The sequence below is a fragment of the Amblyomma maculatum genome, chromosome 6, assembly GCF_055883805.1.
Source record: "Amblyomma maculatum isolate TAMU_Amacu chromosome 6, ASM5588380v1, whole genome shotgun sequence".
Lineage (NCBI taxonomy): Eukaryota > Metazoa > Arthropoda > Arachnida > Ixodida > Ixodidae > Amblyomma > Amblyomma maculatum.
Genome location: NC_139349.1, coordinates 36,538,734 through 36,682,912, shown reverse-complemented (window position 1 = coordinate 36,682,912; position 144,179 = coordinate 36,538,734). Strand labels below are relative to the sequence as shown.

Sequence of the window (144,179 nt, the reverse complement as noted above, 5' to 3'; positions counted from 1 at the left end):
TCTGCTTAATCTTTCTAGTTGCGCCATGCGCACAGCCTCCGCTAGTTCCGTCCAGTTGTTGTGCACCCCCATTTCGAGGAGGCGTTCAGTCGAGGTCGAGATGGGTAGTCCCAGAGCCCTCTTCGCGCATCGTCTGATGAGTGCGTCTATTCTCTGCCTTTCGTCTGATCTAATGTTTAGGAATGGTGTGGCGTAACATATGCGGCTAGTGATGTAAGCCTGCATTAGTTTCAGGAGGCTTCGTTCCTTAAGGCCCCGACCCTTTAGTGCGATTCTCCTGAACAGACCCGTGACTTGCGTGGCGTACGCGTTCAGTTTCTTTACCGTTGTATCGTTGTACCCATCTGCTTGTAGAAACAGCCCCAAGATCCTAATTTGTTCGACTTTTGGCACTATTTGGCCGTCTACTGTTACGCTGATGTTTATCTGGCGTTTACACCTGAGCGCCTTCGGGTTGTATATAAACAGTTCCGATTTTTGTGGAGAGCACGAGAGGCCCCTTTCGGCCGCGTAGGACACGACGGTGTCCGCCGCCGCTTGCAAGCGCTCCTCGATGCTCGCGTCACTCCCCTGGGTAGCCCACAGGTTGACGTCGTCCGCGTACATACTGAATTTCAAGTTTTCCACTTTCCTCAGTTCTGCCGGGAGGTTTCGCATGGCAACATTAAAGAGGAACGGGGACAGCACCGAACCCTGTGGCGTACCCCTGCTTCCTAGTTTGACGGTGGAGGATTCAATGTCCTGAAACTTTATCTTTATCGTTCTACCCGACAGGAAGTCTTTTACGTAGTCGTACGTTTTCTTTCCGACCCCCAATTCTTGGAGACCAGAAAGAATTGCCGCGTGTTTTACGTTATCGAACGCCTTTGTCAGGTCTAGACCTAGTAGTACCCTCGCGTCCCTGGTTTCGCTTTCTATGATATCGTGTCTCAAGCGGAGCATTACGTCCTGTGTGCACAGGCCGGGCCGGAACCCAACCATTTCGTGTGGCCACAGGTCGTTAAGCTCCATGAAACGCGTTTGTCGCGTTTGGACTACCCGCTCCATCAATTTCCCTATACAGGATGTTAGAGAGATTGGTCGTAAGTTCTCTAGTTTAGGGGGTTTGCCTGGCTTCGGTATCAAAATTACGTTTGCCGTCTTCCACTGTTGTGGGAGGCGGCCTCTGTCCCATACGGTTCTCATGTACTTGGTGAGCGCGCGGATGGAATTATCGTCCAAATTTCGGAGAACCTTGTTTGTGATTCCGTCTGGGCCGGGAGCCGATTTTGTTTTTAGGCCTAATATTTCGGCGCGAACCTCCGCCTCCGTGATCGGCGCGTCTAGGGCCTCGTTTAAGGGTCCTTCGTAATCCGGCAGGGGTAAGGTTTGCGTGTCGCCTACGTACATGTTAATTAGTTTCGCCATGAGTTCCCCGTCCGTGCCCTCGAACGCGTGTCTGGCTTTCGTCAGTCTTATGCCCGATTGAGTTTTCGAATTGTCAGGATCAAGTAGGTGTCTGAGTAGGCTCCACGTATTAGCAAGGCTCATGTTCCCTTCCATCTCGTCACACCTACTACACCAGTTTTGTTCGCAAAGTTTTACTGCGTAATCTTCAATCTCTTTGTTATATCTTGCTATCCTTCGCCTAAGGTTCCTGTTCCATCTTTGCGACCGGAGACGCCTCTCCATGCCGCATTTTGCTTCCCACATATGAAGGAGTTTGCTGTCAACCGTCACCGGCGCATCGTCCTCCCGTAGGGTCGTGGTTGCTTTCTCTACTTGTTTCTTAAGCGTCTCTGCCCATTGCTCTATGTTTTGGATTTCATCTCCCGATTCGCAGTTTTCTCTGATTTGCCTAAACCTGTCCCAATCGGTGATTTTGGGTTTTTTGAGGCGACGCGTTTTGACGCCCTTGCTGAGGGTGAGAGCCAGAACAAAGTGGTCGCTGCCAAAATTTTGAGCTGTGTTTTTCCAGACTGCGTCTCCCGTGTTTTTTCCTAAGGTAAGGTCCGGGGTGGTGTCTGCACAGACGCTGTTTCCCATCCTGGACGGACAGCTAGGGTCCGTCAGCAGGGTGAGGCCGAGCTCATGTATGTCCTCCCACAGTTGCCTACCCTTGGGGTCGTGTCTATTGTAGCCCCATTCTTGGTGGGCGGCATTGAAGTCTCCTAGAATTATAAGAGTATTGCTTCCTGCTGTTTTGATCGCTTTGCGGAAGAGGGCGCGGAAACGTACCTTTCTCTGCTGGGGGGTGCTGTACAGATTTAAGATGAAGAGACTAGCCTCTTCCTTGCGACCAGTGATAATTTCTATTAATACAGCTTCGATGTCTCGTGAGTTGACCTCATGCTCGACTACCGCTATGTGTCTTTTAACTAGCGTGGAGACGCGGGATTTTTCTCCCCGATTACCGTGGAACGCCTGATATCCCGATAATTTTGGTAGACCTTTTCCTGTTTCCTGAAGGGCTATAGCTAAAGGTTTTTCTGCGCTCTGCTCTAAGTGCTGTTGCAAGAGCGCTCGCTTTCGTTGGAAGCCGCGGCAGTTCCACTGCCACACCAGAGAGTCTTCATTTTTACTGCGCCTGTCCATTTTGTTGAATTGGGGTCACAGTCTTTTCTAATGTAGTTAGCCTCTCGGTGAAGGCGTTCTGCATCGCGGTGAATTGCGTCTGCATTTGATTTACCGCACCCATTAATTGGGTGAGGAGGGTCTCGATTCTTTCAAATCTTGCTTCGTATTTAGCGTCCAGTCTCCTTTCTAATGCCACCAGCGGATCCGTCTCGTTCCCTTTACGTTTTTGCGGGGGTGGCCTGATTGTTTCAGTAATCATTTTCTCCTCTTCATTATCCTTCTGCTCAGGGCGCGCGACTACGACCTTTGTAGGCGGGGAAGAGGGCATCTGTTTCTGTACCTGTTTTTGGGGTACCAGTTGGTTCCTCGGTGGAGGAGGGGGGGTACTCTTTTCCATTCTTAAATTTTGAATCTCTGTAGTGAGCATGCTCTTGAGCTCTCGATTCTCTTTTTCTAGTTTTTTAGTTCTCTCGTCTGCCTCCCTATTTACCTGGGAACTGCTAACCGTGAAGCTTACCGTTTTTCGATCTTCGCTCGGACTGCGTCTGCGTGCAGGTGGTCCCCACGACGTCTTGGGGTCCCGTGTAAAGCACCCGGAGCTGCTGGCAGTGGATGGATTCATCCATCCAGTACGACGTCTCTCATAGCCTGTCACTTTGGGACGTTAAACCCCATAAACCAAATCAAAGTAAACAATGAGTGTGTAGGTACAATGGCCAAAACTGTTAGTGAGCTTTCGAGAAAAAAAAAGAAACACTTTCTTCTTTATCATAATTTAATGAAAGGGCTCAGCGCGTGCACGTGCGGCTCGTGCATCTCGTGCATCTCGAGACCCGCTGCACCGTCGTCTCGCTCTCGGCGGCATCATCGCAAGCTCTTCTCCGTATTTTTCGCCCTTTGGAAAGCAGCTGCCATCAGGTAAGAGCTGTTTTCGCGTCCTTAGCTCTCCTGACCTTGTAAGCGAAGTACCTGGTGGACTAGCTGATCAGGTCGTAGTAAGGCAGAGGCGTCTGTTACGAAAGGCGTCTCCGTATCCATTTCACGTAAGCCTACTGTAAGACATATGCGTACCCGTTGTGTGCCGCATTTTTTAACAGTCTTCGGTCGCCCCCGGCCAACACTCTGATGAAATTTATCACGATTTTTTTTAGTTTATTTTATTCCTAAACTACCTCAGAGATCCAATAAGAACTTCTAGTAAATGCTCTCACGTAGCCTTCGCTCAAGCACAACTTGGATTGCCAGTGTCCCTGTTATGGCGAAGGAATAGACGCAGCTGCGCCTGCGTAATAACACCAGAGGAACTCCATCGGTTACGCGCGCATCTCTAGCTTCTGCGTGACCTGTGATTCACAGCTAAGCGTTTTGGTTGCTCAGTGGAACAACCAGCGTCGTGTGAGCTGCACAGCTAAGTTTTCTCAGCACGAGACAGGAGCGGAAACACAGCTAGTGCATTACCCGGTTCTTGACCCTTCTACCCCAAACCTCAACATTTCATCCGCCAACCTCCCTTTAGATATATTCTATCTCCTATGCTTGCCTCCTCCTCGACTACCCTTAGAGCTGGTCGGTTGTTTTTCCGCCGCAATACATGCCCTGACACGCTCAATAATACGTGACCACGACAGGGACAGTTCTCTGCGCGCCATCTGAACTTCCTGCCGTGTAACCTGTGCAGGCGTGATGCTAAAGCTTAAACATATCCACAGTTCTCGCTTGCGAGTGATATGCACACTCTCAGACGAAAGCGTTATGTGCACTGTTCGCAGTTGTTGTGGCTGTAGGAAGAATGAAATAATGCACGGGCCTGCTATTGGCTCTGTAGCTGAGCCACCTTCGCTGCCTCGTGCGGACAGAATAGAAAATAGAGAAGAAAGAAAAAGGAGAGAAAGACGCGCGCCGCAACAACAGCCCTCGTCCACCACCTAAGCGGGGACGGGTGCAATGACGGGCTACAACAGATAAAAATACGGCAGCTGGCTAGCCCCCGCCGCAAGCGGAGTTGACCTACCGTCCCAGCCCCGTAGGGCCAGGAACTGCCACCCTTCACCACCACTAAACACAGCAGTGCTGTCTCTGAAAATGTGGCCCCAAGAGCCACAGATAGGTTAAGCGGAACTGTGACGCAATCACCGTGGTGCCAATTAGCAACCGGCGTCAAATACGAAAGGGCTTGCAGGCCCCGTAACGAGACAGGTAAAAACTACAAACGGATTTGCGCGGAACATCTCAAGGACCCTTCTCTTACAAAAAGGGAAGTAATTAGGCTAAACAATAGGCTGCGGTTTGACAAATGGCCATGCCAAGTAGAATTGTGGAGGCAATGAATTACGAAGATTTGCTCGCCTAGGGCGATCAGGCTCTGCTCGGATCAACTTCGAGGCTAACTGCACCGGCACCCCCGCGGTGCCACAGATATGTACACCCCACTCATGCGCAGTGGCTCCGGCATATCGGAAGAGCAATGACGTCACTATGCATGCGCGGCGCGGCGAACGTAGAGGTGGCGGCACCTTTGAGTCACCGCACCACGGAGGAGTCTGCGGTGGCCCGGCGCTCCAGCAGTGAACCTTGTGACGTCACTCTCTCCTGGCGCATGCGCAGCTGGCGCGGCACCTTTGAGTCACCCACGCAGCGGAGGAGTCAGCGGCGGCTTCGACGTGGCTCTCCAGCTGTGCTCCGTGTGACGTCACTCGCTCCTCGCGCATGCGCCGCTTGCCTCATCGGGCGCTCCACGAAATTGCTCACTGACTATCGTAGTGTTGCTTCCGCAACAAAATCAGTTGCATTAGAGAGGGTGTTCATCGAAACCTGGACCTTCGTATTACTTGACGAACGCCGCTACTGACAAGTTTTTTTTTCTTTATTAGCCGCTACTCACAGGCCACGTAAGATCATTGATTCAATCTGAATACAAGAGAACTTAGTGAACGCGCGAGACAGCCCGTATTCTTGCTAGTTAGGGTGAAAGAGAAAATAACAAAGAAAACTTAAAGGCAAAAATATCGGAAGTAAAGATATAAAAATAAAACGCGCAATTACTCGTTCATGTTTTCACTTTCAGGTAAGCTGTGTTCTGTGCTCTCCTTAACCTTTTGTAAGCAATTGTCGTGCCCTCGTAGCAGCCCTTTTTATTTCATCAACAGCGCAGACGTGTTTCGATTTTCCATGGTGACAGCTGGAGCTCGGAAAAGCTGGTATACTATAAAAACCCTTTGGAAGGTGATTATGCAACTGCGCCTGCTGACATCACGTAAGGGGTTTCCAAGCGCTGCTGCCTACGCAATGGAATCAAATATAGTGTAGCTTCCTTACAGCGCCGAATACGAATCATGTAGAGACGGCATCGGATCAAATACAAATCCAATATTTGTACTGAATGTGGCAGAGCGAAACTACGGTTCCTGCCGCTTGAACAACGCTTGCTGTCTAGGTACAAAGTCCACACATTTTATTCCGCAGATCCCCAAAGCCGCTGCGGAACTTGCGTCACGTCAGCTAGAGACTGTGCAGGCGAGCGCATCCAACGTTAGTGCGGTAGCAGCAGTACAGAAGTCATTGCAAGAGAACCGCCATGAGCAAGCAGTTGGACAGTAGTAGCAGCGATGACAGCAGCGAGTCCGACGAGCAGCTGCCGAGCTCCCCTGAATCTCCTGGATCGCCTGGTTCGTCCGACGGCGACGTCTCCAGTGAAAGTGACTCCGACTGTTCGCTGCCGCATTGTAGAGCGTGCTGCGGTGAATGCAGCCTTTCGGCGCTCTCGTCGATCTCGAGTCGGTCACCCTTCGGCGAGAGCCCCTTCCTATTCGAGGACAGGGACATGGACTTCGGGCTGCGCATTCGCAGTCCACCATACTACACCGTCGATGTCTCCACTCAGGTATGTGGGACATGTCAGTCGTGCTAAATACGTTTTCTGCGCAGATACATGGGTGCGCAGACCACTTGGCGAAATTTGCGTACCTGCGAAGGCAGCCGCTATTAATAAACGAAACGCGTGATATGCATTACGATCCTGCTGAGATCACGAGCACACTGCTACATCCCTGTTCTACTTCTATACTACGTCTTTACAAGTTGCATTAGCCCCAGCAATGGCGTATAGAGCTTATTCACGTGACGCCATTGTAGCTTCTCTGGCAACCATGGCACGCACAACGCAACGTTAGAGAGGGGGAAAGAGAGAGAGAGGGGAGGGGGGGCTACGGCGAATCATGACACGGCGTCAGTAAAATCCGAGCTCTAGTTGGACGGCGTTGCAAACGGCGTCTCAAGTGCCCGACAAATGAGCGGCGCGCAACAGGAAGAACGCCGATAGACCAATAGACCAGCGCCGATGCGTCGGAACCGTTTTTTTGTGTGCTTTTAGTTTCGAACCGCCCAACGTTATGGCGTCTCCGCAATACAAGGTTGCCCTAACTGCCGCCTGCTAAACTTGATAGTGATAGGGTCTGTACAATGTCTTATCAATTATGTATACGCTGCAGTCTTGTACGTGTTACAGAAAATAAGTAATCGATTACAATTACAACGTTTCAAATGCAACCGTTTCTGGTGGTGAGTTAGAGCCACGGAAAAGTAACTAATAATTACGGAGCAGCAACCTATCACAACCGCGTTATTATTCTTCAAACTTTCTTGCTATAAGACAAACTCGTTCAAACTGCAATAAACCAGTGCGGCTTGATAGAGTTCTTTTTACACGCAGCCAATTTTCAATAGAAGCTGTTTTTCAAAGTTAGCGCCGCTGATTTAGCAACGTTTCCTTTAAAGGGACAGAACATTAAATAAGATTATGGCGGAATTGAAAAGATCTTGCCTCATATAGTACAGATCAAGCACTACATTATCAAAGAAAAAGGGCTATGTAATTTTAATTTGCTATTCAAAATAGTATAAAAACTGAAGCGCTATCTAGCGGAGAAACCCCATCACTTTCAGTGTAGTAACCCACGTGACTACATCTCAGCACAATATCGTGAGCGGATCTAATCTTACAGAGGGTGGAATGGTCATAAAAAGTGCGGACATTCCATTTCCGGAACCACAGCCTCATCGGAGCAGATTTTGGCGAGTATAGGACCGGGACAGAGCGATAGTGAAGGAAGTGTCAACAAGAATCGGCCACCTCCGTCCAGCTGCTGACGCACGCCACTCGTTTAACTATAGGCCATATCTTACCTAGACAATTTTGTTACTGCTTCCGGCCACATCGAGCTAACGATACGCTGGGAAGCGATATTTCAGAGGCATCCTTCTCTTATCTGCACAAAGAACGCTGACGAATTTTGGAGTATTGCAGTTTATTTTCTTGGGGCAGCAAGAAAGTACAATGACTATGTGAGAGTTTGAACGAACACAGTTTCAACAGGAGTATAGTGTACGGTTGCTTCCACTGATCCGAAAGAGAGAACGAAGCTTGTTCAGACGTCGTGGTTCTAAGGCATCTCGCCGAGCTTTGCACCGGCGACGTTTTGGCCTTTATAGTGTGGTGTTTAGCTCGTACGCGATTCATACGTTTCGCAGGTTGCCACGCCATTGCGCAGCGCCGGTAGAAGCAGCAACCACATTTATTTGCTTGTAATTCTCTGCGAAAGATTTATATTGAGACATCTAAAATATGATCTCCACAGGCACTTTAAAGCTCGCAGATTCGGGCGCATTTTCGGTTTCTTTTGAATGACATCAAAAGTTGTATACAGATATCTCTTCCTGCTCGGTTAGTCCTATGCATGGAATGGATGCATGCCATCATTATGAAAAGACGAAAGAAAAAAAACAGGGAAACAGACATTTGAAGAGATAGTTCAAGCAAACAATGAATTTGCAGGCAAGAGTACCATTCTGTTAGGCTCAGTTTTCGAAAAATTGCTTTGTAATCTTCTCGAGGGTACAAAAACATCCAAGCCTAAGAACCTTCCTTCAAGTGTCAGGAATTGAGTTGGCATATGGTGAGATATTCGATAGGAAAAAGCCTAAGAGAAAACATATCAGATAGTGGCAGAGGTGGAATTTATCAAGTACATAGAATAAAGTGTTACAGATGTAAAAAACAAATACGTGCTTATTTCCTTTAAGGCTTTGCCTTCGTTACTGCTTTCTTTTGGACTTAAAATGGTAAATATTCAGCGCCAATATTCTATAGCTTTAGGTGCTTAAAGGACTAAAGGAGCACGAATTCCTTGAGTCACTTAGCTTGCCACAAATCATTTACACGCTAGAATCTAATTTTGCAAGAATTAAACTTATATGTCCGTAAGTTGACGCTCGCGCAATATTTTTTTCTACCATCGGGATTTTCGCAGACTGAAGAAGGAGAAATCAAGCCAAGACCCGTGTTTTGCCCTTGCGTTGGCTGTGGAAGAATCGTCCGGCCGCTTCCCCCCGCGAGGGAAACGTCCCCTCCTGAACCGTTCTCCATCCTGCGGCTGTCTAAGTTTATTCGCGACAAGTCGCCTTGTTCCTGCCAGCCTCTCAGATTTCCAGGCGGTGACAGGATTCTGGGTGAGTCACAAAACGAGCTGCACAATACGGAACCCACTTCGTTATCATGTCTTCTTCGAGGGCTATAGGTAGTAACGTAGGAAGTGGGAGACATCGTAAGCTGATCTCGACGGCTCACTAGGGGTATTATGAAGGTGGATCGGTGAGGTTAGCGTCCCGAAACTGCGTATGCGGAACACGCTAAATAATGGCTCCAGATTAATATGTACAAAATGGGGGTTCACCGCGAACTGGCATGGCACAGCACGCAGACTTCTTTTGCACTTTACATTCATCGAAACGAAATCCACATCAGTTGGCACTCGTTTCCCCTCCATTGAAGGTATACTTACAACGAATTTTTAACCGTAATAAAACACTGACACTGAAACATGCAAAAGCGTTCAGAACAGATACCAGACAAAATGGCAGCAACGGTTTTGTCTTGCTCTTCGACATTTATTTTGCATAGCGGTTTAATGCCATGGTGACAAATGATACTTAACGTTAGTCTATGTATTCTTTACGGGGTTAGGTACTATGGGCGACCGCATACCAGCCTGAAGAGAAATGCTATTCAAGCGGTGCGAGCTAGGAGAAAGATGGTATCTCGTAAGATCTTTTCGTATTTCGTTGTTTACCCTGTACAGACAAAGCTCCTGGGGCTGAAAGGAAGTACTTGAAGGAGAAACGGCTCCGGTAAGTCCAAATACTTTTCAGTTTAGGCGCGGTTGCAGACATGCCTTCACGCTTAAGTTACACAGATGCGGGTTATCCTTGTTATGTTTTTTTTTTTTTTTTTCACTTTCTTTGTGTTTGTCCAGTGCGAATGCCAGCCGTCCGGGATATTTCATAATACGCAAGCACCATACGTTGAGAGCACTTAGTTTTGGTCAGCTCTCTAAACACAGATTTACTTCCACCTTAGAGCTGCCTGGAAAAGCTGCAGCGAGGAATTCTTTGCAAAACGCGTCAAGAAGCTCTTCGGCACTCAACTGCCTCGAGAAGGGAAATGCATAAACTAACCGTTCAGACGGCTTAAGCGTCAGCTGCACTCTTAATCTCGTTCCACATACGGTTTAAGGAATTCCTGTAACTTGTAGTTATAACGAACTTTTAAACATATGTGAAACCATATTACGATAGTAATTTTGAACGCGGAAGAAAGTCGCAGCCTTAGATTTGTAACCTGGATTCAATTTCATTTTCATGAATGCATTCACGTGCCTCAGTGTACTTTGCGCAGTAGAGAACGAAATTCTAAATATATTTGAAAACTTCCAGATGCAGGCAGGCATTCTCATATCAATATGTTTATAAAAAAATACGTTTGTAAGCGTAGGTCATCACACAAGAGGTACCCGGAGTTGCACCGTGCAGAAAGCCAGCAAATATATCTAGGATAAGGCAAGAATACAAGCGGAGGGTTTATCGCTGAACCATGTGCACTTTACGCAGGAAACGAGACAAGTGACGCTAGTTAGAATCATCACCATAACCAACATATGGACTTGCGTTTGACTTGCGTTCACGTAATAGGAACCCCTCCGCTTCCCCTCTCGCCCCTTTTTGCAGTAAGCCGCACATATGCCTGCCTCGGATCTACACAAGCCCACCGCCGTTCCCGAACGATGACGATGACGAGCATCCACTGCTGTCGCCCTCGGACCGCAGGAAGAAGAACGTCCAGGAAGTGTTGGCCCAGGCGGGTGCTCTGCTGCGGCAAGCGGTGCTTGAGACGCCCCGCATTTTCGCAGGCAAACCAGTGACCACCATCTTCGCCAGCTCGTACCCGGAACGGGACGAGAACTCGCCACCGCCGCCGCCTCCGCCCGTGCGCCCCAGAACTACCTGCCCGAACTCTTCGTGCTTTCATGTACGTGGCCTACATGGCGTCGCAATGCGGCTGTGTCTAAGCACGCTACGCCCATTATCGTCAGGCCGCGGCCTAAAGGTTCCCTGCGACACCGATCAAGTATATGCTATTTTGTGCAGGTAGCCCCATCTAGCTGATAAGTTGAGAACTACCGCCATGCTGGAATGTGCGATCCCACCCGCGTAACAGGAGACAAGTAGCGAAAATCGAAATTTCGGTACTTTCGCATGCAAATTTTTTTTTTTTATTTCTGATGGCTGAAGGAAAAAAGCTTTTCAGTAGCAGTCAAGCGATTCAGTCAGAAATGACCAAAATTTATGCGCCTGATCGGGTCGGCCGAGGGCTACAAGCCTGATTATAATTAGTATGTAACTTTTATGCGGCAAAGGTAGATGGCGCACCACTGACCACGATCAAGGCGGTGAAGCTAGCAAGGCAGTGCAGCTTTCGATCTGCATTTTATCCTTTAATGATTTCTAGAGACGGGCTGCCGTGACAATATGAGCAATGAAAAGAAGCGATTGTAGATGTTTCATGTTACTTTTAGTAGCAATATTAATCGCGCTACATTTACTGGGTCAACCGATAATTCATGTTTACCGCTGGAGCAACTAGTGCGTAGAGTTCTCACACTCCAACGGGGCTCTATTTATAAGGAACCGTTATTCATTTCGGATCCGTTTACTCACCAGGTTACTTTTGTCTGGTGACAAAGCCTGACACTAAGTGTCCACTAGTTGGAAATCTGATTTCAGCATTGCCTGCACGACTCAGTCACCGGTTTGCCGGTGTGTGCGAGGAGTGGCGATGACCGTAGTAGACATCGACAACTGCTATCCTGAACTTTTGGTGACTAACCGCTAGCTGAGTTCGCCTGATGCTGCTGTCATGCTTTGCCCGGTCAGATAAAAGAAAAAAATGCACAATTGCTACTGATTGGAATAGTGACCACAAATTACGTCCCTTAATGAGCTCAGCGAAATTTGCGTTTATGACCAAGTATTATATAGCATAATTTTTGTGGCAAGATTTGCTCACTTTAATGAATGGCCGCTGTTCCCATAACCACATGCACATTTATTATCGGCAGCAAAAACTTGCGAGAAGCGTGTTTTCAGAAAATAAAAATTATTGTAGCACTGTTTCACTAAATAAGTTGACAACCAATTTACTATATAGGCATCCGTTGCCATTGTTGCACGGGTATTCAGTTTTTCTTTTCTCTTCTCAACAAACACAATGTGCGGAACTCGTACGAAACGTTGCCGGGGAAACATTTTTAGTTGGCTGTTGAAATTCAGAGGCCGTTCTTCGCCCGATTGTAGAACTGCAACTGGAGCAGCGTACACCGATACGCCCGCATACCACCACTGCTTTTATCTTCTGTTAATGATTTGTTTTCGGATGTTATCTTGTTAATTCGAACAACATAGTAAAGAACAAGTTTTTGCTAGCCGTTGCACGTTTTAGCAGCTGTGCGGCGGCCGGCGCAAATTAAACGATCAGGGAGGGAAGAAAATGAAGGGGCAAAAAGAAGACAGGTTCGGGTTGGGGCACGTAAAAAAAAAGCGTAGAAAATATAAAAAGGCTCTGAAGATAGCGCATCACTCACATCAGCTGTGCAGTTTATACCCTTTTCGGCTATTCAAGGTGCTTTTGATGGCAAGCGATTGCGCAGCGCATGCGTTTTCTCCGTAATAACCTGCCGCCCCGGCTGCTATCACCGCGTTCCCACATACCATAGTGGAGGAGCGGTGGTGCGCGCTCCGGTTCGAGGCTATTTGTCGCCTCGCCGTAAAAAAACAAACGCTCTATATAAAGTATGCAGGCGCCCTGTTATGTCTGAACGCCCAATCAGACAGCGCAAATCGTGATATTAAACACTTCGGTGATAGTGAGAGACGAGGTTCCTGAGGCCGTAAAAACAAAGATAGACACAATGAATTTTCTGTTCTTTATTTCTACATCATTTTTGTGCTCATTATAGTTGAATAATAAATGCCTATCGCTGTACAATCTTTGCCATAACGCATACTTTGAATATTAATAGTCACATGAGAAATGTTATATAATCTTTTCTATTTATCTTCCAACATTACAACTTGAATAATAGCGAAAATCATAACTCGCAAAAGTAAATGAAAGGGGTAAGTAAGCAATATAGGCACTTTTTATTTTCTCAATGTAGCTCATTCTTTGATCAATTTAAGATGTACAATTGTACGCCTTTCCGCAGAATCCCAATATACAAAATAAAATCAGTCTTCTGGTTCTATAAAAGTGTGAGAAAGGTTCCAAGAAGAATATAACGCAGGTTTGCTGGACCAAACGACACTCTTCTTCCTGAAGCAACTGTGAACGCTGTCAACGAAGCTTTTTTTTCTTTTTCCTGTAATATCTCTCCTTCATGAATTGTGTTTGAACCGTGTCATAGTATTGTGACTAGCTTCTGAGATCGCGTAGGGAGGGCAGTTGACGAAAGGGTACAATGACTCCCCCTCCTCAATAGCAGATGCCTCTCGCTTGCCCCAATAAATAAAAATAAATATAAGTAAGTACACTAGGCGAAGGCGCATGATTTACTTTTCTCAAAGGTAGGGTCCTCTAACAGTGTAACTCAGAAATATAAGAAATGTTGTAAAAACGAATGGAAGCGGATCCGATGTTCCGTTGCTTCCGTGGTGCAATGGATTAATGCTGTATGCTTCAAGGTTGAAATACGTAGGTTCGACTTCACTTTTTAGTATTCTTTTTTTCTGTGCTCTTGTTTTTACAATTACAACTATCTAATAAATGTGATACCCTTAATCTAAATAGCCGTTTAGCCGGTCGCGAACACAGCCTGTAGTTGGGATATGACATTGCTAATACACTGCAATAAGGTTCGCCGGAACCTTGTTCAGTCTTCCGTGGGTGTGTGTTAACTTTGGACTGCATTCAGAGACACTTCGTAGCCAAAACTGCCGCTTCACCTGTTGACAGAAAACCGATAAGGAGAAAGAAGTTGCGGGACCCTACCCTGAGAGATCGGAATAACGCCCCGACAACTCATTCCGCGCAGTCGCCTCTTGTACTCATAGTAAAGGGGCGGGGGGTGAAAACACTGTGCGAACGAGTTTTCATAGGAAAAACAAAAACCGGCCATAAGTCAGCTTTGTCGCAGTGTTGCAAGCTTCTTTTCCTCCGCCCCATCAATTTCGCCTGGTTTTAGCCCTCCGGGGTGGCGCAGTGGTTAGAGAGGACGCGGGATCGACTCCCGGCCTTGGCGGCCGCTTTTCGCTGGTGGCGAAAAGCAATGCGCCCGTGTGCAGTGCGATGTCAGTGCACGTTAAAGAACCCCAGGTGGTCGAAATTTCCGGAGTCCTCCACTACGGCGTCTCTCATAGCCTGAGTCGCTTTGGGACGTTAAACATCAAATCCAATCCAAACCAAACCAAACCTCGCATGTATTTTAATATTACGCTGAGACGATCATTGTTGGGCTTTATAATTTCAAGCGTACAAACTTACTTGTGTTGCTGAGCACGCTGGTTATATTACCGGAGGCGAAACGCTGGCAAGACGAGGAAGATTCTTTGAAGTACTCAACGATCAACACTATCCGTCCTCACCGTGCTGTACAAAAGATCGCTGCATAAAGGTTCGAGCCGATTGGCTTCAAAAATAAAGTTGATCGTTCAGCGTGGGCGCGTCTTTATCGTCTCGTCAGTCGTTTGCCGGCGCTGCACATTCTATAATGCCTTCTTTCAAGGGTCAGCGAAGGGAAATCGGGCGAGCTGCTCCAGTACTTCTACCTTAACGCTGGTTTCATGTATGTTCCTACCAGTCCATGTACCAACATATCCAAAAGCTAGATTACATAAACACTAGCTCAAGGATATTTTCAGCTGCGACCAATTAGCTCTGATCTGTGGCAGCCCTTGCTGCCTTTCCGCAAAAGTAACCCGCTTTTCAGGTTTTCACGTTACTGTCTGGCCGCTCCGGCTGTACCTTAAACACCATGCAATATATATATATATTTTAAGTATGCGTGCTGCTCCTGACGCTCTATCTACTGTGCTACTGTCCATTCAAGAGGCGCAAGAACTCGGAGTTAATCCGAGACCATAAGATCATATTACAGTAAGATCCACTGTAATACCTATCGTAATCTGCGTACAGCTTCTGAATTTTGAAACAAACATAACACTACCAAGCACACTTTTCCCGCTCCTTTTCCGTCTGGGCATCAATAACTCGAGCATTTCCTGCTGCAATTCGCGCAGATCGTTTTGTCTCTAAAGAGTGACCCCCCTCCCCCCTACCAGTTGTAACAAGTATTTCTGTGGTAACTACAGAGTTACGTGTTGTTACAAACAGAGATGTAGTACAGAACTACAGAAATGTGCTCAAAAAAAGGTACAGAACAGAAACCCTCTACAGATGAGTCTGACGATCCGACAGAATTAAAGAATATATTATCGTATTTTTGACACGGTTCTATAGTTTTATTCGACTGGTGCTTCGTTTTTCCTTAGTACATCATGGCCACCGATGGTAACATCAGAAAAAGTTCAATATTTTCGAACGAAATTAGTTGCGAATATTCCTTGCTTCTAAGTGGATCTGAGTTGTAGAGGTAAGATGCTGAAGAATTCGTTTTCTCGTTTTAGTAACAATGAACTTAAAAGAGAGCGCTGAAAATCGTACTTGATTACTGGCGCAACTTAAGCTTGTAGTATTAGGGTGTCAGGAAACAATAACGATTAAATTTACGGATCACACCTCTCCCTTCCTCGTTATCTTACCCCGCCGGGGTGGCGCAGTGGTTACGACGCTCGACTACTGTTCCCAAGGACGCGGGATCGAATCCCGGCCTCGGCGGCAGCTTTTCGGTGGAGGCGAAAAGCAAGGCGTCCGTGTGCTGTGTGATGTCAGTGCACGTTAAAGAACCCCAGGTGGTCGAAATTTCCGGAGTCCTCCACTACGGCGTCTCTCATAGCCTGAGTTGCTTTGGGACGTTAAATCCCACAAACCAACCAACCAACCTATTAAAGGGTCACTGTCCATTGCCGCTCCTATGCGTTAGCCTTTGGTGTTTCAGCAGCCAGCTATTGCGCCGCTTATTCGTTCATGTTACAGATGACTGACTTAATACTAGATCCGCGACAGGTCAGTACTCGGTCATTTGATGTTTATCAATACGCGAGCACAATCATGCAGAAACGTAAAGGAAAACCGGCATACAAAGCCGTCTGTACTTCGCGTGCTTGCCGAAAAGTGGTAAAAACAACTATTGCTTTGCCCACAGGGTATTATAATTGGAGCCCTACTAATGGATGTTTGTTCAACTTGCCATCAATGTGATTTACCCGCCACTGCAGGCTCTGTCGATCGGGAGCATCCGTGCAGCTGTGGACCCGATTCTGGACTCTCTGGATGACGACGAAGACATCTTCAACCCGCGCGATGAACGTTCGTACGTTGTCAACGACGAACTGGGCAGCCTTTATGAGCACATTGAGGCGCGATGGTCGGATTTGTGCGACGAGGTCAAGGCTGACACGAACGCCGAGTGAGTGAAACGGAACGCAGCTAAAGCAGTAGGGGCGGAGGGCTACATGTTCAGGGTGGTCCACATCTAGCTATAACATTGCCGCTGCTTTCAAAACACTATTACGCCCGAAGCGGTCACGCAGTAAAGGTAACTGGGTCATGTGAAGCAAGACCTCCGGTTCCCTCTGTGCTTGTATCGCCTTGCTTCTATACGCGCTTGCGTCGAGTGCAGTGTTGTTTTGAAAGCACTGACCGTGTTATATTTAAATGCGGACGATCCTGTACATACAGCTCTCTCTATATACCTTCGCTCATTTCTTGGAAGCAGCTGTGATCGTCGGTATGCGGTTCTTAATATGGCTGGAAAGGTTCGTATTTCTACTTCCTTTTCGTCAATGATAAGCTAGCTATCCTTAGTTAAAACAATTCATCCCGCAGTTAACTACCTGTGAATTTTTGCAGAAATCTTTCTGACAAACAAAAGATATTGTCTTCTAACGTTTAAAAAACAAAACACATTTCTTTCTTGGAAAAGGCAGTATTTCATTATTGCTGCTCGGAGCAACACATGACCTGTCCCAAGGATACGGCCTGGGGAAACTGATTAGAACGGTTGATATATAGTTACCATTGCTGCAAGTTTTCTGGCAGGCTAGCTGTCCTGCATCCTTGTTTTTTGTATCATAACGTTCAGACAATGTGGAGGCTTCTACGGGATCTAACGGACATCAATTCAATTTCGTGTGCATAATGTCATCACAGAGCAGTACTTAAACGAGAAAAAAACAGGACTTCACAAGGAGGGCAAGGAATAAAGCGCTTCAGGACTGCAACTTTGTAAGCCAAATAGCAAATGCGAAGTTTTCAAGGACCGCTTTTGGTGTCTGGTTTCTCCGACCTGAACCCACAATTCGCGGGCTTATCTGCCGACCCTAACGGAACAGCATGACGAAACTTGGCGACGCCCACCAAAGCTGCACCATTCCACATATGTGATCACATGTTCTCGCTATAAATTAAACTCGTTGAAAATTCTGCTTAAATTCTATAACTGGAACTGGTGGAACAATATTAAGTATGCAGTGGTGTCTGCCATCTATATCGCCTTCAGCTTTATTTTTTTTCTATATTCAGCTGAATCGTTCTGCTAATTTTGTTACTATCACCACAAAAGTTTACGTATCGCAATTAATCTTGGCCATCAGTGAACGAGTGGTGTCTTCTCTATTAATAAGCTAGTTATCAGACCCAGGTCCTATAATTATTTCTGATCAGAGACTAATTTCGCAATCCTCGTAACCCAATGGCAGATTTCGGGATGTTGACTCATGTATTGTAACCTTACCGCACGTTTCGACGTCTACGGACAGCAAGGTACACGGCGAACTCGCTGAAGTGACGGCGGATAGTGAGCAAGGTTGGCAAAATGTAGTTACCCGAGGCGTGACCGATGGTAAGCACTGTCACGCGTCTGTCTTGCAGGTACGACAAGTACCTGGCTGACTGCCAGTGCCTGCTGGACGCGCAGCCGGACGAGTCAGCGTACGAGGAGCTTCGCCAAGGGATGAAGGCCGGTTGGCGCAGGATCACCGCCGAGATGCGGGGGAAGTTCAGCGAGGCCTGTCAGGACTTCAACGAGTGGCGCTCTCGCTACGTGGAGCGGGATCTGCGGGCCGCCTGCATGGAGCTGCGCGGCGGTGACCGGTTGCTGCTGCTGGCCGCCGTGCTCCGCTACGAGCTCATGGACAGCCTGCCCAAGCTGGAGAAGCGCACGCAGGCGCGCGCAGTCGCCTTCTGGAAGGAGCTGACCGAGGAGCGCCAAGGAGATGTGGACGACCTCTTCGACAGTGATTCCGAGTAGAGTTCGTGGCACCGGAAAATGAAGTTGGCTGCTAACCACTTTGGTCGTCTTTTGTCATTCTTTCTCGCTGCGCCGGTGTCAGGTACCCGGGGGCAAATTGGGACCAGTGGAAGCGAGATATAAATGCTTTCGATTTTCAAATTCTTATACTGGCGAAAAGGTGTCACAGATCTTCGTCTTATACCCAGTACTCGGGCTGAATCAATGCGCCCTAGCACAGTTAATCTTGGATGGCAACCATGAGTTTGACTGGAAGGGACGAGCTGCAGTGCGAACAGCAACGGGGACGAAAGAGCTCCGTTCAATAATGACGTGCTTTGACTGTCAACTGAATTTAGACGATACTGTTCCCGAACTTAGAAAGCAGTCTTGAAATTCAAGCAGTGCTTATTACACATACTTGCGACGTATCCGGGACATACCGCTATCATCCTCAGCCTCACGACACCCACTGCATCACGAAGGCCTCTCCCAAATATATTCAATTAACCGTGTTCTGTGCAAACTACAGCCACATTATATTCGCAAACCCCCAAATCTTCTCTGGGTATCTAAATTTCTGCCTTCCTGCGATGCTCTTCTCAATTTATTGTTCCCTTCTGGTATCAGAACGAGTTCAGTTGACACCAGTGACATCGAGGCACTGTACTAATATTTGTAAATACGTACAGTACAATTATTTACAACAAAGGAGCAGTCAATTCTATTCTATTCTATTGTATTGTATTCTAAATATTTTATGCGGCTGAACTGGCGGTTTCTGCCAGCATTCCTTTTCGCTGCTGCTGCATCGGTGTTCAAGTATCCCTCCACCCCTCACAGCACTAATTATTGGCACGGGTGACCGCCTGCGGCTGCGTTTCAACGGAAGCGAAACAAAGAGGCGTTCGTGTCCTGTGCGATGTCAGTTCAAGTTAAATATACCCATGGGGTCAAAATCACTTCATAGCCATCCACTACGGCTCCCTTTCATACCTTTTCACTTTCATTCTCACCTTCCTCCCTTCCCTTACGGCGCGGTCAGGTGTCCATAAAACAAGTGTGACGAATACTGCTCCTGTCCTGTGAACATTATTATTATTATTATTATTATTATTATTATTATTATTATTATTATTATTATTATTATTATTATTATTATTATTATTATTATTATTATTATTATTATTATTATTATTATTATTATTATTATTATTATTATTATTATTATTATTATTATTATTGATCGAATGCCACTTCTCAGCACCGCAATGCAACTGCGCGGAATCTTTCACTGTTAGTTTCCGGGTAGCTACGGTTGCTTGAAGAGTGAGGACATCGAAACAAGTGTGCAGTCAAGCTTCCATCATACTTCTCAAGCGTCATCAAGGAATGGCCAAGAAAGGTCTCCCCTTCGCGACCAGCACCACCTGCAGGCCACAGTCACTGGAGGTGCCTGGCTGGATGTGAATCCAGCCAGGCACCACTTTCAATGGTATCTTAGCAAAATTCCAAGCTGGGCTTGTTGGTTGATATATAGTTATTAAAATGATTTGCAGCGCTAAAGGACGACACAGAGAACAAGAAGCACAGGACGGCGCTACACTTTCAACAATACTTTAATTCATGCAAACACAGAATATATGTAGCTGGTGACGAGAAGTTATCTTTACACGAGCTATAATCTTCCATATCTATCTAAAAAGGCGTATTCATTACTGTGGAGCATCAATGTGACATAACTCACGCAGCCAGACCCAGTTCTTCCAATGTGATATGATTCAATTAGCTGTCGGGCGATTGCGTCCTTGCATCTTTTTTAATACATTCTTGTCATACAAAAGAGCTCGACACGTGCCATCACTGAATTTTCTGAAATGTAAGGGAAGGTTGGAGCCGGTGCCAGTCCTTAGCGAGTTCTTGTGCTCCCGTAGCCTATCATTAATACATCGGCCTGTTTGGCCGATGTATACCTTGCCGCAAGTGAGAGGGATGCTGTAAGCTACTCCCTCTGTGCATGCAACACAAGGCTTTCAGTGCTTCTTGTTGCACCCGTAGAATGCTTCCTTCTCCTTGGACGTTTTCTGATTTTGTGGTTACCTTCTTCAGGTTATGGGCTACACGGTGTGCGTATGGGACCACTACAGGTTCAATTGGTTTTGCAGACTGATCACTTTGTACACCTCTTCCTGCTTTCACTCTTTGCACAGGTGTCTGAGAGACAGCAGATAGAAAACGAGTTGGGAAACCAGCAGATTTCAATTTTGTGATCTGTCTATTAAAGCTAGTTCCTTGCATATGGCAGCATGACTTATTGAGGCTGGATTGCAGGCAGAGCGATGCTATCGCTCGTTTCACTGTTTTAGAATGCACGGAACCGAACGGTAAAAGTTTCTTCCTGGCACGCGGGCTGTACATCCAGCATACCTGTGTTCCATGACGGTCAAATGTATATCTAAATACTGTAAACTGTTATCTATGGGAGCTTCATGAGTAAATTCTAATGACTTGCTGTGCTGTTTAGAGAGAGTTAAAACTTCCGCCAAAGAATCTGGGTAGGTCGAAGCGGGCAGTATCTTCAAAACCAGGAAATCGTCTACATATCTAAAACCTTGGAGGACCTTTTCACGGTTTAAGACATCAGATAAAACCCGGTCTATCTCAGCAAGAACAATATTGCACGAAATTGGAGCAACACATGATCCACTGCATATTCCCTTCTTTTGTACATACAGTCGATCACAGAAGGAAACAGTTATAGAGGAAAGGTAAAATTCTAAAAGAGTCATGAAATTATCAATAGATATTCCAGCGGCATTCTGAAATTTCACAACACCATTTTGATCAATGCAGGAAATGACTGATACGAAAAATTCCTTATGCGGGATAGAATAAAACAAGTCAATGACATCAACAGAAAAAATGAGTGCGGCCTCTGAAAAATTCAATCACATCTAGCGAATTCTTTACCACAAACGGGTCACATACTTCCAGCAGAGTCTGCTGGAAGTATGTCTGCTGGAAGTATGCAGAGGCGGGCACATTTCGATTACAGTGAACAAGAAATAAATTCTACTTCACTATAATCAAAATCCGCCTCCTGGGGCTAGTGTCGGACCCTGTTGTTCTGTTCGATTACAGGGAATAAGAAATATGACATTTCTAGTTCACTATAATTTTGATGGAGGCGAGACGGAAGAGCCCGTCTACTGTGCGACGTCAGTCCACGTTACAGAACCAATTATCCGCATTCCACCAGATCGTCCTCAACAACCTCAGCAGTTCTACAACCTTAAATCCTCTAAACCGAAACAAGTCATCCTTCAATACCAGAAAATGTGGACTATAGTGAACTAGAAATATCCTATTTCCAGCCCACGTGTCACTATAACGTAGACGGTCTTACTTTCAGCGGGTTCCACCATGTGCAACACGGCGCTGAGCACCACCAATTACTGCAGCATTTTTAAAATATATCGGTAACACATTGATCTTTTTTTTTTTTTTTTGTGCGTGTTCTGTCATTACCAGTGCTGTCTCCAGGGTCAGCTTTTTGTACTTTGTTTTGTACCGTGCCTCTCCTGATTGGACCATGTTTGGTCCGCAGTATGTGATAAATAAATAAAATAAAAATAATAAATTTTCTGCGGCCATAATAATCAGTCCTTGCAAGCGCGGGAAGTCAGATTCTACAGAAAACGGGAGATTAGGTCATAAGTATTAATACCTTCGTGCGCGATCTCACTGCCTTGATTAGCTTTGTACCGATTAGAAACGAAATTTGTGCTGCACATTTTCGCGCTGTTTCATGGAAGCTGGTTACAGTGAAACCATGCAAAACGACGTGGACGATTGGTGGGTTGGTCGGTGCCCATAATGCAGGCAGCGCTACTGGCGAAAGACGGCCAACTGTATTGTGTCTTCGTTGCGTGCAGCTCTTTTTTTTCTCTCTCGCTCCCATGCAGAAAGACCAGGAAGTGATAATGGAATCAGCTTTGAAAAGGGGACTCAAGAAAAATATAAGGTGGTCTGTAACGATACAGGCAGCGTTAGTGAAAAAACACTAATCGGAAACGAACATTTCCTAAGCGAGAACAAAGAATCAAGAAACAAAATGCATCTGCTGCCATCTGCCGACCGATTTAGCAAATAAATTGAACGCGTCCACATCGATTCGCTGGTTGCGGATCTCAGAGGCTACGCTGCACCACTGTTCTCTTGAAGACGGTGGCAACTAGTCGTTTTCGGTACGGACATTGGGAGTTTAATCATCGCTTACGAAGATGTTATATACCAAATGTTGTCACCAACAAATGCGAATTCTTTTTTTCTGTTGAAAAACCGTCACCACAGCCATTAAAGACTGGGAGGCTAGTCGAAGATAGTTGGAAACAGGTGATCCTAGTTTCAAATTTGGCATTTTTTCTCGAGCACAGGCCTAAAAGGGTCATGCATAAAGTTCGTATTAGTGGCAAAAAATATGTAGTGAACTCCGGCGTATTATGAACCATGTCAGGTCTGTAAAGCCTCAAAACAGTGCCTAAGCTCTAGAAAAGTAAGCTTGAGTAAGCTTCGTAAGTAGACGTTCTCGTTGAAATGCCTTTTTCATTTCAGTCAATAAATTTAAGATCGTTTCCGTTGGTAGGATGGCAGGGGTGACACGCTCGCCAGTAATACGCTGGTGGACTATCCAGCCGCTTCTTACGCCGCTAAGAAAACATGCCTGATAGCCCAAAAAGAAGTAATGCCGTTAGGTTCATGACGTTAACGTCAGGCCAGTGATCAATTGTTGTACCTATAAATATGATCTAAACGAGAAACCAGGAGATAAAAAACCTATTCTCTTAACAGTTTCAAGAGGACGTCAAGACCATGCAGCTGGGAAACGTCAAACGGAATGAGCTAATTACCAGCAGTACTGCTCACGTCATGACTAAAACTTCGTAATACCGTACTGCGACGGGAAAGTGCTTTGATGGGTCTCTCACAAACGTATCAAAAACGAAATGGTGAACTCAGAACCCCGAAGAAAGCTAAGAAAAGCACCTGCTTGCTAATAGGAAGAGTGCATGGAGAATATAACCCTGCGACGACTACCTCCACGGAATGGTAAGGTCCATGAAGTCCATAAACCTGCAACTGGCCTCAGTGGCTGATCTTTTACATTGTTTAACGCTGAATAATACTTTCCGCGCTTGCAAGGACTGATGATTATGGCCGCAGAAAATTTATTATTTTTATTTTATTTATTTATCACATACTGCGGACCAAACATGGTCCAATCAGGAGAGGCACAGTACAAAACAAAGTACAAAAAGCTGACCCTGGACAGCATTGGTAATGACAGAACACGCACAAAAAAAAAAAATCGATGTGTTACCGATATATTTTAAAAATGCTTAACATTCTGCATACATTATGTCAGAAGATTTGGACAACCCTGCAGTGGCCACAGGATTGGAGGAGGTCAGTTTACATCCCCATTCCAAAGAAAGGCAGTGCCAAAGATTGTTCCAACTACCGCACGATCGCGCTTATTTCGAACGCTAGCAAGGTGATGTTGAAAATGCTCCAAGGTAGGCTGCAGCAGTATGTGGATCGGGAGCATCCGGACTTGCAAGCTGGGTTTCGCAAGGGCAGAGGAACTAGAGACCAAATTGCCAACCTTCGCTGGATCGTGGAAAAAGCAAGAGAGTTCCAGAAACCCATCTACTTCTGCTTTATCGATTATGCGAAAGCGTTTGACACCGTAGATAACAGCAGACTGTGGCAAGCTCTCTAAGAGATGGGAGTTCCAATTCACCTCATCTGTCTCCTCAGGAACCTGTATGAAGGGCAAGAGGCCACAGTCAGAACTGGGCATGGTCTTACTGATTGGTTTCCGATTGAGAAAGGAGTGAGGCAAGGCTGCATACTGTCGCCCTGCCTATTTAACCTATATGCAGAGTGCATCATGAGGAAGGCCGGTCTGGGTGAGTCTTCAGCTGGAGTGAAGATTGCTGGAAAACGTATCAACAACCTTAGATATGCGGATGATACCACTTTAAGGGCAGAAAGTGAAGTGGAACTCAAGAGACTTCTGATGCGCGTACAAGAAGAGAGTGAGAAGTTTGGGCTTAAACTGAACATTAAAAAGACAAAGATCGTGGCGTCTTGCCCTATCAAGTCCTGGAGCATCAAGGGACAAGAAGTGGAAGCTGTGACAGAGTTTCTCTTCTTGGGCTCCAAGATTACCTCGGAAGGAGACTGCAGCCATGAAATTAGGAGACGCCTGCTTCTGGGAAAGAGAGTAATGGTTAGCCTTGACCGCCTAGTAAAGAGTAGAGACATTAGTCTGCCAACCAAGATCCGTATAACTCGTGCTATGGCCTTTACAGTTGTGATGTATGGGTGCGAGAGTTGGACTGTGAAAAAGGCTGACCGCCGAAGAATTGACGCGTTTGAATTGTGGTGCTGGCGAAGACTCTTGAGAGTTCCTTGGACTGTCAGAAGATCAAATCAGTCGATATTGTCGACCATAAACCCTGACTGCTCATTGGAGGGTCAAATTCTAAAGTTAAAGCTCAGCTACTTTGGTCATCTGATGAGAAGAGAGGAGTCGCTGGAGAAAGATTTGATGCTGGGAAAGGTTGAGGGCCGCCGGAGAAGGGGTAGGCAGCGAACGCGATGGTTAGATGGCATCCTCGAGGCACTGCAGATGAAGTTATGTGATGTTAGGAAGATAGTGAGAGACCGGAAAGCGTGGCGTGACATGGTCCATAGTGTCACCAAGAGTCGGACACGACTGAACGACTGAACTGAACTGAATATGAAATTGCTACTATTTTGATGAAAGTGTTATTATTCGGCACTGTGATTTAAGACCAGTAACCTAATCTTGCTGTATATAGTCACGAATAGGATATTTTCTTTATTCTACACTATTATATTATATTTATCCCGCATATATCCTATATGCAGGCCATTTTCTGTTCTGTGTACTTCCACTAAATGTTACAGGGCATTTTATTCGCAAGCACTAAGTTCGTACCTGGATGGCAGTAGCTCCTTTCTGGAAATAAGAGACGGATTTTGCTCTGTTCTGTCTACTGCTGCGTAGCTAATTCTGCCACAAGCGAATATATGATGACACTAGATAACAACGGACAGGTAGACCTGATTTTCATTTGTTTGTAAAGACCGTTTGACGGGTATCGAACTGCGAACTATTGTGAAAAATTAAGGTGCTGTTGAATGACTATAGCAAGTAGCACAATGGTTATAATCCTGCCTTATGAAACGACAGCAGTTTTGCAAGGCGGGAACGGCAAACCGGCAGCAGTGGGAATTGTTGATTTGAATGAGGTGTCGTGACGAATATGTTATATACGTAAGTATCACAACTGTTGGAAATCAATCGCACCTCAGCGGCTATCAGACAGCGGTTGCCAGCTGGTGCCACATTTGGTAAATAGGTATAAACAGCGCCAAATTCAACAATGAGACCGCAACGTCGAAGAAACCGCCGCAACAAAGTTTACAACCTTCCAATGGCCCAGTTCATCATCATCAGAGTAACGATTACGTAAAAAATTAAATAGATCTAGCTTTTTTGCGTTTTTCAATATTCCACCTTCATGAATGGAGCTATATTTTTATGCACACATTTAAAGAGTTCTAGTTCTTAACGAATTTGTACTGCGAACTGTTTTACTTCGTCATAGAGAGATCCCTAGACCCAGCGCCTTGGAATGTCGGTTACTCCCAAAGATCTCAAAGCACTTGGTAAAGCCACCTAAGAGATGGGATTCGATTCTCGACAGATCCATTGATGCCCTGCAGGAAACAGTGCAGAACATCATGCTCAGCTTAAGCGGGGGGTCTCAGCCTTGTAGGGCACCATTATGCGGCGTCTGTTATCTTGATTCAGACTTTTTCGCCTTTGCGGTCACTTTAGCTACCGGCTGTATCATCAGGGATGAAAGTAAATGATCACAACTTATAGCTATCGACTTATGGCTGGCACATAGAATTTTGTTTTATGTTTTGCGTTTAAATCGAACAGTGTGGGTAATAAGGCGCTTCGTATAATAGACTGCTGAGTCAGCTTCGATCATCTGGGGTGATATATGTTATGCTTGGAAGTTTTCTTTACGCCAGTAATTTTATTTTACTACTTTAATGAATGTTTAAAGTTCAGCAACATAATTCAAGGAATGAATCTGGAGAAAATAAGGCCCCCGTGCTTATTTCTCCATAGAGTTTGTAGTTAAATTAATTAAAACAAACAAGTCAGTCGAAAACCATGCACTAATGTCTGCTTTCTGAACAATAAAAACAAAGGAAGTTAAGTGCGCTATTGATAATAAGTTATTATTTTCAGCTTTTTATACTGCCGAGTCGAAGTTGTCAGTCATCAGTGGAATCACAGGTCAACGCGTAGCAGTATTGGTCACATGTCTCCTTTTAGCTAGGACTCGGCTATGTGAGAACTATGAGTTTGTAGTTAAATAAATGTAAAAAACAGGTCAATGGAAAACCGTGCGCTAATTCCCAATTTCTGAACAATACAAACAGAGAAAGTTAAGCGTGCTATTGATAATAAATCCTGTTTACTTAGAGTTTTCACACAATGAAACTTACCATCAGTGGAACCACAGGTAACCACTTAGCAGCATCGCTCATATGTCCACTTTTGGCTAGGACTCGCGCATGATAGAAGAATGAGTCAAGTATGGTTTGATGTGGGGAGAGATCAGATATCATTTGTTCACTGTATTCCAAGACCACTTTTCTAGCATTTTGAAAGTTGCAGGTTGCACTTGGTAATCTGCAACTAAACAGATGATTGCGGAAAAGGCCTTACCGCCTCATCAACATTGCTGTGAAAGTGTCGTGTAATGAAGGTCCGAGATAACCTGAGCTACTATTAAGGAAAGAAGAGCTTGCAAAATTGTATTGCGGTTTCTGAGCCATGCGCTCTGTATATGGCTCAGTAGACTTACGTTTTTCTGGAAGGTACTTTAAGTTTCTGGGAAACCACGAACCTTTTCTTGGAAGCTTTAAAAGCACGAGCCCTAGTTGCAAACTCTCATTTACGTAATATCAGATCTCGACTTCACATTATAATAAGCGAAATTTATTGCGGCTTCGAGGACGCGTGGGGACAGTGTCTTCACTGGACTGGCGAGGCATGGCGCTGTTTGGCGGCAACGTGTTCCTGGCGGGCCGCGAACGCTGCCAGGTACGGCTGCAGCGGATTCTGGTGCGCGGTGGCCAGTCGTGGGAACCGCCCCCACGACGCCGGCGGCGCCTGCAGGGTCAGGCAGGGACACAGCGGCTCGGGCTTGGCCACGCTGGACGCACAACCAGAACCACTGACGCCACAGCGGGACACGCTACAAGTAAAGTGCCGACACGCAGCCGTCAGTTTCACACTCCGCTGGTTATACACTGCATCGTCGAGTTATACAGAACATGGTAAATGTATAAAATATTTTGGCATAGGTTTTAAAAAAAAGGTGTATCTACGCGAGTTAGACTCCACAGTGAAGACAAACCTGCATTTGTCAAACACGCTAGTTTCCGCCCTAACTAACAAAATATCAAGCGGAGGTTTAGCTTGGCTGAGCGCGGATATACACGCAGAAGCAATACGTAGCCCTCCTTTATATCTAGGTATGTTTAGCTCAGTATTTAATTATATGTCATAAGCTTTTATTACAATGAAGGTGGATATTTAGGGCATTTAGCTCAACGTTTTCAGCGGAGATGAAGACGATAAGCACAACATCCGAAGCGCGGCGTCAAATTAACGTGAAGGAAATGCCTTTTGATGCTATCTTTAATGTTTTTTTTTTTTTTTTTTCATCTTTTCCTTCTTTGAGAAGAACGTTTTCAATTGAATCCGGGGCATTGCGCCATTATTCCCAATATGGTGGCCGGTTCTCAGCGAATTCAGCTATCATAGGGCTTGTTCCAGCTTTGTACCCAACATTTTGCTCACTGTGTTCTGTTTTTAACGTCTTAAACTCCTCCACTCCCGGAGCCATGAGCTTACCCTTGCTACTGGGAGCTACAAATACTTGCAATTTCCTTGGAATGTACAGTCTTGCAGCTCGTCTGCAGCTTGCAGACAATTTGGTCTCCATGGCATTATTGCGCAGTAGAATTCCTCGCCTGAATCTTTATGCTGTTCGTGGTTCATGCCGTCGATTGTTTCTGTTCTATGCAATGAGGTTGAAACTGCAGATCATTACATCCTCTCCTTCTGAAGGTATGCTCCCCAGAGGAAAAAATTATTTGGAAATTTCTCTTTCTCGATCAGGATAGGCGGACAAGATTTGCTGTCTGCCTCTCCTGTGCTCCAACCGTCAATGGGCAAGCATGCTTGAAGGACACTGTGTGCGTTACTTTGTCGGCATGATATTTCAACTGGAAGATTTCTTTATTAGCGGTTCACTACATTATTCATACTGTCAGAATGTATTGCCCTGAATATATTTTTTCTGTCCCCCCCCCCCCCTCCACCCCCCCCCCCCCCTTCGTTTCAAACTTTTCTCGGAAACTTTTTCCTGTTACACTGATTCCACATTCATAATTTAAAGAGAGGTACAACCTAAATCATGGCGAATAAACTATTGCGTGTATCTGCACTGTGGTATATAAATAGAACATCAACATTAAAAAGAAGAAAATTTAAAACAGAGGAGGACCGACAGTTAGGCACGAAAAAAAAAGCGAGCTATCAAATTTGTTAATCCGGCACCTGCTTGGCTCCTGAAAATTCAACCCTTAAGCGCAATAACAATTTTTAACCGTGTTACATCAGTGAAATGTGGCTGACAGTTGTTGTGTAAATGTTGGCCCAATGTTTAGGGGAATATCCCAAGGGGGAGTAGATTTGTAATAAGAAAGTAATTACTCATTGTCGTCCATCGAAGTGCAGCCATACGGCTACAAAAAAAAAAAGCTATGCTTTCTCAGAAACTTCATACTCAAAGAAAAATTCGCCTCCGGGTATCGAACTCGCGGGACCACCGCATTGCCGGGGCAGTCGCTCTACCAACTGAGCTAACCAGAATTTTTGTTTCTTTATTGCCTGTTTTGAGTTCACATCAATTCAAAAAAGATCCACAATAATGGTAAAACTCGCAACAACCAGACTTCGGCTGTCGCGAAAGGTTTAAAATTTCTTGAGGACAGCCAGTTCATCGAGCACACTGATCCAGTCAGGTGGATCAGAAAGCACCCGGTACGTTTCTCTAAGGAGCAGCACACTCTCGATAAAGTTCTCGTCAAATGCCAAAACTCGATGATGATGTTAAAACGCGTCTAGAACGACCCATAAGTTTGACAGAAATAGAAAGTGCGATAGACGAGCTTCCAATGGGAAAGTCGCCAGGACCTGACGGGCTTGGCGCTGCTTTCTACAAAGCATTTAAAGATTACTGAGCTAACCAGGATGGTCAACAGGAAATATGGTAAGGCGAGAGCGAATTGATCAATAACTCGAACAATTACCGGCGTTGGTCGAATATTTGGGAGAATCCCCCAAGGTGGAGTAGATTTGTAATAAGGGAATAATCAATGACACCTAACGAAGTGCAGCCATATGATTGCAAAGGAAAGCTATTCAGCTTTCTCAGAAGCTTCGAAGTTAAAGAGAAATTTGTCTTGGTCCGGGGGTCGAACCTGAGACCACCGCCTTTCAGGGCAGTCTCTCTACCAACTCATATAACCAGAGGACGGTCAGCAGATTAGATAGTTCCGGGCCTGGACGAATTATTCTTTAACTACGAAGTTTGAGAAAGCTGTATAGCCTTCCTGTGTAGCCGTATGCCTGCGCTTCGTTGGATGTCCCCGAGTAATTAATCACTTATTGTGTAAATGTTGCATGTTGATGCAGTAACGAAAAAAAGGCAGCAGACAAGAGCGAGGTAATGCAGTGGTTCAACGTAGTGGCCACTGGTCAGTTTTGCTTGTCTTTGCCTCACCTTGGCAGCTAATCTTCCTTTTTCTTTAAGTGTCTTCTTAAACAACGCTTCACAACCATCTGGGTGGCATCCAAGAATGTGGATTGAAAACCATGTGCATTAAAAGTTTGTGCATATTCTGCAGCTCCACAGTGACCAATGGACTTATAGAAATTTGAAAATATACCGCGATACGCAGCACACTGCAACTTTCTTCTTAACAGCAATATTTCGTAATAAACTAAGGCTCGCTGCAGCGAGCCTTAGGCTTTGGGAGAATTTCCACTAGAGAGAGCAGTTCCCTGCAGGTATTTTGCCGGCTTATGATCCTAGAGTGCAGCATAATCAGTATAAGCCTATGCGGAAATTAGAATAGAAATGCAGTTTTCTTTACCCTGATAAGACTATGAGACAGCACATTATCAACGGTTGCTATTGCAAAACCGATGAGAGGTCAAACCAGGCGTTTGACTGTTCCCGTTCAATGGACGCCGACTGTCCCGAGCCCATTCGTGTTACCTCGAAGAAAGACGGTGCTTCGTTTTGATTTTAGACATTTACTGCGAACGAACTTCGATTCGTAGTCGACTACACACTCGCGATAAAGAACTAATTTTTAAGCAAATGTTTAAAATCCAAGCATGCTCGTGTAATGCAAATCATAGTACTAGCTTTTCGAGTTTGGAAGGAGGCATCATTAGGAGGGATCAAAACGTTATACCGAGCCGGTGGCAAATGAACTCCTAGGATTGAGTTTTCCATAGTCCGGCGCCCCTTCGATAACTTTCTATAGAAAGTGCAGGTTTGCTATCCTACTCACGTCCCAATGGCACACCGTTCGGGCTGCTGCGTGCTGGCGTCCGGAATAGTTGGCTGCACTCGGTGATGCTGTTGCTGCTGGTGTGGTGCCATCACCCCGACAGCAGCCGAAGGCGGGGGCCTCAAAGGCAGCGGGGCCCAGATGGTGTCAGTCCTGCGCAGCAGCACCTGAGGCGGAGGCTGCAGGCCCCGCTGTTGCTTCCGCCACTTGGCGCGCCTGTTCTGGAACCACACCTACGACGACACAGTGCGTAGAATACGCTTGGACATGCAGCCAAAAACGAAGTAATGATTGTAGTAAGGTTGAAAGATGGGCGAGTTGAATCTGGTTCATTTTGTAGGTAGCGCGAAAAACGAGGACCAAGAGAAGAAGGACACCAACACGAGCGCTTCTTCACAACTAAACTTTTTATTGAAAAACACGGAATAAATACCCATCTCACGAAACAAAACACAAGAAATAAAAAGGGATAGCATCAAGTATAGAAAAAGTGTAGGGCATGGTAAAGCTTGTGGGGGTGCTTACTAAGATAAGATGCAAAAACAAAATCAAAAGAGCCTCATAGTCACGAAAGCAAACAAAAGTTACCAAAAAAGATGAAGGAAGCGACGGGAGAGATTAGTTCCATGTGTGGTCTAGATATGCCAGTTCTTTTTGTGTTAGAGCAATCGACGGTGCGCTTATGCATGTACTCCCTTGTCTTGATATGTAAAAAGCCTCCGTGATTTCACGCTGAAGTCGTTCCTTATGAGTTGACAATCATTCTGCTTCCTCATAAAGGGGCCTACATTTTTTCTTGCACACCGGCATACACTCCGGCTTAGAGTCCGGCTTACAATCTTGACATCCCTGGCAGTGGTCAACCAAATGAAAGGACTTTGACCCTGATAGCGATTTTTCGTATTCCTTTAGCCGTACATTTACACAACGTTCCGTCTTTCCTATGTAAGTCTTTCCACAGGAAACTGGCAGCTCATATACCACCCCCGTTTTGCAAGGATCTTTTGTTATTTTTGTTTTGTCACTTCTGAATCGCCATCATTCCTCCTTCTAAGCCACATACTTTCTTGAGCTCGTTTGGAGCGGAAAGGATAACCTTTACACCATAGCGCCTGGCCACGTTGTTGAGATTGTGTGAAAGTCGATGCTTGTATGGCATCACCATCTTTTTTTTTTTTTTGCCTTATCTTCAGATGCCTTTTTTGGTGCGTTACCTTTTACCCAGCGGATAAGTTTATCACATGCGAACCTGATAGCGCTGAAGGGAGAGCAGCCGTGCTCATCAGAACAGCAGTGCAGGCTGCTGGAAATTGAATCTTCTGATCCAGAAGTCGTCGCATCGTACAAGGCCGGACGGCAGCGTGAAAACGAGGCGAGAAAGGCTAAGCGGGTGGCTGAGACGCCCGAAGAACGAGAGGAACGTCTCGCGAAGAGACGGTATCAAGTCCAAGTACTGTATAGCCAAAATTAAAATGGCAGCCACCTACTGTACCTATCATCGGGTCACCTTCACAAGCATAAAATGATGAATAAACATGTGCCTTGCACACTGGAAACTGTATCTCTTACTGTACTGTATAGTATCACTGCACAAATACACAAGCAACCCGGGGCCTAACGGTTGCTTTCGCTATGTGTATCCTGGCCTAGCTTAGTTGAGCCACCAGCAATTTTTTGTTCGAAGTATCAAGCGGCCATCGGCATACTGCTCTCACCTGCACCCTGGCCTCTGAGAGGCTGATCCTCCTGGAGAGTTGCTCTCGTAGGTAGAAACTCGGGTAGTGGGTGCGCTGGAAAAGTGCCTCCAGCTCGTTCAGCTGCGGCGCCGTGAACGTGGTCCGGTTGCGCCTCTGCAAGTGCACCCGCAGCTATACACGGGAGGCGCAGAAAAGAGGAAGAAAGAGTGGTAAAAACAAAAAAAAATACGCTTCGAACTTAGTTCTCTGGTTCCGCGTTGTTCCTGAAGGAAGGCGTGCTATCTACAGCCTGTAGCTTTTTTAAGCGCCAATTCTCTGACACTGTGAGGGAGTACCTAAATAAAATCGACGCTCTCAGACATAGCAGAACATTTACTGGAACACGTTTATCAACAGTTCGGAACCTTCAAGACTATGCTTAACCTCAACTAAGTGACTCCGCCAATTTAATTAACAAGCAGCAGTTATTAATTAAGAATATCAATCACGGCGCTCGTAACGTTATAAATTCGTGGACTCTGTTCACAACCTTCCAAGTTAGAGGTTAAAACACACTGGAAAACTTACAGTAAAGAAATGCTGAAGAACAATTTGCCGTGGCTAATAGATCTCCTTAATAAAATTGGCATCATTATGGAAAATATGAGACCTTAAGAATATAATACTTTGTTGAGCACGTGTACTTCAGACCGATTTTGTAATGCACATGTGTTCTGACATAACTTTTTCATGACATAGCTTAAATATATCTGGATAATTGTTTTTCCACTACAGGCAACCTGTGTCCAAGCGCAGTTCCATTACCTTTGTGGTATAACTGTATCTGGAAGTGACACAATATATATTTGCATATTGTGCTTCGCGCTTCCACGCGTTAAGGGGCTCGAGGACCTCTCAAGCTGTAGTACTGCCGCTTATATATCGGCCTCCTCCATTATGTAAAATGGAAATCCATAAGAGAAACAAAGAAACTATGACTGGGTGGGCAAACGGAAGTGAATGCACGAAGCGTAGTGATACTTTCAGATGTCATATTTCACGTGTTATCCTATGTCCATTTATCGTTTTCCATTAAACGTTTACGGGAAGAAATAAGGCATAAGCCTCCTCCCATCGGAATTACGCCGTCAGCAATTGTTGCTCTCGTATTTGTGCATCCTGTCGATGCTCTTTCATAGACCTGAGAGAGGGTGGATTGTTGATTGTTGAGGAGTTGTCACCGTGAAAAAGTCACTAATTCCGCATCTTCACTTAAGTTCCGTTCATCTGCTTCAAGCAAAAATACGCTTCATCGCGTGGTAGCTCCAACTGTGGCTTCTAAATATTGAGCACGCGAATACAGCCACACTTTATTACTTTCGATGTTATAGGTCACGATCAGCAGTCGAAACGACAATTTCGATACTCGGAGATGTCCTAGGCGGCTATTGACGCGGAGAGTAACGCTATGAGGTTGGTAGAGATTGCACGCGTGGCCATCACTAAAGGAGCTTGACTGAAAGTGTAGTACACGATGATCCTAATGTCCATGTCTCAAATTCTTTAGTGGCAGTTTCTTTTTTTAACACGCGTTTCCATCGATATAGCACGATGACAAGATGACCGTTTTAATCTCCCACAACTTGTCTGCTCACCTGTCTTCGGCTCGCCACCATCAGGGAATCAATCAGCGAATCTCGTGCGCTGGCCATGATTATATCTGGCACCAGAAAGAAAAAAAGTTAGTTAATATAATTTTCTTAACGCCACAGGTAGTAATCTCGCATGCTCGACATCGCTGTCCACAGCAAGGAGGCGAGTTTGGCAGTTGCAGCGATCTTTGACCTTCTGATAAGTAATTACAGGATTCATTGACTAAAATATGCATGCACACTAAAAAAAATTATAATAACTCTTACAGCATACATTAGAAGCTGAATTTCAGGTGGTAACAAACCAGGAATTGGCAATACGCATGTTTTCATTTCGTTCGCAGCAAAACACCAGCTTTATTTGCGGGGGTGTAGCAAATAATGTATTTTAAAAATTACAGCTTTACCATTATGAAGCAATGTGCGTCTCACTATTCTGCAGGTTATTAAAGCAGCAACGAAGGTTCATTGTTCACATGGTGCGAGATCACTTGCTTCTTCCGCAGCACAGGCTTCTAAGCTAAAGCAAAAGCTGGTTAGCTCAGCATGCGCTCTAATAGGTAACAGAAATCTCAGCACTAGACTTTGAAAAGTTTGTCAGCCCTCACTATATGCTACACGGAAGGCCATTGTTGTTGCGTCGCTACAGCGTAACCTGACCCCTTCTTTTTTCTTAATAATTTCGTTAAAACGTATTTCACAGGTCTAGAAAAGGCGGTTGCACAGTGTTTACATAGGTTGCAAAGGCTTGTCGCAGCCTCTCGTCACATATTAAGGCGAACGGCTTTAATGGCTCATGATCGCGGCCATGACCCTGTCCGTCCGGCTACGAGAAGCGTCACACTTCTAGGCAAAATTCCGCGGGATACCGCGAGATTGTGACGTCATCACACATAATATCATGACGTGAGGGAGATAGTTAAAAATAAAAAAATCCCGCCTCCCCAGGGAATTGAACATCCATGCCTTGGAACTCCAGCCGAGCGTTTTAACCAACTGCGCCCCGTCCGGGATATTTTTTTAATCATTTTTGCTTTTAAGGCTCTAGGATGCAATATAACAATACACTGCAATATAATACTATACAATCATTAAACGCACATCATAATTCTCCGTGTCTACCGTGAGGATGATAGTAACGATGACAATGAAGCTGCAATTAGGGATAATGACATCGAGGTCATTAGCAACGACAATGACGATGCATTTAGTTGATAATGATAATGAGAGCAAACCAACAGCAACGCTTATGCTTTCGCATTTCTGCAGTGTAGATTCTACAGTGCTCTCAGTTCTTTTTTTCCCAAACCTGGATTCTTTAGCAATTATTTCTCTGAATATGACTTCACAAAGTTACCACGTGTTATTGTGGTCCTTCATTCCTACTCATGATTTACACACGCGAGTCATTTGTAATTACAGGAGACGTAACGTTTGCAAGCATTTTCGTGCATCAAACATTCCTTCCTCACCAGGCGACTGCGAAAAAGGATAAGTTTGCTATCAGAAATTTGAAAAACAAGTCTGCAATACGTAGGCATGCCAAAATCGGCATTTCAAAATGTTGATTTTTTTTTTTAACGGTATATTACAATGAAAGCTGCCGGTGTACATATACTCTTTTAATTATGTCATGCTCAGTTGTCAGCCGAAGTAGCTATCTATATTTTAGATTTTACACATAAAACTTAAACTGACTCTAAAACTGGCCAATAAATATTTCGAATGTATTTTAGAATCAAGAAATTTATCGAAGTCTCAATACAGCAATGACTCCGAGAACTAAACGACAATCTCAGAAAAAAGCATCTGCAATAACTTGTCATTTCCTTCTTTAGCCTCACCAAATAATGCGCTTCTTCAAAGATATACTGCCTTATAATGCATATTTAGACCTTCCGGTGGAGATGTCTTTCAGTTCGTAAAGATTAGGAATAAAAATTGTTCCACGAGCACTATGCAGTTTTCACCACCATATTCTGGCTGCTGCGGCGCTGAAATTTGTTGAACATTTGATCCCGGAACGCCGAGGCTGCCTGAAGAGAGGAAGTCAAAGGGAACTCCAACACTCACCTGTTTCCGCGCGGAGATGTGATTTTCGAACCGCGCCAACTTCCAATCGCACGGTGCACTCCGCGCCATACCGTAAACGTCCCACCTGAGCCGACTCCGCCCACCAGTCAATCGACAGCCAATGGGAAGGCAGCGCGCCTCACCTTTCAAATTAGGCTAAGCGGTTTTGGTCTCGGGTTGCGCGGGGGAGTCCCCCTTTTACTGGAAGGCCGCTTCAAAGGTAACCCCTCATCCCATTGCTTTGATTAGAGATCCGCGCTACGTTGTGCCCGGTGCTTTCGCTGCAGTACCTGGACGGACCTTTTTATTCTTATCTCTCTCTCCCAACCTGCTTTTTTTTTTTTTTCAGTTTTTCATCCTGCTGTATCTTCTCCTGCATGAAAGACACTATTTTGCTACCTGAGCTTTCAGCATGGCAACACAGATAAATTTCGCAGAACTAAACGAATGCTGAGTGCTACTGACGAAGAATACACAGAGATGTATCGGATCAAGCCAGGAATGTAATCCAAAAGAATATCGCCAGTGAGGGCATTGAGAGATGAAAAGCTGGTTACCTTTCTTCTTTCTGTCCTCCTAGATGACGATATCGCGTTACAGAGGCTGTTTTCACAATAAGCTAATCACGAGATGCATTGTGTTTGGGTCGGATTTCCGTCCGCAGCCTAGTTCTTTGAAGTGTCGAATCTCATGTGGAGTGAATAAGACACCTGCCTTTCTGTTGTTAATTTTGTTTGCTTTACTGAGAAATGTACCGTGTCGTAAGAGTAAAAGAACTTGTTAAGGATGATTCTCTTTTCCCTGGCAAGGGCGGTAAAAAAATCATCATTTATGCCGCTTAATCAAGAGCGTAGCTAGTGTCGTAATAAATTTGTTTTGTTTGTTTTTCACGTTTGTTATTTTGCGCAGAGCATAAACTATATGTATGTTCGTTTCTTTTTTTTTTTTTTTGCCAACTAAAAAGGACGTTTGGGTGGTAAGCCTAAATTACTTGATTAAAGAATGCGCACACTCGGCGCCTTAAATTGCAATGCTATCAGCGATATTGTGTAAACGAGGAGCCTCGCAGTTATGTCCGAGGCAGGGCTCAGTTTTTTAGCTAGCGCACTTCTTTATTCCACGCCTCTGGACGTCGTCGTCTTCAGTCATTGTTACATTAGCCCCCATTTCGGGAAGCCTCGAGCAAATGCCAAATGAAATTGGGGGAAAGAATAGTGGTCACTGGGACCTAGCATTAAAAAAAAGGCTTCAAGCGGGCCATGTGGACCACTTCAGAACGCTTGGGACGTCCGGGCTTTGGTTCTTCATGAGGAATGACTTCATAGTTCAATATTATTGGCGTTCGTTTCAATACCACGTTCTTGGGCCACAGGAACAAAGATAGCATGGCGTTGCCAAAGCCTGATACCAAACGAAGCATAATGCCCTAATTTCACTAAATAAAAATAATAAATATGAAATTACAAAGAAATCTTGTTCATTTTTGAATCGGTAAAGCAATATTATGAGCGTAGAACAATACATATACTTAAAAAAGAAATCATGGCTTCATATTGCTCCTATTATTTAGAGCCATAAACTGTTGCTGATGCATATTCGACATTTCTACTAAAGTGTGATGATGACAATGCACCTGATAATCGAACATCAGTGATAGCAATATTTCACTGGACACAGTGTTTTCAGCCCAAAAGAATACTTTTACCCTTCATTCTGCAGTGGGCTTTTCTGAACAGCTTCATGTTTGCTAGCTTCTTCAAAATAGCGTTTACATGTTCATGACAAAGTTGCGTCTGGCATTAAAAGCGCCTTTATGTACTTGTTATTTCTTGTCATTCAGCCATTAGTCCGGTGCATCATGACTATAGGAGCGTTAAAAGTAAATTTTTACATTACAGCAGCAAAAGCTGTACTCTACCTTCGCCCACCTGTATACCAGAGTAAGCGGACACTTTCTATAGAATCATTATCTGCATATACAGTCCGCCACGTTTTTAGCCTTTTCACTGTAGTATCCAACGTGCGAACCTGCAGTGGCCTGTTACAAAATTAAGTAGGAAAACAGCCGAGAATAGGCATATCCACGCTTGGTTTGTATTGTTTTCATACCATTCTGCCACTCGGTTGTGTTACAGAGCACTTCAAGTCGTTTATTCGAAACTGCCGCGATACTGCTAAAAAAAAAAAAGAAAAAAAAGAAAACGTGGCCGCTTCTGCCTTAATCTCATGATCTCATGTTCCTTGTGGCTCATGGCGTAATAGTGTTATGACACGGATTGCAGCTCTTCAAATTTGGTGCAACTCTGTGTCAGGTTAATTTATCAACATGTCGTTGCATTACTCGTGACTTCAAGTACGCATCATGGCAACGTGTCATGTTGATTGCCCCGAGAATATTCACGCTACGACTGATATCACAGTAACTTCACGAGCGCTCTACATCAAAGAAGGCACAAAAATGAATACACAATTTTGTACTTAATACCACAAGGAGTTGCTGAATATCCGTTAAGTAGTGGTAATCTTGAGGGAATTTCTTTCTTTTTTGTTCAACAAGAGCTCAGAAGTCATGTTACAGATTACTACTGTGAAGCCTAGATGAAGCATGCTCACTCGCAAAAATAAAACGCAAACTGCTATACGCTGCCTCATGTGAATATATACGTGACTTCCTGCCCCACCCTTTCGAAAAAGTGTCTTTGATCATCATATGCGACGCGCAGGCTCATCACGAGAACAGTAGCCAGTTGGCTAGACCATTTGCCATTTGGTGCCTTGAGACAGAGGGGTGTTGCGGCCACATAAGGGCAGTTTGTAATTCGACGTAAAGATCTCCCGCGGCCTGGTGGCATCGCGTTATCCAATAGTGGCCCTCTATACTTTTAGTGGCGCTTCACCACCGACGTGATAGGCAGCTTCGGCGCACTCAGACCGTATACTGGCAGTGGCTCGAAGCATGTACCTATTGTGCACCAGGCCAAAACTACCTAGGCTACCAGGCGTGCCTGAACCTCCCACCTAGGATGCATCGCACCCACCTCCCCGAAACGGCTTCGCCGCAGCTCGTACATAGAAAGATTTAGCATACAACTGACATACTAGCATAGACGTATACCGGTTTACAGGACCAATCCTACGCATGCGCTGTAGTCCCACCTTGCCATGAGTATTTGCAACTGCGTATGCAGGGTGGGCTTCCGCTCCGAATACGCAGTGGCATGATACGATTATAGTTTTAAAAAGTAAAGCCGAAACGTTTGGTCTCATCTGTGGTGTCCGCGTCATCAAAATCGTGTAACCATATAGTAATCAACAGCTTCGATGAACATAATAAACACCTCAAAAAACCTGGTTGCCTGGATGATGTTATGTTATTGGGCTGTAACAAAATAGCCAAAAAGCTTAAAACTTCAGTTTTGGTGCCTAGTTCAGAAAAAGGAAAGGAAAGAAAGAAGTGTGTCGTTCTCCCTTATGTACACCTCCGTTTATACGTTCTTCAAAATGTGACAAAAAAGATATGACATAGGACTTATTTTCCCTGTACCCAAGGAACATAAAAGTGTTTGTGCTATTTTGGAAAAAAAAGTTAGGGAGATGAAGTAATCGAAAACAACATTTGCAAAGAATGGTTCTATGGTGTAGAAAGAGAAGAAATATCTCTATGTGCAAAATGTGGTTAAAATGGAGTATTTAGTTAAATAATTAGAGCCAGAAAGGTGAATTCAACGTCTAAAAAGCCATGAGTGTCGATATAGTGTGCAGACGACAGAATATCCACGGGCGTCGAAATTTTCCAAGATACGTAAAAATTGTGCAAAAACATTGCAAAGCTTTAATGTCAGGTCACGTCATCGCGTTACAACATCAAAACAATCAGTCAAGAGTAAAAAAGGGAAAAAAAGTAAAAGAGAAAAACGAATAAATACAGTAAAAAAGAAACACACAACCGAAAAAGAATAAGTACGAAAAGTAAAGAAGAATAAAAAGATTAAAAAAAGAGAAAGGTCCAAAAATAATCAATTGAGTGAAAAAATGGCAAATTAGTGCAAAGAGTCGCAGGAAAGGCTTTTGCCTTACCCCGCTTACGAAAAATCTAAATGCCTCCAATGAATTTTTGCGATGTATTGTACAGGAACGATTGACCCGCTAAGCATGTCAAATTACCATACTACACCATAGCATTTGTCAGCGCTAAAGTATGTAACGTCGTGCCATTCAGCATTAGGTCCACCTTGAACTTTGCATCTGCTATAAAAAAAAAAAAAAACACATGCTATCAGACCAGTACACCTCCCCCAACTATTTAAATGTTTGTATGTATGTTGGAGCCGTAATCATCTGTCTAGATATATATTTTACTTCATGATAGTGAGGTAACACGCCTTGATTCCACGTAGCAACACGTGCTTTTGGTTCATGCAGGTGCTGATAAGTTGGCCACTTTTTCATAAAATGTGTTGCTTTCGTAGAATAAACTTTCAGTTCTGAGTAGTGCTTTTTCTGCGGTTCTTCTGCTGCTGTCTGTCTTTAGCGCTGTTCGCCCTTCGATATGTTTCACCAACTCAGCCGTTGGGCACACGTGTTAGAACTTCTCTGCTCTGCTAAATTGCTAAATCTCTCTAATTTCACGACAGGTGACATGCCGGAAGGTGCTATCCCGCACTGCCCTCCATCGACGCTGTTACGTTGTATGAAGGCGAGAGGGCGAATTTCGTCTGGTGCAACGTCACCAACCGGTCGTCTCGGACCGCTACCGCCAATCGCGACCCCGCCGAGAACGCCGGATTATAAATGGCCTTTAGTTGGCGCCTGGCTGAAGAGTGTGACAGTGTGCACGTAGCTGAACCGTGGCTGGTCGTTTCCTTCTCTATCTCCGTTCGCTATCACCGTGGCTGATGGCGTTACTGAAAGAATGAAAAACGACACTAAACATTATAAAATGGTACACATCTCTCAAAGCGCCTGTACTGCTTGTAAAGCTTGCTTTTTTTGCATACACAGTAATATTGTGGCAAAGCACCCTTTTATGTGAAACGTGTGCTCTTTAGACAAGAATACAATATCGTTCAAAACACGCGAACATTGTCATTTGAGACTGCGTAAAACTAGGCATGCTTAGCTGCTCTCCTAATATGGCTATACAAAGACTGTATCAACTAAATAAATTATTTTAATAGGCCACAGCGTTCTTCAAACTCAAATTTATTTATTTCTGCCTTGTAAAGATAGGAATATTAGAGGTGCAGAAGAATTTGTCTGGTGGCTTTCTACAAAGCAGATAATGATAATGAGAGCAATCGTGATGCACCGTGTGCACCAGCATCGCTTAGGCATTTGCATTTCTGCATTGCAAATTCCACAGTGCTCTCAGTTCCTTTTTTCCCAAATCTGGATTTTTTCGCAATTATTTATCTGAATATCACTTTACAAAGTTACCACGTGTTATCGTGGTCCTTCATTCCTGCTCAAGATTTACACACGCAAGCCTTTTGCAATTAAAGGTGATGTAACGTTTGCAAGCATTTTCGTGCATCGAACATTCCTTCCTCACCAGGCGATTGCGCAAAAGGATAAGTTTGCTATCAGAAATATGAAAACCAAGTCTGCAAAACGTAGGCATGCAAAATCGAATTTCAAAATGTTGATTTTTTTTAACGGCATATTACGAAAGCTGCCGAAGTACATATAACCTTCTAATTATGTCACGCTCAGTTGTCAGCCGAAGTAGCTATCTATGTTTTAGATTTTACACATGAAACTTGCACTGACTAAAACTGGCCAACAAATATTACGAATGTATTTTAGAATCAAGAAATTTATCGATGTCTCAATATAGCAATGACCCCGAGAACTAAACGACAATCTCAGAAAAAAGCATCTGCAATAACTTGTCATTTACTTCTTTAGCCTCAACAAATAATGCGCTTCTTCAAAGATATAGTGCCTTATCATGCATATTTAGACCTTCCGGTGGACCTGTCTTTCAGTTTGTAAAGATTAGGAATAAAAATTGTTCCGCGCGCACTATGCACTTTTCACCACCATATTCTGGCTGCTGTGGCGCTGACATCTATTGAACATTTGATTCCAGAACACCGAAGCCGCCTGCAGAGATTAGGTCAAAGCGAACTCCAGCACTCCCCTGCTTGGGCTACCGTGTAAGAACATCGCTGCTCTGCTAAATTGTAAAATCTCTCTAATTTCACGACAAGTGACATGCCGGAAGGTGCTATCCCGCCCTGCCCTCCATCGACGCTGTTGCGTTGTAGGGATGGGAGAGGGCGATTTTTGCCTGGCGCAACGTCGCTAACCGGTTGTCTCGGACCGCTACCGCCAATCGCGGCCACGCCGAGAACGCAGAATTATAAATGCGCCTTTAGTTTGCGCGTGGCTGAAGAGCGTAGCCATGTACACGTAGCTGAACCGTGGCTGGCCATTTCCTTCTCTATCTCCGTTCGCTATCACCGTGGCTGACGGCGTTAGTGAAAGAATGAAAAACGGCACTAAAGATTATAAAATGACACCCCATCTCTCAATGCACCTGTGCTGCCTGTAAAGCTAGCTTTTTTGCAAACAGACTAATATTGAGGCAAAGCACCCTCTAATGTGAAACATGCGCTCGTTAGACAAGAATACAATATCGTTCAAAACACGCGAACTTCGTCATTTGAGACTGCGTAAAACTAGGCATGTTTAGCTGCTCTACTAATATGGCTATACGAAGACTGTATCAACTGAATAAATTAATTTATTAGGCCAGAACGTTGTTCAAATTCAAATGTATTTATTTCTGCCTTGTAACGGTTGGTTGGTTCACAGGAAGGGAAAGGTGCAGTATCTGTCACACTTGCTCTGTGGACACCTGAACCGCGCCGTAAGGGAAGGGATGAGGGTGGGATTGGAAGTGGAAAGAGAGAAAGGGGAGCCGTAGTGGAGAGCTACGGAGTAATTTCGACCACCTGGGGATCTTTAACATGCGCTGATATCGCACAGCACACGGATGCCTCTTCTCTTCGTTTCGCCTCCATCGAAACGCAGCCGCCGAGGTCGGGTTCGAACCCGGATATTGCGGACAGTTGTCGGGCGTCTTACCACTGCACCACCCCGGCGGGGCTCTACCTTGTAAAGATGGGAATATTGGAGGTGCAGAAGAATTTGTCAGATGACTTTCTACAAAGCTGATAATAATAATGAGACCAATCGTGATGCACCGTGTGCACCAGCAATGCTTAGGCATTCGCATTTCTGCAGTGTAAATTCCACAGTGCTCTCAGTTCTTTTTTTCCAATTATTTCTCTGAATATGACTTCACAAAGTTGTCACGTGTTATTGTGGTCCTTCATTCCTGCTCAAGATTTGCACACGCGAGTCATTTGTAATTACAGGTGACGTAATATTTGCACGCATTTTCGTGCATCAAACATTCCTTCCCCACCAGGCGATTTGCGCAAAAGGATAAGTTTGCTTTCAGAGATTTGAAAAACAAGTCTGCAAAACGTAGGCATGCCAAAATCGGTATTTCAAAATGTTGATGTTTTTTTTTTAATGGCATATTAGAACGAAAGCGTCTGAAGTACATATACTCATCTAATTATGTCATGCTCAGTTGTCAGCCGAAGTAGCTATATATATTTTAGATTTTACACATAAAGCTTGCACTGACTCTAAAACTGACCAATAAATGTTTCGAATGTATTTTAGAATCAAGAAATTTATCGAAGTCTCAATATAGCAATGACTCCGAGAACTAAACGACAATCTCAGAAAAAAACATCTGCAATAACTTGTCATTTCCTTCTTTACCGTCACCAAATAATGCGCTTCTTCAAAGATATACTGCCTTTCATGCATATTTAGACCTTCCGGTGGACCTGACTTTCAGTTTGTAAAGATTTGGAATAAAAATTCTTCCGCGCGCACTATGCTCCTTTCACCACCATATTCTGGCTGCTGTGGTGGTGACATTTGTTGAACATTTGATTCCAGAGCGCCGAAGCCGCCTGCAGAGAGAAAGCCAAAGGGAACTCCAACACTCATCTGTTTGGGCTACCGTGTTAGAACATCGCTGCTCTACTAAATTGCTAAATTTATCTAATTTCATGAGAGGTGACATGCCGGAAGGTGCTATACCGCAGTTCCCTCTATCGACGCTGTTGCATTGTAGGGAGGGGAGAGGGTGAAGTTTGTCTGGCGCAACGTCGCCAACCGGTTGTCTCGGACCACTATCGCCAATCGCGACCCCGCCGGGAACGCAGGATTATAAATGCGCCTTTTATTTGCTCGTGGCTGAGGAGTGTGGCCGTGTGTACGTAGCTGAACAGTGGCTGATTGTTTCCTTCTCTATCTCCGTTCGCTATCACCGTGTCTCGTGGCGTTACTGAAAGAATGAAAAACGACAATAAAGATTATAAAATGGCACCCCATCTCTCAAAGTACCTGTGCTGCCTCTAAAGCTGGCTTTTTTGCATACACGACATTACTGAGGCGAAGCACCATCTCATGTGAAACGTGCGCTCGTTACACAAGAATGTAATATCGTTCAAACTCGCGAACTTTGGCATTTGAGACTGCGTAAAACTGGGCATGTTTAGCTTCTCTTAATAAGGCTATACAAAGACTGTATCAACTAAATAAATTAATTTTTATATAATTTATATATCTATATAAAATAATCCTGATATGACATTTCAGGTCATGGTGTAATAACAGGATGCATTACCTGCTGTTTTAACGAAAATTACTTTTTAAAAAGTCAGTTGCTACAGCAGATCTATGAAAGAATTAATAATCAGTTAGGTTATTTTTCTTCCCAGTTCTTGAATGAGTATTTATTGAGCACTGTTGAGTGAACTCAGGATTTATTCAAAAGTATGATTACTAACCTTATCGTTGAATTCGTGCCCCGTATGTCCCTTAGATGTAGCCGTAACGCACTATGGCCTAATCAGAGGCTGTGGAGCATGAATATAAAAAAAAAGCCACAGTACCGGCTGGCACCAAAAAATATAGGTGCGCGGGAAAAGAATTTGAAATGCTACAATTGATACCAATCACGGCTAAAATCCACTCGACTCAGTTTTGCAATCTTGATTTTTAATCTCAGGTAACCAACCACCCTCGTGAATTTTGCCGCATAGAAAATCTAACTTTCATCCTGACATTTTGCTTGCCTACAGTATAACGGAGCCATAATTAATTAATCTGGTTGTAATCAGGTTTTTAAGGACACCTTCTCATCAGTATTCACAAACGAAGACATTAGCCCATCAGCTGACCTAAATGCGTTTTATGACATTTACATGCCTGAAATAGTTATTATATTATCCCGGCAGCTGTGGCCTCTTCTTTAATGAGGCGAAAACCAAGGCGGCCCTGTGTTGTGCGATGTCTGTGCACATTAAAGAACTCCGGGTGTTCAAAATTTTCGGAACTTGCCACCATTCTCGTAGCCTGAGTCGCTTTGGGATGTAAACCAAACCGATTGCAACTGAAATAGTTATTAACGAACCATGTATCATAGCTTCAAAAAACACTTAAATTTACTAATATCTCGGATCCCCTCGGCTTTAACAATATGATACTAATGAGTACATCTCAAAGCATTTATGATATGTTATCCTGTTGATTCTCACAAACGTAATAATCGAACGGACTAATTTCAAATGACAAGCGCATAACAGTATATTCAAATCAGGTGAGCGTTCCTCCCCATTTAACTCTTTACCCATCTCGTTGACCAGCACCTTTTGCAATCTTCTTGAAAGATATATTTCGTAGCGAAGTCATTAACTACCTCGAAGATCATAACATTATGTTGAAATATAAGCACTGTTTCCGCAGCGGCTTTTCATGTGGCACTCAACTGGCTGGCTTTGTTAATGACTTAGATGCATCACATGACGCGGGCTTTCAGGCTGACACTGCTTTTTTTTTTTTGTATTTTTCAAAAGCTTTGGATCGATTCCCTGATCACAGATTTCTACTGAAACTAGCTCAGCTTAACATCCACCTAATATACTCTCTTGAATTAAGGACGTTCCTTTATCTAAAACTCAATTCGCTTCAGTTATTAATTCCATCCCTCCTGACCAAGTGACATCTGGCATGCTTTAGGCAAGCGTGCTTGGTCTTCTTTTTTTTCTAGTCTACATTAATGATTTACCTGTTTCTGTATAGTCTAGAGTTCATCATTTCACGGACGACTTGGGAATTTACCTTAATGTTACTGCTGATTGTGACCACCAGCCCCTGCAATCTGACCTGAACGCAGCAAGTTCATGGTGCTCGTCCTGGGTAATGACGCTAATCGTTTCGAAAACAAAACAGGTATTTTTCACTCGTCGTTCATCTCGCATTCTAACTACTTACATTCTTAATGATAATTCTGTAGAAATAACACCAACGTGCAAATACCCTGGTGCACCTGCAATTTGATTTAGCATGGCATCACCATACCGACCTCACAATAGCATCTGCTAACCGCATACTTGATCTCCTTAAACGTAGCCTCAAACCATCAAACTATCCACATTAGAAACCTTTCTTATACCACTTTAATACGCCATAAAACTGAGTATGCTGCGGCTATTTGGGGTCCTGATCGAGTCTACTTTATCGCCAATGTCTAATCCTTCCAGATCCGTGCAGTGTGTTTTATTTTTTCAGACTATACTCACCTTGCACAAATGTTACAGTATTAAAAAGTATGTGTCGAACTGAGAGATTTATCATATCGTCGCAAACATACGCATTTAACACTTTTTCTTAAGCTTTATCATCATCTATTACTTCGCAGTGATTTGTTTCTCACCGCTTGACATCTTTCCACAATGTGAATATTATTTCAAAGTTCAGCGCATAAAGGTTGAGTTATCATCTTATGCCAATTCATTCATACCGCGTACTAACATTGGATGAAATAACTTGATATTGGACATCGTTCCAGAATTTGACATAAAATAAATTCAAGAGCTACATTGCTGTGACGGAAATGTGCAGAATATTTTGGTGATGTTGTTTTTCAATGTTTAATTTATGATTCTTGCTGCACTTGTTCATCATAATTGTTCATCATACCCCCTTCATGTGTTACATTTAGGGGCAACTTATATAAAAAAATACAATATACGATCATTGTTTTCCCGCAATGTTATACTCCCACCCTGCTAAAATCCTTCGTGGATTGCAGTGTCATTAAGTAAGTAAATAAATAAATAAATAAATAAATAAATAAATAAATAAATATAATATAATATAATATAATATAATATAATATAATATAATATAATATAATATAATATAATATAATATAATATAATATAATATAATATAATATAATATAATATAATATAATATAATATAATATAATATAATATAACATAATATATGTAATGTACTAGGCGACGACGAAGTGAGCAGTGAAGGAGAAAAGGAGACGACGATGAAGATAGAATAAAGCTGGGTGTTCGAAAGAACGGCCGCGTCTCTGCTTGTTCTCCTTCACAATGGCGCAGTCGACGAACGTCGGGCCCGACCCGGACCTCCACGACCCGCCGCTCCTCCTTCGAAGCGGCCGGGCAGTCACACGGCCAGTACATTCGGCGCCTGGGACCCCTATTCCACCAGAGAACGGCGTCCATGCCTCCTCGGCGGATTCGGCTCTGGCGGCCCTCCTTCCCGAAGTGCTCTCAACCCTCCGGGAGGTAACCGCCACTTTCGCCGCAGCGCTTGGCCGCGTCTCGATGTCCTCTGGGTGCCCAGTACCACCGGTACCGCTTCCGGAGTTCCGTGGCTTCTCTGATGACGCCGAAGCATGGGTTGAACTTGTCGACGCTGCGGCCCGGCGTTTCGCTTGGTCCCCAGCCACCACGCTCGCCGTCGCGGAAGACCATCTCCGTGGTGCCGCCCGTGCCTGGCACCAGTACGAAGGCCGCCGCTACACCACTTGGTCGGCCTGGACCTCTGCCCTCCTAGCTGCGTTTACACCCCTGGCCAGTGCGCACGACGCCAAACTCACGACGATGAAAGCGCGGCGCCAGGCTCCAGGTGAAGACGTTGCCCTTTACATTTACGATAAGGTCCGTCTTCTTCAGGCCTGCAACATCGAGTGGCCCACGTCCGCAGCCAAACAATACATCGTCGACGGGCTTCACGATGCCACCCACGCATCGATTATGTCTGCACTGGACACTGACAGCCTTTCCGTCTTTGTCTACCGAGCGGCCTCCTTGCACGACACCGCCAGTCGTCGCGGGATCCTTGCTGCCGCCGGGACATCTGCCGCAGCACCACAGCAACGCCGCGGTTGCTTTTCGTGCGGACAACAGGGCCACATGTACAAAGATTGTCCTCATGCTGCCCGCCCACGCATACAATTCCAGAACCACCCTCTTCCCTTCCTGCTGGTTCATGTTGACGGCATCGGCGAGTTGACCGCACTGGTTGACACCGGTGCTCAGCGAACGGCATTGCTTCAACGTCATGCACCGGGCCCGATGAGTCAATGGACCTCGTCTCCTCTGCAAGGCTTGGGGGGAAGCGCTGTTCCCGTCGGTGCAGTCGATATCTGCATCCGGACTGAGGCTGGCAGTAAGGTCTTGGTGGGCGTCCCGGTGTTTGCGGACTTGCCGGCTGACCTCATCTTGGGCGCAGACTACCTCATGTCCGGGGACGTGGCTCTGTCCATCGAAAACGGTAATGTGCAGCTCCGCTCGTGCCGTACCGCCTCTAGCCTGCCCGTGGGCGAGCATCCTAAAAGTGAGGTTAACCGCATGCAACACCAACAAGAAGCGGTACAACACCCAAAGAAAGCCTCTGTTTCCCGAGAGCGCATGAGTGGGACTGTGAAATGGTTTAACGTGGTAGGCGGCTATGGCTTCATCAACCGAACTGACACTGGCGAGGACATTTTTGTCCACCGCACCGCGTTACAACACTCCCGTAAACTCCGCCGCATCCGGAAAGGGCAGGAAGTTGAATGTGAAGTAATTCCAGGGAAAAAAGGCCTCACTGCGGCCAATGTCAGTGTGCGAGATGGGAATACCGCGCAAGTTCGTCGGGAAGGTAGGAACCACACCTACCGGCATACTCAGGGAAGCTGTGCATGGCGCGGTGCTTCCGGTGGAAACGATGGCAGCAGCAAGAAGTACTGTGGTGAAGCTTCTTCAATTTTTGTCACCACTGCGGATGCCTCACGATGGCAGTACCAGATCAGGGAAAAGCATCGAATACCGCGCAAGGAGAGCAAGTCAACAGCAAATAACTGGCATTGGAGAAAAGTTCAGGAGCATGACTACCATCAAGGCCTCGGCAGAAGGCCCAAGCGGCAACTGCCCAAAGAGTCCCGCATAGAGAGCAACGCGCCAATCGGTGAAACAGACAATAAGCAAAGATTATTGGTGCGAATATCATCATGGCTACACAGGAGGACAGCGCCCAAGAAAAACGCCATGTGCAGCAGATTAGATGTCTGCGATGCCGTTCGCTGAGCACCGGTGTCAACCAGTGCGGTCAACTTACACCCTGTTGATTGTAGGCCGCGTCGCACCCAGACCTCATCTCCAACTCTATAGCGAGGAGCTGGTCGATGTCGGCGGTCATAGTTGCGTTTTTGTGCCTGTTGCGCCCGAGACGCTCTTTTCCGTGCTTCTGACCTGATGAGCTGACAAGCTGCCTGTCGCGGTACAGGAGTCCCGATGTTGATAGGCGATTCTAAGTTGCACGTTCCTGCAAGTTGAGGCTGTTGTCCGTACACAATTTTATAAGGCGTCGTTCCTGCAGAACTTTGCACAGAAGTGTTGACAGCATAGGCCGCCGCCCGGAGGTGCTGGTCCCAGTCTGCCTCGCCTTTTTTGTTGTTCATGCAGAAGGGAGCGAGTCGCGATTGTATGGTCTGATTCGTCCGCTCGGTGAGACCATTCGCTTGAGGGTGGTACGCCGATGCGAAGTGGTGTTCAACTCCCGCCCGGCGCAGGTAGGCACGGATTTCGCGACTCCGGAAGGTGGCAGAGCGGTCTGATATTAGTTTTCGTGGAAGCCCATGCCGCCATTCGAACCGGTCTTGTAAAAATTCAACGACGTAGTGTGCAGCGAGGGAGGGTACAGCAGCAACCTCTACAAATTTTGACAGATAATCTACAGCCACTAATATGTACCGGTTGCCCACTGCTGATGTCGGCAGAGGTCCAATGTGGTCGATCCCTACGGTGTCAAATACAGTCTCAGGCAAAGGGATTGGCGTTAGAAGCCCGGGTTGACAGCCTGGAAGACGCTTGTACTGCTGGCAGACCTCGCAGCTGGCAACGTACGTGCGGATGTTGCTGCTCATCTTGGGCCACCAGAAGCGCTCCTGCGCCTTTCGTAACGTGGCTCGGTGACCAATGTGCCCTCCTGTGGGGGAGTCGTGAATAGCGTGGAGCACCTGCCCGCGGAGAGCAGCAGGAAGTACGAGGAGATGCTGTTCTTCCTTGCGGTTTTTGAGCCAATGTCGGCGGTATAACGTAGCATCCCGCAGCACAAACTTGGAGTTGTTTCCAGTGTCCCCAAGGGAAGCCATGATAGCCGCCAAATCTCTGTCTTCGCTTTGGGCCTTCTTTATATCCTGCTGACAAAATAAGAGCCAACTTTCGCTGTGCCGAGCCCGAGAGTAGCCGTCACTACTGGGGTGTCGCGACAAGGCATCTGCAATACAGTTAAGAGCCCCTGCCCGATGTCGCACATCATATGTGTATTCTTGGAGCGTGATTATCCAGCGAGCGAACTTGTGCTTGAGGTGCCCAAGCGCCCAAGGAAAACGCCATGTGCAGCAGATTAGATGTCTGCGATGCCGTGGTGCTCTATTTAGGAACGAGCGCAGTCGTGGCCGAGTGTAATGTACTAGGCGACGACGAAGTGAGCAGTGCAGGAGAAAAGGAGACGACGATGAAGATAGAATAAAGCTGGGTGTTCGAAAGAACGGCCGCGTCTCTGCTTGTTCTCCTTCACATATAATATAATATAATATAATATAATATAATATAATATAATATAATATAATATAATATAATATAATATAATATAATATAATATAATATAATATAATATTTAACCAAGTTTACAGAAGTGGCAGCCAATAATAAAGGCATTTCGGCATACACAGAATAGGCCGCGTTCAACGCTTTCGGAACACCATACTAAAACGCTGTGTAGGGATAAATTACTTCGGCTTGCTGACATGATTTCCCTAAATTCCGCTGTAACGTTAGCGCTGCAATAAAATGCTCTACTCACAACACTAGGAACCGTAGCAAGTGACCGCCAACGAGTCCGCCATTCATAAAGGCGCAAAGCATATTATGTCATAACGTCCGTAGTTCGACCGTCGCCTCCATAACAAGAGCCACGTGGTGCGCGGTCCTCTGTTCATTGCGGTGTGGAGCCGGAGAGTGTGACACACACGTATGAACTCGATGGCGTTAACGGTCCCATTGCCCAGAAAATGCAGCCACTTTGTAGGCGTTGTAGGTTCTTTTTGGTAGGTACTACAGTTCGCAGCTGACATGGTCCGCGGTTGATTGGTCGACAGGTTGTCTGATATCATGAGAGCAGACTACACTGCCGAGATGGAAGGCGCAACCAACTCGGATAGCTCCTGTGCGATGAGAATTGAACCCGAGAGCCTTGGATCTCGTGTATAGCACGCTACTCCTAGGCCACGCAGACACATTTTAATGGCTTCGTTAGAGCGGGGCTTCGTTATAGCGGGGCTTCGTTATAGCGGGGCTTCGTGTCTACGTCGGGTAGTGTTTTGCACAATGTAGTAGCTTACAATTGTACGCTAATATGTATGTGTGAGAGGCAAGTATTAAGGAAGCAGCGATTACGAGAGCAGCAAAATGAATGTGCGCCAACCAGGTGTGGCAAGGGAAACCGAACATGGGGCCATTAACGACCTCGTGGCATACCCTTAAAGGCTTGGCTCTGGTGTTTTTTTTTTTTTTTATTCATTCATTGCACGTCAAATTTGACATTTTTACTCTTTTTTTTTTCCCACTGTGCAATTTCCTTTCACAAGGAGGTCTGTGATACAACCATTTGTTTGTTCTATACCGTCCCGTTAGCTATCGCTCCAAAAAAAAATGTATAGGTAAACTTGTACTTCAGTTTTGACTACACAGGGACATAATATATGTGATTGAGTCCTTTTAAACTCATTTTCCACTGGCAACCAAGTGCATGTAAGGGATGAGTGAAATTTACATCCGTGCTTATTGCTGAACGCTGCTCGCTCACTGTTTCAAAACATGGACAAAGGCATGTGAAGCTACTGATCTCAATCGTGTGCTTTTTCTAGATTTTAGAGCGTTGGTTACCCGACATGTGTCTAGCCTGAGACATTGCTTTTGCCATTTGGGATATAATTTGGGAGACGGAACACCAGCAGTGGTTACCCGGTTCTTATAAAACAAACCTAAAAATAGCCATCTTCGACGCTGTGCCGGTGCACATTAAGAACCCAAGGGGCCCAAAAATTTATTTATTTACTTTCAGAGCCCAGAGGCAGTACGGAGAAAACGAAGTCATTCGCAGGTAGTACACAAATAGCAAACAAGAAGGGAACACACTTGGAGAAAAGTGCTAATATTTCGAAATGCACCAATTAATTGATAAATTAATTGATAAATAATAACAGGGTTGTAACCATCTTTCATAATACTTAAATGCTAATATTGCGAAATGCAGCAAAAGATCCCGGATTTAAGCGGCGTCGTAGGACAGATGACTTGATATGAAATTCTGAATCAAGTTATGTGTGAAACATAACTAGGAGAAATCAGTTATGACGTTAATTGTTTCGACTGTTGAAAAATGCGGCGTGTACACATCTATGACTGTTGGGCTAGCCGCTGCTTTAATTTTGTCTATATATACCTTGTTTTCAATTCGTTTGCGAAATAAGGCTTCTGATAGTACACAGAGGTGGCTGACATTTACATGTTGGAACAACGTAGTGCTATTACTACTGAACCTTGGGGCAGCTTAATCTAGCCTGTCATTACGTACTTTATCTCAGCAGCACAAACACCCGCCTTTGTGTTCATATTTGTGGGCTGCGAGTGCGAATACGAATGGAATACTGTTTTTAGCAGGAACATTATTATATCAGTAAGACTTCTGACCTAGATTAAATGTCAGCCATGTAGCCTCAAACTGACACGGGACCGCGAGCGGACATGAGACAAGGGATCAGCGCCCAGCGATTAGGATAACATTAGCGAAAGGCGCACAGCACCCACTCTGACACGTTCTCCTTACGCTCTCGAGTTGAGAGCCAGATTTAAGAATCACTGGCTTCATAACGACAGGGATCGACATGGCGAAGCAAGCGGGATTATATACATTCGTTACGAAATTTTTTAAGTTTCCTTTGTTCGCTTTTTAGTGATAATGTGAAGGCACTATAGCACCGTTCCCATAGTTATAAACCCTCCCAAGATGACGAGAATCATCGTGCACAGCCATAAATGCTTGTCGGCTTCTAGCGGTGCGATAAGACTTCTAGCGTGGCGTAAGCAAGCCATGTGACCAGCGGAATTTTGAGTAAGAGTGTATATGTGCATGGAGATGCACTGAACATCAGTCTGCGGCTGGAACAAAATGTTCACGTCAAAGTAAGGCGGTGTCTACTCCGTGGAGTACATACACGCGTGGTTTTCCGGAGAAGGAGTAAAGGGAAAGGTCACTGTTTGAAAGGAGGCGAAGGGAGCAGAGGATTTAATCTCGTGTAGCTCCGTTTAAATGAAACGCTTATAAAGAAATTCTAGTGGGACCTGAATTGTGTGACTTCTGTTCTCCGTCCATAAATCAATCCCTTAGTACAGGGCTGGACACATGCACATCAGGAGTCCTTTGCGAGGAAACTACGTTTCACGAACAGGTATTCAAGTGCAGCGGATGAAACGAAGAAATGCAGTGTCCTTCACTATAGATCGGCATCGATCGGAATAAATTAGCTTCATTCTTCAGGGAGAGAGGTAGGAGAAGAGTTTTGGAGCTGACACTGGGAAGCATTCACGGTTTGCGCCAGGTCCGCATCCCCCAGCCCCTTTTCTAACGATGTTGTCGCTTACATTAAAGCGGGTTTAGTTATATCCACATGGAGAAACCATGACCCGTTTTCAAAAGGATTCAAGTACTGATTGAAACACACCTCACCAAAATCTGCCGGCACGCAGAATCTAGGAATGAGACCCAGTAATTCGTGCCGGCTTCACTATACACCATCGAGGAAGCTTGCGCGAACTCATTACGCTCATCGGACTTCCCTTTGAGCGAGTTCTTTATTACTGCCATCTTTTCTCCGCAATTTAATCCAATCGAGACCATGGCGGCGATCCCCTTTGCGCCTCTGAATGCCGCTTTCAGCGGAGCTGATTAAACTTGTTCCTCCCCGTCTCACTCTTTTCCCTCCGCTTTTTCCGTACGATACCAGACCGCGACGTTACCCACTCGTTTCAGCCGTCAACACAATGAAAGCTCTTCGTTTCCTGAATCAAAAAGAAAGGAAGAAAAGAAGAACATATCCGTCCCTTAGAAACATGAGGATAGGCACGGGCAGGATGATTATGTTGGCGTACACCTCTTCTTTGATTAAATGTGGTGTCTGTTTCGCCACTAAGATTCAGAGGCTGTGTCCGAGAGCCCGGGAGCGAAGAGGAAGAGCGTTTACTTGCTTTTGGGGCCTCTAAGTCTAAGTATAAAGACAGATATCTAGAAAATATAGCCTGCTGTGGTAGTTACAAACTATCTGCCTGGACCCTGTTCTACCTTGCGTGCTTTGGCTTTTACCTCTGATACTAAAGATGATAGATTTCGCAATCAGACGCTTTAATTTTCCTGCTCGGGAATGGAGATTAGCCTTGTCATAGTTTGCATTGTGGCTACGCCGTGACATCTCATACTAAATGACTTCAAATTGGTTGGCTAATGCCCGGAAAGCAAGTGGGTTGTATCAGAAGCGCGAGCTAATACACGCAGACTATTGGTCTCGGCGGCAGCTAAGCTTGTTGTTTTCTTTTATACACATGCTGCGCAAGAAATATTATGACTCGCGTTCCTTCTTGCTCTTAAAAGTATAATTACTAACGGAAAGTTGTCGTATTTCGGTGGTTTTGTGTTTGCTGACAAGATCGCGGACTGTTTTTACCAGCTTATTGTTTTTGATCCATTGCACGTGATCGCAATGTCGTATATTTCCTTGCTGATTGCCTGCAGTGCTAATAAGACGTTTTAACGTTTGCTGTGGAATTATGAATTAATATTGTATTTATTATTAGGCGTGTAGCAACTTGATCGCGAGTGAAATTAGGGGGAAGGCTGAAACTTGGTCAGAATATATGTAAGCAAGATTGCTTAGGCTGTCGGCTTTCGATAAAAAGAAGCAATGCAGATTTCCCTATTTCTAATTTTGTTCATGCAGAAAGAGCATGCCCTCTTATAAACCGCCACCTACCAGGCTTCTATCTAGCAGTCCCTTGACAACTACTGCTACACGTAATGACCGTTGTTGGCTATTTTTTCAGAGCTCTCAGTGACTGCGTGTAAAATTGCTGCCCCGCCATAGATCGTGATGCTACTAACAAATGTATCATAATGGTGATTTAACAGCGCAAAACAAACACAGACTAACTCATCCAGTAGGTTCCGAAATGTATTACGGAGGACAATCATGAATGCGGGTTCTAAAATGAGTGTGTAATCACAACCGGATCCTTTTTGGAACTGTTATCTTACCACCTGAAAAACACGTTTGTTGAGTAGAATGGTCGGCTTTATGTGCAAAAACTTGGTGTGTGCATAGGTGCCATTGCGAAATTTCTGTTCGGTTTGGTTTAAGGGACTTAACGTCCCAAAGTGACTTTGGCTACGAGAGACGCCGTAGTGGAGGGCCGCAGAATTTTAGACCACCTTGGATAATTTAATGAGTATTGCACAGTACACGGGCGCCGCTTTTGGTCTCCATCGAAAAGCGGCCGCCGCTGCAGGGATTCGATCCCGCATCCTTGGGCACAATAGTCGAGCATCATATCCACTGCACCACCGCGGCGGTGCGCAAGGTGTCTGTCATGTATACCCCCCTTCCCCCCCCCCCCCCAAAAAAAAAAAAAAAGCCACAATTATGGAACAGAAAAGTATCCGGGGTGAAAACATTGATGCTAAAGAATGGCCGTCATAACGTGAGGTATGCGCGTATTAAGCGCAGCTGTCGTTAGAGCTCAACAATGAAAGACAGTGGTGTGCGTAGTTGTATATGTTTACTGGTGCATTTTATTCGATCCTAAGCGCTTGGACAATATAATAAACAGCTAGTTCCAAGTTTGGAGATCTGCTGCTAGCGTACTAAAATTTTGTCATTTTTTTTTTTTTACAACTAAATCTATGTGACTTTTATTTTTACGGCAGTTATTAAAGTCATGTTCTGTTGTTGCAGTTGATTTGCTAAAAAATCGCAAAAATTATTCCAACAACAACGCGTTACAAACAAGTCCATTTACAACCTTAAATACGGACGTGGCGCGTCTTTTTTCGTTTATTATTCAGATAATTTTATTAATTTCAGGCAAAAATGGGAACTCTCGACTGCAATATGTGTTCTCCACAACGCATCAAATTCGCCCAAGATTCGAAAACAGCCAGGCGCAACTTTAATTCCAATTAAAAAAGAAAAACAAAACATCATTATCGGTATTTATGAAAATCCCTTTCAAGATTTATTATTACCTCAGAAATATTACCGCCTGAAAAAGTGTCGAATTATATTGTTTAAAATTATAAAAATAAGCATAAACTGAGGGCTGGTTTTGAAAATTGTCAATATTCAGCCCTACATTCTGGCACTACTTAATCAAGTGTTGCAGCTAAAACTATTTCTTTATATTATCCAGGAATAGTTCTCTGCAAAAATTGGAAGCTCTAGAGGGGTTTGTTCTTTCTCCATACTATTATAAATTCGGCCAAAATTCCAAATTATCTATAGGAACGTTTGACTCAAATTTAAAAATCTACCGCATCTTCGATATTTATCAAATTCTATAAACAATTCTAAATTCTTTATAACCATCAGGTACTAAAATGTATTGCACTATGTAAACTACAGATACAAAAATAAATATAAAACTGAAGGCATATGTGGCCATTCTTTAGAAGTGCTTAAGTTCAATTTAGTATCTGCGGATTATAGTTACACTTTAACTTATGCAGTATACAAAGCCTTCTCAATACATGTAAAGTCGTTTTCTGTTTGTTGGTAGTGTTGATGATTGCTTAAAGTGGAATAAATATGCAATTTCTTGCAGTTTCACGGAAGAACGCAAGTGACATTGGTTTGAACTTTTTCCTGTCTGTTTTCTTTTATTTTTTTTTTCTTTGCGAGGTTCGGGGCTATTCATCCAGTTCTTAATTATATTATTTCATATCTCCTTTACGAGAAAAATTGACATTACTCTATTCTTGAAGACCATTTTTCTAGTGTGCACATAATTACAGTCATAAGCAAAATGCTTCGCAGCATAACAGTTTAGTGACATTTTATATTTCTTATAGCAGCCGCACAAATGAGCCGAGAGGACGAGCATTCTTCTCAGCAGAGCCATGTAGCCCTGAAAAAAGGGGAGCCAGCCAAAAGCAAACCCACCGTCCACCTAACCTGCAAAGTGTACGTAACCTGCAGTTTAGGTGGACGGCGGTTTCGCTCCGTGATGGCTCGCCTATTTTTAAAGCTATACATGGCGATGTCGACAAGATGCTCTTCATCGCGTCTCATTCGTGCTGCTGCTATAAAAAAATATAAAATGCCACCTAAACTGTCATGCTGCAAAGCATTGTACTTACGATTGTAATTATGTGCACATTAGAAAAATGGTCTTCAAGAATAGAGTATTGTTAATTTTTCTCATGAAAGAGAAATGGGATGTGATGCATTTTATGGTGCATAAGCAACTAAGGCTATCGTGCGCCAGTCGCGCGGTATAAATAAAGGAGAAATAAAATAATAGAATCAAGAACTGGACTGAATAGCACAGCACTTCATAACAAAAAAAAAAAAAAAGATAGAGACAAGTTCAAAAGTTCAACCGTCACTTGCGTTCTCCCATGAAATTGCCAGAAATAACGAATTTATTCTACTTTAAAATATCATCAACACTATCAACAATGACTTTACATGCATTGAGAGGGATTTTTATGCTGCATAAGTTAAAATTTAACTAAATTCAGCAGATACTAAATCGAACTTTTGACGCCTATTCCTTAAGGGGAAGTCATAAGCACTTCTATAGAATGACAACGTGCGTTTAGTTCTATATTTATTTTTATATCTTTAGTTTACATAGTGCAATACATTTTAGTACCTGATGTTTATAAAGTACTTTGGATACTTTTTAGAAGAATTCGATTAATATTGAAGATGCAGTAGGTTTCTTAATGCGTGTCAAAGTTGTTCGTTCTTGATTATTTTCAATTTTGGCCGATATCAAAGTAATAGTCGTGGATAATACAGAGAAAAAGTTTCACCTGCAACGCGCGCCAGAATGTAGGGCTCAATATTGAGACTTCTCAAAATCTGCCCTCAGTTCTATACTTACTTTTATAAGTTTAAACGATATAATGCAACACTTTTCCAGGCCGTATTATTTCTGGGCTAATAATAAATATTGAGAGGGATTTTCATAAAAATCGAAGATGATGCTTTTTTTTTATTGGAGAATTTTATGCCTTGTGGAGACTACATTTAGCAGTCTAGAGCCCCCAATTAAATTAAGGAAATTATCTGAATAATAAACTAAAAAGACCTAATGCTAAAAACATAACGCATCATGCCCGTATTTAATGTTCAAATTTGACTTTTTTGTAACGCGTTTCTTCTGGACCAACGTTTGCGATTTTTTACTAAATCAACTGCAACAACAAAATATTTTCAAAATGTCCCGTAAAAGTAAAACTTTCGCAGATTTAGCGGGTAAAAAAAGAATAGATGTCAAAATTTTAGCATGCTAGAAGCAGGTCTCGAAACGTGCAACTTTTATTTTTATGGCAAAAACGGCGTTTTCCACCTGTAGTGATATACGATTTTTTTTTCCCCGAGAAAAACAATGCCATGTCTTGCAAAAATAAAAACGATATCTCTGTGTCGAGACATTTGCCTAGCGCATATAAAATTGTAATTAAAAACAAAAAATTGCCACTGCACCTCGATTACCATTCTTATCTCAACGCACCATATATACGCCCCGCCAGTGTGGCGCAGGGGTTAGGATGCTCGACTACTGTGCCCAGAGAAAGAGAGAGAGAGAAAGAAAGAATTATTAAATGACCCTTGTCCGGGTCGTCGCATGGGCGATATGGACAAAAATAGAACGTTCATGCTGAGACAACGGTTTAATCTAACAGTCCTAATAATGGCGATGGGCAGACCTCAATGGGCCGCAACTAAATATATGCATAACTACGTTGGGTTACCGGTGGAAGGTTCCCTCAAGCGAAAGTTAGGCAGCCATCATAAGTCGTTATCTTTCGCTCTGTAGGTGTATGCATTTGCTCAAAGTCCCATAGGCCGTTTCCAGAAAATCGAGACGCATACTTTTTCTTTCATCGGATGGAAAGTTATACTAAAGCGACTCTACTAGATTGTGTTTGCATGACATCGTCTTTGCCCCATGTTAGACAAATCAGTAACGGAATGTTGCGTCGTCCGTAAGGGAATTTTATTTATTTTTAATGCTCTTGGCCGGTAAATACGTCGCAAGGCAAAGGGCTAAATGTTTCTTGCAGTATTCCGCGTCAACAAGAAAGGGTTATTAGAAAACAGGATAAGTACATAAATATATCAATACCAATATCAGTGCCAAGTTACAATGCACACAAAATTCATTTTACATTTTATATTTTACATTTTACATTACGCATGAGTTGGAACAGATATTTAGTTATACTGCTGCGGGATATTTAAATCTTTATTTGTTGTTTTCAACCGTCACCGGCATGCGGCCCTATCCCAATGATTGTAGCGCACAGGACATCTTGTGCTCAATTGTTCACGATTGATGTCGCGAAACACAGCTTTAACTCTCTTCGCACGGCGAGATACACCGATATTTGTCTCGAATGATATTTCAGGCAAGCCAGCCCTTTCCGTATTTTTAGACTTTCTCAGTTTTCTTTGGCCGATGTGTATATCTAGATCTTCGCCGACTTGAACTTGAATACTGCCGATTGGTGCGGGTATTCGTAGTTCGATTACTAGCGAACTCGTTTGCAGCAATCGCCGCCTGCAACTTGTTTAGTTCTTGTCCAGGAGCAAGTCAGCCCTATAAAGAGTTAATTTTAGTGCTACTGCGTCTATCTGCTCTCTTGTCCTCACTGCATTGACAAGCTCCCGTGACGATGACCTGGGAAAAAATAAATAGGCGAATGTTTAGTTTGGTTTATCTAATATTGATAAACGTCCGAATACGTCCCAATTCATTGATCCCCGCCAAACATTACCGTTCAATAAATGACAGATTAAGCGAGTTTGTGTCTCCCATCGTAAACTCCGAAAACTGAAGGTAACAATTTGCATTCAGTGATAAGCAAACGCGCACAAAGTGCGGCTGCTCCACTGCAGCTACAACGCAGTCGCCGCGCTTCTTGAATGAATATTTGGTTGTTTCAAACCATCTCAAGAGCAATGCAGCCAACGAAACGGGTTCACCCAGTCATGACCATACTGGAGCGGCTACGAGGCTGCGGAACGAGGGCTGCTCGAGTCATGAGCACTTGGCTATGGAGATAAAAAGCTTTGCTCCATGCACGAGGCTAGGGAGCCCATGTAGCGCCACGCGCCACATGTAGGCACCCTAGCTACGAGCTAGGGAGCCTACATGTTGCGCCACGGCGAACATGTAGGCTCCCTAGCTGGGAGCGCGATTAGCGCGCCACCCCTCTTCACAAAGGCGAGCGACACAACAAAAAGGTCCTTCTAGCACTACCTAGATGGCGCGCAAAACACTGTTCGTTTAAGGCTCCTGAGGAGCCTTATGTTCGTTTAACGTCACTGGTTCCAGTGATGTTCGTTGTCTCCATAGGTTTGTTGGTGAATCTGCAGTTCCGCATTTGTCATCGTTGTCTGGCGATGCTTCTTGAAATTATTTCAATATGTGCGGCTCGGCAGTGAGTATGTCAGTCTCACATTTATGGCATCGTGACAAAAGAGGTGCTAGTGCTTTGACTGTTTAATCGCTGGTATATATTAAATGACCTTGTTTCAAAATAAGCGGCTAAATTAGTTCTGATTGTCATTACTGCTCAGGTGACTATACATTTGTTTGAATTCTATTACTCATTCCTGCGACTGAGAAACGGTGGTGTTAATTTTACTTAGTTTTTCCGCGTTAAAATGTGACCTGCATTTGGTACGGGGCAGGTGTTTTGAGTTTGAAATTTTAAAAATTATTTTTTTTCCCTCATTTCCTTCGAACGGATAAGACGCGTATTTTAAATCATGAGCAATGAATCGAATATGTTCGGAATTTTTTATTGCTTTTGCAATAAATGGCAAGGATTTGGTGTAAAGCAGGAGTCAGCTTTCTTCGACGACTATTTCAAAAACCATGCAGGGCCAAAACCGACGCTTCACGGCAAACTGCGACGATCGCTTGATCTGCGTGAGACGAAAGTTTCAGTACCATGAAGTTGTGCATTCTAGTTGGATGGACGGGGTTTAACGTCACAAAGCGACTCAGGCTACGAGAGACGCCATAGTGGAGGACTCCGGAAATTTCGACCGCATTGGGTTCAACGTGCATTGACATCGCACAGCACACGGGCGCCTTGCTTTTCGCCTCCATCGAAAAGCAGCCTTTGCGGCCGGAATTCGATCCCGCATCCTTGGATGCAATCCAGTAAGTAGTGGCGCTCAAATGTTTAAGTGCTCATTCAAGGCCTCCAAGACATTACGACGCAGGAGTGTTCATGCAGGTTCAGCATACCTTAATGAAGTGAGATTATATACTGAAATTATTGGCTTTTTGGTAATATGTTCGACATGGTCATAGAAAAGATATGCTGGATTGTTTCTGCGCATCTCATAATGGTTAAGAAGAACAGCCGTTAACCATCATAGAATCCACAAACAATAAATATGCATTTTTTGGCAGCTGTAGGGGTAACTGCCTGAAGTATCAGTGTCGTAGGGTTGCGCGGCTACTTGCTCGTCGCTGTTTAGAACGATTATTCGTTCTTTACTAACATTCACAAAAATCAGTAAGCTTCCGTGGATACATTACACATTTCGTTGGTGCTTCATCCAATTCTATCTCTGTATTATTCGTATTCATTTAGGCGTTTAGCGAAGCTATTCTTATTTGATCTGTGGCAGAGCTACACTTTTCGTGTTCGATTTGGTTAGAAAGAGTTCAATTCGCCCATTCCTAAAATGAAAATCTCCTTTAATTGTTTCGATCATAATTTAGTTTTAGCTCGGCTACTCTGCAAAAATTGTCATAATCTAACGCACATTACTGGCGGGCTGCATCTATGTAGCTAACGCCACTAGGACTGTGGGAGGAGTATACTTTTTCCAAACCGAATCGAATGCAACAGTGTAACTGAAAACCGAATCAAATGCACATGGAGTCGAGCCGAATACAAATCGAACATTGTTAAGAACATTCGCTACGTATACAAATATGTGTATAAAATCACCAACTGTGCGAAACAGCGAAGCGCGAGTGTTGGTGCTGCGTCAAGAATGTACAAATTACGGATATATACAGCTCTTAAAGGACGCAAACCTGCTCCCCACAAATGGCTGCAACGTCGTCATTAATTTGCTTGAAGACAGTCACGTTAGAAGGATGAAAAAAATGGTCTGGCTTAGCTTATGGTTAAGCCTAGGATGCGAAGCATACTAGCCTAAAAAATTAAACATTACCTGGCTATACCTGGTTAGCCATTCATAGACAAGACATTACCTGGCTATACCTGGTTAGCCATTTCATAGACAAGAGCAACTCATGTGTTACTCTGCTTCTTCCTTTATTTTTCTCAAACCAATAAATACACTATGATGATCAGTCTTCAGCACGCATTTTCCGTTTGGTAGCATTTCGCCGCTCGAACCGAATAAGTACTCGAAGTTTGATCCTTCACCTCGGCATCGGTTGTCTAGCTGCATACTGTGCTGCATAGCTGCATACTGCCGTCTAGCTGCATACTGTGCACGTCGCTTCGCAAGCCGTACTTCTCGTTCTTCTCCCGTTTCCGTGGCTGTTTGTAACTTGCGCTTTGCGGTCTGGCGAGCCGCCCTCTACCTGGCCGACATCTCGCTGCTCAACTAACTCAACGAGTGCGTCGCCTTATATATAATTGCGTGACGTCAGTATCTCCTAGCGGTAGGAGCGGGAGTTAGGCCGTCGGCGGAGGCTGCGCGTCCGCAAGCGAGCGCACGAGTTGAGCCCCAGCTTTCACAGCTGTTGTGACGTCATATCACGTGGTGCGCCGATGTAGGTCAAGTGGTAGCTACGCAGCAGCTCGCGGCGCAGCAAGGAAGAGCTCGGTTGTGCGGCTAGTATGCTTCGCATAAAATTATAATTTGCAGTTGCTGACGAACGATAATAACCCAGCGTCACATCTCAGTACAAAAGACAGGAGAGGTCTGCACATCAAGGCCCACCTTACGTGGGCCATGACTCAAAGTACAGCGTATGAAGGCCGGCCGATTTACTTAATTTGCCTAGCATTTCCACGCCGTTCTACTAGAGGTGTGCACAGGCCAAACCTTTTGAGCCCGTGCCCAACCCAGGCCCGACGCTACAGACCGGAGCCATGCCCGGTTCATCTCTGAAAGGACTTGAGCCCGGCCCGGCCCAGCATTCAGGTTTAGGCCCCATGTCCGGCCAGCCCGGTTCGTCATGCTATAACTACAGTTGAAGCGATAATACAGAAGGAAATAATTTCAGGATGATATGTTTATCCAAGATCTTGAAATGCAGAGTTCTGATGCTTGAAATGACAAATTTGGTGAATATATAGAGGTCCAGCACTTATGTAGAATTAATTTATTGTGCAAAGACAGAAAGTTATGCATGGAATCGAGGCACTTCCGGCGCTCCCGGGTAATGAATCCGGTAACGCAGAAGTTTCTTTCGGTGCTATAACTGGTGGCCGGAGTGACTAACACGTTCTTTGATGGGAAAGCAAGTTTTCGGTAAGCAGCTTGTTCGCTTCTCCAAAACTGCGTTAGCTCTAACCTCCCTGCGGAGGTTGAGTGCGCGCTGCGGTGTTTCAGTATGCGCTTGGTGACAGCTGATAGGGGCCCCGGCTCGCGCGAAGCTCGAGCCCGCGGGTGTTGGTGACCTGTGCCCACATAGAAACTACCACATCTGACAATGTTATTGATTTGGGACTGTGATAGCATTAGAAGCTGTTAACGCGATGAGGTCTAGTTTTGTGTCATCCTTTATTGGTTGCGTTTGCGGAACCATGTATGCCTGTGTGCCTTTAACCAGACGTTTCTTCGGATCATCTGCAGCTGGTGGTAATATGTTTCTCCAACGGTGTCTAAATGTGGGCACGGACACGATGAAGGTACCCCGAAATATATAATTGTCACTTCCGGCCTATTGATGTTCATTCCGCTCCTGGTAACTATACTAGTGTGTGTGCGTGTGTGCGTGTGTGTGTGTGTGTGTGAGAGAGAGAGAGAGAGAGAGAGAGAGAGAGAGAGAGAGAGAGAGAGAGAGAGAGAGAGAGAGAGAGAGAGAGAGAGAGAGAGAGAGAGAGAGAGAGAGAGAGAGAGGAGAGAGAGAGAGAGAGACGGAGGAAGCCGTGAGGTTTGCTTTTCCCTAGCGCGCGGGACTTTCGTGGTGGAGCTGAGGAACAGGAGAGAGAGCTGAAATATGCTGCGCTCTGTGGCATTCACTTGATAACAGCGAAATAGCTGAACAAAACGCAGTGACAAGAGCTCCACAGAGCAGCGAGGGAGAAGAATGCAGGTTGTAGTATTCTGTCATCACGAAGCGCCTCGGCGATTTTTCTCTGGTCCGGTCTCCCCTGCCTTCACTGGCAGCGCGTTAGAACAGAGCTTCTAGCTCGCTTCTGAGAAGTCACCAGCTAAGCAGAACGCGTAAAATCGCCACCCCTCATCTTTAGGTAGGCATCTCGAAATTCTGAATTATTGTACTTTATAATATATATATATATATATATATATATATATATATATATATATATATATATATATATATCAATACGCGTTCGTCGATTAGCACCAGTGACAGCTGCTAGCCTCTCGAGCTTTCGTTTCACGAAACTGGTGTCATCTTTTCAGTTTCCAGACTCGACAGCCTCCCACTTTAGAAGACCCTTCAGATTTGCCTTAAGAAGTATTTTTTGTATACAGCGCTTTGCTGCACTGGATCGCTCCTGGGCCTTCATATTAGAGCATTGTTCCAAGCGTTCCCATTGGACGCAATAGCTATCGCTAGCATTTCTAATTCCATACATAGCTCCTCAACAGCTCATTTATAATAATCATTCCCTAAAAGCTTCATATTAAATTTGGCATAAGACTGCAGCTGAAAGGAAAAAAAAAGGATACCAGAAAGACATCATTAAAAGAAACTGGTGTGTTATAGTCCGTGCACATTACTCGTTTTATTTATAGGCTCAATTCATTTCATTTCATTTTATTCGACATGTGACAAGCGAGAAACTTAGATATATGGCAGTCCCTGTTCCCTTCATCATGTAGGGCCATATACAGTGAAGGCCCTTGTCTAGACGGGTTAAAAGAGTAACGTTATAATAAAGGAAAATTCCTCTTGCAGCCGAAACATTCTTCTTTCGAGTACGTAGGGGTGCCAGTTAAAACATTTTCTTGGACTACTGGGGCGCAAGTTTCTTCTGGAACGGCTTCCAAATGACCATAAACAAGGATTTTCCACATTCGTCGGATCAGGTTCCTGCATAGGCAGGCCAGGGAAGCGGGATACGCGGACCAGCAGCCATGTGCACGAAGCATGTGCAGCAACAGCTTTAGCTACGAACCCTAGAATAGGTCTAGCAGCGCATGCGCTTTCTTTCATCAGAACGCCACGGCCTCGCGACGACCGGAACCGCTTCACCGCAGTCGCGCGCCGTTTTGTACTCAAGCACAAGCGTGTTCAGGATGCGTGGGTGAGTTTTTACTCGCTCCGACAGCTTGCTGTCGTGCATATCGATCGCCACAATGAGAAATCTAGATGTGCATCTGACTAATGTATTTGTGAACATTTGAAGAAACGAGCTTCTGCGGTAAGGTTTAAAAGATTATTTTGAAGGGAAAATATCTGACAATATCTCCATGAAAAGCAGGTTATATCCACCAGCGTGGCTGCGATTGATCAATTAGAGCAGCAGGAACGACATAGCAGGCAAATGTCTGGTAGGCGAATGAGCTACCACTGCATCAACGGCAGCTGCTCAGGGCGATTAATTCATTGAAATGAAGTAGAAGGGACCATATATTTAGATGAAAAACTTGTTAGAGCATTTCCACGTGAATCGCCTCAAGATATCGCGAATTCATTTAATGTTTCTTTCGCCGCTTCGATAGGTAAACTGAAACAGAATGCCCCTAAACCCCATCCAGGTTATATCGGATTGCCATTGCTCAACTCTGCTTTTCTTCCGTCAACTGATACAGATGAGCTGCGCACAGTGCTTGCTTCCCTTTCTGCCCACAGACCTCCGGGATATGATAAAATTAGAGTGCGAGATTTGCAAAAAAACTTCATCAAAATAAAAAAGTTACTGCTCTTTATTCTGCATGGCTGCATTGGAACTGGGGAAATACCTGCTGGACTGAAGATTTCAGTGGTTAGGCCAGTGCCGAAGAAGGGCTCCAGGACGGATAAAAATAATTACAGACCTATAGCTATATTACCTACTTTAAGCATTATTTTGGAGAATATTGTTTATAAGAATATAGAAGCATTCTGTACAAAATATGCTGTAATCCATCCTACTCAGTATGGCTTTCAGCGCGGATTAAGTGCTATAGACCTGCTCAAAGACTGTTCGGACCACATAAATGAAACTATAGATCATAATGAAATTTCTCTCAGGCTTTTCTTAGACCTGGCTAAACCTTTCGATACTGTTGACCACTCTATTCTGATATATAAATTAGATAAGGTTGAATTGAGAGGACCATACCAAGTTTTCTTTAAGAACTATTTTTCGAATCGCTTTCAAACCGTCATGGTAAAAAATCAATATAGTGATTATGTCCAAGTCCAGTTTGGGGTCCCACAGGGATCCATACTTGGCCCTTTATTATTTAATATTTATATTAATGACTTAAGCAATCTTGTACTCAATTCCAAACTTTTTCAGTATGCAGACGACACAGCACTACTTATGTCCCATCGATTCTTTGAACAGGCCAGAGACTTGATACAAGCAGATGTTTATAGTATAGTGCAGTGGTTTGCTTCGAACCAAATATATTTGAATAAAAGCAAAAGTATCCTGTTGTGATTTAGAAACCCACACAAGAATGTACCCGTGAGTGAAACAATTGTTCTGCATGATGCTGGGTGTAGTGAATGTCAATGTGAGGCTTTGCCATTCTCATCTACAGTAAAATACCTTGGTCTTTACTTCGATCAACATTTGTCATGGACTACGCATATCCAACATGTTGTCAATCGTCTTCCAGCTGTTTCAGCCCAACTGTACAAGCTAAGGTTCACATGCCCAATCAGCCACCGTAAAATGGTTTTTAGAGCTTTGGGTGAATCTGTATTACGGTATGGTGTCACAGTGTATGGCTCTTGTTCGAATTTCAGAATTTTTCAGGTGAATAAACTGCTGTACCGAATTGCAAATAATATTATGTATGGGACTGTCCCAGAAAACTTAGATGAGAATGCTAAACTAATCAATGCAGAAATCTGTCCTCTATCAGATCTTTTTGCTTTAGCACTTATCACAACAAATTTATTTTTCGGATAAATTCAAACTCCCTCAGGATAGACCTAGAGTGTTTCGCAGGAATGAACGTTTTAAACTCCCGAGGGTGTACACTAATTACGGAAAAAGGTGTCGTGCCTATTCCGTTCCCTGTCACTTTAATAGATTGCCAAATGAAATTGTACAGTTGACTTCTCTTGCTCAAGTTAAGCGAGAAGCACAAAAATGGTTGTTTACTACTTCTACACAGCATGCTACGTGAAAGTGTTTTTGCCATGTACTATATTGTATGATGTATCTTTAGTTTATTATTGTTTATTTTGGAGTGGAGCACGCGCCCGTCGATTGCCGTGGCCCGTCCACAAGCGCACCTGCGCTTCTGCGGGCACGAGAATGTAATCTGTATTTATGAATGGTAATAAAATTTTGTATGTATGTATATGACGCACTGAACGATTAGCTTTGTCACTGGATGAAGAGGGATATTAGAAACATTTAAAAAAAAATGACACTATGGTATGCTTGCCTGCGCCAGCAGATCGGCTTTTTCCGGACGCCCATGGCCACCCTTTCAAGTTCAATTCCATGGTAATAAGAATTTGAAATGTCCATAGAAGCTTTGACTAGCGTGCTCGCCTATCTGTATAAGTATCAATGTCATAAAAGGGAATCTAAAAGTAAGTGCATTACTTAATGGATTAAATTTTAATCCATTGCAATCGAATAAACAGATGTGAGTAACCCATTTACTCGATGGCTGCATGGGATAATAAACGTTGTGCGGCTCAGTAGACCTGCAGCATAGAGCATGAAAGGGAGCTAAAACAAATTCAGCAAAATACAGAAGTGTGTCGGGCCTTTTTAGTCAACTTAAAATGCGCAAGTGGAATGAAAGCCAAAGAAAACGGAGACAAAGAAGCGACTGAAGCATGAAAGCTAGCCCATTACGAGAAAAAAAATCGAAACCTCCCTTTGTTTGAGCGCTAGACCGATAATTATAACGCCCTTCACGCTATTATATTCGACGAGGTGCAAGAGTACAAAGTTTGAAAATGTAAATGTCATTACTTCTGACATCATAAGTTTCAGGATTCTGTCCTGCTGATGAATGGGTTTACTGCGCTCAGTAATTATTATTCTTTTAGCAGCGCGCTCACTAGACGTGCGAAATTAACCTATCCTCTCGTAACACCCCCTGAACAGCTAGCCGACTGGAGGGTGTATTTCGCTTCTGAGCAGCTAATAAAGTGGAGCTCAGAAAATGGTTTCCAGAGCGCAAACGCAGTGCACTAGTCGTGCAGAAATGCAAGCAGTTATGTTACACGACCATCACTGCCGGCATTTGGCGCTCTGTCACACCACTCTCGAGCCTTCCATGGTCCCGTTCCCACTCTTAGCACTGGTATAATCATCTGTCGCAAACGGGACGCCGCGGTTGCCTTTTTTTAGCCAGAGCTCGGGTCGTGACCGCTTGCGCCAAGCTGCAGCGTCTTCTCCGTCTTCGATCAAGCGCTGTTGCACCGCGCGGTGCGACACAGACAGCGGCGGAAACGCTCCGCGTCGCGTGCCTTCTTCCAAAAGAAAGGGGGATGAAGGGGAGAAGAGGAACTTGCGTGCGTACGCCTCGTTTCACAGCCGCGGCGCACGCATACATCAGGCGCGACCGAAAAGAACACGGCGGCGGCGGCGGCCGTGAAAGAGGCTCGTTTTCTCGTCTTCTTCTCTCGTCGGCTTCCGACGAGCAGAGCTTGTCGGAGGATCTTGTAGCCAGGAGCAGAGAGGAGTGACGAGGGAGAGAGTGTGTAAAAGAAGCAGTACGGGGGTGAGAAGGCGATTGTAAGTGCAGCAGCATGCGCCAGGAGGCTGACACCTGGTGCGCGAGGAGCGCGGTAATTCCATTTGCCGGACCAGTTAGTGCATGATGAATGGCGGCCGCTGCCGGCTGCTTCCAACCCCCCACCCCCACGTCCCCCTTGTGGGTCCCGCCCGCTTTTCCCACCTCCGCCGAGCACGGCACCGGAGAGCGAGGGATGGCGCGCACCTGTCGCCGGTCCAAAATAAGGGGAGGAATGGTTGGCTCCGCTGCTGGCCTTCCTGCCTACACCCGTCTGGTATATCGGCGATTTCTTGAAATTACCGAAGTTAGGTGTAGACCAGAGATGTACGAGGAGTCAAGGAGCGCTTGTGAAATTTGTTTGTGGCAGTTTATGCTGCTTCGCGTGTTGGGATGGCAAATAATATATTAGCTTTCGTACAAGGTGGGATAAATTTTAAGCGTGCTATTTCTTGATTAACTGTAGTGTTAGTATTGGACGCACGTCTTCAAAGCTTTTTTTTTTTATTTTCATCCCACACTAGAGCAAAATAAAGTCAGGTGCAGCGACAGCATGGTTTCATCTGGCGCTTTAGTGGGTATTTGTTCTTTTCATGCGCGACATAGCATTAAGGGGCATGAGTGCCGAACAGTATTAACAGAAATCATGTGGCACTGGCCAGGAACTGTTCATTCTTTTATCCTGTACTCGATGCCCGAGACCATATTATATCGGCTACGGGTTAGACTTCGGTGGCATAAGGTATTTAGCGGCAGTTTACTTTGTGTATTCACGGTGTGAAGTCGACTGATCGCCTTTCCAAATTCAATGGGCAAAAAAAAAAAAAAAAAATACACGATTGGAAAAAGAGGATGGAGGAGTTGGGTAGAGGGGAAGGGGGAGTTTCGAAAGAGAAAGCAAGGAAGAAATGATAGGACAAAGGTATATTTTTAGGCATTTGCTTTGCCTCAGAGAGAAAGTTCTCAAAAATCTCAGGCTTTCCTGTGTGTGTGACCAAGATCAGAAATGCATGCAAATAATACAATAAAAACGAATAGGTGCAGCGGAGACGGGCTTGTGTCAAACTAAACAAGGGAAAGTCCGCTTCTACCTGCGCATGAAGTGGCACCTCTGACTAGCGGTTAAGAAAAGTGTACTAATGAAAAAAAGAATGGTATAGCCGGGAGCGTGAAAAAGGAACTCCAATTCCTTCTCAGTCTCCTTTTTTTCTTCTTTTTTTTTTTTTTTTTTTTTGCTTCCCTTTCTACTTAGCGGGGACGTGTTATCCAGAATAGCTTCGCTTCGAAAAGTACCTTGCAGCTCGGAGGCGTGAAAGTGAACTACACGCTCAGAACACACTCGGAGTGCTGAGCAGTCCGAATGAGCCGTTTGCGTGAGCTGAGCGGGACTAATTTTCGGTCGTGTTCGCAAACGCTACGTTAGAGTACACGCATACACGGAGAGCAAAGAACTGTGGTCATTGTGTGTTCACGAGATTGACTAGAAGAGTTCTCGCCCTCCAGCGTGGGCTTTTTCCCGGGACCAACTGTTCGCTCCGGAAAGATGACAGTGTTTACTTTGCAGGACGTAGCTCTTGTGCGCAAAAAGGTGCAGCTGGGCTCCTTCGCCAGGCGTCATCTCGCAAACATCTGTTCTGCGTGCCATGCAAAACAAACAATAAATTCAGGGTAAGGGTAACTCAAATAGAAAGAACACAGGTTCCTGAACGAAGGCTGAATGGTCGAAACCGCTGGAGTGAACATGCAGTGCCACCGTATGTTTCCGGCGTTTGCATTCTTTTAGCTTGTTCCTCGCGTGAAACTACAAGCCTCTATCCCCTCCATCTACTGTCAATGTGATTAAAAAGCGTGCGCGTACGCCTGCCTTTATCTGAGACAAATAATAAATCCACAAAAACAGCGCATCCAACTACCAGTGTGCGAGTAACGTTCACGCGTGAGTTATGTAATCACACTCTCTGCTAAAGAATCTAAAAACCAGGTTTTTGTTCTTGTACAGGCCCTGGGCTATGGGATGCGCTTTTCGGTATATATATGTGACTCGAAGCTTTTTCTTCTCTTTAAATTAACAAAACCTTCCTTTGCTCTTTTGCTCTGTCATATATCTATTCCCTTCGTCAATAGAACACATTCTGGTAAGCGTCCGTATACGTATACATTCCTTTATTGCGACTCCAGGCTTTGCAGCTAGTAAAAGGGGATGCCATGGTTTCACACAACACTTCGTAGTTATCAGCTCATTACGTAATGCTACTGGTCACACACATATCGTTCGGCACAAACCGACTAGGAGAACACGAACCATCGGATTCCAAACTGACCTGATGCCATCTGCCGCCAAAGTGAGTGAAAAACGTTTATTTTCTGATATGGCGGTTAATGTTGATGGCGGGGGGTGGTACCCTCAGTCCAGGGCCCCAATAAAAGTAATTCTGCCGCGTCCAACGGCCAGTGCGGTCGTCCAGTTCCTATAGCCAACCTGCACTGCATAGGTAGCGTTCCAAATGTACCTCAGCGTGATTAAAAAATGCTGCTGTTAGCCGCTAGGTTCGCGATAAACGACTGAGCATGTTCGCAAGCATTATGAATACGCGTGTGATATATAAAACGTCCTTTCCCAGGCACTCTCGATGTAGCCCAGTTATCTGACACACGTCACGCAAAGCTTCGACAGCGTGCAGTATGATCCCTGTAAGCTCATGCAGGTGGCGTAAAAAAAGCCCTAAAAAGCCGCCTCAGTAGTATTTGCTCTTCTCTTTAGGATATGTGTTACGGCGCGGCGATCGACACAGCAAACTTCATTGTAGGTTGCCTATGATGCCCGTGCCGCTCACTTCAAACATGCTAGAACAAATGGTTTTGCATTGCTGTAGAGCGAAAAATGTGGTGTGTGCTATGGAAACACTGATAAGCAACTTGAGTAAAGAGCGCCTCAAATGTGAAAGATATTCTGCTTGACAGCCTCCATAAATGCAGCACAGGCATGTATGCTGGTGATGTGCTTCTCTAGCTAGATTCTTTTACGGGAAAAAGAAAAATAGAGGAGGGGGGGGGGGGGGGGGGGGGTATAGCACTGTGCCACGCAATCCACTTTATTTTGTTTCGTATTTTTTTACTCTTCAATTACCCTTCAACAGATGGTAACAATACAAATGAAGCGAACGGTATACGAATTGCATCATGGCGGCCTTATATGTGCATTCACTGCATATCTCTGCTGAGGGCACAAAGCATGGTTTGTTAACGCGGTGGCAATAAACGCCCCTTACCCGAGGAACTTCGGCGTCGTCGTCGGTGTTGTCGGCGTTATGCATTAGCGAGAAATCGAGAGCATGCCTCCGGAAGGTGTCAGATGACGTGACCGGGCTGTGATTGGTTGGCGTTGGCGGGTATACTGGGACGTCACAAGACATGGCCGAACTGGAAGGAGCAGCCAACTTCAAGCAGGTCCCCTGAAATTGGAGGATGAGATGGGACTCGAATTATGCGGGACTCTTGGATCCTATAGTGTGACACAATAACCCTTAGCTACACCGGCACGTTCGTACGGCTCGGTTGAAGCTATAGGCGTTATATCTGAACCGGGTAGCCTTGTGCGTAATGCAGCTGCCCTGCAGGTCTATATATACTAATGAGCTTATAGCTGATTACAGAGGCACGAATTAAGGTAACTGTAATGTTAAGTGAATAGCAAAGTGCATATATGCAAACGAAAATCTGCAAGGCGAGTGACTTTTTGTTCTCACGTCCGTATCACAATATGATTATGAATATTTGCTCACACAAAGTAGCAAATAGTTAATAAAGCTTATTTTGACAGGAGAGAGAAAAAGACGGGTCTTTCCTACCAACGCCTTAAGATTTTTTTTTTTTCATCCACGCCTTCTGGAAGATATTTATTCGTCGATATTTTGAATATACAATTGTCTCCAATTCGAGCATCGACCGGCTACAACTCCGATTTCACGCTCGGCGCCCTTCGAGACACCAAAGGGCGTCCTTTTATTTGTTTTCTCTAGATAGGTCTTTTTCTTACACATGCGAGGAAAGATTGTGCAGAACTCCTGCAAAACCGTCATAATCAGCAACCAAAGAAGAGTTTATGGTAACGTTGTGAGGGGCTGCCGATAGAAGCAGTGCAACGTCGCCATATGAGGACGATTTAAGCACCACACTTGGAATCGTGAAATCGCCAATGCACTGAGGCAGCTGGAAGAGGTTAGAGATTAGACTCGGGTAGGAAGTGTGTAAGCACTGGAGTGGGGCTGATGGGGCTGAAACGTGGATGCTAACCAAGAGGGTTCTACTTAAGTTGAAGACAACGCAGAGGGCTATGGAACGAAAAATGGTAGGGGTTACATTAAGAGACAGGAAGCGCGCAGAGTGGGTCAGAGAAATAACTCAGGTTACCGACATTCTAGTGGAAATTAAGAAGAAGAAATGGACATGGGCAGGACATGTAGTGCGAAGAGAGGATAACCAATGGTCGCTGAGGGTAACAAACTGGATTCCAAGGGAAGGAAAGCGTAGCAGGGGGCGACAGAAAGTTAGGTGGGCGGATGAGGTTAAGAAGTTCGCAGGGGTCAAGTGGATGCAGAGGCCTTCGCCCTGCAGTGGGTATAGTCAGGTTGTTGTTGTTGATGATGATGATGATGATGATGAAGAAGCACTGGAGTAAACTGTGAATCACAGGAGGCGTGCAAAGGATGAAGAGGTCATGAGTAAAAATACACGAGTTGGACGTGAACGGATATAAAACATTCGTGTGCCAGATAGGTATAATTAATACAATGCAAAAACGTGTGACACGGAATAACCATTGCAGCAAATAAGGGCACATAAGTTGGAAGCAGTTCCAGTGCAGGTATTTCGTCAAGTGCCTCTTAACGCGAGCGCAAGTGTATATTATAACGCGAATGTGAGAGCTACACAGTGTGCCTTAACTTGTAACAAATACATTAGAAAGGGGACATGCAGGTCACTGCAGTATTAACGCAGTTTCCCACGTCGTTGCTAGAAAACCAGCAATTTAACTAGTACCAGTCAAGTCACATTCCTACTACCGTTCATACTATAGGAAAATATTTCACGTCACAGCGTCCCTTTAGATCGGTGCTATTGATCCATATTCTTTCACAGGGGTCACAATTTGTCAACCAAAAGTGAGAAAAATTGCATGCGGCACTTTTTTTCTGTATTGTAGGTATGCGGGATTTAACATCCCAAAGTGACTGTGGCTATAAGAGACGCCTTTTGTTTTTTCTGCATGTGTAGCGCTTTTTAAATATGTACGTACATTCCATGACACTTTTCTTCCCCGTCATTCTCATCATTTCCGAGACAATTCATCAGTCTTTCCTCCGACGTCCTCTCAATGTTCCGACTGCATGAATACCGATGCCAGAGGCCGAATACACTCGCCAACAGGCAGGGCCGAAGAGGACCGCCGCCGGGTGCCCTGAGGTCGTAATTTATACCGACGCCCAACAACACGCGTCGTTCTTCTTGTCGACAGGCGAACGATCCAGCCTTGCCGGCGAGGCATGCGTGCGCCCCGGAATCAATCATCGTTTCCATTACAAAAAAGAGACGATTATCCCGCCTCGGGCGGCCGTTGTGGGTCTTTTAAATCAGCGCGCTTCGTCGCCGATTTGACGCCCATATAAGCGATCGAGGAGGCGCCTTCGCTCGTCGATGGGTCGCGCTCGCCGACGTCACCGCGGTTTCGTAGTGAGGCGCCTTTTTTTTTTTTCTTGCATAAGGAAAAAAAAAAGGAATAAGAGAGGGATCGGGCAGTTTTTTTTTTTTTTTTTTTTTTTTTTTTTTCTGTCTACATGACCGTTACGTGTAGACTATCAATCAGCAGGTATGCAGTACGCAGCATTAGGAGTGTGTTTTCTCCTACAGCTTTGAGCACGGGGTTTCGGGACTGAAGGGAGGCATTTCGAAGCCTTAGGAAATACAAATGAATGGTGTCGTCCAATTTCTGGCGTTCAGATGTTATCGACTGCGCTCCTGAATGTTCGTGGCGAATTCGTTATACAAATATCAATGCAAATCATGACAAACATTACAAGTGACGTTCTTCGTGTATCGGTCTGTCTTATAAAGTTTTAGTTTGCAATGGAGGCTCTGTTCCACCCGCTTGCCGTTGTTTTTTCAAGATGTGGTAGCCTGCTAGGCCAGTTATGTAATATTTACATGTATACTCTATTACGCTGCTATAAACAACACCTTGACATTTTCCTCATTTTTTTTATAAAACTAGCCCTCCTTGCTGTGAACTGTACACAGGGTAAGATAAATTGGGCAAAACATTTTTCTTTTTTTTTTCTTTTCATACTAATTCAGAATCCGGAAACCATCCGCAACATAACAGTGGTTAATATGCATTTCAGGATTTACATTCTGTCAGAACAACATCGTTTTCAAAACAATGGGAATTGAGAACACCTGTTTTGTAATAAGGGCTTCTACTATGACGCAAAATAAAGCCGAAATCAAAACTGGGAGTTTTTTTTAAGCTCATTTGGTGGTTTATTAGCCGACAGTCTAAGCAAGAAAGGCCTGTCGGGATTTTTATTGCGCTCCGGCACGTTCTATGAGCTCTCCTCATACCATGTGTGCATGGATTGTGATTTCTTTATTCCTCCACGGTGATTTCGAGTGCCTTCTTTTGCTTTCTTGTCGGGCAGCCTATAGGAAATATTTTCACACAATGGCTATCGACTGCGACATTTGTCACGAGCTGCATTCGAAAGAGCCCCGCACTTGATGCATAGGCAAAGGCCAGAGGAAGAATCTGTTTTCCGGAAGTGCAATCTATAGATTAAGTTTTTACGCTGTTAGGCCCTTTTTCCAGCAACCGACTAGGACGGCCACAACTTCTGGATGTGTGTCGTTACGTCCAAACGGAAAATGTCAGACTCCTTTATCCACGTAGTGTAGTAGTAGTAACATTTATTCGCGAAAATGGGTTATGGGTTAAGGGCGGGGTTGGTCGGGTCCTTGATCCGGGACTTCGTTGGCTGAAGCCTCTGCCCGAGCTCTCGCAAGCAAGTTCTTTCGTGCCGCAAGGTCGGAGCTGGACAGAGCCACCTCTCAATCCGCGCACTTTGGGTTTCTTTACGTATAATGACGTGGTTTTCTAGGCCAGTCCATACCATATCTGGTAAAGGTTTGCTTTCTGGACGCAAAACCAGCATTCAGCTGAGAATGTACCCGAACTAATTACGTGCAGTCAAGCAGGGCTGTTGTAGGACAATGTTTGTAAACGCCTGAGGGGACACTCCTCTGATTTATCGAGTCCTTTACCAGGTGCTTGGAATGTTTGTCTCGCTAAGCGGGCGTGTTGCAGCATCTCGCGATATGTAATAAGAGGCTATGGGTGGTCATGCGGTGGGAGTGGTGATCCGGTGAGGGTAATGTTCGGCTTGCGGCGTGTGCACACGCGTTTTCCTTACACTCCTTGATTACCAGGTACACGTATTACTTCTTTGTCCGAGGTATGGTGGCTGCCTTGGGATAGAATTTCATACTCCAAGGGAGAACCCGGCATCCCATTTATAGTTTCTCGCTACACAAATGACGCTTTCCTCGGATTTTGAAATTCCAAATAGCAACACCAGACGCAGCTGTCATATTCAAAAATATCACATGGTCAGAGTGCACAACGTGAAGGAATATTCGGGGCATCAATGATGGTCAACATTTTGATATTGTACCATGTGGTGAGCTTTCGTTGATATTGCCTCGCTTGGAAATCATCATGAGATGTAAATGAGGACTTCATGAACGAAAGTGACTGACAAACAAGATAACCCTGACACTGCAGACTGGACATATATGAGTGTGTAGAGTAAATGAATGTTTCAGTAAGGGTTCCTTCAGCTGACAGTTATTATAGACCAAAAAAGAAAATGTTTTGGTTTCTTTGACTTGAAATATCTGAGACTGTCATTTTGAGATACAATTGATTAGATAAATTAGAAAATGCATCTCATTTTTTTTCCATTTTTAAATTCTGCGAAAATGAAAGCGACTGGACTTGAAGAATACACGTATAAGCGGTAAATGCATCTTATTATAAAAATGCTACTGAAGTAAACACGGCAAACGAGAGCAAGGTTTGTAGAAAGGTTGCCAAGCTATGAATATTTTCCACAAAATCATGGTCATTTTCGTGAAGAAAAAGGATTAGTAGGGATTAAAATAATGGACACGCGAAGGAACTGTATTCAGTTCGCGACTTAAAACTGGTTTTGCTCCACCGTGGTGGTGCAGTGGTTAGGGGACTCGAGTGCAACGCCCAAGGACGCGGGATCGAATTCCGCCCGCTAGAGGCGAAAATCAAGGCGCCTGTGTGCTGTGCGATGTCAGAGCACGTTAAAGAACCCCAAGTGGTCGAAAACTTCGGAGCCTTCAACTAAGGCGTCTCTCATAGCCTGAGTCACTTTTGGGACGTTAAACCCCATAAACCAAATCAAACAAAAATTGAGTTTAAGTAAGGCTAAAAATTCATAAGAAGTTTTGCCAATAGTGAGGCGTAAGAATAGGTATATCTTTTGTTCTCACATAACTATCCTGGCCAAAGATAGTTATCGCGTCAGATATTTCTTTTTTTTTTTTTTTCGAAAATCCTAAACATTACATTTTTCTTGACGAAGGTCAAGGTGGCAGTCAGATCCAAGACGCCACATTTGAGCATGTAAAATTACTGTATCTGGCGAGGAGACCACTTGAAACTGAAGCTTATTAGTATGTAAAGATCAAACACTGCATAGTGAATTTGGCCCATCTATAGCTCCACTACCAGTTGAGATATGAAAAAATAGATAGACGAATTAAATGTTAACTCCTTGTTCACTGTAATGATTTTTCTTCTTCTAAAGATGTATTTTCCGTTTTTCCTGTAGAAATTTTCTGTATGCCTTTTTCCTTTTCTTGCTTTGTTGACTGACAAACTCTTACATACCAGAATCATGCAAAATCAGTAGATCTGTTTCCTAGCTTGCTTTCTTTGCATCTAATTTTTAATAACTTGCAGAAAATTTATGAATTGTCGTTGGGTAAATAAAGCTTGCCACTGGAAACCGAGGTATGTGATCAGTTTACACCTAAAATCCTAAGTTTCTGAATTGCCTCGAGTGGCATCATCCAAGTTCAAAGTCCAAAGTGCAGAAATCTGAGCCGTAGACTTCGCCGATTGTGGAATTCTGTCCAACAGCTTTTCCCATCTGTGGGCGTAGACTTCGCTGCTTGTGAAATTTTGTCCTACAGTTTTTCCCATTTTGGATATCACCCCTTTTGAAACGATTATATGCAAGAGTGGTCGAATTCAACATAGTCCGCCTGACATTTAATTCGATTCAAAAATCGCTGAATTAATTTCCTTCAATCCAAGCAAATAACTTTTTTTCAATACTTTCGCGACTGTCACTTGTACGTCTTACAATGCTGGTATGCTAGGGGGGTGGGGGAGGGGGTGGAAGGGCTTTGTAATCCGTACCGAGCACCCACACATGTTTGCATTGTGTATAGATGAAATACCACTTTGCTATAGTTTTGGCACAGGGAACAGAGTGAACATGAAAACAATAAGAGGTTTGCGTTGGGATATGTTCACTCCGAGAAAATGATGAAACTCAACGGCTTGTCTAGCCAGCCCAATATTGCTTGGCACTTGTACCTCGTGTTAATATAGCGCTGGTGAGTGTCGCGCATCGTAATAGAATATCTTAACAACTAACGTTGGTACAGGGGGGGCCCAACTCTCTCTCCTATGCCACAAAAATGGCTCTCCGCCTCACGTATAGTAAGTAATCCGTATTCCTCACTGACTTCGTGATGCTGCTCAGTGCTTTCCTTTTCATTCATTCTCCACTGGCGTGTTACCATTTTCAACTTTCGGTCTTTTTTTTTTTTTTTTTTATGGTTCCCAATACTGGTGCCGCCTGGAGCCGCCACCGCTGCAGTGAAGCCAACGCCGGCGGCCGCCCTCCGTCTGATCGATGGCCCTGAGATGGAACTCCACTCTCCCCGCTTCCGAAAACGCGCCCGGCCGGGGGCGGCTCATTTGCATGGGCGCCCCCGCGTCTCAGCCCGCCTCGCGGCCCGGGCCGCGGGCATGAGCCACGCCCACTCCAGCAAGCGTCCGCCGCCGCCGCCGCCAAGCACGCTGCGCCGCACCGCTATGCAGTGAATAGGGAGAGGCAATGCCCACCCCCTGCCTTCTTCCTCTGTTCCCCGCTTCCCGCTTTTCAAGGGAGACCATCTCGCGGGAACTCCCTATCGCTCGTGCTCCTTGCGCGGAGGCCTTTCCCATAGCGGGACGCTCTTTGAGAGCGGAGTGCTTCGCTCTTGGCGCCGATAATGGACACGGGCCGAAAGGAAGGGGTGTGTCCCGCAAGCCGGACGGGGCTCTTGCGTCAGCGATGGATCGGCCTGGTGTGGCGCTTGTTGTGGCATCGGTTACAATGCACCGTGGCCGTGGCGTCGGCTGCCCGGGGCTATATTGGGCAGAGAAGGGGAAGCGGATTGAAGGATGGTGTGGAGCGTGGATCGAGGGAGCAAGGAATGAACGAAGCATCAAGTGACCAGGCGGTCGCTTCCAGTTCGTTTACTCTTCACTGCGCTGACCGGACTGCGGTCAGGATATATTAAATGGGAAAGAAAAGAAAATGATCAATGGCTGCACCGTCAGCTAAATCGAACATAAGAAAGTGTTCAAGGATTTGACTGGCGACAGTAGTTTCTGTGGCCGCCTCGCTCAGTAACAGATGTTTGATACAGTCATATCCAATGCAGTCGTTATTTTGTTTCAACGCAAGCTATATCGAGTGTAGGTTATGGTGGCCGATGATAAGCTCTCCAATTTGTACTGTAGATATCTGCAGCCACTGGCTCACGTCGGTCAACTTGGACTGAAGAAAATGGAAGCCATAAGACTTGTTCCAACTTGTCATCATATTTTCTCGATCAATGATTTGGGAGCCTAAGCTATCCGGTTTGTACAGTCGACATCTGCAGCAACTGACTCACATCTGGCAACTTCGACTGAAAAAAAAAAAATGGAAGTCATAAGACTTGTTCCAAGTTCTTATCTGCTCAAGTTTTCTCTATCAATGATTTGGGTGTCTTTTGTTTATCCACATGCTGTAATTACTTAACTGTCTTTTTTTTATTTTTTTGCTTCGTGCAGCGCAACTTACGCTTTCAGGTACAGACATTCAAGCTCACTCTGTTAAAATTAAACATTCGACGAGAACGCTCGTCAACGCTGCGTTTTGCTTACGCGTGTTTATTATTTTACTTTTAATTGTGTGTGTGTGCCTTTCATGTTTCTTTTTTGTTGACATCCCAGATCCGAGTATGTGCCATCTCCGGTTCAAACGTTCCTTATTTATTTACTGATCATTAACATTGTGTGTAACCTTGCGTTCTCATCTTATTACAACCAAAATTAATTTTAACGAATTCATTCTTCTAAGATATATATGCTTTTGCAGCTTTCTTTTACTGGTACGGGGCTTACACGAGTCAGGTCACTATGCATCACGAATTATGACGTTATAAATAACACTGTAGAATTTCGACAATTTTTGGTCAAATTATTGGAGCACAAACGTTGCATTCGCTGTTCTTGACCATTTTCATTGTATTTGCTGTTCGATGACCTCAACCCATCAGCGCGCTTCCAAAGATAGATATCCTCCGCGCAGCCCATGGCGTTATGCATTGCGGTCGGTTTTAACGTCTTTGAGACCATGTCGGCCGTCAGCGAACGCTTCACGTTGAAAATACACGGACGTCAAGTCAAGAAAAGGTGTCTTGTTCAGTAGCCCAGTGCATCGAAATTTCGTATATACATTTTAATAGTGGCCTCGTGCACGCGCCAAGTGGCTATCACATCCAAGTCATGCATCCAGGGACTGCAGCCAAGTCAATCCGCGCATCAGCGGTTCAGGCCTTACCTTGATTGGCCGGATGTTCTAGAAGACTTTAGAGGATCAGAAGGTGCGTGCTTTTCGGCACACTTCTCGTTCGGTATTGTTACACAATTTTGATACATTCAAGGAGTCGTTTAACGCCCACATTTTGTCTTAAGGTGTCGTCGCTACTGTGCCTAAGGAAATTTTCAGCTTTGGAAATGCATTCCTTTTGAACACCGAGCACGCGAGGTATAAAATCATTTGCCGTAAGCTGTGATAAAAAGCATCGCCGCACGTTTTTGTCGTATGTCGTGCATGTCGTGTTGTCCTGATGTCGACGCTTTTAAAACTTTTGAAATTCACAGTGTAACTCTGGGAACGTTGATCCGGACAGCATTCTGACCTACGTTTTCGACCCTTGACTATTCATGTCTCTGTTCTCTCCGATGTGGGTGACAAAAACGATGAATTCTCAGCAGCTTGCCTTAAAATTTGACTGGCATAACCGGTGCCACATTGTCGTTCGATGTTGTATGTGTATGAACAGTGGGTGCCGGCTCGCTAAATGATGAGCACGCAACTGGCTTGCCTTGGGTCCGCTTTAGCTTAATATCTGTGGGGCGGACAATAGCCATGAGTTGCACGCGTACCATGTCATCTCATTTAACGCTGCTTGGTCGCTATACTCCTGGAACCGCGAATTAAATTGATGAGCTCCTCTTCATATTCGGAGGTCCCGTTGTAGAAATCCGCCTACAACGCTCTGCCAGGTTCCTTTCTCTGATCGGGCCAGGCCTCACCGAACTCACGGTGGACGACCCGTTCTTCATACGCAAGCCTCAAAGCGTGGACGCCTTTCTTCAGGGTGCCTGTCAGCCCAACGTGAGTGGCCTATCAATAGATGTAAAAGATCCATACTACTCGCTCCCGCAGAATATGGTGTGCACAGAAGTCGAAGAATGCATTGACCGACACGGCGTGGTCAAATTTCGAAACTCTTGTGGCCTGCCGAAAGGAAATTTTATAGAATTACTAACGAGCTACTTGCAATCCACCATCATCTGTCATAAGGGGAGTTTCTACATTCAGCGAGAGGGGATATGCATCGGCTCCTCGCTCACCCCCATGAGTATTTGTTTCGGGCATTGACAGAAGTCTTATGACTGCTATTCAAGTGACAAGCATCATTAAGGTGTTCCGTTATGTAGACGACTATCTAATTCTTTATAAAGAGGACGAGACAGCACGACAGCAACAGCATGTTGGCCAAATCATTGACGTTTTCAAAGAAGAACTAAAATGACTAAAAATAACGAGCGAACTCCCAGAAAACAACCTTCTGTGATTCCTTGACTTCACGCTAACCTTTTTAGACAGTCATGTACGTTGGTGGTACGGACCACTAAGCAAAAAGGGACTGATTCCTTACACCTCAGCCCACTCCAAGATCATCAAGCGGGGAATAGTGAAAGCAGCAATGAAATCCGCATTGACAAGATCCTGCTACCATGATGTACAAGCTAGTTTCGACGCCCAGAAATGTCGGCTGAAAGCAGCAGGTTACCCGACGCAGCTACTGCCCAGTGTCGCAGAAGGAGTACTGCAAGAACTTAGAGGCAGAAAAAAGATTAAGGCCAGATCACAAGAAAGGAAGCCGTATGCAGTAATTCCGTACATTCATAGTTTTTCACACAACCTCAAGAAGGTAGGCGAAAACGTGGGCGTAAAAGTGCTGATGTCAGCACCTAATAAGTTAAAGAGCATGTGTGCCAAGGTCAGTGAGTGAACCGGAAGAAGCAGAGCCAAAAGAAGCACAAGAACATGCACGTGAAATTTACTGAAAACGTAGTCTACCAAATACCATTGTCATGAGGGCGCACCTACATCGGCCAAACAGGGCGCTGTTTAAATGAACGGCTCCAAGAGCTAAAAGATCTTTGAAAGGCGCCATCAGCAGTGAACTGGCAAGACATTGCCGAGAGCATGAATGTGCTCCCCAGCTTTGCGACACCACAATTATATCTACCTACTTGGACGAACGGACGAGAGAAATTGAAGAATACATCAACATTCGGCAAAAGGGTGAGGAGTGCGTCAACATCGCTTCCATAGCACTTCGCGACAGCGAAATTAATTTTCTGTGCATGAATGCATAACTTCATATCACGTGGTTATCTTGTCTATCCTGCCTTCCCTCTTTTTCTTTCCTTCTTTTTTTGCACGAACGAGGGGTATTTAAGCGACGTACATGCAATAAAACATGGTTGTTAGTCAGCGTCGTGTCCCTCTCTGCTTCGTCTCTATTAGCGCTGTTTTTAGCCTCAGATTCCAGCGATACCAAGCTACGCTCAGCAGGATGTGTACAATGCAGATGAAACTGCACTCTTTTACAAGATGCTGCTTCAAAAACGCATGCCTTAGGAGGAGACGCGTAGGCAGGTCGAAACTACAGTAAGCTTCGCGTCAGTGCGTCAACATGGATAGCAGTCACAGGCGGCAGCCATTGGTCGTCTGGAAGTCTCGCAAGCCGCGGTGCTACTTATTCTTCAGTCCGCTAAAGAGAGAACAGGAAGGATTTGTTAACGCGCGAATTGTTCGCCAAGTGGCTGATTGAATTCCACCTTGACTTGACGTTGGAAAACAGGAGCTACTTGTGCTCGACAACTGTTCGGCGCACCACGTGCAGCATTCCCTCACTGCGGTGATCACACTTTTTCTGCCCGAATGCGGCCTGCAAAATTCAGCCACTGGACATGGACATCATTCCCGCGCTCATTGTTTCTTAACGGAGGCGTGTATTGTGAGCCAAATGGATTTGTGGTAATGCATCGTTGACGTGCCACAGGCCGTACCTGATGTTGCTTGGAACGACTTCGTGGGTGCGAACAATGAAGCTGAGATAGCACAGCCATGCACTGACAAAACCACAGCGCGTGAATTGTGAGGAACCGAACGCGAAGACTTTGACGAAGACGTCGAGGATGCTGAATTGGTACTAGTTGCCGTGAGCGCCTCAATAATGGTTAGTTACATCGCATCCCCGAGTTTCCTGAAACACTGTTGGCAGCATGGCCGCACCGGACACACCAGGAAACGCAGTGGTAGGGTGTGCTTTGAAAAGCAGACGCAGATAAAAGATGTTTCTCAAGAAATAAACACTGTCTTTGGTTGATTTTGTATTTTCGTCTGTATAATATGAAAAGTACACTTAGTACAAACTTCAGATATAACGAACGCAATCAGCGTGACCGTCAGATTCGTAGTGGGCTCGACTGTACATCCATATGTAAATACCTTACTTACATACAATTTTTGTGTGCGTATATTTACGCCACTTGATTGGTGGAAGTGCTGGGCCGCCTACAGCAAGCACGGAACTCCTCAGCAGACTTCAACTCCCTGGCTCTTCAGCCATCCACAGCGACGGGGCCGCACCATCGGCGTCCGCCACGCCGACGGTCATCATCGCTCACTCCCATTATCCTGGAACCTTCAGTGGAATGGACAGTGCTGATGTGGAGGACTGGCTGAGCATGTGAGCCCACACAACAGCTAGGCGGTTGTTGTTGTTGTTAAAACTATTTTTCCACCGATGTAGGAGGCCCCCTACTCCCCGCCCCGGCCACGCAGGCCTACGGGACGGAGACCAGGGCCTCCGCTACTAAAGACAGGCAAAGCGACAGTGTTTCTTTGCGGCTTCAGCCGCCAGGCGGATAGCTTGCTGCTGGTTGGCAGGGGACTCGCTCCGCATAGCAGTTCCCAGGCTTCTGTACTATTTATGTTTTCCTTGGCGCCAGGCGAATCAAGGCCTTACCAGATTATATGATCCAGAGTACCCCTTTCTCCGCCGGTTACGCATTTATCGTCTATCTTTTCCTCCACTTGCATGTGGAAAAAACAGACGGGGGGGGGGGGGGGGGGGGGTGCCGGAGGCAGCGCTAGCAGCGTCTGACTGATGCCGCCGCTGGCGAGTCAAGACAACGTGACTGCATTAAAAAAAACTGATTTACTGATTTATTTATAGGAAGGGAAAGGCGCGGTAACTGTCTCACTTGATTTCTATGGACACCGCAACCGCGCCGTAAGGGAAGGGAGGAAGATGGGAGGGAAAGTGGAAAGAGAGAAAGAGGAGCCCTAGTGGAGGGCTACGGAGTAATTTCGACCACCTATACTCCGTTTCATACATCAGGTGCAACGCAGCGAAAGCTACGCAAGTAGTCCGCAAGAAAAAAAAAGGAGACGTATCACTACGCGCTCGTTCTGTGGCCGAGTGGTTCCTGCGGAAAGGGGCTCTATTTCGAGCATACACATTTGCAATAAGTTGCTTCGTATGTCTAGACATCTTCGAGGTGCGGATCTTATAGAAAAAATGCGCATCAAAGAACCATTTTCTCAAAAAGAGATGCGCAGCGCGGAGGGCACAGCTAGCGCCATCTAGTGGCACAGCTGGCAAGGTTGTGGGGCAGCGAAAATGCGACACGAACGAAAACGATCATGAAAAACATACAAATTTACCGAATCCGATCCTTTCTCCCTAAAAAAGGTGCTCTTTATGAAGTTCATGGCAAATGTAAGATGTAATAAGCTTGCAGACAAAATAACTATTATTTCCTGTCGTCAAGAGCAGGCACTATTTTCCATCGCGGATGCGGAGAGCGCAAACAAGAGCTGTAGCTTTGGCAGTGTTGCACTTGATGTATGAAACGGAGTATAGGGATCTTTAACGTGCGCTGACATCGCACAGCACACGACGCCTCTTCATTTCGCCTCCATCGAAACGCAGCCGCCGAGGTCGGGTTCGAACCCGGGTACTCCGGCACAGTAGTCGGGCGTCTTACCACTGCACCACCCCGGCGGGGCTGACTGCATTGAACACCGTCGCCGCCATACAGAAAGAGGAGGAGGGGGTCCCCCCTCTTCCTGCGTGGCGGCGAAGGTGCTCTCCGGTTGCCGAAACGCCGGCTCGCTGTCAGCGGATCACGGTGCGTGCATCCCGTTCTCACTCGTTTCAATCGCTAGCGGCGTCGGCGGCAACAGATCTGTTCGTCGCGCAACGTTCCTTTGGGCCCACGCGCTGCTTCCCGCAACCTTCCGATAACTCATTTGCATTCCCACCTTCCTCCCTTCCCTTACGGCGCGGTTCGGGTGTCCACAGAGCAAGTGTGACAGTTACTGCGCCTTTCCCTTCCTGTGAACCAATTTAACTATCTTCTTTTCTCCTACCACAAAGCTTCTTTCATGGCGGCCGAGAACTGTTAGTGGAGTGGTTTTGATGGAATACAAGTGAAAAATTTAAAACACGTTGTCTGTAATTGTACATACGGTCTTGCTCGAAATCTTTGTCTCAATCTATCGAAAAGGTGAAACAGCTGATAAGCTGTGCTCTAATTTTGCATAAGGAAGTAACGTAATCGTGGGTAATTTTTCTCTTTTTTTTTTTTCTCTCTTCTGTCCTCACGAGGCAGCGGAGGTGGCTCAGCTACAGAGCCAGTAGCCGGCCCGTGCATTTTCTTTTCCTTCTTCCTTCAACCACGAGCCCACGACAACAAAAACAACCACCGAAGCAGTGGCGGGTGCACTGATAACAGATAACATTCGGTGGCAGGCTAGCCCCCGCCGCAAGCGGCGGTGACCTACCTGTTCCAGCCCCATCAAGGCCAGGATCAGCCACCCTTCCCCACCGCTCCCCCCCCCCCCCCCCTACGGGGCTGGGACTGGTAGGTCGACGCCGCTTGCGGTGAGGGCTAGCCTGCCACCAAATTATCTGTTGTAGGCCGTCATTGCACCGCCACCGCTTAGGTGGTGGACGACGACTGTTGCGGCGCGCGTCTTTCTCTTCCGCTTCTATTTCTTTCTTCTCTACTTTCTCTCCTTTGTCTGCACGATCTTTCTCCCTTTCCACTTTCACTCCCACCTTTCTCCCTTCCCTTACGGCGCGGTTGCGGTGTCCACAGAAAAAAAAGTGAGACAGTTACCGCGCCTTTCCCTTCCTATAAATAAATCAGTAAATCAGGCAGCGGAGGTGGCTCAGCTGCAGAGCCAGTAGCAGGCCCGTAAAGTTTCTTTTCCTTCTTCCTACAGCCACAACTAAAGCCTTGGAACGAAATCACGTGCGGGAGAGTTGTGCGCGGGATCTGAGCAACGGATATGTTCTCTTATGTGTCATTACGGATGTACGAGGAGGGAAACTAGGAATGAAAAGATTGGTGGGGATAGGTAATTAATAAAAGTTATACGATAGGTATCGATACTGGTAATGAATAATGAGTATGACTAATAAAATGACCATAGAATGGCTAAAAGTGATTACAAAACGACCAGCATGTCAAATGACGGCTTGTAATGGTCGCAGCTGACTGGAAAGGGGTAAATATGCTTAGCTATGAGTGGTAATGACTACAATGACTAGACATGACTGATCATGACGACGGAACGACCAGCATGTCAAATTACAACTTGTAATGACCGCAAATCATTGGAAATGAGTTAGTATGCTTAGCTATGAGTGGTAATGACCACAATAACTAGGCATGGCTCAACATGACTCATGATTACTGAGCGACTGACATGTCAAACGAAGACTTGAAATTACCGCAACTGATTGGAGAGGAAGGGTAGGCTTTCGCCGTTCTCCTCTTTAAAGACATCTTAGGTCATTCTTAGGCTGTCTAGCGCTCCAGTACACATTTCCAGTATCTCTTCTATCAAGATGTTCCTGCGCGACTTCAAATTGAATACTGCCGATTGCAACGGGCATTCGTACTTGAACAACCGACAAGCACACGCTTGCAACATGTTATCGCCGCCGAATCAGTTCTTTTGTGGGTGCAAGTAAGCCCAACAAATATTTGGTTTGGTTTTTTGGGGTTTAACGTCCCAAAACGACTCTGGCTATAAGAGACGCCGTAGTGGAGGACTCCGGAAATTTCGACCACCTGGGGTTCTTTAACGTGCACTGACATCGCACAGCACACTGGCGCCTTGCTTTTCGCCTCCAACGAGAAGCGGCCGCCTAGGCCGGGATTCGATCTCGCGTCCTTGGGAACAGTAGTCGAGCGCCGAAACCACTGCGCCACCCCGGCAAAGAATTAATTTAAGTATAGAAAGGAGGCAATTTTACGGGCAGCGAACATGCTAATAAAGCCGCATACACTAGAGGAGAGAGATTGAGGCATACCATTCACAACTTGATTCATCCGTTTTACGCTTGGGACGAAGTATAAAATTCATGCATGTTTTCCCAGAATATACACGTGTTGCAGTTGGTCCTTCTGAGAACGCTGCTAAATTTTCTATTACACCGAAAGGTATCTTGAGTAGCAGTACTCTTGTACGGCTCCCGTCAAAGTTATAATGTGACAGTACCTTGCTTTGAGCAGTTCAGTCTGTCCTTCAAGGCATTCAAGTAGCTCGAAAAATCAAAATAATTGATTCACAGGAAAGGAAAGGCGCAGTATGTGTCACACTTGTAATGTGGACACCTGAACCGCGCCGTAAGAGAAGGGAGGAAGTTGGGCGTGAAAGCGGAGAAAAAGGGTACCGTAGTGGAGGGCTCCAGAGTAATTTCGACCACCTGAGGATCTTTGTGCAAAAGTTGTTTTGTTCTTCGGGAGAGATTTGGTATAGTTCGTGAGTGACGTGCATGCGTGCACGCGCGACTAAAAAACATATCATATTGTCACGAAGACAGGGATTTAGGGGTATCGGCAACAGGGGCAGATACACACAGTCGAGAGAGAGGTTCCCGAGAAACGGTAGCACGAAGACACAAGCTCAAGAGTCCACAAGGGTTAACTAGCCGAAGCACGCGAGAGTCTCCAACTTCTTTGTCGTTTTAGCGCTACCTCGAACCGTCAGGTGGCAATATGACCTGCAGATTTTTGAACAATGTTCAATAAATAACACATGCGTAGAGAAAAACGCAAGATGAGCGAAAGAGATTTCAGAATGCCCTGTCCGCACCAATTCTCTCCAATCTACTCAGCCAATAAGCATATCGTGCGACTGCACCAAAGCAAACACTCCCAACGCCTCGTCACGGAACTTCGAAGTAGGGACGTCTTTAATAGGTTATATGGACAGACTTCTGGAGCACTACAGGGAGATGCACTGTTTGAGGGATCCTTTCTTTTCTCTCTATCCGTCAAATCTTTATTTCCCTGAGATTTTAACGGGAATGCTTGACAGAGTGAACGGCACCATGTTTGCGACCATGGCTGTGGTATAGGTGAAGCTGAACGAGATAACGTGATTACGAAATCTGATGCATCCTACATAGTTTACGTAGCCCCCTTGCGGAGAGTCAATGCAGGGATGACAAATGGAACAGCGTAAGAAACTGCTTAGTTCCTTGCGGAAATAAAAAGAAGCTGGCCTCCTTTCAGAATACACTAGTCGTCTCGCACTTAACTATGCATTTAACGCTTTTCATTCACTCTGTTTTTGTTCGGTTTGTTTAACGTCCGCTCCCAGATAGCACTCACAGGCACGAGCACACGCACATAGAAAATGAAAGTGACAGCTTTTCACCATCGTTGGCCCCTAGAAGAAAAGCACAGTTCTGCTCTGAATTCGAACAGGGTCCCTTTCTCCATCTCCTCTTTCGCAGGACAATCCCTCCCCGAGGCCTTTGCGGAAAGCAGCGCTCTCGGTGGCGCCTTGACACGCGGCGCCCTGGCGCAGCACAGAAGCCCGTTATTCATTAATTTCGCGCTGGCTGCTCGTCAGCTGACGGTTCCTCTAATTAAACGAACACCCACTCCTCCCTCCCCTACCCTCGAGGCGCAGCGCGCCCGCCTCTTTAATAAGCGCTCCTCGTCGTCCGGCGGCGTAGAGAAGATGCTGACACGGACTGTAATCAAGAAGAGAGAGTGTGCGAGGTGGCCGCCGGGAAAGCCCGCTATCCAGGATGGTGCTCCAGAGGAAAGCGAAGGAAGTGAAAGAGGAGGAGGGTGATGATTTGCTCCGAGCTTAGGTCCTCCTCGCCTATTCCCCAGTTCTCTGTTCGTCCTTTTCGAAAGGCCGCAAGCTGTGGGGATATTCACCGTCGCGCGCTGACGCTGCGCGTCCCGCGAAGACAAGAACGGCGCGCGAGCGGCGGGCGACGCCGCCCCGACAATGTCCCGCCCCGCAGTGACGACAGGACGCGTCCGCCACAGTGCGTTGTCCGCCAGCTCACCCCGGTGTAACGCAGCATAACACTTTCGGGCGCCTGGTGACACGCCGCGGCTGCACGCGCGGCGTGTGAAGGCGAGGCGGAACGGCGGGTGTCGGGGAGTGTTGGGTTCTTTTATCTCTTCTTTGTCTTCGTTTGCTGCTCCTGCATGATGCCTCTGATGGCGCATTTCAGTGACACGTACGGGACCGCCGTCATCACCGGCTCGTGCACTGTCATTTAACGCCGAAGCGGAGAGGAACTGACCGGATCATGCTGTCGGCACCAGGGAGCTCGCCTCTTGCGTTGCCGATTGCGCCTCTCCATGAGCTCCCACTAATGTGGGTGACGAAAGGGTGAGAATTGCGGACTTTCAGGTTTAGCGTCCTGATGTGGTCACACATTTGGTATATGAGAAACGCCACAGAGGAAAGATTCGGAATAATTTGGACCACCTGGGCGTCTTTAAAGTACTCTTCTATCGCACAGCACGCGGTGTCTTGAATCCGTCAGAACACGGAGTGCGTACGGCCTGGACTGAATCCTGCTCCTTTGGCTCATTACCGTAGCACTTTAACAAGTGAGCGAAAAGGCGAGCAGCACCAAGCTTAGCAATCAGCTACAGCTTTTACTGGAGAAATCTGGAGAAATCGTCCCCCACAGAGCGAATGGACACACCTTCCATCTCCCACAACGCCCCGACCAAGGGCTACGGAACAGACCCCACAGCAAACGACAAATCAAAACCAATCAGACCTCCTCACTTCTCTGGCTCTCCTCGAACAAAAGCTAGCCGAAAAGTTCGAAGAAATGGCCCAAAGCACAAATTCATGGGCCACTGACCTCAGCACTCGGTTGACAGCGACCGAACAGCAGCAATCTTATCAAGCGAAAATCGTAGCCCAATTCCAAGCTCAATTACATCATAGTCTCTCACCCCAAAACATCGACTACACCAACTTGTAACCTATATAGGTACCTAACGATAGCAGAAAACCGCAAGGAAATTAGAGTGTGGCAGTGCATGGAATTGCAGGAGTTTTCGCTCAAAGCGCAGCAACCTGCAACTCCACATTCAATCTCTGAGGCAGAAATACCTACAGTCATCGCACTACAAGAAACGTATGCTCCTGTCAAACTCCTCAACTACACACCCCACATACCAGCAAACACAACCGTGCCTAAAGTAGCTAGATTGGTACACTGCAACTACACCGCTAAAGATCTCCCGATGGAAATAGAAGGCATCGACTGTAATCTCATTCATCTGTCAAAGCAGCTCCCCTCATGGCAGCACTAATAAAAACATTGCAGATCAGCACACGCCAACCGCTGATTGTGGTAGGTGACTTCAACGCTCGACACGTCAGTTGAGGCTACACATCAAATTGCCGCAAGGGATCCCAACTCTGGGCGCTCCCACAAAACGAGGGCTTTACACTGGTGAACGAACCGCAGCAACATACGCGTATTGGCAATAATGTGCAGCGAAACATTGCACCTGATCTTACACTTGTATGGATGGACTAAATTTTAATGCCCAACAGATAAGGTGATCTACCCCCCCCCCCCCCCCCCCTCAGATGCAGGCCGGGAGGTCTTGGGTCCCAGCAGCCTCTTCAGCTTGCACTTACAAAAAATCTCACACAATGTCAGTGGTCGAACACGCAGATACCATTAGACAGCCACCACTACATTAACCAAACTTCCTTCTCTCTAAGCTCCATCACCGAATATGTCAAAAAGAGCCACAAAATAACAAACTTGGACAAGTTCCAAAATCTTCGAAAGGATGCCCCCACTCAAATAGATCACCTCGTAAATTGGGTCAATGACAAAACCTGCGACATAGCCACGGCCACGTCGGAGGTCCCGAACACCAAAGAGTCGGACGTCGCCTTCTACATATGTGGGAGGCACACAACAGCTTGCAAAAGCGATGGCTCAAAAACAAGCATAATCGATCCCTGAAAAGAAGGATATCAGCCTTGATTAAGGATATAGAGTCACATGCAGCGCAACTAACCCGACGACAGTGGGGACAGGTGTGCGACCGCATGGAAGGCAACCTCGGACTGCGAGACACGTGAAATCTTCTGGGGTGCCTTCTAGAACCTAATCACATAACAAGCTTCAACACCACAACGTAACTCGTCTCATCCACAGCTTAAAGATGGATGATGGCATTTTAATACAAACCCTAAAAGCCAAGTACCTCATAACTACGCCACGAACTATCCTCCCTTCATACACGGGCGAGCCCAACCCCGATCTCGATGCAGACATAGCGACATGGGAGGTTCGAGCCGCGATATGTCCGCCCCGGGAGTAGATGGGATAACAAACAAAGCTCTGCGCAACCTCGATGACAACTCTATCCAAGCCGTGACATACTTGTTCAACAAGCACTGGAAGGCAGGTACTTTTCCCCCGGAATGGGCACACGTAATAGTCACCTTCATTCCCAAACCAGGCAAACCACTAGACATAACCAATCTCCAACCAATTTCTCTCACATCATGGGCAAACTTTTCGAGCATGTAATCCTTAACAGATTACACAACCACATGTATACTCGCAATCTCTTCCCACATACGCAGCTGGGATTCAGAAGCCATGGTCCACACAACACATCATGCTTCAAATTTCCGAAGAAATTCTACATCCGTAGCATCGAAACCACAAGAGAGCCTTACTGGCTCTGCATCTCGCCAAAGTGTTTGATAATATACAACATGACTCAATCCTTGACGCCCTCTCCAGCCTAGGGGAAGGATAACGCACTCACTCATATATCGCAGCTTTTCTCCGCGTCCGCACCACGGAACTCAAACCCGGTCCTATAAAATCCCCCACCTTCTCTCTAGGCAATCGCGGAATACCCCAGGGATCAGTCCTCTCTCCCCCCTACTATTTAACATCACCCTCATCGCGATGGGCCACAAACTAACACAAATCCCAAATCTCTCCCACGCCCTCTATGCGGATGACATTACCCTGTGGACGACCACGGGAAATGTAGGAAACATAGAGGACACTCTTCAAGCAGGAGCGGACGTAGTGGCAACGCACGCAGCATCCATCGGCCTAGCGTGCTCCCCCACCAAATCCCGACTCCTGTTGCTCCACCCAAACCGCCACCTTACCAAGCAAAAACATGCATCCATACACATCACCATAGATGGGCTCCAAGTACCCGAGGTCAGCACACTTTGAGTTCTGGGAATGTTCCTGCAAAACAATGGACTCAACACAAAAACAATCCTGAAACTGACTATCACCACCCGTCAAACTATCAAACTCAACAAACGAATATCGAACAGGCGTAGAGGCATGCGAGAGCACGATCTCCGGCTCCTTGCACAGGCATTCGTCATCAGGCATGCGTATTCACTCCTGTATCACTATCTTGCAAAGGCAGAAACGGAGACAGTGGATGCACTCATTCGTCATGCATACGAAACAGCCCTTCACTTCCCGAAACATACTTATACCTCAAGCCTCCTAAACATGGGAGTACACAACACAATCCAAGAACTAGTGGAAGCTCACCGTACTACACAGATCAACAGGCTTTCCTCCACAGAGACGGGCAGGTTCATTCTCGCCGCGCTAAAACTACAACCAATTGGTCCACCCACTGAAAACAGCCACCTAGTCCCCCAACACATCCGGTACAACTTTACCGTACAACCCCTACCCTGCAACGAGTGGAGTTCCTCAAGGTTCAGTACTAGGCCCGCTTCTCTTCTCCGTTTTTATTAATGATGTTTCCTCGGCGATAAAGAGCTCCTCGTTTCTTCTTTATGCTGATGATATAAAAATATTCAAGGTAATACATTCTTTTCAAGATTGCGTGTTGTTACAATCGGACATATCTGCTTTTTCTGATTGGTGTGCGATGAATCGACTTACCCTCAATTCTTCCAAAACTAGGGTTGTGTCCTTTACTCGTAAAACACATAGCTTTCTCTACCATTATTCTGTCAATTCTGTGCTGTTGGATAGGGTTGATGAAATTAATGACCTTGGTGTACTTTTTGACCGCACCCTCAGCTTCTCCTCTCACACTAAACGCATTGCTCAGCGGGCTATGCGCACACTCGGATTCGTTTGCAGACTTTCGAGAGAGTTCCATACTCCACTTCCGTTCCTAAAACTGTACCTGTCCATATGCCTCCCGGTCTTGGAGTATGCGTCGGTTGTTTGGAATGGCACTTGCAAATCGAACTTGGACAAGGTTGACAGAGTACAAAAAAAAATTTTACGGATATTTCATTATCGCTTTCCTTGCACAACTTCCCCCTCTCGCTCCACCAGGAGCGCCCAACTGAATCTTCCTTCCCTTCACTGCCGTCGTATCAGACTTGATATCATATTTCTGTACAAACTCCTTCATGGCCACATTATATGCCCTCAGCTCTTAGAGTACATCCTACTGCGCGTTCCGCGAAAAAGCATGAGGGAATTCAGACCATTTCAGGTTTCTCCTCTTCATTCCCACTCCCCTCTGGACAGGATGCAGTGGTTATTTAACTCTTGTCCTCACCTTGACATCTTCCAAAACTCGCTCTGTTCATTTACATTGGATGTTCGTAGCGTTGTATTCTAAATAGTACTTTATCACATATAACTCCCACTTTCTAGCCTTAAATTGTATTTACTTCACTTTTTGCTTTTTCTCCTGTTCAATGCTGTCTGTTTCGTGAACTACTTTTTATCCGTTTCTTACTTATATTTCAACTATAAACTTTATATTAGAATCTTACTGTCCCTTGTTTAACTTTACTTCTTTATTGTATTATTCTGTATTTCTAGCCTGTGTTTTAAGTACCATGCACTTGTTGCGCCTGGAATGGTTGTTTATTTTATGTATATTTCTATATTACTATAATCAATGTCAGTTATCTGTTGTTTTTTTTTTCTCTTCTATCTACCGTTCTTTTTTTTATTTTTTGTTCTCTCTGTGTGTGTAAACATGTTTGTGCTTTTTCATTTTTTTTTTGTGCTGCAGCACAAAGACCACATGGTTGTTCCTGCGCACATTAAATAAAGATTGATTGATTGATTGATTGATTATTATTATTATTATTAAATATGTCTCTGCACGTTAAAAATCACCAGGTGGTCGAAATTACTCCGAAGCCCTTCCCTACGGCTTCTCTTTAGCTATTTCTACTTTCACTACTACCCCGCCGGGGTGGCGCAGTGGTTAAGGCACTCGACTACTGCTCCCAAGGACGCGGGATCGAATCCCGGCCTCGGCGGCCGATTTTCGATGGAGGCGAAAAGCAAGGTGCCCGTGTGCTGTGCGATGTCAGTGCACGTTAAAGAACCCCAGGTGGTCGAAATTTCCGGAGGCCTCCACTACGGCGTCTCTCATAGCCTGAGTTGCTTTGGGACGTTAAACCCCACAAACCAAACCAAAACAAACCATCCTCCCTCTCTTTACGGCACGGGTCAGGTGTCCACAGAGCAAGCGTGACAGATACTGCCTCTTCCCTTTCCTGTGCACCAAATAAAAAATAAAAAAAAAAAGATCCCTGACCTGCCACGGTGGAGCAGTGGTTAATACGGCCTCTACTGTGCCGGAGTAAGCCGGGTTCGATTCCGACCGCCGGCGGCTGCGTTTCGATGGAGGTGAACCGAAGAGGCGTCCGTATACCCAGCGGTCGAAAATGCTCCGGAGCCCTCCACTACAGCACCCTTTTATATTTTTCTGCTTTCACTCCCACCTCTTATGGCGCGGCCGCGTATTTGGGTTTGCTCGGTACGGTGGCTCCGCAAGGGACAAAACGACAGAAGAGACGAAGAAAGCAGGCCGTTCCGACTAGCATCTACCGCCCCCATGAACCGAGCAGCCTAGCGATTAGCGGCGCATGCTTTTTCAATGGGCGTCATGTTGGACGCGGCACTAGCTTGAGAAAGCCTATACTACTACTACTACTACTACTACTACTACTACTACTACTACTACTACTACTACTACTACTACTACTACTACTACTACTACTACTACTGCTACTACTACTATTACTACTACTACTACTACTACTACTACTACTATTATTATTATTATTATTATTATTATTATTATTATTATTATTATTAGTAGTAGTAGTAGTAGTTGTAGTAGTATAGGGGAACACACGTTTCACTAAGTTGGCACTGAATTGTCTGTAGGTAACGGCCAAATTAGCTGGCTAAATATTATCTTCGCTATTATATTATTATTATTATCGCCGCTGAGCCGCAAGGTGGCGACTCTGCTCGACCTCGAGGCCATAGCTGGATAACTGCATCCAATTCGTATCTCGAATGCAAGCAGATAATACTGCACTGATTGAGATACCGAGAATCTGTTGTGCACATCGAAGATGCATGGTTATATCCCCTTTTGTTTTTAGAGGAACAAACAAACAATCTGCCAATGCCGTAGAGTACAGGTATCGAACTTATCATTTTAAATGTTACCCTCCATACTTTGCTACATATGTACAGCTAAATTACCAAATATATAAGTGTGTTGTCTCTTTAATGGTACAAAATTTGGAAAGAACTTACGTTAGACCCCTAGCCTAAGAGTGCGCGCTTTTTTTATAGGAGCGAACTGCATTTTATATCACTATCTCTTCTTTTTATGCCCGAAGCAAATGTTTTCTGAATTTTCTGAGGAGAAAGCCTTTATAGGCTCATGAGTGTGGACAGGATATATGTTATATACGAAGTGTGACACACACACAAAAAAACTAGACTGGTCCAATAAATAATTGAACTTCGGAATCAATTCTCTGTGACATTATCACCTTCAAAGTATAGTCGCCTTCAGCGTTCACGCACATCTACATTCGGTGCTGCCACTGCTGGTAACAGTTCTAGAACAAGGTTTTTGGAAGGCTCTTCAAGACATTCTCCGTTTTTGCCTGTACCTCTTTAACTGAGGTAAAATGGGTTCCTTTAAGCAAGTTTTAATTTTAGGAAATAAAAAAAAAAGTAGCATGAAGCCAAATCAGGTGATTAAGGAGAATGCTCCATCACAGTAATGTTTTGCTGGTCAGAAACTGCTTGACAGATAGGGCAGTGTGAGCGGGTCCTAATTTTTTCTCGAACTCGTTTTAGTACTTCAATGTAGTAGTGTTGATTAACAGTCAGAATTGTGCCAACAACGTGGGAGAAAGAGATAAAGGAGCAAAAAGGAAAGAAAAGAAAGCAAATGGCTGAAAAGCGGCAAATTACTGTAAAAGTCGCTGAAAAGACTTTCGTCTTAGCGAACTTGAGAGATTTGGGTGCCTCAACGATTTTTGGGATATTAAAGCATTGGCCGAGCCAGGCAGGCCTGCTAGCCTGACACGTTTAATGCTTAATAAATCCTGGTTCCTGAAAGCACGAACACGTAAGGACGTCAGTTTTTGTCATTAGTAACGTCATTCTAGGTTCATTTGACCTGACTTCCATTGACAGTTTGGTGTTTTACGTTGCTAATGCCATGACTGGTCGCATGATGCTTACACATTGCTTTGCTACATGGCTTCCTTAAGTGCATTACCACCAGATCATGGCATGACATGCCTGTAATGACCGCCCATTATTTGCGTACTCGCATATATACTCATCTCTATACACTCGATACGACATCCGTGCACGCTAATTACCGCTAAATAATTTATTAGTCGTGATGAGTCATGATACTATCCTTAATTACCATGTATCAACTGTTATGCTTAATCATGCATCATATTTTAACCACCACGACTGCTACTACAGGGACACCACACACTGTTCTGCCACGGTGGCTCCGACGGTGTACATGCGCGAACATTGGCGCTGGACTGTATAGACCGAGAAACCCGGGCGCGATTCCGGCCGCGCAGCACTTCCATGGGGGCAAAACGAAAGGTGCCAGCGTACTGTGCGATGTCAATATAAGTAGTAAATGCCACATACGGGCGAAATTGCCCGGACCGTTTCACCACGTGGCAACCCTCACAGCCTTATTCGCTTTGGTGCGCTAAAACCCGAAAACCTAAATAATATTCCCCATGTACAACGGCCACGTGTGGCACGAGCCAACAATCATCCCGCGAAGGTGGCTCGCCAGGCTCTTTACGGTATGGCGTAATACTGGTATATTAATGAGCTATGTGCCCATGCGGCAGCAATTTGCAGCAGCCGGTGGGTGGGGTCTATCAGGAGGCACTGACGGAGTTCGTAATTATGGAATCAGGATGCGTGTTCAGGATATCGAATGGTCGAGATTTCGGAACCGAAGAGGATAATCGCTCGACATGCAATCAATGTTCGATAAGAAAAATGAGCGCACACTTGCCTGAACGCCAGGCAGATATCGAAGTTGAGAATTGAGCTTGTAGCTTGTAAGACCCGTCCAATGCGCGCCGAACCAAATCAGAAGGGCGCGTGTTTATTGAAATCCCTGCAGAGAACGCTTTTCAACTCTTGCTTAATTCGCTTGAATTGCTAATGCGCTAATGCGCACCTAATGGCATGAATGATCGCCAGCGCATGTGCGTATAACGAGCTTTCCTTTCTCCCTTGGACTTCTCTCTCTTTGGGAGATGTTCCACACTGAGTCGCGACCCGATTAAACTATCAGCGCTATTTCCGGCTAAGCGTGTTTCTTTTTGAACCGATCACTTTCATTTGAGACATGAAAAGCAACCAGACATTGATGGAGGGTAGCGATTCGGGTTAGTTGGTCTAGAATCAGCTCATTGCGATACTCTAATGCATGCGCACACAAACCAAAGCACAGAAGGAAGACAGTGACTGTCAGCACTTGCACTGCCTTCCTCTTGTGGTTTATTGTGTGTGCGCTGCATTATAGAGCATCGCAATCATGACATCTCTGGCAAGATTTCAGATATTGTCAAATATTTCTACAATGTTTAAAATTGTGCTTTCAGCGATTTATCTCAAAACTCCGCCACGATGAAACTGAGCGGCGAGAGAGGCCATGCTTCCGTTATTCGTTGATCGCCGAGCGCACACACTGTCACCGCCGTCGCCGACTTAGTCCTTCGTGGATCAAGCTCAGTAACAGATTATAGCTTGAGTCAATCGTGCATATGGGTCCACTTTATCGTCATAGTCACGTGGCATGAAGCAAGTAGGTGCTGAGTTTAGTGATTTAGTCCTATGTGCGTGAGTCTTTATACGCTCTTTCCCCCATTTCGTGGATGCTCCAGGCACAGGAAATCTTGAAACCTCTGAATGCCATAAGTTAGAGTTATAAAGCGGTATTGTGTACTGTGGAAATGACGAAGGGCAGTTGCTGGCTACCTCTGTTCGTAGCGGCGAAAGGGATAAAATGCGGGAGAAAAAGGTATCTTGCCCTGGTGACAACTCTTCTTGTATGCAACGTATGAAAGGAGAGTACCCTGTGAAGGCTGCACATGGAGAATATATAGTGGGCAGGAGGATGACGACTGTGGTCAAGGCATTGTGTAGTGTGTCATCTGCAGCGCTGAACAGAACATGCAGAAGGCACGAGGTATATTCTTCGAACAGAGCGATATGTGTGCCACATAGTCGATGTATGCATCGCACTGTTCGCATACGTTATATAGTTTATACCGTTGGGGTAGGTCAAACTGTTTTCACAGAACATATACCTATATATACATATACATCATACATATACATAGATACATACATAGTGACATATACATAGATGCAGGCGGGAAGGAAGGAATAGTTTTAGCTATGTAGTTTAACCGACTTGCCAACTTTAAGAAGTTATCATCATATATATTTTTTCTACTTTATTCCCGCATTATTACATTTTTTGTTATTACAGAGCCTAGCTTTCATCGGGGCTTGTTATTACTTGCCACCGCTATGTCGTGCAAGAATTTCGCGATTTTTTTCGCTGAACTGCGCTAACACGTCGCTGTGAGGCCTGTGTTACCTGCTGCGCATACCGGGGCCAGTACCCCAAATTGCGTCCCGTTCAAAAACATCTTTCAAACCCAGACGACGTCTCGGTAAAGACACGAGTTTCTATACGGGCCCAGCGGGCAATAGTCTGACCTTTATTGAGGTTTCCATGGGGATTCATTCCAGATATTATAACGCTGTCGTCTAGAAGGTTTCTAAGTCTTTTCATTTTTGGCTTTCGTTGTAGACGCTATGCTACCGATAGCAATAGTATACATGTACGGCTGTTACTTTTTGCACCCGACGTACTCACGTAGCGAGGACATTTGTGAAGACGTTCGCCATCAAACGGCGCTATTAAAATGAGTAAAGACAAAAATTCTAACGCTTTCGTGCCACTCTGTCTGTGAACTCTGGCGTTATCCCCCAATATGCATTCAAGCAAAATATTGGTTTCAGCGGCTCATCCAAAAGCAGAAACACTATTTACGCCTGACCGAGAAATGGGAAATTAAGGCCAACTTCTACAACTGCAAGTTGCTTTAGTTGGTGATACTTTTCAGGGGTGACCAAAATAGTGAAAAAATAATGATTGTGCAGCAGTTGCGTATGACTAGCCGCCATTTTCTTTCACGGCACAGTTTACCTCGGCTGGCGTGGCGATATTTCGACGAGGTCTCATTGAGAGGAAAAATATGACCCGTAAATACATCCTTTCCTCTGAAAACACCAAGGCGAAATCACAGTGTCACGACTTAACAGATGTCTCCATACCCACAATATACATCGAGAAGGAGTGTCGATTGCAGTTGCAACCGCACTAATGGCGCTTCGCACAGCGACGTCAGCAAGCACCTCGTCTCCATTTTCGCGCAGAGCAGAGGAGAAGCGAAGGCGACAGACGCGCTGCCCAAGGCATTGATCACGGCGTAATCGACAAATCTGCAGCGTATGATGCACAACCTTATGCGAAGCCAAAACAACCCTGTTTATCTCCTTACTTACCTATCCGCGCCAATTGGCCTCCACTTTTCCGGCCCTGTACTCCCAGGCTGCTCATAACCCACTCATCTTTGATTTTCCTGTTTCTCTCCTCCCGTCTCTTATGCGACGCGGATAGCTCCGCGCGATCTCTGTTCACGCAGCGGAGACGAAGTCTCCCGGAAGCGTGCAGCACGACCACGTCCAATTAACGCCTTCATCGAAAGCCATCTGTTATAGTCCCTCCGCAGATGTCTATGAGGGTGTTTCGCGACTCGGCCAGCCTTTCCACTTTGCGTCCATTTATTCCGTCATCTTCGGCCCCCATCGCCTGACTTCCAACCCTCATCTTCTTGTTGTCTTGTCTAGTCCTCCGTGTGTAGAACAGTGAAACAAGAGCAGCAAAATGGCGCGCGTGCGCTCATGATGTGCGTGAGAGGGGTGCTCGCGCTCTCCTCTTAGTACCGGCGTGTCCAGAGAGCACCGTCAGTGATTGCCCGATCGCGCGCGCGCCGCACATAACACCATCTCCTAGCGCGCTTACTGACGGCTGCGGCGGCCGGCGATCCCTAGCCGAGCTCGCTCTGCGTTTCCCCCCCCTGGAGGCTACAATTTGCGAGGCAGCTTTGCCCGACCGGCGGGGAGGAAAATTACACAGCGCTGCGCGCGCTCGCACGCGGGCGACGCAAGGAGGCTCGTCGACAGGCGCTCCCCTCCTTTCTCTAAAGCGAGCCCGGCGGCGCGGCGGCGGTCCACCCGTGTTCACACGAGCGCTGCCCGCCACGCCCAGCGCGCTCCAGGAGTGAAATCCTAACCGCAGCCTCTACGAGCAGGCTTATTCGCACGATGCAGTGAGGAAGAGAATGAGGTGAGGAAGTTGGGTGAAGGGAGGGGGGCAGAGGGGGGGCAGGGCGAACGCTGGTGTGCTGTGTGACGCGCCCGGCTTGTTGCAGGCTGCATGCTGGCTTGCTCACGCATTCGTATTTTGGATGTTGTTTTTTTTTTTTGCTTTTTTTTTCTTTCCCGTTAGTTTTGTGTTACTAGCGCCTCGCCTTTCCTCCAAAGCGTCGACCCTTATATTGTGTATGTATACAACGCCTTCTACAAAAACACACGGAACCTTTTTTTTTTCTTCCCCGCATCTCTCTTTCTCTTCTCCTTTTATTTTTCGCTTCTTAGGAGTTATGTATCGTTTTCCCTCCTCCCTGCCTCCATTCTGCTCTTGTGCTTTTCCCACGCACAAACACTTTCTTCTCATTTGGGCTGCTTTGTTCTTTGACGGCGTCACCGCTTTTCCCAATCAAAGGGGAGAATTGAGACTGAGGAGAAAGCGCACCACCGTCTCTCGGACAAAGCTCGTTTGTGTCGACATGACGCGATGACTCTAGGGCGACGTGTGCTCCCTTTCATATGCCTTCTTTCGTGTTTTCTTTTGTTACCGTTCTGGCTTTCGCTAAACTGACCGGCGTGTCCGCGCCAGCATTCTCGGCTTTCTCGCCGAGCGCCTCCGTCTCGCTACGACAGGCGCGGGCTTCGGGAACGTCGTTAATGGAGGACGGCGCTAACTCATCTTAAAATCTGTTTAGGATCTACGAAGACAGGCGAGCGAAATGAAATAACCCATCAAAGGTCATTTACCTGCAGAAAGAGAAAGAAATTTTGTCGTATAGGGTTTAAGAGCAACTTTAAGTTCAGAATGATCTAGTCTGCCTGCCGCATTATCCATCACCTGCAAAGAAGCGTTATACCGGGAATAGACGAATATATGAAAGGGACGAGTTAAGCGAAGGTATGGCTAATTGCATAAAATTAGGTTCCTCGATTCATTTACCCTGCAAAAATTTTACTTTTTTCATGCTTTCGTGTCTAACTGTAGCAAATTTGGGAGTGCAAGTGGAAAGAGAGCCGTAGTGGAGGGCTCGGAGTAATTTCGACCACCTGGGGATCTTTAACGTGCGCTGACATCGCACAGCACACGGACGTCTCTTCGTTTCGCCTCCATCGAAGCGCAGCCGCCGAGGTCGGGATCGAACGCGGGTACTTCGGCACAGTAGTCGGGCGTCTTACCACTGCACCACCCCGGCGGGGCCCTCCGCTGCTTTTTTTTTTGTGTGTGTGTGATTGATTTTAAGGGAAAGGCGCCGTTAGTCTCACTTGTAACCCTCCGCTGCCTTAACTGATTTAACTGATTCGTGCAGACAGAAGAGCAAATAGAGAAGAAAGAAAACGAAGAGGGAGAGAATGACGCGCGCCACAACAGCCGCCGTCCACCACCGAAGCGGTGGCGGGTGCAATGACGGCCTACAACAGATAAAAATTCGGTGGCAGGCTAGGCATGGACGCAAGCGGCGGTGACCTACCTATCCCAGCCCCATCAGGGCTAGGATCAGTCACCCTTCACCACCTCTCTCCCAGTGCAGCTTATATGCAAGGAACGAATGTCTCGTTCCTAAACCTCTTGTCTAATATATGCTAAGCCCTGTCAATTTGTACGGGAAATTATGTCAGACAGATAAAGACGCACAGCTCTCCGCTAAAAGTTGACCACACTCACCATCACAATTTTTTTCATCCTTCGTGCAGATCTTCCTATTCGCTGAGCAAAACTTCCGCGCCATAGCCTGAAACATCCGCTGTTCACGGTTAGTCGGTGTCAGTGCTCACTTGCAGTAGCATAGCCAGGAATATTTTTATGTTGTTGTTAAAACTGTAGGAAGGAGAAAATAAAATTTGGAGGACGCTTAAGCTTCGCCTTCAAGAGTGGAACGCGATAGCGTTATTGCACCTCGTTCGCACCGCCCACTCATTCGCTCGGTATGCTCTTGAGTCCCGAAGGGGAGAAGCGGGTGGGCGAAGATAGTGATCTAAAGAAAGGAAGGACGCTTGATTCTACAACCCGTGAGGGTGCACGGCGAAACGTCAGGGGCGAGTGGCGCGCCACGTGTCGGGGCAGCGCCGCACATTGCGAGAAAGGGTTCTTCTGTGTTTGCCGCAAGATGGCTCTTCATGCGCGCAGAGCGCAGAATAAATGTAGCGGAAACGTACTTCGCTACTCGTGTAACTGCGACTTCTATAAGTAACATGCTCATAATTACCGATATACACCGCAGTATAACGTTCTGCGGCACGTTTCTAAGGCAACACCGCATTCACTAGAAGCGCCTTTGTACCACTTTCAAGCATCGAATTAGTGGCCGAGTGGTAGCGTCTCCGTCTCGCACTCCGGAGACCCTGGTTCGATTCCCACCCAGCCCATCTTGGAAGTTGCTTTTTATTTATGAAGTGCATGCCGGGATTTATCACTCACGGCCAACGCCGCCGACAACACCGGCTTTTCTGCGGCACGAGCTCCTTAACGCTACCGCGTTAAAATGCACGGGCCTGCTACTAGCTCTGTAGCTGAGCAACATCCGGTGCCTGATTGATTTATAGGAAGGGAAAGGCGTGGTAACTGTCTCACTTGTTTTCTGTAGACACCTCAATCGCGCCGCAAGGGAAGGGAGGAAGGTGGGAGTGAAAGTGGAAAGAGAGAAAGAGGAGCCGTAGTGGAGGGCTACGGAGTAATTTCGACCACCTGGGGATCTTTAACGTGCGCTGACATCGCAAAGCACACGGATCGGGTGCCTCGTGCGAACAGAAGAGAAAATAGAGAAAGAAAAATAAGAGAGAGAGAGAAAGACGCGCGTCGCAGCAGCCGTCGTCCACCACCGAAGCAGTGGCGGGACCAATGACGACCTACAACAGATAAAAATCCGGTGGCAGGCTAGCCCAAGCCGCAAGCGACGGTGACCTGCCAGTCCGAGCCCTGTAGTGCCAGGCAATGCCCCCCTCCTTCACCCCCACCCCCCTCCAATATTTTTCTGGGGGTGTAATACGGGGCCAGTAGAAAATAATGATTGGTTCACAGGAACGGAAACGCGCAGTATCTGTTACACTTGTTTCTGTGGACACCTGAACCGCGCCGTAAGCGAAGGGGGAATGGGGAGTGAAAGTGAAAAGAGAGAAAGAGGGGCCTGGTTAGGGCTGTAGAGTAATTTCGACCACCTGGAGATCTTTAACGTGCGCTGACATTGCACACCACACGGACGCCTCTTCGTTTCCCCTCCATCGAAACGCAGCCACCGGCAGTTGGTTAAAAAAAATTAATAGAGCCTTTGTTCAAACAACATCTTGCTCATTTTTCCGCTTTAATAAAACCATTGCATTCGTACGTAGGGCATGTTTTACCGGTAGGTTTCACGCATGGTCTTGAGCCCTCTCAAGATTCCTTGAAAGATTTTGAGGTATCTCAACGTTTTTAGAACACAAGCTTGATTAGCAACGGTAACAAAAAAAAAATGACGTCAGCGGTATTAGCAGCATTTTATTTCGGATCCATTCATGATGTGCACGTAAATATCTGAATGTGAATACACGGCATGTAAGACGAAGTGTAATACCTCGAGAATGATGCATGCCCACCCGTTCGCATACGCAGCCTTCACTTCAGTGATCGAGCGGAAGCATCATGAGTAGCGGCGACGTAATATGATGCGCATAGCAAGCAGCTACGTTACCCACACTTATTCATCGTACACATACTTATCAATATAGCTGCGCCGTCACTGTTTGCAAGACCACATTCGCATCTAACAGTCATCTTCCCCTATCCTGACTTCATTTATCTAGAGGCTTGCCTGCAGATACTGTCAATGCTGTATGGTCTCCTGCTCTGATGCTATATAGGAATAGTGCTGACTAACACAATGGGCACCACGGTTAACTTTTCTCTACTTATGATTGATTGATGTATAGGAAGGGAAAGGCGCGGTAACTGTCTCACTTGTTTTCTGTGGGCACCTCAACCGCGCCGTAAGGGAAGGGAGGAAGGTGGGAATGAAAGTGGAAAGAGAGAAAGAGGAGCCGTAGTGGAGGGCTACGGAGTAATTTCGACCACCTGGGGATCTTTAACGTGCGCTGACATCGCACAGCACATGGACGCCACTTCGTTTCGCCTCTATTGAAACGCAGCCGCCGTGGTCGGGTTCGAACCCGGGAACTCCGGCACAGTAGTCGGGCGTCTTACCACTGCACCACCACGGCGGGGCTCGGTGAGACTGCATATGTCAGTACGCTTTTAATGCAGCGGAAACGGTAAAAAAAAATTACAAGGGTGTACGGAAGTCCGCTTACGTGCAGAAATGAGAAAGCATTGTGAGTTCTATGCCTATAGTTCCGTTATGAGTTCTGTGTTTTGTTACTCAGTAATGTTGCAGTTGCCGTTCTTATTGGTAAAATTCAGACGAAGCCATATTTTGGGGTTACGGGACAAATTTTTGAAGATGGCCTACTAAAGTGTAGAAGTCAGCATGGAATTGGCCATACTCGAATTAGGTTAGAAACCAGTTTTGGTGAAACGAAGTCAAATTTTGGAGCTCCAGGGGCCAATGTTTGGGGGTGGCCCATCTATATTTGCAAGTAGCTGGTTAAGTTGGACATACTCGAATTATGTTAAACAACAATTTTAGTCAAATTCGGACGACATCAGATTTCGAGAGTCCAGAGAGGCCAAACTCTTGGGGTGACTCATCAAGTTTGAAGGTCAGCACTGAATTCACATTACTCGAATTTAGTTAGAATAGTTAAGAGATAACAAGCATGCAGATTGGGTCAGAGAAATAGCTCGAGTTAATGACACTATAGTGGAAATCAAGAAGAAGAAGAACTGTACATGGGACGAGCATGTATAACGCGAAGAGATGATAACAAATGGTTGCTAAGTGTAGAAAATCGGGTTCCAAAGAAAAGAAAACGTAGCTGGCGGCGACAGAAGTTTAGGTGGGCGGATGAGGTTAAAAAGTTTGCGTGGATCGAGCTGACGCTGCTAGCACAGGACCGGGTTAATTGGAGAAATATGTGAGAGCCCTTCGCCTTGGAGTGGGTATCCGGTTTGTGGTAATGCTGAATGGGATAAAGACATCAAATTTGGTAAAATTTTGACGAGGTAAAATTTTGGGGGTCCAAGGGTATCCATATGTTTGGGGTGGCCCATCCGAATTAGTATGTCACCATGGAGTTGGTCATACCCTTATTAGAATGGATAACTAATGTAGTGCTATATTGCATTAATTTCTCACAAGAAGTATTGACAGCTCGTGAAGGCACGCTCTCATGACCGGCTCTGTCCACACACTGTTTACGCGCTCGACGATGCACTGTGCAACGTGCTCTGGTGACCTCACTTATGAACATTAAATATATCTTAGGTCTAAAGTGACCAGCTCATAGCGCTGTAACAGTTGTTATATATAGCATTGGGTTGACCATTTGGTCTGGACGTTTCTTACAAACACTCATTTTAGCACGCAAACAAGACGAGAGTTTTGTGTACACTGCGAACAAAATATTACCCTTTTCATGTCGGCACCCCCCAGGAAAGGTGAACTGTGATAGTGAGGCACCATTTTAAGTACTTGAATGCACTCTTTCTGGGGGCTGTGAGTTATAGAAACGCAGTTAACATTTTAGGGCGTACGATTTTGATTTTAAGGTTTACTGTAAAAGGAGTCGAAATTACATAGCGCTTGTTCGCCATCTGGAGTGCCGCCTTTCTTTCTCGTCTTCATCGTGAAGATACGCCACCCGTCGACGGTATCCAGATGCCAGAATTAGCTATTTGTTCACCTAACACAGAACTTCCTCTGCCCGCGGCGCCGCACTCTCCAAGGGTTCTTCGCGTAGCAGCCCCCTTCTGGTAGTTGAGGATATTCCTGTTTCCGCTTTGCCGTTTCTCAATCGGGATTTAGTTGATTGAGTTAAAATTTTTATTCAAGGTATTTTAACTTTTGTAGTCAGTTGAAATTAATCAGTTTATTTCGTAACGCACTTCAGCACTTCTGACTCGGCACATTATATACAGTCTTCAATGTAAAAAATGGCGCAAAAACGAACAGACATTGCGGTTTGGATTTTTAAATTCTCAGATATATCTATTTCCGGTAAAGCCAAGCATGAAACGAGCGAGAATAGATGAAAACAGGTCCAAATTTATCTTTTTTTTTTTCTTCTGCAGCCAAGAAGTTTTCTCTCTCTTTTTTTAGCATTATACGGCTCTCCCGTTGGTCCGACTCTTTTTTTCTCCAGCTTGCCCCGTCCGTCATGCCATACTGCTCTCATTTAACGCTTGAACTCCTCCTGGTGGCTGATAAAGGACACCCAAGACGTAATAAGCACCGACGAGCACAATGTATACCTTAACAATAGGCTGTAGCCTTAATTTCCTGTCCCCGTGGCTCAACGAAGCGCTACTAATGCGAACTGCACGCGCGTAACCTCTCTCTCTCTCCTGGAAGTGACATCAGCAGGGTTAGAGACCCGTTTGTCTCAGGCCCAGCAGCCGAAATGAGTACCGTCTAGCGGTGCACGGTTTTCCCTTCATGAGAACGACGACAGGACAGCATCAGGCACACAGACAAGCATAGGCGAGACGTGCAGCTGCTGCCCGGGCCGTCATCCGTGCCCGAGTGTGTACACGACGGCACGGTCCGTCTCGGGGTTCGTCAACCCACGGGGACCCATTGTCCGCGCCCTCCCCTCTCGACAGCCGTCAACTGGGAAGGCCGCGACTCGGCGGGGATCGGAAGCCGATTAACGCGACCGCACCGCAGTGCGCCGACAAAGCCGGCGCGCTAATCCTTGCGGAAAAGCGTGATGGCGCTGTAACAGCGGGCCGCTGTTTGGGGCCCGAGTCAAGCCGGCGGAGAAGTCACAGCCCGTCGGATCATGCAGTAAGGGGCGCGAGGGCCGCCTGCCTCCCTTCCACGTGGCTTTCGAATAGCCACAGGCCAGGCGAAAACGCTAATCTGGTCTTTGTTGCCGCTGAGCAGCCGTGTTTGGCTGCATATAGCTAAGAATGCGGTGAGAAAACTCTTGACGCGTACGGTTTTGTATGTCACCCGCTCGAGCGCCTTTTAAGCGGCGGCTTTTCTTGCTCTCTTTTTCTTCTGGGATGGAGCCACTTCCGTGCGGTCAACTTGGCTTAGCCGGAACGGTCGCTGTGCGGGCCGTTTTGTCCATAGCACGAACGTCGTGCCAAAAAGCATGGAGCTTGTTCATTCTTTCGGACTTTTGTTGATTTGCGCGGCATCTGAGAGGCGCTGTACAAAGTATTTCTTCGTGCTTTGAGGTCGCGATTTGTTGTTTTATTATTTACTATTAGCAATGTACCGTTTTTCATTACTACTATCCAGCTCTTTGCCATAATGTTTTGCATTTTAGATTACCAATGTGTTGAAAAACTACTTTCGTGCATCCTCATCCCATGGGATATTCTTATTCTTTGTACTCGTTTTCTGCATTAATTTGATTATTTTCTGAAGGCGAAAAACTACGCGCTGAAAATTAATCGCGCATTACCGTCTCGATTTGATACCCTTGGGTAGCCATGCGTTACACAAGATTATAGCATCCTACGTATTCACTTCCGCGCACTTGGCTTCCGTCCCGAGTTTTCGCCGAAGCATGCTCCCACCGCTCTCGCGTCCCTCGACGCTTCTTCGCCGCTAGAGCGCATCTCCCCGCCACACGCAGATACGGTTGTCCGAGCTCGCTCCGAAAGCCATCGATTGAGCGCCTGATTCAATCCGGGCTGTTCGAACGGCGGCAACGTTGCCACGCCGCCGCAACGCTCGGATATCCGAGGGCGTCAGCCACTTCACGGCTTCTCTTTCACCCCTCACCCCCAGTAATTTTCGACACCACGGCCGCTTAATCTCTGGGCGGGTGCCTGCGATCCCCAAATTATACGCTTGCCTGCGCCAGCGAGCCAGACAGCCGATCGCGCATGAAACATGCAACGCGCGAGCAGCTAGCTTTAGCGCCCCTAGCCTAGCCGGCTCGATCCCCTTCCCCTCCTCCACTGATCAGAGGGGGGCGCCCTTTTGGTCCCCCGCAGCCGCTGACGCCCGAGCGGCCGCGCTGTGAACGGCCCATTAGGCGACGTGCAGGGCTGCTGCAGCAGTCATAGCTCTTAGCCGCGGCCAGCTCGGCCCGTGCATCTGGTTCTCCTCTGCACGAGTGAGGCATCTCTATGCAAATTGTTGGCCGGCAGCACATACTGACGATACTGAAGACGGATGACCGAAATAAACGTCTTGGAGCTGCTCAACGGAGGCTGCTTTGCCGGTTAATTAAGCAGAGTCCAGGTTTGTGGGCTTATTCTCATACGTTCAAAACGCACGTCAACAAATCGTGGTAGGTGGCATGGAAACAAACGGGTCAGCACAGTGGACTTTTCGTGGAAGGGTTGGTATGGTTTGTTTTATGGAGTTTAACGTCCCAAAGCGACTCCAGCTACGAGAGACGCTGTAGTGGAGGGCTCCAGAAATTTCGACCACCTGTGGTTCTTCGACGCGCATTGACATCACACAGCACACGGACGCCAATTCCGTATCCTTAGGCGCACTATAGTCGGGCGCCCAAACAACTGTACTGCCACGGCGGGGCTTTTCATGGAAGGCAATAGCCACGCTTTTCGGGAAAGCGACTGATAAAAAAGGGAAGAGAAAACAATTGCCGACGATTACGTTACTTCCTAATGCAAAATTTGAGAGCCGCTCATCAGCTGTTTTATCTTTACGATAGATTGAGGCAAAGATTTCGAGCAAGACGTGTATGTACAATTACAGACTTTTTAATTTTTCACACGTTTTCCTTAACGAAACACTCCACTAACAGTTCTTGACTGTCATGAAGGAAGTTTTGTGGTCGGAGAACTGAAGAGAGCAATTAGGTTATCGGGAGGCAGCGCGTGGACCCATAGGAAAGTTGCGCGGCGAAGAGATAGCAGCGACTGACTGATGCCGCCGACGCCGCTAGCGAGTTAAGACAACGTGGCTCTGCGTTTCGGGTTGGGATGCACGCACCGTGATCCGCTGATAACGAGCCTGTGCTTCGGCAACACGATGTCGCCGCCACGCAGTCAAAGATGGGAGGGGGGGAGCGGCAGCAATCGGAAAACTCGCACGGTCGCTGCCACGGAGGAAGAGGGAGGCTGAGAGGGGGGCGGAACTGGTTACGATAGGCTACGAGGCCGCCGGCGATGGCAACGGCGACGACGACGCGAAACGCAGGAACGGGCGCCTAAGTGCTGAGCTCTAAAATGCGCACTGGGTTTGTGCTTCAAGTTTATTTTACTTCTAAGGAAGGAGGGGGGTATACAAAACGCTGTAAGCGCTGCTTGACACTGTCCCGCCAACCTACAGGTTGGCTGCACAGCACTACACAGATTTCATATAACAAATAATTGAAACGCTACGAGCCATCCAATTTGGCTCAGGGACTTCGGAACTTATAGCGGCTGTGCCTTAGGTGAGGGGATCGAACACTGGTCTTTGTGGCCACAGTTTGAGTACAGTGAACTAGAATATTGCTAGTTCACTGTAGTTTGAGGAAGGCGCAATGTAAAAGCACTTGTGTAGTGTTCGAAACTATAGCCCACGACTGTTGCTATTAATGCAGACCCCTCCACCACATTTCGTCAGTCACTAACGATGGAGATAAATGCCTCAGGTCGACTAAATTCGTTACGTTATGTTTCAGGATAAATAGCTTTTCGATTTGAGATGATCAACGCGCAGTTTGTTGCTTCGCGACTTGCATTATCAGGCGCCTTCACGGAGTCCTGGCGATGCACTCTCGATCAATGAAGCATCAGATGCAAACACGCTTTGAAAACGTTCCTGCCTGATTTCATTAATTAAGGCATGTGGTCCTTTTCGTCGCTCATTGCCCGCTTACTGGGCGTCGCACCTATCCATGCCGCTCACTTCTTGCGCATATAACGGAAGCTTTGTATCCTTATATGTTCGTGACTTCCAGTTTATTATCTATTTTCTCATCATTTTCAGCTTATTCATCATGTTCATACTTTGGCGCACGTTACATGAATTAGTACGCCGACATCTTTATAATGAGCCCTTTTCTAGCGTAAGAACGCCGAGAGCAGTGAGGGCAAAGAAAACAACGATGATAATAAAAGTAAAAAAATTGCCTGGGGCTTAGCTAAGATTAAGCCTGGATATCTCGAAGCGAAAAGCTTGGGTGATGCTTACGGTTTAGCTTATGGTTATGCTTTATGATTTAGGCTATCGATATGCTTACGGTTTAACTTATGGATATTCTTATGGTTTAGCCTATGAATATGCTTACGGTTTAGCTTATGGTTATGCTTTATGATTTAGGCTATCGATATGCTTACGGTTTAATTTATGGATATGCTTATGGTTTAGCTTATGGATATGCTTACAGTTTAGCTCATGGTTATGTTTTAGGCATTTCAGACTCGGCTTTGCTGCGTCATTTAGCGAGACGTTCTTCTCGTTGTTCGGGTGTCTCGGACGCTCGTTGAGCTTTCAGCCTTTCATTTCATCGCTCCTTTACAGCCAACTACTTGTCTGCTGGGCAAGGCAGAACAAGTAGCAGGCAAGAGGGCTCTTCGCATTCTGGAGGACTTTAATGCCTGCCATAAAAGCTGGGGCTATGTTAGAGAACTCAGAAAGACGAGAATCTAGCCAGAGAAGCTGATCGCAGAAGGCTCAGCCTAATCAAAGATCACACCCAGCCAACGCGAGTGAGAAATAGCATCAACCGCGATTCGTGCCCAGGCTTAGCGTTTGTCAAAGGAATAAGGCAGGCAAGATGAGAAAACGACGAAGAGACGCTAGGCAGTGACCACTGCATCTTGCGCGCCCAGATAGAAACCCTTCCGGTCAGGAAAAAATATGGCCAGGCTAGACTCACACCCTGGGAAGCCTATAGAAACACCAGAGTGGAGTCCGAACATACACAGATCACGGACATTAAGGACTGGTTCGCGGGTATTAAATCGGACTGAAAAAAAGTGACTAGGCAGGTCGCTCTCATCACCAACACGCCCAAAGTAGATAAACATCTCTTACGCCTCTGGGATGCTATACGGGCGTTGCTAAGGAGATGAAAAAGGCAGGAGCACAATAGAAAGCTGACGCATAAGATCGCCGAGGTCACAAAACGAGCCGAAGAATATGCGACGGAGCTCTCAAAACGGAACTGGGACCAGAAATGCCACGAGCTACAGGGGATCCTAGGTTTGGCCAAGACGTGGGCCTTGCTAAGGGCTCTCATAGACCCAACTAATACTAAATGTGAAAACCATAAGACGATCCAAAGGATCACGCACCAATTCCAAGGTACAGACCGGGAACTGCTAGAGAACATCAAGCAGCGAGCGATACATCGGCGACGAAACGGACGCCGACTAAGGTTCGCCATACACGGGCGAAGCAAATCCTGCTCTCGACGAACCTTTTATTTACAGTCAACATACGTTAAGTTTGAAGGGACACCGCACCCGCAAAAGCAGGACATATGCATTGGGTCTTGCATTGCCCTTACAGACCTATATAGTACTTGCTCATTTAGATCGTCTTTTAATCGCGTCCATGAAAGACCTAAACGTACTAAGGGTCTTTCGGTTCTTAGATGACTTTTTAGTTGTTGTAGATTGTGGCGCGCAGGCAATTGAATGTGTTACTAGAAAGATATTGACCTAACAGATGAACTCCCAGTAAATGGCCAAATTAGGTTTTTAGATATCTGGCTCCATTTTAAAGGGGATGGTGTCTACTGGGGCTATGAACCGCGCGCCAAAAAACCGCTTCTGCCTTTCAACTCCGCCCGCTCAAATCTCCTAAAAAGAGCCATTTCCATGTCTTGCTTTAAGAACGCACTCTGCAAAAGCTGCCCGCATCTCATCACAGAAGCACTCAGCCATCAAGCCGAAAGGCTGAGCAGTGCCGGCTATCCGCAGCACCTTCTCATCTCGGTTGCTGAAGGCCTCATCAAAAAGATGCGCACCGATGTAAATAAGTGTGACGCCCACGCACAGCGTAGGCAAAAGATATAGCTGTGATACCGTACATTCACAGACTGTCGCACAACCTGAAAAAAAAAGGTGCGCAGCGGTACGACGTGAAAGTCGTTTTCTCTGCTCCGCACAAACTGTCAAAACTGTGCAAAATGACTGATCCGGAAATGAACAAGCAAATGAACTTGCAAGAAGCATCGGCGGCCCTTCGTTTAATACGCAGAAGGCGTTGTATACGAAATTCCGTTAAAATGGGGAAAAACATATGTAGGCCAAACTGGGAGATGTGTGAATGATAGGTTGAGAGAACAGGCCAACAATGTAAAAAATGCCCATGACGGTAAAGATTTTGAAGGTTTTCTGGCCACCCACTGCCTTACTTGTAAGGACTGTTCCCCAGATCTCACTGGCACTGTTATTAGAAAAAAGAGCAAACAACGTGTAACACGAGAAATCCTAGAATCTCAACTGATATGTAATCGGGGAGAAGCATGTGTTAGTTCTGCCTCTATCACTCTTTCTGAAAAAGAACGCTCTTATTTGCGCATGCATTGACAGTGACGCCTGATTGTTTCATAATATGTATGATTACTCGATTCGTTCGCAATATAAGTTCAGCGCCGTCCTTGTCGTCTCGCCTCGTCCTTGTCTCTTTGCGCTGTTATATATTTGTTCAAGACACATATAGCTGCTCGTTTTCTATATGTATGCCGGGTGTTTCTGTTTTTTATTTTCGTTTTTGTTCGTGCTTTGCTGTATATATTTTACTTTTTCATGTTTGTTGTTACCACTATTACTAGTGCTTAATATTTTACTTTGTTTATTTTTGTAATACGTGGTGGCATTAGCATTTTTGTTTTTCCGGATTTATTTTGTTAGCCGTGTGTTTGCTTCCTGGAGCTAAGAAGCAGTTGAAATTGAGCGCTTGCTCTCTGTATCCGTGTTACGCGCTCATGTTAGCTATGTATTCACAGCAACTCGCCCAGATTTATGCGTTGAACACATCAGAGTAGTCTCGAGCGGCTTTCGATAGGCAGCCGAAAATGAGTCTCTATGGTCACGAACTAAACTAATTTGTCCACGTTACAGGCTGCGCATTTTAATGCGAAGGCGATAAAACTGAAAATTCAGTTGTATACGTCGGAAAAGAAAACAAACCCAAGACCAGCTCAGAACGAAACTATAGGCACGGATCCGCACGTAAGTAGAAGTACGTGCACCTTTGTCAATCTTTTAGTGCCAAATCATTACAAGAAAGGAGTGAGATAAGGCTGCATACTGTCGCCCTGCTTATTTAACCTATATGCAGAGTGCATCATGAGGAAAGCCGGTCTGGACGAGTCTTCAGCTGGAGTGAAGATTGCTGGGAAACGTATCAACAACCTTAGATATGCGGATGATACCACTTTAATGGCAGAAAGTGAAGTGGAACTCAAGAGACTTCTAATGCGCGTACAAGAATAGAGTGAGAAGTTTGGGCCTAAACTGAACAATAAAAAGACAAAGATCATGCCCTATCAAGTCCTGGAGCATCAAGGGACAGGAAGTGGAAGTTGACAGATTTTCTCTTCTTGGGCTCCAAGATTACCCCGGAAGGAGACTGCAGCCATGAAATTAGGAGACGCGTGCTTCTGGGAAAGAGAGCCATGGTTAGCCTTGACCGCCTAATAAAGAGCAGAGACATTAGTCTGCCAACCAAGATCCGTATAACTCGTGCTATGGTCTTTCCAGTTGTGATGTATGCATGGATGCGAGAGTTGGACTGTGAAGAGAAGGCTGACCGCCGAAGAATTGACGCGTTTGAATTGTGGTGCTGGCGGAGACTCTTGAGAGTTCCTTGGACTGCCAGAAGATCAAATCAGTCAATATTGTCGACCATAAACCCTGACCGCTCATCAGAGGGTCAAATTCTAAAGTTAAAGCTCAGGTACTTTGGTCATCTGATCAGAAGAGAGGAGTCGCATGGAGAAAGATTTAATGTTGGGAAAGGTTGAGGGTCGCCGGAGAAGGGGTAGGCAGCGAACGCGATGGTTAGATGGCATCCTCGAGGCGCTGCAGATGAAGTTATGTGATGTTAGGAAGATAGTGAGAGACCGGAAAGCGTGGCGTGGCATGGTCCATAGGGTCACGAAGAGTCGGGCACGACTGAACGACTGAACTGAACTGAACATTACAAGATACAAGGGCTCGGCCAATTCGAGGCATTGAACCTTTGCATTAGTGCATTCGCGCCAATAATGTGCCCCATGACATTCCATGAGAGACCTTGCCTGCTATTTCCGATCGTGAAACTGCCGCCAGAGGCGCCGCTCTGCACTGAAAGCCATCAAGCGGCCACCAGAGCTGCCGGCCACCGTTATGTTTCAAGCTGCATTTGCATCTGAACTACCTAAATCTGTCACTATTGTCACAGTAAATATAAAGCCTTACTTGCATCATGGGTGGCGTGAGCAGCAATCGTTGCCAAAAAAATAGGGAGACGCCCAAACTTCACGTTAAATTTAGGCACGATAGCGCCTTCAACGCGTACCGCTTTTTCTTTCCGTGAATACTATCAACAGCGGTGCTGTTTAAGCCAGAAGTTGTTCCGTGTATAGTGCGCAGCTGAATGTGTCTCGGAGTAATGACATCACCATGACCCATGACTTCACCAGGCGATTCGAGCATATACGAAGCTGACCCCTCCGGACGTCCGACCCAGGTGTCCGTGCTGCACCTTTCATTAGGCGCTTTCTTGAAAACCGCACCACTCATGTATGTCAGACGTAGCAAAGCAGGAATCAGCGGCGTTTCAAATTGGTTTACAGCAAAGAAAAGGCGAAGTATCTGCAACAATTCTCCGCCGACGACAACTGATGGAAATGAGGAGTCTTGATGTATAATCACAGATAAGATAGTCTAACCAAACGCAAACAGCACCGCTGCGTCATCAGTCTTACACGAGTGTGTAAGCTGTCCTAATTTTTCTGATAAGGGCTTATTTTACGAAGTGGTTTATAGGAAAGGAAAGGCCCAGTATATATCTTTCACACATTTCCCGTGGACACTGAGTCGCGCCCTAAAGTAAAGCAGCGCAGTGGGAGTGAAAGCGGAAATAGAAAGAGGTGCCATAGTACAGGACTACGAAGTAATTTCCACCACCTGGAGATCTTTTAACGTATACTGACATTGCAAAACACACGAAAGCCTCTTCGTTTCGCCTCCACTTTGGCAACTGCAGTGACCGCGTACGGACAGTTCATAACGGAACTCACCTACTTTACAGATCCGTCAACGTGCTGGAAGCGGCCCGGAACACATCATCGGCTTCTTCGCGCTACCAAGCGTCAAGAAGGCTCCACATTTTCAAGTAGACCGACAGGATTCACATCTGCTGCCGTCCGTTTTCGGCAGCTGGAACCCTTTCCTGGCTTATCGTCTTTATCAAGGAGGCGGTATTCCTGGCGTGCGGCAATCACTTTGGCAGCTGCAGCTAACTTTACAGGTTGGTGCTAATTTTATCTCTTCCGATAGAAATATTGCACTGCGCTGTCGCTGTTGCTGCCAAGAGTGTGCTACCCGTTGCCTGTTTTTTGCCTGACAGTGATAGCGAATACATTTCGGGCTCGTTCATGTTCACTGTACTTTGAAGTATGGCAAACACTGCTGCTATCAATGAGACGTCTTTCGCCGAAACGTTCGGCGAAAAACAGCCGAACAACATAAAAGAAGTTGTGAAAGTGTTATCCGACGTCCCAGCAAAGCTTGACATGTTCGCAACCGATGTGAAGAGTGAAATAACAGCGGGGCTGTCGTGACGCTGGGACTAAGTCGACCCGGCCTTCACTTGGTAGCGTGCAGAGACTCCGGGTTGATTAAGGATTGAATCTTCGAAGTTGGTAAAATATATACAAGCAGGTTTAATGGCACTTTGAGAAAACGTATTTACATGAAAAAGAAGGGTATATCAGCAAAATGGCAAGCGTTGAGAGTTCATAGCGAGAAGCGTCTGGATGAGCCGTTTATCCAGGGCTCAGAGCCAAATTTCGTGCTCTGCAACGTCCTTAAAACCCCCTATGTTCGGCCCCTCTCTGAAGATGCTGACCAACCAGTTCCAGGGCACGCCCCTCAGATATCGGCATCCAATCGAACACATCACTGCACTGATGGTCTGATGCACTGACTGGTCCGGTATTGTTTCGTTGGGCGTGGTCACTTGTTGGCGGGTAGAGCTTGGGAACGGCGAGGAGGTACATTTCTATTCTTCAGCAAAGATCCATATGGTAGTTCCGGCAAGTGGGTTTCCTTCTCAGAAACCCAAGTGCACGTGCGCGCCACATACTGCTCCCAGCATTGTCCCTTTCCGACAATTGTAAATCTTTCCTGCATTCCCGGGAATTCCTCTAATGGCCGTATTCGTCATGCTCCTTTCTTGTCCTGTACGTCAGCGGACGTGTCGCTCTGTCGTCTCCTTTGGACAATAGGCATTCCTCACTTGACAATAGCGCTTCTCGACGGGAAGGGTGAACAATTGAACAAAAGCACATCCGGCTATTTCTCACAGGGCGACGTTTCTTTGTATTTTTCTTGACGTTCCCTTGACAGGGCCAATTTGGCATTTGCAGGGTCTCGACAAAGCAAAGCAGGCTCGCACAAAAAGATTCATGGAAACAGGCTCACTTAGAGCCCTTGCACCAACAGCACATATCCACAGCACATATCCATGCCTACAGGCGAACAATAGTGCGCGCAAGTGCGGACCATGCACGGTCATAACAGTGCGCACATCTATCACTCAGATTCATTCAGAACTTGAGGGTATATACGAGAGGCAATGGGCTTCATGAATTAGTGTTTCGAATATTTCAAGAAGTACATCGATGAGTTCCGTTGTGAGGTAGCTGAACTGAAGGCACAGAATGCTCAATACCAGAGGGAAATCGAGCACATGAAGAAATAACTTGTGGAAGCTAAGTAAGAAATGCTTGAGCTTAAGCAATACAGCAGGAGACAGAACGTAGAGATTAAAGGCATACCGGTTGTAAAGGACGAGGATCTGCGCATGTCAGTGAGAAAAATAGCTATCTCTGTGGGAGTTGATGTCTCAGAGGATGACATTGATGTTGTACATCGTGTCCGTTCAAAGGACAAGCATTGCCCAAATGTTGTGTTACGGTTTTCCACCCGTGCTGGGCGAGATAAGTTTTTCTCTGTGGTTAGAAAAGCAAGAATCAACACTACTTTTCTTGGCTTTGAGGATGGCAACCCATTGTATATAAATGAACACCTTTGCCCCGAAAACAAGATCCTGCTGAGAAAAGCTCGTCAATTATGCAAAGAGAAAAAAAAATAGAAGTTTGTTTGGGTGTCACAGGGAAAGATCCTGGTGAGAAAAACAGAAACCTCAACTGTGTTGAGAATCGAGTGCGAGAATGACCTTGCTTGTGTTGTGTAGTCCTATTGACTGTTTCCATTTTTTTTTTCTTTTTTGGTTCCGCTTCTGATTCATCATGGCTTTTAGCTTTGATCAAATTAATCAATTAGCTAAAGAAGACGTGTTCTCAGTTTTTCACTGTAATGTGCGTAGTATTAGAAAAAACCTCAACTCACGGATTGCTTAAATTTCCCAGCGCACTTTTCTGCATGACGTGATTGCTATTAGTGAAACCTGGCTTAAGGATAAAGAATCGCCCTTTATTCCTGGCTACAACTTTTCCTCCCTACCAAGGGTATCACACGCACGTGGGGGTGGTATTGCCTTCTTCGTAAAGGAGAACATAGAAACATAGTTTATGACATTCTTTCTACTCTTGCTATCAGCGATTGCCCTTTTCATAAAACTTGAGTGTGGTATAATTGCCGGCGTGGTCTATTGCCCTCCTGCTTCTGCGATGCCGATCGAATCCCGGCCTCGGCGGCCGCTTTTCGATTGAGGCGAAAAGCAAGGCGCCCGTGTGCTGTGCGATGTGAGTGCACGTTAAAAATCCTTAGGTGGTCAAAATTTCCGGAGTCCTCCACTACGGCGTCTCTCATAGCCAAAGTTGCTTTGGGACGTTAAGCCCCACCAAACCAAACCAAACCTATTTTTTCTTGAGGAACTTGAATCAGTGATAGCAGCCTTGACATCTAAAAACAGCAACCGTGTTACAATTGTGGGATACTTTAATATAGATCTTTCTGGAGAAGCTAATAATTACACTTTATTACTGCAATCGTATAATATATGCAATCTTATAACAGAGCCCACACGTATAACAGGTAGTTCAAGTACATTAATTGACCATGTGCTTAGTAACATCGCCTGCAACAGATGGGCTGGAACCTATCTAGATCCAATAGCTGATCTCATACTCATATTTGTTTTCACTAAAATCCAAGCAAAAATGAGTTTAAAAACTAATGGCAGTGAACCGCAGAAAAAGATTGACAATCGATTACTGCGTGAGTTCCTACAGCAAGCGAACTTCTTATATGCCTATACGATAGTGACATAAACAATGAACACACAAACCTCTTCACCATTATCGAGGATGCAGTTTTGCAGAGTATACGAAAAGGCTATAAATAATCGTTTGACTGGGTTCATCCAGAAACACAAGATAATCTCACCCTTTCAGTTCGGGTTTCAAAAGAACAAGACGCCCGAAGAGGCCCTGCTTAAAGTAAAATCATTAATTATAAAAAATATTGAAACAAGAATGTACACTCTGGGAATCTTTCTTGATTTAAGAAAGGCCTTCGATTCAGTTAACCATGAAACTTTGCTTTATAAGCTCCACAGGTATGGAATACGAGGCGTTGCATCAGACCTCATTAAAAGCTATTTATCAGACAGACACCAATTCGTAAATCTCAATGGAGAGCGCTCGGAAAATCTAGAAATAAAACTTGGAGTACCCCAAGGTTCCATACTAGGTCCCACACTATTTTTGTTGTATATAAATGATATAACTGAGGTTAAACACACACCTGAAATAACCATCTTTGCTGATGACACTAGTATATTTTTCACGGGCAAAAATGTGCAGGGGATCTAAAAGGAAGCCAATCTTTACCTATCCCAGCTGTCTATCTGGCTCGAGAACAATAGTTTACAGCTGAACACGCACAAAACAAAGTTTATACTATTCAAACCAGTTAACAAAGTTTCTAAAGAAAACATTACACTTAAATACAGAATGGAATATATTGATCGGGTGTCTACACAAAAATTTTTAGGTGTCTGGTTTAACGAAGATTTATCCTGGACTCCGCATATTAATCACCTTCTAACAGATCTTTCCCGTGCCGTAGGTTGTATTAGCCGTATAGCTCCTCTTATCCCTCTCTGGCTTAAAAAAACTTTGTATTACACATTATTTTACTCGCGTCTACTTTATGCAATATTAGTCTGGGGTACCACGACGAAAGGAAATTACGATAGGCTGCTTGTACTGCAGAAGCGCATTCTACGTCTATTTGAAAACTACAAATGTAAAATAAGTGACTTGCCAACCCAGCCACTCTTCCTAAAATATGATTTGTTACCAGCCAACAAGGTATATTACTTTAAACTGATGCAAATCATCCATAAAAGAAAGCTGTACACAAGGTACACAGATATATCTCCACATTATAGCTTTCGAACCCTTGTACATAAAACAAAAAAAGCCAGAACCAATTATGGCAAACAGGATCTTGAATATCAAGCAGTAAAATTACTAAACCTTCATGAACACAGGATTGATCTTACGTTACCATTTAATTCCTTCAAATCAGCATATAAAGCATTCCTAAAGACCACGGAATATATTTATTGAATATAGGTGCACCCATCTGAATCCAAATGATCAGTTTTCGATTTTCTTGATTTTTTTTCCTTACAGTCTATGTCGTCATGTTATTTCCTGTCAAATACAGATCCATATTTTTATTGCATTTTTGTTCTCATCTTCGCGCTGTCACATATTCTCTTATGTGTTTGTTTCGCTCCAAGGTGGTGTTATACTGTAAACTGCATTGTGTGTTCCTATGTAACTTGTATATCTATTTTTGTTTTTTTAATTTGCTGTATTGTTAATCAGGACATTTCCCTTTGTATGCGTCGTAACGTGTTGCCTGTTGCGAGCTGCACATGGGAGACGAGGCCTTGTCAGGTTACACACCTTTTGCCTCGTCTTCCACTTTCACTTGAAAGGAAAATAAAGTGAACTGAACTGAACAAAACGGAAGGGCTCGGGTAAATATAATGCACCCATATGCCCCTGGATGTCTAACGAAATTTTGGGCGTACTAAAGGAGAAAAAAAAAATGGCATGACAAATGGAAACATGATAAAACTAAGACTTATTATCTAAAGGAATTTAAGCGTTTAATAAACCTGTCAGTATCTATAGTTCGAGAAAGGAAGCGACAATACTACTCATCTCTTATTCAAAATGCTCATTGGAACACAAATAAAATCTGGAATATTGTTACAGGCGCATTGAGGCTCCGTTCAGACGAACGTGTACTGCCTGATTTTATTGATAAAGCAACATCAGATGAATTTGATGCATATTTTGTAAATTTAGGACCCCAACTTAATTGCTTCCCAACTACCACCAGTCACTGAATACATGCAGTCAATGAAATCGATTGTGAACACTTTTGTTATTGAGGATATTACAGTCGATGAAACAATACCAGCAGTTAAAGGGTTAAGAGCTGGCAAGGCAGCAGGGCTTGATCAAATTCCGGTAAAACTGATATAGACATATTAGCAGACCCTCTCCTGCACCTGTTTAATCATTCCCTTGAATGCGAAGTTTATCGTTCTGAACTAAAGTTAGCAAAAGTTGTTTCAATTTTTAAAGACGGAGATCGCTGTGATCCATCAATTTATAGTCCTATATCAATTATTAGTGTAATCAACACTGTTTTTGAAAAGATTCTCTTTGTGCACATAAATAAATTTTTATCCAAATACAACATTTTGAGCCCCCACCAACACGGTTTCCGACGTTATAAATCTACCTCCGCCGCCATTCTCGATCTTGCACAAATGTTAAACACCGCTCTTCACCAGAATAAAATTGCTGTCGTCGTATATCTCTATATAAAAAAGGCCTTCGACACAGTTAATCACCAAATATTACTAAGCACGTTTAATAACTATGAGTTAAGGAGTAAAATTTTGAACTTATTTCATAGCTACCTTAGTGACCGTCAACAGCATAGAGTATTAAAAACACTTACCTCTACGTCTCAAACTGTTTTAACTGGCGTGCCACAGCTAGGGTTCAGTTCTTGGGTGCGTACTCTTCTCACTTTACATAAATGATTTCTCTGTAATCTTAAAGTGCAGTCAACATTTATTGTAAGGCGACGACACCACTCTTGTATTTACTGACAAGAATTTGAGTGAAATTCAAGATAAAATCTCTGCTGAGTTAGAAAATGTTCACATCTAATCAACTGACCTTAAATTTTAATAATTAAGATGAAGTACACAATTTTTCCCTTCATGGAAAAACAGTTGAATGATGAAGAACTGAATATATCATTGCGTGAAACAAAACTTCAAATTCTCTAGTACAAGTATTTAGGTGTATTTTTTTAATCGAACATGCACTAGAAAACACACATTACCCACCTTTATTCGAAGTTGGCATAAGGATGTTTTATTTTACTTAAGGCTCGTGAATGTTTCAAATACCCCATCCTAGGCATTCTTTACTTTTCATTTATTCAAAGTCACCTCAGGTGTTGCATCGAGTCATGGGGAAACACCTTTACTACTTACCTAGAACCTGTATTGCGTCTACAAAAACGGGTACTATTAAGAATTATTTCCCTTTCAGGGATCTCTCAATGTAGCCCATACCTGTACAAGTCTCTTCGTGTTCTGCCACTAAATGCACTGTACGAATTCAAAATTGTTCAGATCATTCACAGAATCATGATCCACTTCCATCACTTTGTTTAAAATTTCGTCACTAAACACAAGAGCTGCCACATACCAAACTTTTAATCTACCTCCATGTCAGAACATGTGCGGCAAATTGCTCGTAGAATTTAACGGCGCCTTATTTGGAATTCTTTGCCGCTAAATATAAAACAGGCCCCTAATTTTCCTTAAAGAAGTTCTTTTTTCAGAAATATTGTGAATGATGTGTAACTTTATATTTATTTTTGTATAAACTATGCATGTTATGAGTTATTGTGTTATGGATAGTATTTCTTGTTGCATTTGTTCGCGCGCTGCATTTATTTTGTATCCTATGTTGATTATGGACCCGTTACTATCCAATGGCTATGGGTCCATCAATGCTTTTTTTGTATTTTGCAAAATACGCAATGAATGATTGAATGAATGAATGAATGAATGAATGAATGAATGAATGAATGAATGAATGAATGAATGAATGAATGAATGAATGAATGAATGAATGAAACGTAGTCGCCGGCGGTCGAGTTCGAACCCTGACTCCGGAACCTAGAGGCCGGCCTCGCTTGAGTGCGCCCGGGCAGCGGCCGGTGCCACTGAGGTCCCATATACTATGGACAGGACATCATCTAGTGCTTGTAAGGGCCGGCCCCTTAGGCGTCGGTTTAATCATACCTCCTTACTTATGCTCTTTTTTGTGCCATTAATGGTATTTACCACCACCACCACCACTGCAACACGCAAGCGAAAACGCCACCGCAGTCCGTTTTCAACATATATGGCATTAACGCTAAAGTCGCGGTCACTGATCTTCGTTGGCCCATCTCGCTTGGCAAATCGGCAGAATACGCATTTTCCGCACTGTCTGACGTCGTGGCACTATGGTGGCGGTCGACGGCGCGCCGATGTAATCGCAAGTGATTGCCAGTTACACCACGTCGTCTTTACGGTCGGCGCACTCGGCTATAGCTGTCGGCATGCCTCGGTTTGCTGGGGCAACTCTGTTTCACTGGGGCAGGGAATCAGTGAAACTTTTCTCAGTCGCGCCTCTATGGGCGAAATGGCATGCCGATACGTAAAACGCGCTTGACACAAATCCACGCACAAAAATTTACAGTATACCCGAATGTGGAAAAATAAGAGTCGAATTTGGCCGTCGAATGAACAGCTGAATAAGAGCGTCCCCCTCGGTCGTGACAGCACCCACCAATATATGGTCACATTCAAAGAATATGCCACATATTATAAGGACAGTCACCGCCGCTTTCCAGCATCCTGTAAGGGTCTCCAGAGAGCGGAGGAAAGGCTCCTTCTCAAAATTTCTACAAATACAATGCTGTGCCCGACAGTTTTAAAAGACTTCAACATATAATTAAATGAACTCTGCAGCCTCTGTAGAACGACCTTCTGGGATGTTTTCCACGTGGTCTGGGCCTGCCCATCAAACGCCCACCCTTCCCAATCCTTCATCACTCATCCTTCTAGGTATGGGAGGCGGCGCTTCTCAGCTGCCATGAGCTGTGGTCCCAGCGGACCTTGGTCGCCAGGGCGCGAGCGGTGTTAGACGCCATTGGGGCTCCCGAAAAGGAGCTCCACCTAGATTTGTGAGGACCTGGGCCAATAGGGTCTCATCCAACAACCTCCTTGTACAAAAGAATAAATAAATGCCACCGCTACCACATCCATGAACGATCATTCTTCTGTAGAGAGCTTGCGTAAGCTCTCTACTCTTCAGTGCTGAGTGGCGACGTAGAGCGGCAGCCCCTAGCGGTATATGAATCTCTCCGGTAACGTTACGGGGAAGTTTCGTGACCAGTAAGCATTCAAAAACTCTGAACCTAGGAAATTATCGCCGCCCATCCAGCGTATAACAAGCCTAAGGAACAGTCTTTTTACCCTCTTTGGGCTAAATATTTTTGTTTGTCTCTTTTACAGAATACAATATTCAACACTGAGAACAAAGCTCATTTAACAACCCGCTTATCCCGCACCACTTCACCAGGCACAAGGTTGGATACAATCACTGTAACACATCACGTTCTTTTACTCTCATTTTTCAGGTGCATATGCAGATACTGTGCACCACCTGGTCGCTATTCCATGCGTCAGTGATTATGCACTTTCCCAAACATTTTTACCGACTTATGTACGTTTTCATGACGTTGTCTAAATGTTCTAGCGCCCTTTTGTACTTGTTTTTCATTACACCGAAGCCATCACGTTTTTTAAATTGTTCTCGGATCTTCCTGTGTCATAAAATGATGCGCTATACTATTTCCTATTCCATTCTTGTTTTGTTTCTATGGCTACGCATGGTAGTTTCGTACTTTTTAAAGAGCTGGTTTAATATACTTTTTTTATTATGTGCATTTATCATTCTTATGTGTTTTCTACGGATATAATGTCGTACTTTCTAATGGTTCGCGATTATTTACTCAATCATTGTTGCAGCTGGGTTCTTGATGTCAGTGCGCCTGAAAGGTCCCCAGGTGTTCAAAACTGATTCGAAGCTCTCCAGTGCACATGTAGCGCATTTTGTAAGCCTCATTTCCCTACCGCACCCCTCGCTTCCGTCACGATGTGGTTCAGGTTCCTCCGAGATTACGACAAATACTACGCCTTTTCTTCATAAGGATATCAGCAGCAACATTTAGAAATAAGGTAGGATGATGGGATTCTTACAAACACAAAATGTAGCCGGTGTTTCTACAAGACGACTTGTTCTCGTTCACTTTTTTTTTCTTATTCATTGTCTGAAACCCTAAAACCCTCCGTTCTTGATGTCAGTGCATACCAATATTTAATTACAAAGCTTGCTAGTCAGCCTTAAATGATGTCTTCTAAAGAATCGAGTGCACCTACGAGCGCGTTTCGTCGCTCATAGGCTGCCTGGTTCATTCTACGAACACGAAAGATGCGAAGAACCGTGCGGCCGACAAAAGCTCGAGAGGCTTAAATTCAGTGGTCTTAGAACTAATATTGGAACGCGTGCTGCACTGGTAAATATTTAGTATCCCAGGAACTAGTAAGTGCTAAGGAAAGAAACGAAAGGAGCCGGTCCATCACCATAACACAAGTAAGCAAATGTTGGCAAAAATTATTTGGAACGATATGTACACGAGTGAAAAGCTCTGGGAAAAAGGCAAATTTTATTCTGAACGATCAAACCTTTTTTGTTTTGCAAAACCTTGGTCGTAACCCAACTTCGTAGGAAAAGGTGAGCATTGACGATATTAGCCAGGAATTGTTATCTACAGCAACAGGTTTTCAATGAGTGAGATATGAGGAAAGTGGTACACGGTTGTAGGACACATTGAAATATTTATTTTCAGCGGGCCATACTGCTAGACTCTACGGGCCATGTGTTTGAGACCCCCCTATGCTGTAATTGATTAGGCTATCCCTATGAAAAGTTCGCCCTTCATTAACGAAAAGATAATGATTGGGGCTATTATTTTTTTCTTGTCTTGGTGCCCAGTATGTCATCCGGATCTTCGCTAAGCCGGGCACCCCCATCACCGGTGCATTTCGAGTTTGGCTGCTTTATTGAAATTAGCAACCGCCACGCCTGCCCAGTGCAACCGTTTTGCGCGCGCAATACGCCCCCCCCCCCCCCCTGCACCCTCTCTCTCTCTTCTCTCTCTGCGTTTGCAGCACCCGAAGAGGAAATCGCTAATTACGCCGGAGGCCGTACACAGCCCGGCCGATGCAATTAACTTCACGTGCACCGCCAATTGCCCCCGCATTACCGGCAGGCGCCTCGAATAAACAGCACAAACAGATTTCGCAAACACGGCACACACATACCGTGACTGCGCTTGCCAATGCACACGCGCCGCCCGCAGCCAACCAACCCGTTTCTCGTGATCCTTTTATTTTTCTTCTTCGCGTCGTTTTCGGCCGCTCAGCAGCCCCCACGTGATTCACGCCCCGCTCCTTCATCCATCCTGATAGGGGGGAGGGAGGTATTATTATAGCTCGCATCAGGAAACGTATAAGACAGGCGTCCTCCGCACCTCGAGCATAACGCGGCCTGAGAATGCATGCAAGGAGACGGCCCGAGTATAAAAGCTGGGATGGTCGGCTATACGAGCTGGGGAGAGGAGTTCACTTGGCAAGAGAGCGGGTTCGTCCCGAACGCGGCGGCCCGCAGCCGAGGTGGAAGGTGTAGAACACCTAGAACAGGCAGGAGACCTCGCCAGGATAGAATGAAAGGGGGGTATTCGTCTGGACGAAGAAGAGCAGTCCGGTGGGTGAATCCGGCGCTGACAGGGCAATTTGGGAGCAAATGGGCCGGCGCGGCCCTTTACACGTTCGCCGACCGAAGTGCCACATCGACAGCTCCCGGTTAGGCAAACAGGGCGCCGACTCCGCGCCTCCCGGGGCCAAATTACAGGGTGTGCGCAGCGCCCTGCGTCTCTTCTCTCTCCACTGCCGCCACGGCCTTGTTGCAAGCCCTCGCGCTGGCCTCCGAAGCGCCAAGATGGACGGTCTCTAATGGTCTCCCAGCATCTCGCGGAGCTTAGCTCAGCTTGGCCGCCGCAGCGGCGGCCGAGCGACACCTGGGATGCCGCCGCCGCCGTGCTTGGAGGTGAAGAAGCGAGCACCTTCGCGCCTCTGCGTATAGTTGTGGGGACGAGCGGCTGTGTTGGGTGCGCGCGCGCGCAGGGGTCATGGCTCGAAGTGCGCGCCGATCACGCGGAGCTCGCGATGATCCTTCGGAGCACTGCTCTGGTGTGGCGCTAAAATAGCATCTGAGTGTTATATCGTCTTGGGAATGAGTGACTGCGTTCTAAACGCGAGGTGTGTGCGTTGTTGAACCATGCTTGACGTGTTCGATATAGTTTAGATAGGATGTTGTTGAAGCATGCTTGCATGGTCCAAATGTTTCAGATAGGACGGGGCACAGTTTGAGTTGAGATAATACAAGCTTACTTTCGATGCTGTCTCCTTTTTACGATGCGAGATGTTTGTCTTGATGCTCGTTACCGTCTATCAGCTTACTCACTAACCTGTTATCTCCGCGGTCTTACCAGCCATGACAAGCGGGCCAACTAACCGAGATTATTGCTTTATTGATAAACTTTATAACCGCGATAAGCCATGATGTGTTTTGTAGTTTTGTTCTCCTTTCATATGAATACTCTTCAAAGACAGGCAATTGCGAATGCACGCGCTTGAAGGAAACAAAAGGCATCCAGAAAAGTGACGGGCCGTATAGAGGAATAGACAAGCAAAACAATGGTTGTGCGAATATATTGAGGCGCTTACGCCACTCGACCGAAAACTGGGATCCCAGTCATTGATGTGCTCCAGACAACGATTTTGAGTAACACCCCTTACTGAGCTGACCTCTGCCTGTAGACAACATGGTTTGTTGACACTGATGTACTCTACAAATGTAATTAGACATCAGCAGCGAAATGAAGCTTAACTCAGTAAAGTAAAATCGACTTTCACAAAAATGTTCATTTGAGTTTCTGGGAGCATAAAACGACGTATAATGGTGGCACTATAATAATTTTACATGTCGGCCACTCCTTCGCATCATTTACTCAATGACTTTTCGGGACGGTTACGCTGGTGTCAATGCAGTGAATGACATGCGTGACCAGAAGTTCATCTTATTGAGAGTTCGTGAAGGGTAACATTCCGTGGCCGACATTCAGGTACGATCGCTGCACCGTTAAAAAAATATGAAAGCGACAAAACACTGATTCTGCCTTCATACTTAACACCTTGGGACTGTATATTTTGGGAAGTGGGTCACTCACTGTAAATTACGCATTTATAGTGGCCGTCGACTCCGTGTCTCTGAGAAGAAACACCTCTAGGAAAGCCACTTCCAAAGTTAGCTCAGCCCTGCCTCGAAGATTGTTTCTTTCACGCTGGACGAGAATCTGGCAGAAGATGAAGATCATGTCTACGAGGTGCCTTCTTTTCATTGGTTGCAGGCAAGTGCAAAACGCCTCCTCCTCCGTCAATTGTGCTGAAGAGGAGCAGTCAATTCGCGTCATCGCTTCCGCCGTGCTACCAGGTGGACACAACGGCGCGAGGAGCAATATGACGAAGAGCAGGGCATCTTTATAGCAATCGCCTGCATCTGGCACCTCGAAATGTGTTACGATAGAGGCACCATAAATGACAAGAGCTCTTTACGACTGGCAAAAAATAGTCTTGTGCAGTAACATAATATGAAAATACTTCATTAGAATAGGGTCACGAGTTCTTCGGGTAAACTTCGTCAGATATGCTGTTCTCACGCACTCGCGAACCGACCACACAGGTCTAAAAGCCGTCGCCGCGAAAAGCTGTTTCCATTCCAGTGACGCAACATCGAAAACATACATGGATATATAGTCGACATTAGAGGCGTCGGTATGCTTTGCTGGCTCGACTTTGTAATGATCTGCAGGCTACAATGTTCCTGGTGTTGTGGGGATGCGCGTTGTATAGCTTGTTGGTTAGCTCAAGATTCCAGCCATTGAAGCTTCAAGATGAAATAAACCAGAATACTTGGAGTACTTCAAGCTATGTGGCGCAAACTAACGAGCGGCGGGCACGACTGATTTGCTGCGTACGGCAATGAGTTTCAATATTTTTTCTTTGAAACCTTGTACGGAAATCAGCTTGTGTCGTTTTTACGGGTCCTTTCTTACTCAGGCCCTGGGACAGTTTCTGCTACCCTTAAGCGCCCAGTACCGGCGTAAGCGGTGGGGAATGTCCTTCCGATATCCATCCCATAAGTGTTGCGAATCTGCAGGAGATGTGGCGGCGTACTATTCGCGGCCTCATGTGCGGCCGCTAGCTGTGATGCCCGCTTTCATTGAGCAGCGTTAACACTGGAGGGGTTCCGACTGGGCTCATGCATGCCAGTCCGGGATATTAAAAAACGGCGGAAATTAGAAACTCTAGATCCGTGATGTTACAGCTATGTGGTGGTTGGGATTCTCGGCAGATGTATAGGATGCGATAGCAGTTGATTCTCCGAGCCCCGCAAAAAAGAAAAAAAAAGAAAAAAAAGCATTCGGATTTATAATGACATGTTTGGATTAAGAGCTAACAGGAACACGCAAGCCAACTAGCCGGCACTTCAACGCTTGTTCAACGCAAGCCTGCAGCTGTATCCAGGTCGTTTCTGTTTCTATTTGGGTTTTTGGGAACACAACTCAGATTTCTTTTGTGGATACACGCGCCTCACTAAAGGTGTTTAACACTTTGCAAGACTGTGCAAGTCTCAATGCTAAACCCTCAGCCGCCGAAGTGTCAGGAAAAAAGGAAGGTAATTTTACCTGGAATTCTGATATCGTTTGAAATCGGTGTTGCACAAAATTTCTGTGGCTGTTTGCGTAGTAAACTGCAGTTAAATCTGTACGTTTGGCGCCATCTGGGAATCGCCGCTGCTTCAAATTGCGAAGGTTTATTCGTTTCCTCCGCGATCAGCTCTGGTGCAACGGCGCTCTTAACCGCGGAGGCCACGTATTTAACCAAACTTGTGGCGCCGCCTGGGAACGCAATGTGAAATGGCGAAGGTTTAACCCTACGTGAACCTGGTTTTAACGAGCTTAAGCACCTATCGCGGTGATTCAGTGGTTAAGACAGTCGGCTACTGACCGGCGTACTTTAGGCCGCATCCTCAAAGTTCGCCTGTTGGCGCCATATTGCGTCTTTTATTGCGTAGCTTGAATGCTTCAACTTGCTTTACTTATGGCGCGAACCGTCAGTTGAGGCAATTACTTTTTGCGTATTTGTAAAAAAACGTCGCCTTGAAAAGCAATTTTCGTAATGGCTATTTCTGTTGCTCGGGGGTAACTGCGCAGGAAAAACAAAGTTACGGTGGTGGTTTGGAGACCACTTAAGCTCGATTTACGGATTCGATGAAAATAATTGTATACTGGGGGGGGGGGGGGGGGGGGGGACAGGATTCTCACATTTGATTGGCTGCAACAATGTAAAGTGAAACACATGATACGCGAGCACAGTTGAGTGATGGTAAATTAACATGGCATGAAGAAAGTCATGCGTCGCCATTGCAGAAAGTGCGTATGCGTTCGGCCGCCGTAATTTCGCCTTGGCGCGAGGTGTTCGAATTATGCAATTGAGAAGGTGACGGCAGGTAACTCTGATTCATATAGCCTTAGCCCACCACAGTAACTTACTTATTTTAAGTAAAAATCTTACTTTAGACACATTTTGCTTTGATTGCTCAACGCGATATGAAACGGTGTCTAATGAGTACTTTCGAAATAAATAACGTTTGAAAGCGTCAGCAATGAAAGTCTACGGCCACGTGACGGCGCTAGCTGCTCTCCCATCGCGAACCCGCTTTCTCGCACGGTAAAAAATTATCGGTATGTGCAGTTATGATTACATGGCAATGACAGCAGGCTTGTAGAAAGCATTTGTTGGTGCGGTTCTTGGATTCTTCGCTTGTTAGGTCAAATTGAGAGAGGTAAGGGATTTGCTGCAGCACCGCTATGCATGGTGTCAAATTGTCTGCCAATATAGCTAGTCAATGCAGTCACCTTACTAGGCTTTGTAAGAATGATTACTGCGAAAAGCACTCCTCTATGCTTCCACATCTCACCGGTGAGGGTTGTCCTGTCGAGCGACGAGCTGCAGGGGTTTTAGTGCGATCGCCAGCTCCAGCAGTGAACGTCACTCAACGGACTGTCTTTGTGTAATTGTGGTTTAATGGCAAGAAAGATATTCGCGTGACCAAGCAATAGACTTCCAAAGGGGGTCGAGCTTCTCGGCAGGGTGACCGGGTGTTGATAGCAGCGGTGTCAGCAAGGCAACGTTGTACTTACATCTGCTGGAAAGGGTATTTAAATAAAAGCTGAGATGTGTTCATATACGTTTCACGATTGCTTGGTTTGTGGGATCGACGAATGAGGAAAGAAAAAGATTTGAAATCAGCTGGGATGGGGCATTTTTTTTTACTAACAAAAACAATGAAAGAACCACAAGGATAAATTAGAATGTCTGCCAGCAAGAGCCTGTGACGGTTGCAGAAATTGTTTTCGCATTCCAACTTTCCGTATTCATTCGAAACCTTGATTGCAGTTTAGCTTGCAACTTGATAATTTTAATTTTTCCGTGTCATTTTTCTTGCTTTTTATAAATTTTAATTACACTTAACTTTGGCACGGAAAAATGTATTGAATAATTTGCAGGTGGTGGTGATAACCTTATGCAGCCATGGGGCAGCACTGCTCATCCGAGTGGCCATGTGGCGAGAAATCTTGGTGCCAGATTCACCATCCTTCCCCTCTCAGCAGGCCTTGTTAATTTGGGAATTTAAGCCGTGCCCCTGCATGGTCATGTCAAACGTCAAGTACTGTGCATTAAAGATTACTGTAAAGAGTACTGTACATTGAAGATTAGTAAAACTTCTACTATGTTAAACATCCCGTGCAAGACATTGCAAGACTTTGAAGATACCTGCAAGCAGTGATTGTCGAAGGAACATCAAGAATTGTACAACAATGCAGAGGATGTGCTGCATTTGGATTTTACTTGGCAGACAGGAACAGCCTGATGAGCCAAACATGGACTTTGCACTTGCAGTTGTGGTGTTAGTTGAGCTTATTAATAACACGACCAACCTTTCAGATGACTGTGTACTTGTTACACTTGATGTCACGGCACTCTACACTAATATTCCTATCGATGAAGGTATCGACACCTCATCTCAAGTATTAATCAATAACCCTCACCCATGTGTCTCTGAAGTCTATCTATCGCTCCTTAAACTACTGTTAACTTTAAATTATTTCGAGTTTGATTCATCCTATTATTTGAAAATATTGGGTACCAACATGGGCCCTTCATTCGCGCCGACTTACGCGAATATATTAATGGGAGTTTTAGAATCCAAGATACTAAATTCATTTTCGGGAAAACCCTTCATATACCTTCGCTATATTAACGATATCTTCATAATATAGCGGTATGGATCAAGATCACTCCAGTAGTTCGTCTCTACAAGATGCCTTCCAGAGGCATACAAAAAAGCGATGAAATAAAATTTTAAGCGATAGACAGCTTAGACAGCTCGTTCGGTCGAAAAACCGTCAGCGTCTTAGTAGTAGTAGTATAGTTGTCGGCACCGAGTGTCAGATAATCAGAGGCTGCGTAAAAAATTGTATCATGGTGATTTAGGGTTCTGGTGATTGATGACTGATTGGCGTTTGATAACGACGACCTGTTAAGCCCGTTTTGAGAGCATGTATATAGATGCCGCACAATGCGCGGATGGTATGAGGCACGTTTCGCTGACAACTAGAGAGAGCGGGGGCTCGGTAGTGTGCTGCCGCCTGCAGCTTCCGACACTCGACCGCAAGAGAGAAGGAAGAGCTATATGTGTCATTGCGCTAGCTATAACACAACAGCAGGTCAAAATTATTGTGACTCAAACTCAGCAATTATAAACTTTAATGTGGGCCGTATTTCTTCCATAGCAGCAATTGTGCTTACCAGTGGCCCACCACGGGCAGAGCAGGTTGCGCTCATTTGGGCACCGGCGCTCCAAGGAATGAGGGGAAGCGAGAAAGCGCACGTACTGGCCCGACGATTAGCTGCCTTCCGGGATGCCAGTGACATCTCATATGCAACGCCATCACCCTTGCGCAATGAGCAGCCCCTACAATTCGACGATGATGTTAATACGTGCCACGATATCCTAAATCATTACAAATTAGACAGAGTAGTATTTCCAAAAGTGTGCAAGCAACTCACCAAAAGAGAGGAGGTTATGTGGTGTAAGCTAAAAACCGGATCCCGAACCCCCAGCTTTACAGGAAGTGGTACCCGGAAATGTTCAGCCACAGATGCAAACATTTCGAGGGCATGGCGAACATAATTCACTTGATATGGAGGCGTCCAAAGGTTGGTGAACCTGAAAGGACAAATGAGTCTTGGGAGGCACAATACTTCTCAAACAGAACTAAAAAGCACAACGTGAAGTCATCCGTCTCACCGTGGCCGCTGCCGAGATCCTGGAGGAGGTCGAAATTACTCCGTACCCCTGTGCTACGGCTCCTCTTTCTCCATTTCCACTTTCACTCCCACTTTCCTCTCTTCTCTTACATTGTAGTTCAGGTGTCCACAGAACGTGTGACAGATACAGCGCCTTTTCGTTCCTGTGAACCATTTTAATATTTATTAAACCAATGTTTGCTGATCATAAGTATCGGTGTGTAAAAAACTAAAGAAATAATAAAACAGACGAACATCACCTATAGACCTTATTCACGTGACGTTATTGCTGCTTTACTGGCATAATAATTATAATAATTGGTTCACAGGAAAGAAAGACGCAGTATCTGTCATAATTGCTCTGTGGACACCTGAACCGGGCCTTAAGGGGAGGGAGGAAGGTGGGAGCGAAAGTGGAAAGAGAGAAAGGGGAGCCGTAGTGGAGGGCTACGGAAAAATTTCGACCACCTGGGGATCTTTAACGTGCGCTGACATACAGGCTCCCCTGATGGGGCTGGGACAGGTAGGTCACCGTCGCTTGCGGCGGAAGCGACTCAGCGTACCAAACTTCCATGAGAGACACAGCCTACTCAATTGCTTCAGATATTGGATACGCGCGCAGCGTCCTAACTTTTCTAGTCACAACTTCAGTTCTGAGAAGCGGAGGATTCAAGGTGCTGCCGCACGCTCCTCAACAGTTTCGCTTCCTCTACCGCTGCGTTTTACTCAGCCGCGGCCTCCTGAACAGCCATTGAGAAAACCTGCTTGCCCCTTGGACTACGATTTGGACACGAGCTTAACATGTACAGGCGCGGTCAAAACTACGCGGCCCACGACTTCGATCGGCGGAGCGGCTGCGAGCCGCACCGCGGCGCTCGCGCCAGTGATGCGAGGATATGCACTGTGACGACAGATTTCTCCCTCGCTCTCGAGGGGAAACGTCACGCGGTTGATAAAGCTGAAGTGCGACCTTAAGTGCGACACTCAGCTGTTTCGCAGCTTATGGTCACGGCGAAAGAGGGCTCCCGTTTGCATGAAGCGTTGTCGTGCTGGTGCCGCCTCGTATGTCGTTTCCCGCGTGTGCGGAACGGCTGCAGCGCGCGTGCGCTGATCCGTTCACGAAGCGCACGGCGTTCATCTTTCTAGCATCGTATTTGGAATGACGGTTCGTGCATGTAAACCGCCGCGGTGGGCTAGTCAGTATGGTGCTCGACTGCTGACCTAAAAAAAAACGCTGCTTCAATCCCAGGAGCGGCATTCGATCGCTGCATCTAGGTTGAGGCGAAATGGCAGAGGGCTGTGCCATGTGCGTTTCAACACAGGTTTAAAAACCTCAGGCGGTTAAAATTTTAGGAACCCTCCACTACAGCGTCTCTCATAGCCTAAAATGCTTTCGGATAAACCCTACAAACAAATTTTTATGCTTACGCGTTGCCCACTTCCGTGTAATACGCGGCAGTAAAACCACGAAATGAGGAATTTTATTACTAATGTATTGACGAGAAAGCTCATTAGTGTCACTTGTTAAGGCTTCAGTCATCATCGTCATCAAGATAAAGCTCGAAGAATATAACAAAAAAGGATTGAGATGTATGGTGTAGCAGGGTCGAGTATTACGGTTTTACGATAGTGTATCGGCCTCATAAGGTGATAATAGGATACCTGTTTTTAAAGGTAAATATGGCTTTTTAATTGCTTGTTACAAAGTGTCGTTGAGTTTAGAGACGCTTGCACCTTTTTTATTTTATAAAAAGCATTTCAATGTATTTTGTGGTTCTGTTTTATCGCGATAATTTTTTTTGTATATGGTAATAAACTGTGCGCTTCTCCTGCTCATTTGTATTTAAATATATTGCTGAGGATAAGTTTACACATTTGTAAACTGCCGATGACAATAGCATTTCAGTCCGAAATAAAATCGTAGTTCTTCGTTTGCATTAATTCTACGTAATCAATGGAGAGACATCTGCAGGGCATTACAAAATTTCTTGAGGCATGTGTTTTCAGAGCATCGATTTATTGCTGACAGAGCAAGAGTATTTGAAAAATTTAAAGTAGTTATGTTCGCAAAATTTTGAACCATCGAACTTTCGGCTTAACATATGCGAGATTCATGCTTAACCAGCCAAAGGACGAGACACAGGAAAGAAGAGGACAGGACAAGGCTTGTCCTGTCCTCTTCTTTCCTGTGTCTTGTCCTTTGGCTGGTTAAGTATGAACCCTTACCAACTTGCTCAGTCGTCAACCTTGTTGAATATGCGAGATTGTTTCTCAACACGAGCAATCAAATATTAAGCCTGCATAATACTTGGTGCCCCCCCCCCCCCCCTCCTTCTTCTCGCCAGCGACCACATCAATTGCATCAGTTATCGCACTTCTTTCTATTCCAACCATGGTGTAAGAATATTCAGGTGGAGACAAAGCATAGGCAAGACATTGGACGCAAGTGACCAGTACCAGCTACGCTCCTCTGAACCGGGCCGCTGATTGCAGCGTAAACGTCGATGTAGCAGCGAATCTTTGCCGGAAGGAAAAAAAAAAAAACACATACCTGAACAGCGCCGTCGCGATAGCAAGCAGCCGATATCGCACAAGCCGCTCGCGTGGTGTGAACTGTTGATCTGTTATCGCCAGAAGCAACACCGTAGCACTTTATTATTAAGCCTTGCCCATTGTATCAGTGCAGAGGCGAAGTCCAAAATAATTTGTTGGTTTGCCAATACAATTGACGCAATTTATATCCAAACAACGCAGAGAAGAAAATGTTGAAGTTGCACTTTAAGCTGATGCGAGGAAGTGAGAAGCACATCACTCAACATTTCATGGTTATTCAGTCGAATGTGCTCGAAAATGAGTTTTTCCAATATAGATAGTTTAAATACGGCAGGGAAAGCAAACGCCGCGTTCGATGACGCGAATGGGAGTACAATGCAGAACTCATAGCGCATTCCTAACCACTTATTTAACGAAGGAAATTCGACAGCTCCCCATGTCACTTATTTATGACACAAATCACTAACTTGCAAGCGACTGAATGGACAAATGGAATAAGCACGCCAACAAAAGTACGGACTAGTTACGTTAACGAATACACAACAAATTCTGGCGAGCTTTAAGTTCTTTTTGAATCAAGCAATCCCAATAGCATCAATATTTGCACAAACCTCGACTGCACGAAAGATTGCATGATCCCCAACAAGAAAACGCGCAACTAACTGCGCTCGCGATGCCTCCTTTAAACGTCTTGTCAGGGTTGTAGACACACGTGGACACACAGGTAATGACAAAGCGAGTTAGCACGCTGCCAAGTTCACCGGGTGGGCTGCCGCATATTTGAGAACGTGATGCATGCACGCTGACGCCTAAGCCATGAGCACGCAGGCGCGGCGGATTACATGGAAGCGGGCAGCGCATAAGCATGAAAATTGGTTTGTAGGTTTTATCCGAAAGCCTTCAGGCTATGAGAGACGCCGTTGTGGAGGGTTCCTAAAATTTCAACCGCCTGAGGTTTTTAAACCTGTGTTGATAACGCACATTGCACGATCCTCTGGCATTTCGCCTCAACCTAGATGCAGCGAATGCCGCTCCCGGGATTGAAGCAGCTTTGCAATGCATGATCTGCAATGCGGTGCGAAGCAGCACGCTCGCAGCACGCATGTTTAGCTCGCCTCCGAGCAGGCCAGAGCCATGCTGGTAGGAGTTCGCGGCTTGTACTTTTTTTTTCCTGCAATGTATTTTGACTCCCGGCAATAGAAAAACAAAAAAGCATGGTAAAAAAAAAGTCGATCAAGCCTAATAAAAAACGTCTGTCAAAGCCTGGCAATAAAAGAAGGTAAAGCGGCAAAAGCCGAGCGTAGATCTCACACCAAAAAATAAACAGAAGTATACACACCATTTCTCGAAGCTGACGTCACCAGCAGCGACTGTTGCCAGATGCGAAAACATTTTCAGCCATTTTTCACAGCCGCCCTTTTCATCCAGCCCACAAAACAAGTTACACTATGCTGTTAACGTCGAGGTCGGTTGCGAAAGTTATTTAGAAGACTTGACATGAAACACTGAGCATGTTACATAGTTCAGAACGCAGTTTTCGGGCCAAAAGTTCATCTTAATCTCGTCCCCACATGCCACTTGCGCTGCTCCGAGTGAAGGAGGTATTCTCGAGGAGAACTTGTCGGAGGAAACGCCGAGAGGCGTTCATGAATCCGAATCGGCCCTGGAGTGGAGTAGCGGCTGTATTATCCGCTCCAACGAGTGGAGGTGCAGCGTCGAGTCGAGGCGCGTTTGTGAATACGGGCGCAAGTGGTGGTGTTGTTGTTGTGGCTGTAGGAAGAAGGAAAAGAAAATGCACGGACCTGCTACTGGTTCTGTAGCTGAGCCACCTCCGCTGCCTCGTGCGGACAGAAGGAAAAACAGAGAAGAAAGGAAAAAGGAAAGAGAAAGACGCGCGCCGCAACAACAGCAGTCGTCCACCACCGAAGCAGAGGCGGGTGCAATGACGACCTAAAACAGATAACAATCGGTGGCTGGTCAGCCCCCGCCGCGAGCGGCGTTGACCTACCGTCCCAGCCCCGTAGGGCCAGGAACTGCCATGTTATTTTTGATGTGCCTGTAGGAAGAAGGAAAAGAAAATTCACGGGCCTGCTACTGGCTCTGTAGCTGAGCCACCTCCGCTGCCTCGTGCAGACAGAAGAGAAGATAGAGAAGTAAGAAAAGGAAGAGGGAGAGAAAGACGCGCGCCACAACAACCACCGTCATCCACCACCGAAGCGATGGCGGGTGCAATGACGGCCTACAAAAGACAAATTCGGTGGCAGGCAAGCCCCCGCCGCAAGCGGCGGTGACCCACCTGCCCCAGCCCCATCAGGGGAGACCCTTGGAGGAACTGCCACCCTTCACACTCTTTAGGTGGTGTTAAGCCGACGTACAGTGCCTAGAATGTCGTAAGAATTTTTTTGTGTGCTTTTGGTTTCGAACCGCCCAACGTTATGAATGGTGGTGATGGTGATGGCGGCTCTCCCCTTTTTAACGGGTCGCCTCCGCCAGTCGGCGTGGCGGATGGCGTCTCCGCAACACAGGGTTGGGTTGCCACATTGGGGGGGGGGGACTGATCCTGGCCCTGATGTGGCTGGGACTGGCGCATGCGGCGGGGGCCAGCCTGCCACCGAATTATCTGTTGTAGGCCGTCATTGGACGACGGCTGGTGGACAACGGCTGTTGCGGCGCGCGTCTTTCTCTCCCTCTTCTTTTTCCTTCTCTATTGTCTCTGTCCGCAAGGGGCAGCGGAGGTGGCTCAGCTACAGAGCCATATGCAGTAGAAGGCCAGTGTATTTTCCTTTCCTTTTTCCTCAGCCACAACAACAACAACATTGACATCGCAGAGCACACGTGCGCATTTGCGTTTCGCCTCCACAAAAACTCGGCCACCGCTGTCGGGTTCGAATCCATGAACTTCGACTGTAAAGTTTGCTCGCCCGGCGATCAGGACAAGTTGTTGACGAACTCTTATGTTTTCGTTGCCCAAGTCTTTAGTACGCCCGTACCGTGCAAAATCCTATCAACCGCTTGTTTCTCAGCAGTTTGTGCAGTGTAACAAGACGTTGAGAAACAAGTTGGTTCGGAAACATGTTGTCTGTTTGTCTGCGAACCTATTTTGTTTATGTCGCTGCTTTGCTTCTGCAGTTCGACTCGACCTCAAGGGTCCCCCAAGAGTTTTATTCTCAGTACACACCCCAGCCCCTAAATGAGGGGTGCAAAGATGGGAACGAAGTTTCGTTTAACATCCCAAAGTGACTCAGGCCGCGGTGGCTCTGTGGTTAAGACGCTAGACTACTAGACCAAGTGTACTCGGGTTCGAACCAGACTGGCGGCTGCATTTCGATGGAGGCGAAACGCTGATTGATTGATTTATAGGAAAGGAAAGGCGTGGTAACTGCCTCACTTGTTTTCTGTGGACACCTCAACCGCGCCATAAGGGAAGGAAGGAAGATGGGAGCGAAAGTGGAAAGAGAGGAAGAGGAGCCGTAGTGGAGGGCTACGGGGTGACTTCGACCACCTGGGGATCTTCAACGTGCGCTGACATCGCACAGCACACGGACACCTCTTCGTTTCGCCTCCATCTAAACGCAGACGCCGAGATCGGGTTCGAACCCATGTACTCCGGCAGAGTAGTCGGGCGTCTTACCACTGCACCACCCCGGCAGGGCAAAGCGTCCGTGTGATATGTGATGTCAGCACATGCTAAAGATCCCTAGCTGGTCGAAATTATTCCGCAGCCCTCCACTACGGCACCTTCTCTCTTCTTTCACTTTTATCTTCCACCCTTTCATCATGGCGAGATGAAAGTTTCCACGAAGAAGCGTGAAAAGTACTGCTCCTTTTCCTACAGCTTAATTTACTCAAATTTACTTAGTCGATCACCAGGACGGCATTCAACAAGAAAGCCATAAACCCCGGCCCACTAGTGTGCGTCGCTAAACGAGAGGAAATCGATAGAACATATACGATTCCAAGTAGAAATCTAGAAAAACGCATTAATATTCCAACATTCTTTCGACATGTCAGTTCGAAATGCGTCAACTTGGAAATACGTGCATCGTAGAGAGGCACTAAAACATTGCCCCAACTTGGAAAACGTCAGAGCAGTTACCGCGTCAAATTAAATGGCTTACTCGCGCTCATAAGCACGACGCATGAAATGTTTGCTGCCTGAGTTCATAAAAAAATGTGCGGTAGCTTTTGGTCATTATTAGCACGGAATCAGTAAAGGTATTCTGCTTTTCAGGAACGACTTATTTTGATAATGTGGAAATGGGTGGTTATTAAACGGTGCAGGTATTTCGTGCGCCCGTTAAGAATGTAAGTGTTTTTTGCGCAATATTGTGCCACTTCGGAGGATGTTGCACGTGGCACAATTTTTCATTACGCAGATTGACCTCCGCCATGGCACCCCTTCATACGTCATCACTGATCGTGGCAAGGCATTTACAGCGCGTCTTCTAGTTTTCCAACTAAGCCAGACACATCCCCGAAAGACTACTACCTACCATCCTCAGTCTAATGGCCTTACCGAGCGACTAAACAAAACAATATCGGACATGCTCACCACGTACGTAGATGTGCGGCATAAAACATGACGAATATTGCCTTATGTCACATGTGTATATAGCACGGCCGTCCAAGAAACAACTCGATTTACTCCGTTTCGCCTAGTGTACGGACGCGTTGTACAGACCATGCTCGACGCTATGCTGCCATGTGCGGCTGACGACCAGCTGCTTACCGCTGACGCAGACGAATTCACCCACTACGCTGAGGAAGCTCGCCAACTCGCCCGTAATCACATTACAAAACAGCAAGCAACAGGTGCACGCCAATATAACGACCGACATCGCTACGTCGTGTTCCAGCCTTGTGACAAAGTCTGGGTGTGGACACCTGTCCGGCGCCCAGGCCTGTCAGAAAAACTTCTCCATCGTTATTTTGGACCCTACAGAGTGTTGCGTCGCCTATTAGAAGTTACGTATGAGGTTATTCCAGACGGAACTGTATCGAGTTCTTGTCGTCAGTGCTCGTTTGACCTAGTGCATGTGCTTCGCATGAAGCCGTATTTCAGCCGCTGAAAGCCGTATATTTACCATCCTGATCAGTCTTTTCTGTGAGCTTGCGTGTTGCTGTTTTTTTTTTCGAGGGGGGAATAATGCCACCTGGCGGTTTGAGGTAGCACTTGAAAGACCAAGAAGTTGTAGACTCTCGTGAGCTTCGGCTAGCTATAGGACTGTGGACTCTTGAGCCTGTGTCTCTGTGTTACCGTTTCCCGTGAACCCTTGTCTTGACAGTGTGTCTCTGCCCCTGTTGCCGTTTCCCAAAATCCCTGTCTTCGTGACAATATGTATGTTTTATGTGAATGGAAGTCGATAAACTTCTCTTTGTAGTCAGGACAGAGCTAGTCGCGCGCCACATCCTACACTTTCCGACGAGCAGGGGAAGCATTGGCCTGCCGTGCATCCCGACAGTGGCTCGAGACTCGCGTTAAGGCTAGTGGAGAGGTATACTAACGACCCTTACCCTGGTCGTTCGCTCATGCTGTACTGGATGAGCACGGCGTGTCGTGTGCTTACACCTGAACATTGCCTCGGTCTACAGGCGGACAGACCTCTTAGGGTCGGAGCCACAGTAGAAAAAAAGAAAAAAAAACGCAA

General features: G+C 45.7%; 2 protein-coding genes across 2 annotated transcripts; one reads left to right on the top strand and one right to left on the bottom strand.

Annotated features, from left to right (window-relative positions):
* Positions 1 to 27,397: 27,397 nt before the first annotated feature.
* LOC146185523 (uncharacterized) lies at positions 27,398 to 118,489 on the bottom strand. The gene is made up of 6 exons (XM_084605547.1): positions 118,367 to 118,489; positions 73,540 to 73,722; positions 34,396 to 34,460; positions 32,780 to 32,932; positions 31,065 to 31,297; positions 27,398 to 27,667 (listed from the first exon to the last, which is right to left on the bottom strand). The coding sequence occupies exons 3-6, from the start codon at positions 34,450 to 34,452 to the stop codon at positions 27,445 to 27,447; spliced, it is 666 nt and encodes a 221-aa protein (XP_084461673.1). The 5' UTR covers positions 34,453 to 34,460; positions 73,540 to 73,722; positions 118,367 to 118,489; the 3' UTR covers positions 27,398 to 27,444.
* LOC146185524 (uncharacterized) lies at positions 48,486 to 85,731 on the top strand. Its single transcript, XM_084607849.1, has 3 exons — positions 48,486 to 49,221; positions 82,994 to 83,082; positions 85,567 to 85,731. Exons 1-3 carry the CDS (start codon positions 48,486 to 48,488, stop codon positions 85,729 to 85,731), a joined length of 990 nt encoding a protein of 329 aa, XP_084463975.1.
* Positions 118,490 to 144,179: the final 25,690 nt, after the last annotated feature.

Excerpts from the sequence above, each read along its gene's own strand:
- LOC146185523 (XM_084605547.1), bottom strand. The coding sequence starts at position 34,452 with ATGGCCAGCGCACGAGATTCGCTGATTGATTCCCTGATGGTGGCGAGC. Across the intron at positions 31,298-32,779 it reads TCTCAGAGGCCAGGGTGCAG|GTGTGGTTCCAGAACAGGCG; the intron begins GTGAGAGCAGTA and ends GTGTCGTCGTAG. Across the intron at positions 27,668-31,064 it reads GAACGGTGTGCCATTGGGAC|CGTGTCCCGCTGTGGCGTCA; the intron begins GTGAGTAGGATA and ends CTTTACTTGTAG.
- LOC146185524 (XM_084607849.1), top strand. The coding sequence starts at position 48,486 with ATGAAAGCGCGGCGCCAGGCTCCAGGTGAAGACGTTGCCCTTTACATT. Across the intron at positions 49,222-82,993 it reads CGTGGGCGAGCATCCTAAAA|GCCTCACCGAACTCACGGTG; the intron begins GTGAGGTTAACC and ends TGATCGGGCCAG. Across the intron at positions 83,083-85,566 it reads AGGGTGCCTGTCAGCCCAAC|CAAGCACGGAACTCCTCAGC; the intron begins GTGAGTGGCCTA and ends GGCCGCCTACAG.